Raw genomic sequence first — 144179 nt, 5'->3', positions numbered from 1 at the left:
CTCCCTTATCCTCTAGTCACTTTGGTCAAAGCTGTGCCATCGAGCCTGTCACATAGCGCTCAGATATCAGTGGGCCTCACACAATCCAAAAGTGTCCAGTGTCCAAAAGTGTGTGCAGAGATTCAAAATCTCCCTTATCCTCTAGTCACTTTGGTCACAGCTGTGCCATTGAGCCTGTCACATAGCGCTCAGATATCAGTGGGCCTCACACAATCCAAAAGTGTCCAGTGTCCAAAAGTGTGTGCAGAGATTCAAAATCTCCATTATCCTCTAGTCACTTTGGTCACAGCAGCTGTGCCATCGAGCCTGTCACATAGCGCTCAGATATTCATTGGGCCTCACACAATCCAAAAGTGTCCAGTGTCCAAAAGTGTGTGCAGAGATTCAAAATCTCCCTTATCCTCTAGTCACTTTGGTCACAGCTGTGCCATCGAGCCTGTCACATAGCGCTCAGATATTCATTGGGCCTCACACAATCCAAAAGTGTCCAGTGTCTAAAAGTGTGTGCAGAGATTCAAAATCTCCCTTATCCTCTAGTCACTTTGGTCACAGCTGTGCCATCGAGCCTGTGACATAGCGCTCAGATATCAGTGGGCCTCACACAATCCAAAAGTGTCCAGTGTCCAAAAGTGTGTGCAGAGATTCAAAATCTCCCTTATCCTCTAGTCACTTTGGTCACAGCTGTGCCATCGAGCCTGTCACATAGCGCTCAGATATCAGTGGGCCTCACACAATCCAAAAGTGTCCAGTGTCCAAAAGTGTGTGCAGAGATTCAAAATCTCCCTTATCCTCAAGTCACTTTGGTCACAGCTGTGCCATCGAGCCTGTGACATAGCGCTCAGATATCAGTGGGCCTCACACAATCCAAAAGTGTCCAGTGTCCAAAAGTGTGTGCAGAGATTCAAAATCTCCCTTATCCTCTAGTCACTTTGGTCACAGCTGTGCCATCGAGCCTGTCACATAGCGCTCAGATATCAGTGGGCCTCACACAATCCAAAAGTGTCCAGTGTCCAAAAGTGTGTGCAGAGATTCAAAATCTCCATTATCCTCTAGTCACTTTGGTCACATCAGCTGTGCCATCGAGCCTGTCACATAGCGCTCAGATATTCATTGGGCCTCACACAATCCAAAAGTGTCCAGTGTCCAAAAGTGTGTGCAGAGATTCAAAATCTCCCTTATCCTCTAGTCACTTTGGTCACAGCTGTGCCATCGAGCCTGTCACATAGCGCTCAGATATCAGTGGGCCTCACACAATCCAAAAGTGTCCAGTGTCCAAAAGTGTGTGCAGAGATTCAAAATCTCCCTTATCCTCTAGTCACTTTGGTCACAGCTGTGCCATCGAGCCTGTGACATAGCGCTCAGATATCAGTGGGCCTCACACAATCCAAAAGTGTCCAGTGTCCAAAAGTGTGTGCAGAGATTCAAAATCTCCCTTATCCTCTAGTCACTTTGGTCACAGCTGTGCCATCGAGCCTGTCACATAGCGCTCAGATATTCATTGGGCCTCACACAATCCAAAAGTGTCCAGTGTCCAAAAGTGTGTGCAGAGATTCAAAATCTCCCTTATCCTCTAGTCACTTTGGTCACAGCTGTGCCATCGAGCCTGTCACATAGCGCTCAGATATTCATTGGGCCTCACACAATCCAAAAGTGTCCAGTGTCCAAAAGTGTGTGCAGAGATTCAAAATCTCCCTTATCCTCTAGTCACTTTGGTCACAGCTGTGACATCGAGCCTGTCACATACCGCTCAGATATCAGTGGGCCTCACACAATCCAAAAGTGTCCAGTGTCCAAAAGTGTGTGCAGAGATTCAAAATCTCCCTTATCCTCTAGTCACTTTGGTCACAGCTGTGCCATCGAGCCTGTCACATAGCGCTCAGATATTCATTGGGCCTCACACAATCCAAAAGTGTCCAGTGTCCAAAAGTGTGTGCAGAGATTCAAAATCTCCCTTATCCTCTAGTCACTTTGGTCACAGCTGTGCCATCGAGCCTGTCACATAGCGCTCAGATATTCATTGGGCCTCACACAATCCAAAAGTGTCCAGTGTCTAAAAGTGTGTGCAGAGATTCAAAATCTCCCTTATCCTCTAGTCACTTTGGTCACAGCTGTGCCATCGAGCCTGTCACATAGCGCTCAGATATCAGTGGGCCTCACACAATCCAAAAGTGTCCAGTGTCCAAAAGTGTGTGCAGAGATTCAAAATCTCCCTTATCCTCTAGTCACTTTGGTCACAGCTGTGCCATCGAGCCTGTCACATAGCGCTCAGATATTCATTGGGCCTCACACAATCCAAAAGTGTCCAGTGTCCAAAAGTGTGTGCAGAGATTCAAAATCTCCCTTATCCTCTAGTCACTTTGGTCACAGCTGTGCCATCGAGCCTGTGACATAGCGCTCAGATATCAGTGGGCCTCACACAATCCAAAAGTGTCCAGTGTCCAAAAGTGTGTGCAGAGATTCAAAATCTCCCTTATCCTCTAGTCACTTTGGTCACAGCTGTGCCATCGAGCCTGTCACATAGCGCTCAGATATCAGTGGGCCTCACACAATCCAAAAGTGTCCAGTGTCCAAAAGTGTGTGCAGAGATTCAAAATCTCCCTTATCCTCTAGTCACTTTGGTCACAGCTGTGCCATCGAGCCTGTCACATAGCGCTCAGATATTCAGTGGGCCTCACACAATCCAAAAGTGTCCAGTGTCCAAAAGTGTGTGCAGAGATTCAAAATCTCCCTTATCCTCTAGTCACTTTGGTCACAGCTGTGCCATCGAGCCTGTCACATAGCGCTCAGATATTCATTGGGCCTCACACAATCCAAAAGTGTCCAGTGTCTAAAAGTGTGTGCAGAGATTCAAAATCTCCCTTATCCTCTAGTCACTTTGGTCACAGCTGTGCCATCGAGCCTGTGACATAGCGCTCAGATATCAGTGGGCCTCACACAATCCAAAAGTGTCCAGTGTCCAAAAGTGTGTGCAGAGATTCAAAATCTCCCTTATCCTCTAGTCACTTTGGTCACAGCTGTGCCATCGAGCCTGTCACATAGCGCTCAGATATTCATTGGGCCTCACACAATCCAAAAGTGTCCAGTGTCCAAAAGTGTGTGCAGAGATTCAAAATCTCCCTTATCCTCTAGTCACTTTGGTCACAGCTGTGCCATCGAGCCTGTGACATAGCGCTCAGATATCAGTGGGCCTCACACAATCCAAAAGTGTCCAGTGTCCAAAAGTGTGTGCAGAGATTCAAAATCTCCCTTATCCTCTAGTCACTTTGGTCACAGCTGTGCCATCGAGCCTGTCACATAGCGCTCAGATATTCATTGGGCCTCACACAATCCAAAAGTGTCCAGTGTCCAAAAGTGTGTGCAGAGATTCAAAATCTCCCTTATCCTCTAGTCACTTTGGTCACAGCTGTGCCATCGAGCCTGTCACATAGCGCTCAGATATTCATTGGGCCTCACACAATCCAAAAGTGTCCAGTCTCTAAAAGTGTGTGCAGAGATTCAAAATCTCCCTTATCCTCTAGTCACTTTGGTCACAGCTGTGCCATCGAGCCTGTCACATAGCGCTCAGATATCAGTGGGCCTCACACAATCCAAAAGTGTCCAGTGTCCAAAAGTGTGTGCAGAGATTCAAAATCTCCCTTATCCTCTAGTCACTTTGGTCACAGCTGTGCCATCGAGCCTGTCACATAGCGCTCAGATATCAGTGGGCCTCACACAATCCAAAAGTGTCCAGTGTCCAAAAGTGTGTGCAGAGATTCAAAATCTCCCTTATCCTCTAGTCACTTTGGTCACAGCTGTGCCATCGAGCCTGTGACATAGCGCTCAGATATCAGTGGGCCTCACACAATCCAAAAGTGTCCAGTGTCCAAAAGTGTGTGCAGATATTCAAAATCTCCCTTATCCTCTAGTCACTTTGGTCACAGCTGTGCCATCGAGCCTGTCACATAGCGCTCAGATATCAATGGGCCTCACACAATCCAAAAGTGTCCAGTGTCCAAAAGTGTGTGCAGAGATTCAAAATCTCCCTTATCCTCTAGTCACTTTGGTCACAGCTGTGCCATCGAGCCTGTCACATAGCGCTCAGATATTCAGTGGGCCTCACACAATCCAAAAGTGTCCAGTGTCCAAAAGTGTGTGCAGAGATTCAAAATCTCCCTTATCCTCTAGTCACTTTGGTCACAGCTGTGCCATCGAGCCTGTCACATAGCGCTCAGATATTCATTGGGCCTCACACAATCCAAAAGTGTCCAGTGTCTAAAAGTGTGTGCAGAGATTCAAAATCTCCCTTCTCCTCTAGTCACTTTGGTCACAGCTGTGCCATCGAGCCTGTGACATAGCGCTCAGATATCAGTGGGCCTCACACAATCCAAAAGTGTCCAGTGTCCAAAAGTGTGTGCAGAGATTCAAAATCTCCCTTATCCTCTAGTCACTTGGGTCACAGCTGTGCCATCGAGCCTGTCACATAGCGCTCAGATATTCATTGGGCCTCACACAATCCAAAAGTGTCCAGTGTCCAAAAGTGTGTGCAGAGATTCAAAATCTCCCTTATCCTCTAGTCACTTTGGTCACAGCTGTGCCATCGAGCCTGTGACATAGCGCTCAGATATCAGTGGGCCTCACACAATCCAAAAGTGTCCAGTGTCCAAAAGTGTGTGCAGAGATTCAAAATCTCCCTTATCCTCTAGTCACTTTGGTCACAGCTGTGCCATCGAGCCTGTCACATAGCGCTCAGATATCAGTGGGCCTCACACAATCCAAAAGTGTCCAGTGTCCAAAAGTGTGTGCAGAGATTCAAAATCTCCCTTATCCTCTAGTCACTTTGGTCACAGCTGTGCCATCGAGCCTGTCACATAGCGCTCAGATATCAGTGGGCCTCACACAATCCAAAAGTGTCCAGTGTCCAAAAGTGTGTGCAGAGATTCAAAATCTCCATTATCCTCTAGTCACTTTGGTCACAGCAGCTGTGCCATCGAGCCTGTCACATAGCGCTCAGATATTCATTGGGCCTCACACAATCCAAAAGTGTCCAGTGTCCAAAAGTGTGTGCAGAGATTCAAAATCTCCCTTATCCTCTAGTCACTTTGGTCACAGCTGTGCCATCGAGCCTGTGACATAGCGCTCAGATATCAGTGGGCCTCACACAATCCAAAAGTGTCCAGTGTCCAAAAGTGTGTGCAGAGATTCAAAATCTCCCTTATCCTCTAGTCACTTTGGTCAAAGCTGTGCCATCGAGCCTGTCACATAGCGCTCAGATATCAGTGGGCCTCACACAATCCAAAAGTGTCCAGTGTCCAAAAGTGTGTGCAGAGATTCAAAATCTCCCTTATCCTCTAGTCACTTTGGTCACAGCTGTGCCATCGAGCCTGTCACATAGCGCTCAGATATCAGTGGGCCTCACACAATCCAAAAGTGTCCAGTGTCCAAAAGTGTGTGCAGAGATTCAAAATCTCCATTATCCTCTAGTCACTTTGGTCACATCAGCTGTGCCATCGAGCCTGTCACATAGCGCTCAGATATTCATTGGGCCTCACACAATCCAAAAGTGTCCAGTGTCCAAAAGTGTGTGCAGAGATTCAAAATCTCCCTTATCCTCTAGTCACTTTGGTCACAGCTGTGCCATCGAGCCTGTCACATAGCGCTCAGATATCAGTGGGCCTCACACAATCCAAAAGTGTCCAGTGTCCAAAAGTGTGTGCAGAGATTCAAAATCTCCCTTATCCTCTAGTCACTTTGGTCACAGCTGTGCCATCGAGCCTGTCACATAGCGCTCAGATATCAGTGGGCCTCACACAATCCAAAAGTGTCCAGTGTCCACAAGTGTCTGCAGAAATTCAAAATCTCCCCTGTCCTATAGACACCTTGTACCTTGTTTTACATTACTATATAGTTTGTTGGATTTTGTCTACATTTCTACCAAAAATGAGGAAGGCTGGTGGAAGAGGCCGTGGAATTGGGCGGGGGTTGGCAGCTGGTAATGATGGTGTTGGTGGTGGATCTGATGGTAGTGGCAAGAGCAAAATAGGACCGAATGCAGGAGGTGTTGAGCCTGCGTCATCGTCTGGCTACATAAGGCCTCGAACGCTTAGTTTTCTAGGAGTTGGCAAACCGCTTTTAAAGCCAGAGCATCAGGAAAAAGTTTTGTCTTACATTGCTGACTCAGCCTCCAGCTCTATCGCCTCTTCTTCAGTTGTAAAAAGTAAAAGCACTAAGTCATGATTGGAGGCTCATGTTCATGAACCACACCTTTCCTTGTGTCCTTCACCCCAACCAAGATTGAAGGATGACGCAGGCCATACTACTGATTACTCCATGGAGCTGTTTTCACATACCATGCCTGGATTATCAAGTGAAATGGTGAATTACCCAGGCCAAGATGAATCTGACATGGAGTGCACTGATGCACAGCCACTGATGGATGATTCTGCTGGTACATTCACTCAGAGCACTACATTGTCCTCGCAGTGTACAGAGCCAGATTCTGACCCTGATGAGACTCAGGTGCCAATTCCCGCACACTATACCACCATACATGGTGACACAGAGGAAGGTGCACATGACATAGAAGAGGAGGTGATGGATGACCCAGTTGTTGACCCAGATTGGCATCCATTGGGGGAAGAGGGTGCTGCTTCCAATAGCTCAGATGAGGAGCATCCACAGCAGACATCGACATCGCAACAGCTGTTATCTGACAGGCCCGGAGCACTCCAAAGACAGGTTCCAAACATCAAAAGAGTTGCTGGACAGCTTGTCCAGAGGGTCAAAAGATCACAGCGTGCTAGGCCGCAAAATGTCTGCCAAAGTAGGAAGAGTGCAGTGTGGCACTTTTTTGAACAAAATCCTCATGATCAGGCCAAGGTTATCTGTAAGAAGTGCGCAAAGACCTTTAGCCGAGGGAAAAATCTGAAAAATTTGAATACCAGTTGCATGCTTAGACATTTAACCAGCATGCACTTGCAAGCGTGGACACAACACCAAACCTCAAGTGCCACATGTGCAACTGATCACACCGAAGGTAGTCAGCAACGCTACATTGTTTCCCCCACTGTAAGCCCACCGGTTAGCACAGCAGCAAATGTTGAGGTGTCGTTGCAAGGCCACAGCAGTCAGGGAATCCCACTGTTATATCAACGAAAGACTGATTCTAGGCCATCAGAAAGAACACCAACTCCATCACCATCATCAACCCTCTCTCAGTCTGCCCTGTCCACCGCCACTTCCACCATATGCAGCTCTCAAGTCCAGCTCACCCTCCCAGACACTATGAGTAGGTCAAGAAAGTACTCAGTCTCTCATCCACGTACACTGGGTTTGAACGCCCACATTGCCAAACTAATGTCGTTTGAGATGATGCCCTTTCGGTTGGTGGAAAGCACAGCTTTCCGCGAACTCATGGCTTATGCAGTACCACGCTATGACCTACCCAGTCGCCACCTTCTTCTCTCGCAAAGCCATCCCAGCCCTCCACTATCATGTGAAAGACCGCATTGTCCATGCACTCAAGCAGTCAGTGAGCGGAAAGGTGCACCTCACAACTGATGCATGGTCCAGTCGGCGTGTCCATCACTGCGCACTGGGTTAATGTGGTGGATGCAGGGTCCACAGGGGACAGCGGTGGTGGGGCAGTGCTGCCTAGCCCACGGTATAGGAAACAGTTGGCTGTAGGCGTTCGACCCTCCTCCTCTTCCTCCAGAAGCGAAAGCTCGTCCACAGAGCGCAGTCGTACGAGCACTCCATCTGCAGCTGCCACTGTTGCACACGATGTGTCCCCCTATCGAGCAGCTAGTGGAAAGCGTCAGCAGGCTGTGTTGCAGATGATGTGTTTGGGCAACAGACACACCGCCGAGGTGCTGTCCGAGTACTTGAAGCGACAAACTGAGTCATGGCTGGGCAGTGTACATCTTGAGGCAGGCAAGGTAGTTAGTGATAACGGCCATAATTTTGTGGCAGCCATAGCCCTTTCAAAACTCAGCCACATACCTTGCTTGGCTCACACCTTGAACCTGGTGGTGCAGTGCTTCCTCAAAAATTATCCGGAGTTAACAGCCCTGCTCCAGAAGGTGCGAAGACTGTGCGCGCACATCCGCCGGTCGCCTGTACACTCCGTTCGTATGCAGAAGCTGCAGCGATTGCTCCACCTTCCCAACCACCGCCTCATTATCGACATTGCAACAAGGTGGAACTCCACCCTGCACATGGTGCAGCGGCTGTGCGAGCAGAGGCAGGCCATAATGCATTTGTGGGAGGATACACGGCCAGGCACTTTGAGAGCAGACATGGAGTTGACAGGTGTGCAGTGGTCGAAGCTGAAAGACCTCTGTAAAGTCCTTCAGTGTTTTGAGGAATGCACACGGCTGGTAAGCGCAGACGACGCCATCCTAAGCATGAGCATCCCACTTATGCGTCTGCTCATGCAAACTTTGACGCACCTTAAGGAGCAGGCGTCTGCAGCCAATGTTGATGAGGAGGAAGAGGAGGAGGGAATCCTTGATGACATTCAGCCATTGTCTGCTCAGGGACCTCTCCTGGACGAGGTGGAGGAAGAAGAGGAGGAGGAGGATGATGATGGGGATGATTACTTAGGGGAGGAGGATGCATCTCGTGGGGCAAGTGAAAATGTTGGCGTGGCAAGGTCTGGTACAGGGTTTGTGCGTGACTGGAGGGATGTGGATTTGCCAGAAAGTGCTCCTCCACCCAGCACTCGCAGTGCATCATTGACACCGGGAACATTGGCCCACATGTCAGATTATGCCTTGCAGATCCTAAAAAGGGACCCCCGCATTGCCAAAATGATGAACGATGACGACTACTGGTTGGCCAGCATCCTGGATCCACGCTATAAAGGCAAATTACAAAACATCATGCCACAGGAGAACCTTGACCTAATATTGGCTAATAAACAAGCAACTCTGGTAAATCGGTTGCTTGAGGCATTCCCAGCACACAGCAGCGGTGATGGTTCTCACACGAGCCGTACGGGCCGGGGGCAGCTTGACAGAGGTGTTCGTGGTGCACACAGCAGAAGTGGCGTTGGAGACAGGGGTTTCATGACAATGTTGTGGACTGATTTTTCAAATACCGCTCACACAACTGGTAATACTGCATCGATGGAAAGTGACAGGAGACAGCAGTTGTCAACTATGGTTACAAACTACTTTTCCTCCCATATCGATGTTCTCCCACACAGGTCATTCCCCTTTGACTATTGGGCCGCTAAACTGGACACCTGGCCTGAATTGGCCCAATATGCCTTACAGGAGCTCGCTTGCCCAGCTGCAAGTGTGCTATCGGAAAGAGTCTTCAGTGCAGCTGGATCAATCCTGACAGAAAAAAGGACCCGTCTGTCAACCCAAAATGTGGATGATCTAACCTTCATTAAAATGAACCATGCATGGGTTTCCAAGGATTTTGTCCCACCTTCCCCTGATGACACATAGGGTGACAGAAAAATGGCTTGCTTTGGTCCACCTCTTCCTGGGACTTCACCTATTTCCTCTTTTGCATCAGCTGAATGTCCAACATCAACATATGCCACTTTCTAAAACTCCCTAACTGTGCTGCCTCCCCCCCATGGCCGGGGTCACCACCTAGCGCACGACACCGTGCGAGTGCCGTTGCCCTGGACAGGTGGGTAGGCCGACTCTTGGGCGCGGGCACTGGCACAGGGTCCCTCATAGTGCAATCAAGTGTCTCTGACGGTGGTGGTGCACACCCGCCGTCAGACACACCGCTGTACTATGAGGGGCCCAGTGCCAGTACCGACGCCCATGAGTGGGCCCCCCTTGCTTGGGCAGGGCCCCAGCATTTGCAATCTTTACCTCTCCCTGTTCCTCCGCTGTGTAATCTGGGCCGTCAAATCCATACTGTGCCTGACACCGTCTGAGCCTGCCTCCTGATGTATAGACATATATTTTGAATGTGTACGCTATCCATACATGTTATCCGGGGAAACGGTACCCTTTCTAACCTTTGTGCAATCACGTGCAATCCATACTGGGCCTAACACCGTCTGAGCCTGCCTCCTGATGTATAGACATATATTTTGAATGTGTACGCTATCCATACATGTTATCCGGGGAAACGGTACCCTTTCTAACCTTTGTGCAATCACGTGCAATCCATACTGGGCCTAACACCGTCTGAGCCTGCCTCCTGATGTATAGACATATATTTTGAATGTGTACGCTATCCATACATGTTATCCGGGGAAACGGTACCCTTTCTAACCTTTGTGCAATCACGTACAATCCATACTGGGCCTAACACCGTCTGAGCCTGCCTCCTGATGTATAGACATATATTTTGAATGTGTACGCTATCCATACATGTTATCCGGGGAAACGGTACCCTTTCTAACCTTTGTGCAATCACGTGCAATCCATACTGGGCCTAACACCGTCTGAGCCTGCCTCCTGAGACATATATTTTGAATGTGTACGCTATCCATACATGTTATCCGGGGAAACGGTACCCTTTCTAACCTTTGTGCAATCACGTGCAATCCATACTGGGCCTAACACCGTCTGAGCCTGCCTCCTGATGTATAGACATATATTTTGAATGTGTACGCTATCCATACATGTTATCCGGGGAAACGGTACCCTTTCTAACCTTTGTGCAATCACGTGCAATCCATACTGGGCCTAACACCGTCTGAGCCTGCCTCCTGATGTATAGACATATATTTTGAATGTGTACGCTATCCATACATGTTATCCGGGGAAACGGTACCCTTTCTAACCTTTGTGCAATCACGTGCAATCCATACTGGGCCTAACACCGTCTGAGCTTGCCTCCTGATGTATAGACATATATTTTGAATGTGTACGCTATCCATACATGTTATCCGGGGAAACGGTACCCTTTCTAAACTTTGTGCAATCACGTGCAATCCATACTGTGCCTAACACCGTCTGAGCCTGCCTCCTGATGTATAGACATATATTTTGAATGTGTACGCTATCCATACATGTTATCCGGGGAAACGGTACCCTTTCTAACCTTTGTGCAATCACGTGCAATCCATACTGGGCCTAACATCGTCTGAGCCTGCCTCCTGATGTATAGACATATATTTTGAATGTGTACGCTATCCATACATGTTATCCGGGGAAACGGTACCCTTTCTAACCTTTGTGCAATCACGTGCAATCCATACTGGGCCTAACACCGTCTGAGCCTGCCTCCTGATGTATAGACATATATTTTGAATGTGTACGCTATCCATACATGTTATCCGGGGAAACGGTACCCTTTCTAACCTTTGTGCAATCACGTGCAATCCATACTGGGCCTAACACCGTCTGAGCCTGCCTCCTGATGTATAGACATATATTTTGAATGTGTACGCTATCCATACATGTTATCCGGGGAAACGGTACCCTTTCTAACCTTTGTGCAATCACGTGCAATCCATACTGGGCCTAACACCGTCTGAGCCTGCCTCCTGAGACATATATTTTGAATGTGTACGCTATCCATACATGTTATCCGGGGAAACGGTACCCTTTCTAACCTTTGTGCAATCACGTGCAATCCATACTGGGCCTAACACCGTCTGAGCCTGCCTCCTGAGACATATATTTTGAATGTGTACGCTATCCATACATGTTATCCGGGGAAACTGTACCCTTCCTAACCTTGGTGCAATCACGTGCAATCCATACTGGGCCTAACACCGTCTGAGCCTGCCTCCTGATGTATAGACATGTATTTTGAATGTGTACGCTATCCATACATGTTATCTGGGGATACGGTACCCTTTCTCACCTTTGTGCAATCACGTGTAATCCATACTGGGCGTGAGAACGGCTGGCGAGCTGTTAAGCAAGCTACAGCACCTGTGGTTTGCACACGTAAGTTTTTCATTTTTTCAGGAATGACTGTTAGGCCTAATTCCGGAACTGCGGTTGACCTGCACTTACTGGGAAATCATTGTTCGCGGGTAATAATTGTAATCAGTGATCCCCATCACTAACGTTGTTCAGCGGGTTATCTGCACCTGTAAGCGACAAACGCTGGCCTTTTCAGTGTAGCGCACATGCAGCCACGGACATGTAAGGGCATGACACACCAGTTATTGGCCAATCTCATGTGCCAGAGCCTCACGTGTCCCTCTAGTAAGCCGGACTCGGACCGCGGGGCATGACGGAGTCTCGTTCGTTAACGGAATTAAGCTTGCAATGTGTGCATCTGTTCTGTAGCTGGCATGGTTGAGGTTTCCCAGGTGGAGTCGAATTTAACCATAGGCTCCACTCCTGGTGGTGCCCTTCTGGACATTCCTTTAAGGTTCAGCTTTGCAACCATACTGCCCATGTAAAACAAACACTTTGCCTTCATGAACGCTGTTTGGAGGGTCATGACTCGTGGGAATAACGCCGCCCAATCAGTTAACCTGCTAGAGAGATCCTTCGTTGCTCCCAAGCATGACATCACACTCCCTAGGAAGAAGGTAATGCCACTGTGGCGACCGTACTCCTGGGGGCGACACAAGTGCACTGATGCCCAGCCACTGCTCAATGAATCTGCTGGTACATTGACCCAGACCACTACATTCCCCTCGCACGGTACACGACCTGAATCTGACCCTGATGAAACTCAGGTTACCCTTCCTATATACAGTTCCATCTTATACGGTGACAAAGAGGAAGCTGCAGATGAAAGTGCAGGTTCGGCCCGCCCACCATCAGACACACCACCGTACTATCAGGGGCCCTGTACCAGAGCCGTCGCCAACGAGTGGGCCCCCCTGCTTGCCCAGGATCACAGCACTTGCAAAGTTGAAATACTGTGCAGTGAGATGGAAGATGGGGACGACGAGGAGTCCAGACAAGTACAGGGATTCCCTAGCGAGGAGACTTATTTGATTGTTTTCAATGTTGGGACAGCAATTTTTGGGGAGCACTATACTCTGGAGAATGATAGATGGGGCCCACCATACACTGGAACATTCCAAAGGTGGACATCAGACACTGGAGCAGCATTTACAGGGCCCATTATACACTAGAGCATTAGAAATGGGGCCCATTATGTTTGGAGCATTATTTGGGCCCATAAGACAGTGGAGCTTCATCCATGGGGACCAACATATACTGTAGCATTATGTGGAGCTCATCATATACTGTTTCAAACATTATATGGGACCAATGATTCTGTATGGAGAAATAGATGGGCCTCGTCATGAGATGTAAAAAGTGAGGTATTTTTCATTGTACTATACCGCTATTTCTCTGCCGTATCGGAGCATAATGAGTTGTGGTATGTGTTAAAGGGGCGCTCTTTCGCCCAGGGCACATGAAAACCTGCAGCCAGCCCTCCCCCCCACAACTTTAGCCAAATAACCCCCATTTTTCAGTGCGTAACTTGTATTATGAAGTTAATTAAGGTTGACAAGCTTAAGTAAGAAGAATTGATGCTTTTGGCATTCAAATGGGCACTGTAGGTGTGTTTCCTGTCCTCCTCTCACTGCCGACTTTTATTCCCCATTGACTTACATTGGGTTTCGTGTTTCGGGACGACCCCGACTTTTCCCTATAATCGGACGAACTTGCTCGACCCGACTTTTGGAAAAGTCGGGTTTCACGAAACGAAACGCGACCCTTAAAATCCAAAAGTCGCTCAACTCTACTAATTAGTTTAGTGAGTAAACATAGCCAATTTGTTTATTAGAGGAAATTCCAGTTGCGTAAAAAGTAGGATTTGTTTGTTGATGCTTTTGCTACTGATTGTACTTTCTAAAAGGAAAAGACACATATTCTAGTTATTCCACTTTTGTAGCTCTGTTCCTGACATGCATCTAGTGAGAGTAATTTTTCATGTCTTACTCAGAACAGATAAATCAAGTTTTGTTGGAACTGTATGATCTAGATATGCCAATTCTTTGACAATTCTGATCTCATAAAACATTCACATACAAAATTAATCATAATAGAACTTGTTTTATGTAACAAAAAAAGAGAAGAATAAGGACAGGTATGAATATTTACGACCTTGTATATTCTGCTATGTGTAACATTGGCATGTTCATTAATTATGTAGACAGTATAAACAATACCTGTAATTTCAGGTAACTTTTCTGAATAAACTTCTGGGTATTATATAACTTTAATTCTTCATATTTTATGTGTTACCTTCTTCAGGGTTGATCAGAGGACAACCTTCAAATGTAGAGTTGGAAGACGAAGAGGCAGAAGCAAGGACACACTCAGATCTTCCTGCAGTTCTCATTGGCCCCATGCCTGGAAAAGACATCTGCGAAGTTCTGATAGGAAGCAGGAATAATAAAGCCAGCAGATGCAGAGCACAGTTTCTGTTAAGGTTGTTGAGGCGTAATTTTGAAGCAGTTATGAAACCAAGATGATCCTCACTGAGCGATCTAGTCGGATGACCAATCAAGACCGGAGCATATAGCCATAGCCACGTAGGTCCCAAAAGTACCTGTGCATCAGAAAGTGGTAGCACTAAATAAGAAATGTCCTCAACATGTAGTGCACCAATCTAAAGAGTTACTTTCAGTGTCTGGAATTCAATATGACCACCTGGAATGGTTGATCCATTTACTGAGGTTAGCTTCAAGGGTATCTGCAAAGAAATTAAAGGAATTTTCAGCCTTTGAGCCAGAGATAAGTCCATAAAATTCTCTGTTGCTCCGGAATCAATAAGTGCTTGTCCTATTAACACTGAGGAACTGTATGAAATGAACATAGGCAAGTGTAATTTATCTGGAGTGGAAAAAAAAGAGTTAATTCTAGGGCGATACCCCCATCCTTGTCTGGGGGTCTGAAGTTTTCCCTGTTTGCTCTTTGGTTTGGTACAATTTTTTTTGTCTGTTCAAACCAATCTCCATGGGTTCCAGTTGATCCTTTTTGGGAGGTGAGTTTAAAGATGCTCCGGGATATGAAACACAGTAGTTGTGCATTTTGTCATTAGACCATTATTTAAAATGCAAGCCCAAAAATCAAGTCACCGAGGATGGTAGGCAACTCTCTACCCTCGAGTTAATCTTTTATCAGACTGGATAAGCTGGCATAGAAGACAGCCACAAGAGCATCATTGTTTCAAGTCATCTCAGCAGACAGGGTACAGAACTGGATGGTATAATGTCCCACTGAGTTAGTCCCTTGTCTTAGCTGCATTATGAAATCAGTGGTAGAATGGATAAGACCCGCTTTGCCAAATGCTTTACAGAAGACAGACAGGAAAGATTGTAGGGAATGTATCATAGTCATTCAGCTCCCATAATTCCACAGCCCACACAAAAGTGTCTCCAGACAGGAAAGAAAAAATGAGGCCACTTTTGACTGGTCCGAAAAAATGGCTGGGGGCAGAAATCAAAATTTACAGTGCACAAGTGTACAACGCCCGGCAGGCCTAGATGTCTTAAAACAGGCAGGAGTGGGCAAATGTGGAAAGGTTTCCCAAGTAGAATGTCCCATGTAATAATTAGGCTTTAGCAGCTGTTGAGAATACAGAGGTGAAACTGTAGGTTTCCAAGACAGTGAGTCCACAACGGCTTAAAGATCCTTCACATGTTGGACAAGATCCCATTGCAAAAAAAGCCAGTTGCTTTACCAGTTCAGGCAGATTGTCCTTATCCCACAGCAACGGTGCTGTGACTGCTGCACCTTTGGCACGGTCTTTGGATCCTGTAAGGCTCACCTGGTGAGGTGGGTCCTCTAAGCTTCAGGTCTGGATGAATACACTGGCTCCAGGCATTGATGCAGCAAGTAGAAAGTCACGTGGACAGTGAGGACTTGGCACACTCAGGAATTTCAGGAGAAGCAGAACTGATGAATTGGAATCCAGGCAGGATGGAAACATGTAAAGCACAGTATGCACAGAAGGTGGATCACACCTGGCATAGAGTTATAGTGATTTCATCCCAAGACATAGGTATGTGTGTAAATTGGCCTTAAATAGGTCAAGGGAGATGATCTCTTTAATCCACATAGGGGCAACTTGTTAAACATGATGTGGAGCACAACTAAGTGCAGAGGACTAAGGGGAAGGAAGCACAGCCCAGGATAACATTATTGCTTCAAACCAGTGACCAACAAAGCTATGCAAACTACATTTAATCACACATGATTTTTCAGCATCTTCCTCTGCTGTCAGCTAGTGCTATGGTTTTTGATGCAGGTTTTCTTAGGCTAAGTTAAAAGTGCATCTAATAAGAAGGAGAAGTATTATCATCATGGTGAGATTCTTTCAAGTTACCCTGTTCAGAGTAAAAATGAACTAAATCAGTTATCAAAACAAAAGGGTCAATTTCCACTTTAGACATTTATGATATATTTACAGGATATGACAAACACATGATAGGTACAAACCCTTACCTCTCAGGATAACTGGGATCCATTGCCCTTTTGTTAAGCAAATCTACTATGCCACCTTCTCCTTAAATGCAAATGAACATCAAAGGGCATCTGTCACCTATTTTTAGCCCTATGAGCTGCTGCCATTCTGTAATGCTGTAGATAAGCCCCGCTGAAACCTGAAAGATAAGAAAAACAAGTTACATTATACTTACAGGGGGACGGGGTCGGATGTGGTGGGTGTCACGGTCCGGTCCGGCGCCTCCCATCTTCATACAATGATGCCCCCCTTCTTACTTCTGCCGCGACTCCGGCGCAGGCACACTGCTCTGCCCTGTTGAGACCTCTTTGACCTTTCCTGGCGCCTACACACTGCAGTACTTTACTCTGCCCTCAACAGAGCAGATAAAGTACGCCTGCACAGGAGCCTAGGCAGAAGGAAGAAGAAGGCCACCATCGCTAGAAGATGGGAGGCGCCGGACCGGACCGTGACACCCACCACACCTGACCCTGCCCCCTGATAAGTATAATCTAACTTGTTTTTCTTATCTTTCAGGTTTCATCGGGGGCTTATCTACAGCATTACAGAATGCTGTAGATAGACCCCCAATGACGATGGCAGCAGCTCATAGGGCTAAAAATTAGGTGACAGATTGCCTTTAAACAGCCTTTGCTCTTTGAATAAGAGCTCACTTAGATATCAGCCATTTTTCTCGTAAGCAAATACCAGTTTGAGTTTCATCAGTGTCTTTGATCATATTTTTATCTGAGTTTTGCCAGAGTGACAGTTTTTACCATGAAAGTTTCATCAGTTTTTCTTATATGAAAACAAACTGAAACTGATACAGATTTCTCCAGCTTCTCCTATGAATCAATCCATGAAAAATCAATAGCACGCAAATGACATCCAAGTGCTGTCTGATTATTTCAGTGACCTATAGACTTGTTTTGGCAAGATTGATCTGAGGCTCGGCTAAGAATTGGAGAGGTCTCTGTGATTTTATGAGGATCAAGCATTAAAGGGAAATTCTTTGGCTTACTCTCTAAAATGTTACAATAGACATTCGTTTGGTACAACTCTGTTGCCGGGTGTCCAGAGACCAGGGGCTCCTTCCCTGTCACCCACGTTCCCAGGATTACTTCTGATGGTGGAGACAATTAGGCCACATACCTTGCTTTAGCTCCTGAATCCACCCTCAGTCTGTACCCCACCCCCACCCAGGAAAGAGGGAAGTAGTAGTATACTGTAATATACCAACCAGACTAACAAGGTAATACAAATAGAGATAAGGGAAAATACCACTGATACAAATATACTCACCAAAACAACAGAGGTAAACTCCAGGGAGTGGATGATGGAGTAAAACCAAAGTAGAAGAATGAAGGGAGTTAGTGCACAACCAAAACCTAGCAATCGTTTCAGATAAATACACCAAAGCACCTTCTCAAAACAACAGCAGCATGCCACCATCTCCTAATCATGCAGCATGAAGCTAGCTTTGGCAATGAGTGCTTGCCAGGGCCCAGAATATATAGGAGAGGTGAGTGGTCAATAGCGAACTGCTGAGAGCCTTAATGCAGGAAAGCTTCTAAGAGCTCTCAACTGAGCAAATTAACTCTTGCACTGCTAAACGAAATCTGCATATTTTAATATGAAGGTAAAGTGCTTCTAATCAGTGCACGTCTAGGAAAAATAAGATTCTGCGATCTTCTGACTCCTCTCTGTCATGGTAAACCCATGAAACAGTGTGTCCTAATTAACACATAAAAAGAAAACAAAATAATCAGTTTAATTGAAGTGTTGTATTTTCTTTTTTCCTCAAACAATCTTTATTGCTTTAAAAATGATTTCAGCGTCCAATCCATATGCTTTCTTCTAACAACATGAAATAACTGTTTTCTATTGTGTCATACATTCATCTGTTTTGGGAATTCCTCTTTTTATCTCTGCAGGGAACAGCTAGCATAATTAGCATATAAATAAGCTGGATAAGTCTGTGGTACTTTTAAAGCTTTAAATGTATTCCCTCTGGGAAAAGAATGATGCAGAAAATAATTTACCCTGCCACTAATATTACTTACTTTGTGTTTCAATTATCCTCCTAGGATCATTATATTCTGTTAATTTATCTAACTTAAAGGAACACAGATGTTTAATAAATCCATTACTTTCACGCTTCTTTATAAATTGTCTAAGCCATTTACTAATCAATCAATGAATATATGTTACTATTCACTTGGTTGTTTTATGTCTCTCAAAGGCTATCAGCTCAAAAAGGCTACTTCAGCACCAAGCTAGCCTCTCTAGGAAGATCTCAGAGCAACTATTGTCTTCACTCTTTAACGCATATAGGGATCTGAACTTATTATGGGACCACCTGGGTTGCAACAATAGAATAGTTGCTGGCCAGAGGTGCTAGACTGTGGCATGGATTATCAAAGTTATGTCAGTATTAGGAATAATAAAACCACAGATAGAGTTAGTAGATGAAATCATAGTCAAGGAAAGAGTTGACATCAGGATAAAAGCAGCAGGAGAAGCACCAGTGATATTGAAGAAAATCAAGCAATAACTGGCAACTCTTAGCAGTATGCAGGGAGTGTAAGTAGGATGTGTCACTGTCCCATTGGTCACAGACGTGACTTGCTTACTTTTACTGAGCTGCTAAACAGCCCACACGTCCATCGTGCCTGACTAGGTGGCACCACAGATCACAGCGTCATTAATTTTTAGAACAGAGCCTGTACAACCTTGCAATATTGGCATGATATCTACTCCATCACCAGTGCTACCCACAGAGTCACCATGGCATACCTGATGACATTGGCCGACATAGTTAGAGCTGGTCTGCATAGGGATGTAAAAGTACACCCACCTGTAAGAGGGGGATCCAGACATTTTAGTCAGGCTTAGCAGGAAAACAGATACATTTTCTGGTCAAATTGTTGACATTGATGTTAATATCCAGATCCCAGGAGCTCTCCACTAGTCCAAAACCACTCCAGTGAACCAAATACTTCAGTGAAGGGTCTCTGACAGAGTAAATTGGTGATCTATTTTGAGCACATTAAGTATCCTAGAAAAAAGTTTCAGATGTGAAGCTACATGGTTAATGACCTCAATTATTTCATATGAACCAATTTATTCAGACCATTTCTTGGCAAAAGGCAACAATGGTTTTAGCGGTCAACCATAAATTGTTCCCAACTCCAAAGCTTTGCCCATTGTTAAATTTTTTATAAGTAGATGAGTAGAGAGGAGAAAATTTGTGGCATTTAAGTGCACTTGAATTTTACAGAAAGTCACATTTGCCATCCTAGAACCAGTCCTAGTTGCATCTTCTTGTCATCACAAGAATTGAAAATCAAAAACGGTTCTGCGCATGCTCATTTAAGGTCACAATGTCACACTGTGCATCATGAGTTTATATGAGCATGCCCAGAACCTTCCTGAGCCTCATTACAGCTGGAAGTCAAGGCCTAGAGTGCAGATGCCTTATCATTGTCACGAGCACCGAAATCTAAGCTATAACAAGGTGAGGAGTGGAATGGTCAAAAAAGTGAGGTAAGGTGAGTATAAGTATTGCTTATTTTTACCTATTAAGTTTATTATATTTAGAGATTGCAGAGATAATAACCAGGGAATTTCAAAGTACTCTGTACGTTCAACAAATTCTCCCCTCAGATTATTGGGTCTCCAGAGTGTCCACCTCTCTCTCAAAAAAAAAAGAACAGAACATCCAAGATTACAGCAAAAATTTTGATGGATACTTGATATCTATTATTAATAGAATTCAACACTTAAAGAGATCAGGCTTTTTTTTTGGAAAGGCGGCTAAAATGTTTTCCTTGAACAGATTAAGAAAACATGTATAACCACATGTATAAATATAAGAACAAGTGTTAAAGCGAACTTATCAGGTTAGGCCGATAGGAGTTACTGCCACCGTCTTTCAGGGCTTATCTACAGCATTCTACAGCCATGAAGCAAGCAGGAGGGTGGCATCGCAAGAAAATGGGAGGCGCCAGACAAGGACCTGTGACACCCATTGGACCGGACCGCCCCTCTTGCAGATCAGATCGGGGGCTTATCTACATGATTATAGAATGCTGTAGATAAGCCCTGAAAGGCAGTGACCATAACTCCTATTGGCAATACCTGGTGATAGGTTCCCTTTAAATAGAATAAAGGAAGGGGACACACAAGAACAGGAAAGAAACAGTGGGTAAACCTGGATACACAAGTAATAATTTAAGAAATAAGCTGTTTCCAAAATAAATTTATAGCAAAGAAACATCAGGAGTGAAATCATTAAAAGTACATATGCAAATAAGAAAAAGTAAAAAGTGAATGTGCAATCAGGTAGCTAAATAGTTACCTGAAGTAGTGGAGCAGTTTGCCAAAGAAGAATGGTCTAAAATTCCAGCAGAGCATTGTAAGAAACTCATTGATGGTTACTGGAAGCGGTTGGTCGCAGTTATTTTGGCTAAAGGTTGTGCAACCAAGTATTAGGCTGAGGGTGCCAATACTTTTGTCTGGCCCATTTTTGGAGTTTTGTATGAAATGATCAATGTTTTGCTTTTTGCTTCATTCTCTTTTGTGTTTTTTTCATTTAAGACAAATTAAATGAAGATAATAATACCAAAGAATTTGTGTTTGCAATCATTTTCAGGAAGAAACTGAGTATTATCTGACAGAATTGCAGGGGTGTCAATACTTTTGGCCACAACTGTACACACACACCACATGGCCGGATAAGGTATTAAACTGATAAAATTACATTTCCTGTGGAATGTTTTTTTCACCATTGAAAGCAATGCAAACGTTCAAAAAAGCCGCAAAAACACTTCATGTGAACTTAACTCAAAGTGCGGACGAGCATTTTTTTCTCTTATTTATTTTGCCTTACAGTATAAACAATTCATTTTCGTGGAAAGAATGTTTCTTAACATTTTTTCCAGTGAAATCAATTTTAACTGTGGTTTTGAATGTTTTATTGTCAGTCTGTATAAGTGGCGTAATACTCTGACAACATTGTTCCCTGGAGAAACCTAGGATCCAGCGATGCTTCCAGGAGTCTTCCCTATGCTGTTTCCCTGCCATTTTAAAGCTGTCTACTAGTGATGAGCAAGCATATTCAGTAATGCTCAGTAATCGCCCGAGCATCGCTGTACTCGCCGAACATTTCCGGGATTGCTCGGTGGGAGTTCAAGTCCCCACAATGTATCTTTGGCGCTCTTTAGAGAACCAATCCACATGCAGGGATTGTCTGCCACGCACTGTAATGCCGCAGCCATCTTGGTTGTGGCATTACAGTGATTAGCTGGCCGCACAGCGTCATCAGATCTATATCAGACTTGGCGCCGCCCTGCTTGTCCCAGTCAGCTCCGGACTTAGGCAGTGTAGGGAGACTTGCTGCAGAGATAGTGACAGAATTGGTGGTGTAAAAGTTAGTGTTGGTATACCATTATTGAATAAACAAATTCAGCTAAACCAACAGTCCTTCTAAGGAATAATTACGGGGCATATAGATAATGGTGCTAGGTAGGCAGGCAGTAAATGTGGCTATATATATATATATATATCAGTGCAAGGCATACAGGCAGTGAATGTGGCATACTCCATTGCATACAGCAGGAGGGTCCATTCCATTACTGTCTGCTGCTGCTTATTACAGATATTTACCATATATACATAGCCCCAGGTATCAGTGGCCAGGAATAATTTTTTTGCATCTTAATCCTGATTATTTTATTCAAAAGCAATCCAGAAAAAATGTTTTTTTCTCCATTTGCTTGTTGGCACTGCAGAATACAGCCAGATCCTTTCCATAGTACAGCATGAAAATCCAAACAGGGGTTTGGCTGTAACAGAGATCACATCTGTGTGCCAGAAAATTCAGCCATTTTTGTGGTACTGTAAAATTTATTTTGAGTGTCTTCTACAATTTCTTGACACCATTTTGCTGCCAAAAAAATATTTAGCTGCCAAAAAAAATTTAGCTACACGACAGATATTTTCCATGGGGTTTTGTCCGCCACAAGGATCGCATGTCATTGCTGTCAGAATTGTGCCATTTGAGACCTCCATAGAATTGTTTTTGTTGTGTCTTAGCCTACTTATTGACACAATTTTACTGGCCAAAAAAATAAAAATATGTGGTGCCCCTGAGGCTCAGTCGCCACAGAGGTACTGCACCTCCTTCTGAGGTGTGGTGCCCCACCATCCAGGTAAGTTGGAGGCTCCTGACCACGCTCCAACACTCGCACCCCACACAACAGAGTAGTTCAGCAAAGCTACATTGTGGCTCCCTGCTTGGAGTGTAGCAGAGCACCTTTTGTGGCTCCCTGCTTGGAACACGAAAGCAGTTCCAGTCCAGAAACCCCAGGAGGGAACAACAACCATTAGTAAATCTTGTTACCCAGGAGGGTTTATTTGCACAGTTGTACTTTGTTTTCTATTTTGTTTTAGTTTCGTTTTTTTCCAGTGCTGCCCTGTTTTGTTGGCAGCCCTTATACTTGAACTATGGAGATCATGAATGCTGAATGGTCGAGAACTGCCATTGTAAATAGTTTGCACCTTTTTAGGTGCCCTCTCTTGGTTTTACATAGACACTTTGCGAAGATAAGGTCTACCTCATCTGGAGTATGACTCCAATCAAAGGACACTGCAAGAGATCCCAGCTGGGAGCGGTGTCCAGCGTTTACAAGAATTGTTGAAAGTTTTAATGTGAAGTATTTGATAATGATGTGTCTTATGAGAGTATTGGTAACTAGCAAATGGCTTTTATATAGAATTAGGAATGTTTTGATAGAGAGATGAGAGATTTGAATAAAGGATTGAAAAATATAGGTGATGAACCACGCACCACGGTTGTCACTCAGAGTTAAAAGAAAGTAGAAAATGAGCACTAAAGATGGAAAGAAATGTGCTGATGAAGGATACTGAAGTGATAGTAACAGAAAATAGCACTTTGAATTATGTATTGTATTGAGAATTGCATTTTTGACTTAAGATTTTAGATAGTTAATTAAGAATTGTTTGCAACGCTCAAGAATGAGTGCCTCCCACATTGGGAAGTTTAGTATAAGAAATGTTTATTCAGCATTACAAAAATGTGTATGTTCCTGTGTTGTCAACTTTGCTTGTCTTGCAGCCCGCGGACATCCTGTGCTTAACGGGGGGTATGTGGTGCCCCTGAAGCTCAGTCGCCACAGAGGTACTGCACCTCCTCCTGAGGTGTGGTGCCCCACCATCCAGGTAAGTTGGAGGCTCCTGACCACACTCCAGCACTCGCACTCCACACAACAGTGTAGTTCAGCAAAGCCACATTGCGGCTCCCTGCTTGGAGTGTAGCAGAGCACCTTTGGTGGCTCCCTGCTTGGAACACGAAACGTGCTGGGAGGCGGGTGGAGTTGAGAATACATAAAAGAGCGGGGAGGTTTAGAATTACTGGTCAGTCTGAGGGAGGAAGTCACTCAGAGAGGAGGGAGGAAAGGAGATCCCTGGAAGAGGGATGGAGGAAAGAGTGCTGCAGCTGCCTCAGTGATCTGAGCCAGCTGGCACGAGAAAGGAAAGAAGGAGAAAGACATTGAACTGAAGCCTGAGCTTCCATAGGAAAGAAAGACAAGTACGGAACGTAGGAGTAGAAGGGAACACAGAGGATGTGGGTTAGAAGAAGAACCCTGCCTAGAAGTTCTAAGCGCAAGGCCGGGGCCCTGTCCCCGAGGTTGTATGGACACTAATGGTTCTGCAGCAGACATCGGTGGAGTGAGTGGGCTGTAAATGTACTACTCCCATCTAAGACTTGGGGGCACAACAGCAACTTGGATAGTGAGCCAGGACTCAGGAGTAAGGAGTCCCTGAAGCAGGCTACAGCTGTCTGCCGTACAAGTAGAGTTCTTGGGAACATCTGTCAGGAGGCACTCCAGTGTAACTCAGTACTGGGAGTACTTTACACTTACAGGCACTATAGAGGAGACGTTCAGAAAGGCACATGTTGGCGGAGTGCTGGAAGGGAGCATTCCATCTTGCCTGGAGGTTGACTGAGTCCCTGACCCAGAGGACACAGCACGGAGGCAGGCACCTGTGTGTACTACAGACTGTGAGTAAAGCTTTGGAACTACAAGCCCTGGTGTCCTCCATTCATTCTTGCGCCAACGCACCCGGCACCGCTACATCTGGGTACCGGCTTCTACACCGCTTGTGCCTCTCCTCTAATTCCACATCTACATGGGGCTACAGCTTCACCTGTGGGGAGCTTCACCATCTTGGCTGCAACACACCACCAGCCCCAGAGGATCTGCAAGCAGAGTCGGCTTAACACCTCACTTGCCGAACACCACAGGAGGTGTCACAAACTATTCATCTAACTACATTCCACCACCATTCAAACTCCCCCTATTAATTGGGCGCCCAGGGCCACGGACCAGGTCACCGCTGCTGTGACACATCCTGCCGACACTGGCCCGGTACCGAGTACCCCACGGCCCTGGGAGGGCAACCCAAATACAGGCCACATATTTTACAGTGTGGTATCTCCATCACACGCCTCATCTATCTGTGGGCTAAAAAATGTGCCATTTCAGGCCTACATTTAACTGTTTTTGCTGTGTGTTACCCTATTTATTGACACTATTTAACTGTAAAAAAATAAAAATACAGGCTATATATTTCACAGTGTGGTATTTCCGTCACATGCCTACATTGAACTGTTTTTGTTGTGTGCTACTCTAGTTCTTGACACTGTTTTGCTGTAAAAAATAAAAATACATGCAACATATTTTACAGTGTGGCATCTCCGTCACACACCTCATTTATCTGTGGGCTATAAATTGTGGCATTTCAGGCCTCCATTCAACTGTTTTTGGTGTGTGCTACTCTAGTTCTTGACACTGTTTTGCTGTAAAAAATAAAAATACATGCAACATATTTTACAGTGTGGTATCTCCGTCACACACCTCATTTATCTGAAAACCAGAAACGGGGGCACCACAGTAAATTTGAAAAATAGAAAAAACACGACACTCAGTGTGGAGAGAGGTGCACAAGTCGGGTATCCAGCCAACTAACAATGTAGTACAAAAACTTGGCACTCAAAAGAAAAATTGATTTGACAGTTCCTTTATTGTAAAAGGCATCCAGTTAAATATACTTCTTTTACTTCTTTAAACGTTTTCGGTCATACAATTGACCTTCATCAGAAACAGAATTTTTTCACAGTTGGTTTTAACTGAGAGGAACTGTAATGGAAAATTCCATATATTATTATTAAAGAACCGCTGTCATAAGTAGGCACTATTCAGTACTGAGTATATTCATTAATAATGTAGAGAAACAGACGTCTGGGAAGCAGCAGCTACTGAGGATGAAAGGACACCATTCATGTAGGAAATCACCAGCACTGAGCGTCTCTCATACCAGCAGCACATGCGTCCAGCCACAGACCAAGTGCTATCCCTCTGCACCCTCAGTGCTTCTCCTGAACAGCGCGTTCACTCTCCCTGTGACACACTTGCCTCCCTGGGCAGGACAGACCATTTGGAAAATCACAGCACCCAGTTGTGGACATTCATGCCTGTCACAAACAATACAGGATAGTTTCCTGAATATATTACAGTACAAACTTCTGGACACCCACACCAATTATTGGATCTACCGGTCCCTGTATAACCCAAGGTGTCAAACCCATGGGTCTGGTGATTTCCTACATGAATGGTGTCCTTTCATCCTCAGTAACTGCTGCTTCCCAGAAGGCTGAATAGAACACCCATCCTAGGGTTGATCAATTACTATGACCTTGTTTTTGAACTGATATGCATGTTATCTAAAGGTATTTTTTCATTGTCAACTGTCATTTGGTATGCTGTCTATATGTTCATTGGGCTGCTATTTCTACAAATCTTTTTGGAGTGGTACCATAGGTTGCAGGTTTTATCATGAGCCTATGGTTGTTTAGCTATGTCACATGGGTGACTTTTTAATGTTTTTAAATGTTTGTGTTGGTTTATTCATGTTCAATAAAATAATTTGCTTCCTAATGCTGATTCCTGGCTGTGGTGATCCCCTTTTTATGGCCTATCCTTTTTCTTTCTGTGTTTGTCACACCTCATTTATCTGTGGGCTAAAAATTGTGGCATTTCAGGCATTCATTGAACTGTTTTTGCTGTGTGCTACCCTTGTTAGTGACACTATTATACTGTAAAAAATAAAAATACAGGCCACATATTTTACAGTGTGGTATCTCCGTCACACGCCTCCTCTATCTGTGGGGTTAAAATTGTGCCATTTCAGGTCTACATTGAACTGTTTTTGCTGTGTGCAACCCTCATTAGTGACACCATTTTGCTGAAAAAAAAAATAAAGATACAGGCCACATATTTTACAGTGTGGTATCTCCGTTACGTGCCTCAGCTATCTGAGGGCTAAAAATTGTGGCATTTCAGGTCTCCATTCAACTGTTTTTGCTGTGTGTTGCCCTAATTCTTGACACTATTTTCCTGTAAAAAAATAAAAATACAGGCTCCATATTTTACAGTTTGGTATCTCCGTCACACCCTTCATCTACGTATGTCGCTACCTTTTTGACATTGGTTTAAAAATTTACTTTTAGTTGATATATATGATTTGCTACATTCAGTATGTATCTTTTCTTATATAGGCCCAGGTAGATGATCACATAGGAGCACGCTGGGCTGCTTGCAAAGTTTAGCGGACTAGAGTGAACTTAGCAGAGCCCATACCCTTGACAGATGTGTAACATACACCTGTCCTATTGTTTCATATGTGCTGTATATAGATCAGGCCCTGTGTCTCCTATGGGCTGTACATACACTACTTCCTATCACATAGGAGACACTGGTGTACATATTTCAAAGAATACACAGGCTGATGCATTCATTAAATAGGAGACCGCTTCCATAATCATCAGAACGTGAGCACAGAGCTCTATCCCTGCCCACAAAGAATGTCAGTGCCAGCATAAGGACATACAGTTGTGGCCAAAAGTATTGACACCCCTGCAATTCTGTCAGATAATACTCAGTTTCTTCCTGAAAATAATTGCAAACACAAATTCTTTGTTATTATTATCTTCATTTAATTTGTCTTAAATGAAAAAAACACAAAAAGAATTGTCCTAAAGCCAAATTGGATATAATTCCACACCAAACATAAAAAAGAGGGTGGACAAAAGTATTGGCACAGTTCGAAAAATCATGGGATGCTTCTCTAATTTGTGTAATTAACAGCACCTGTAACTTACCTGTGGCAACTAACAGGTGTTGGCAATAACTAAATCACACTTGCAGGCAGTTGACATGGATTAAAGTTGACTCAAACTCTGTCCTGTGTCCTTGTGTGTACCACATTGAGCATGGAGAAAAGAAAGAAGACCAAAGAACTGTCTGAGGACTTGAGAAACCAAATTGTGAGGAAGCATGAGCAATCTCAAGGCTACAAGTCCATCTCCAAAGACCTGAATGTTCCTGTGTCTACCGTGCACAGTGTCATCAAGAAGTCTAAAGCCCATGGCACTGTGGCTAACCTCCCTAGATGTGGACGGAAAAGAAAAATTGACAAGAGACTTCAACGCAAGATTGTGCGGATGTTGGATAAAGAACCTCGACTAACATCCAAACAAGTTCAAGCTGCCCTGCAGTCCGAGGGTACAACAGTGTCAACCCATACTATCCGTTGGTGTCTGAATGAAAAGGGACTGTATGGTAGGAGACCCAGGAAGACCCCACTTCTTACCCCGAGACATAAAAAAACCAGGCTGGAGTTTGCCAAAACTTACCTGAAAAAGCCTAAAACGTTTTGGAAGAATGTTCTCTGGTCAGATGAGACAAAAGTAGAGCTTTTTGGGCAAAGGCATCAACATAGAGTTTACAGGAGAAAAAAAGAGTCATTCAAAGAAAAAAACACAGTCCCTACAGTCAAACATGGCGGAGGTTCCCTGATGTTTTGGGGTTGCTTTGCTGCCTCTGGCACTGGACTGTTTGACCGTGTGCATGGCATTATGAAGTCTGAAGACTACCAACAAATTTTGCAGCATAATGTAGGGCCCAGTGTGAGAAAGCTGGGTCTCCCTCATAGGTCATGGGTCTTCCAGCAGGACAATGACCCAAAACACACTTCAAAAAGCACTAGAAAATGGTTTGAGAGAAAGCACTGGAGACTTCTAAGGTGGCCAGCAATGAGTCCAGACCTGAATCCCATAGAACACCTGTGGAGAGATCTAAAAATGGCAATTTGGAGAAGGCACCCTTCAAATATCAGGGACCTGGAGCAGTTTGCCAAAGAAGAATGGTCTAAAATTCCAGCAGAGCATTGTAAGAAACTCATTGATGGTTACCGGAAGCAGTTGGTCGCAGTTATTTTGGCTAAAGGTTGCGCAACCAAGTATTAGGCTGAGGGTGCCAATACTTTTGTCTGGCCCATTTTTTGAGTTTTGTGTGAAATCATCAATGTTTTGCTTTTTGCTTCATTCTCCTTTGTGTTTTTTTATGTAAGACAAATTAAATGAAGATAATAATACCAAAGAATTTGTGTTTGCAATCATTTTCAGGAAGAAACTGAGTATTATCTGACAGAATTGCAGGGGTGTCAATACTTTTGGCCACAACTGTAATTATTTGTTGCATGAACTGCAACAAACACTGAGTGCACACACTCATGGTTCAGGAAGGCGAAACGGGGTCAGCACCCCAATTAGTGCAGTCCCTGGGAATCTGCTGCGTATAGTAATAACATGATGTACAAAGCATGATCAATTTCTACTTTCATTATAAGTTATAAAAATTAACGTAAGGACTTTATAATATAAGGATACTGTGATGCCTGATGATAGAGTTACATACTTTCATTAGAGTAGCACGGGAGGTCTCAATAACACTCCCCCTTAATGAAAATTTTTAGTTTAAATTAAGGGGTCATTCCATCATGTTTAGATAAGTTGAAAATGATCAAAGTTGTGAGATACTTACCATTGCTAATTTTTCTGCTGCCTTATAATTGCTAGTTCTTCTTGTTTGGGCTCTTTTCAAAATATTTGGGAGACATTAGCTAAGTGGGGCCAACAATTATGACATTTCATTAATAGTAATAGTATATAATAAAGTGGCATTGATTTGGCACAATCGCATGATTTCTAACTTAGTAGATACAAATTCTTAAATGAATTTCCAATGAAACTTCTTTCATTCAGGACATTTTCACAGTGCAAGGTCATTATCCAAACAAATGGTTTGATGCCATGAATAAAATCATGGCTATTACCATGTTAGCTTACTTATTTTTGGAAATCCCTAATGGACTTTTCTGTATCTTGAATGAATGGTGAATGACTTTGTCTTATGTAAATCAAGAGAAAGTGATCAGTAAACCCTGCACATAGCTGCCATAGATATTATCAGATACGTTTACAAACCAAGCCTTCTAAAATCAGGCAGCAACACTTAAAGCAAACGGTGAAAACAGAGAATATTTCAGAAACTGTCTATGTGGCACCCCAAGGAGTATGGTCGCCACAGTGGCATTGCCTTCCTCCAGGGAGGGTGATGTCAGGCTTGGAGGCAATCAAGGGTCTCTCTAACAGTTAACCATGTCATGCAACACAGTTCCCACTTCAGGCCAGCAGAAGGAGCTCTGAACCAGAATTGGGGGGAGGAGTGCTCTCTGAGGGCCAAGAAGGGAATTGAGGAGTTAGTGTGAGGAGGGCAACGAGCGTAGATGTGTGGAGAGAAGCTGGAGATTGAGCTGAGGATAGACAGCTCCCTCCCAGTGAAAGCGCATGATCTGGAGCCTGGTCTCCACGGTTGTATGGATACTGAAGGTCCTGCAACAGAAACCAGAGGAATAGGTAGCTGTAAATGCTCTAGTCCCACCTAAGACTCGGAGGCACAACAGCGATGGGTGAGCAAAGAGAGATAGAGGGCTACAGCTGTCTGCCATACGAGGTAGTTCTAAGAGACGATAAGAAGGAGGAACTTCAGTGTAACACAGTACTGGATGTACCTCGAGCCAGCGCTAGGAAGGAGACTACACAACCCATCTGATTGAGAGATTCCTAAGTTGCTTCCAGGCTAGCCTGCTCCTATGCCGTCTGTAACCAGGACCCTGGACTGCGTTTGCCAAGTAAAGGTGAAGAAACTGCACCCTGTCGTGTCCTTGCCTCCTTCCTGTAACATCCTCAGCACTGCTACATCTCTGTGCCAAACACTGCACCCTCTTCCTAAACCTTCCGCTACACTGCCCTGAGACCAACAGCCCTACCTGTGGAGGGCTACAATATCATTGCTGCACTACATCATCTGTCCCAGAGGATCCGTCTGCAGCGTCGGCTTAACACCTCCCTTGCCGAACACCACAGGTGGCGTCACGAATCACTTATAAACTTTATTCCCAACTCAACCCCTTTTTCATGGGCGCCCAGGGCCACAGACCAGGTCAACGCTGCTGTGACCATCCCCTCTGAGAGACTGGCCTGGTACCGAGTACCCCACAGCCCTGGGAGGGTGACCCGTCTATATATCACAAACTCTGTTTCTCGCCTTGTATTTAGTTTTGGAAATGTAATTATTTTTTTTTCTGTCCAGCAAAATGCTTTAATTGGTTTGAAGGAAATGTCAATGTCAAGTCTAGTCCCTATGTAATGGAATCCCAGTGCGCTCACTTGTTTGTCTCTCTGGCATGAATCTGTCGTGCTCAAACACCTGAAAATAGAAACAAGTTTAAATGTCACATATTTTCTGTGCATAATGAAGAGTACTGACATTGGTAAAGATACTTAATACAGTGTTAAAGAAAAACTTTTTTTTAAGAAAGGTGACATGTCAGATACATAAACGTGAAAGCAAACTCCCAGAGTTACATCCAAGAAGCAGATCACTTGGTATTGGCAGTTCTATTTACACCAGGTGTGTCTTATGAAGGTTACCTAGATTTCATAAAACTTTGGATACTTTTATAGAAGAAAATAACATAAATGTTTACGGAAATGTGTAAAGTTCTTTTTGAACGTTTAGTACATGGGGTTAATTACTGGGATCAGGAGGATAGGATGAGCTCTTTTGGAGTGGACTGGATCATGCATTGTGGTCCTGAATGTGCCTCTTCCCTTTGCCCTTTTCCCATCTCACTGTTGAACTTGATGGACATTTGTTGTTGTTTTTTGTACATAAAAAAGATGTTGTCCACTGCCCTAAGTCAGTTACTGTTTTTTCCCAAAATTACATTAAGATAAGGCAACTAAACATTCCTATGTACATTTTCAGCCGAATTTCATGCTGTTTTATGCCTATCCTTTTCACTTCCTGTCCCTTGGCATCTGCTCTGCTTGACATCATAGAATAATAGAATCATAGAATGGTGGAGTTGGAAGGGACCTCAGGGATCATCTGGTCCAACCCCCTGCTCAAAGCAGGATTTGCTAAATCATCCCAGACCCAGACAGATGTCTGTCCAGCCTCTGTCTGAAGACTTCTACTGAAGGAGAACTCACCACTTCTCGTGGCAGCCTGTTCCACTCATTGATCACCCTAACTGTCAAAAAGTTTTTTCTAATATCTAATCTGTCTTCTCCCATTCAGTTTCATTCCATTGCTTCTAGTCTTTCCTTGTGCAAATGAGAATAAAGATGATCCTTCTACAATGTGACAACCCTTGAGATATTTGTAGACAGCTATTAAGTCTCCTCTCAGTCTTCTATTTTGCAAGATAAACATTCCCAAATCCTGTAACCGTTTCTCATAGGACATGGTTTGCAGACCAGTCACCAGTCTGGTCGCTCTTCTCTGAAATTGCTCTAATTTGTTGATGTCTTTCTTAAATTGTGGTGCCCAGAACTGGACACAGTATTCCATCACTTCCTCCTCAAATTCCTCTGCTCCTTTTTTAATACATTTCCCTTCATCCTTTGTGATCAACTGCAAGTGAAAAGTGTGCACACCCTCGGTAACTCCAACTAAACCCTCCGACTCCACCCCTAATATCACACACTGCCACAGCATAACGTCCTGTCTAGAACACTGATACAGGCAAGTTACTGATAAATGGGAATAGACATAAGACAAAGCACCAGAACACGATTCCTGGCAATAAATATTATCCCCTACTCTCCCTCACTAACTAATCATGTCCTTCTGCAATGGGGTCGATGGATGGACGGTTAGGGAGAGAGCTATAGGAATGTGTATACATAATAGAAAGAATACAGCAGGGTGTACACACAGCGCTCAGCATAAATGAGTACACCCCCTTTTAAAAAGTGAGATGTTTAGCAATATTCCGGCTGAACACTAGAACAATTTCTGATCTTTGGCAAGACCGAGTTTCATAGAACATTTTTTTAAACCATACATGAAAGCAATGTTATAATATAACTTTCATTACAAAATCTTCAATTTTACTCAAATTAGTAAATGCAAAAAATGAATACACCCCACATTAAAAACTACTGCAAAAACTATTTTGTATGACCGCTAAGATTTTTAAGGACTAAACCAGGTGTTCTAGGCATGGAATGAACAAGTTGTCAACATTTTCCAACATCTATCTTACATACTTTAAGATTGACCTCTTTTAGAGGATGGGTGGAGAATGATGCTCAACTTGGTTTTTCTGAATTCCCCATAGGTGTTTCATTTGTTCAGATTAAGAGACATAATTAGTCAATGAATCACTGTTCTTCAGAAATGCAACAGTGACCTTAGATATGTGTTTTGGATCATTGGCATGTTGGAAAAGTGCACATCTACCAAGGGCACGGAAGGAAGACTACTCCTGTAACATCCTGTTTGAGACTCTTCTCAAATGAAATGTCACAGCAACTGCAGTAAAAAAAACAAAACATTTGAGTATTAGCTAGATAGTGTGACGTAGCGATCACTGGCGGGTTTGGGGTGCACTCACTTGGCAGCAATATAACATGCAGGAGGACTGTATTTTCTTAAAAGTTCACCTGGTTTTATTGCTCCATAACCCCTGCAGCACAAACACAAAGTAAAAAAGCCTTTAGATCTGGCAAAACAAAATAACAATGTCCATAAACAGGGCTTAGCTCCGTCAGACCTGTGGTCACACAGGTCTGGTTATTTGTCCAGGATTCAGGCTAGGTCTGGAGCCAAACACATACAGTTCCCCAGGCTCAGGGTTACCTGCTTATGTGGTCCGCAGTTTTCCCAGCCTGGCTTCATATACGTAGGTCATGTCAGGCCAGACCCTCAGTGCCTCCTGGACTAAACAGGCGCACTCGACTGCTTCAGTCATACACACGGGTCTCCACAGTCCCTCACTGACCCCGGTCATTAACACTCTTGGTTGTCAGACGGTCCACTCCGGAGGTATCTCACATGCCACTCTATAGTGTCCAGCCTGGACACAGGGAAATCTGTCCACCCTGACAGACTCCCACACACTCACTGCCATGTGCTAAACACACCTCCATTACATAGCTTGTAACCACACCCACAGGTGAGATAAGGATCACATGGGCTGGTCACATAATCCTGACCTCACTGCAGGTCCTCAAACACCTGCAGGTCCTGAAGTAAAACAGGGATACAGTGAGCACTCTCACCCAGAGGTGAGGTAATATGGGTAGCCAGATCCTCACATCTCTCATAGCTACCCGCAACATGGACCCAGGTGCACTAAGCTACATATTAGTGCTCATGTGCACTAAAGACAAAATACTCCAGGTTGCATCGCTGGGATGTTCTCTACGAGTCATAGAAAACATCCCAGGCTTACAGCGCAAAAGACCTCCTCCTTTGCGCCTCATACCGGCTATTCACCACAATGCTGGTCACTGTCTCATAATAGGAAAAGTGCATGGCATTGTATAATAAAGCTAATGACATAACTGATAATCGCTTAGGGGAGTGGAGGTGAACCTATGGCACGCTTGCCAGAGGGGGCATGGAGAGCCTTCCCGGAGGGCATGCGCGCCATCTCTTCAGGACTAGTGCTGCCAGCACTCTTCTCAGTCCCCTCGCCAACTCCATCATCACTAGCACTGTGATCACTCTTCTCTGCATGCGCACTATCCCATCAGGTCACAGGAGAAAGGAGCCAGCTGCTGCGGCTAAAGCCTGTGCCTGCTGCTAAAGAGAAATGAATATTCACTGCCCTGCTAATGAATATTTATTTCTCTTATAGTGGTACATTTACAGCCACAGCTGCCAGCTTCCAGCAGCTGCTAGGCTTTCATGGATGCCCACTCATTAAGGTATTGAATAGTCACCTCTCCACTCCCATTGGTGTGGAGAGAGGTGAATATTCATTACCTTAATGATAAGGGACACATGATCACTTAACCGCAGATGCTTCTGAAACAGGAACAAGATTCTGTGAGGGTGCACAGGGAAGGTAAGTAGGATTTTTTTATCACTTTTCTCATGGGGGCCATACATACAAGGATAGGGATGAGGAGTCATGCATACCAGGAAAGGGAGGAGGAGCCATGCAAACAAGGATGAGGATAAGGATCCATGCATACAATGATGGGGATAAGGAGCCATGTATAACAGAATGGGGAAAAGGAGCCATGCATACAATGATAGGGATAAGGAGCCATGCAGACGTGGATAGGTATGAGGAGCTATGCATACACGGATGGGGATAAAGAGCCATGCATACAAGGATGGAGATAAGAAGCCATGCATACAAGGAAGGGGATAAGGAGCCATGCATACAAGGATGGGGATAAGGAGCCATGCATACAAGAATAGGGATGAGGAGCAATGCAGACAAGGATTGGGATTAGGAGCCATACAGACAAGGATTGGGATTAGGAGCCATGCATACTAGGATGGGGATAAGGAGCCATGTATATGAGGATGGGGATAAGGAGCCATGCATACAAAAATAAGGATGAGGAGCCATGCAGACAAGGATGGGGATGAGGAGCCATGCAGACAAGGATGGGGATGAGGAGCCATGCATACAAGGATGGGGATGAGGAGCCATGCAGACAAGGATGGGGATGAGGAGACATGCAGACAAGGATGGGGATGAGGAGCCATGCATACAAGGATGGGGATGAGGAGCCATGCAGACAAGGATAGGGAAGAGGAGCCATGCAGACAAGGATTGGGATTAGGAGCTATGCATAAAAGGATAGGGATCAGGAGCCATGCAGACAAGGATGGGGATAAAGAGCCATGTATTAGGGGACAATGCATACCCGGCTTATAATCGAGTCAATACATTTTCTCAGTTTTTCATGGAAAAATTAGGTGCCTCAGCTTATAATCGGGTTGCCTTATACATGAGTATATACAATATTTTTTTTATGTGAGGCCATTATACAGTACAGAGCACTATGTTGGCACATTATACAGTATGAAACACTATGTGGGGCCATTATGCAGTATGGAGCATCATGTGGGGCCATTATACAGTATGAATCATCACATGGGGCCATTGTACAGTATGGAACATCATGTGGCACCATTATACAGTATGGAGCCATTATACAGTATAGAGCATCGTGTGAGACCATTATACAGTATGGAGCATTGTGAGGCTATTATACAGTATGGAGAGCTGTGTGGGGCCATTATACAGTATGGAGCATTGTGAGGCTATTATACAGTATGGAGAGCTGTGTGGGGCATTATACAGTATGGAGCACTATGTGAAGCCATTATACAATATAGAGCACTATGTGGGGCCATTTTATAGTATGGAGCATCGTGTCTGGCCATTATACTGCATGGAGCACTATGTGGGGCCCATTATACTTTACGCAGGACTATGTGGGAGTCATTACACTGTATGGAGGACTTTGTGGAGCTATTATACTTTATGGAGATCTATGTGGAGCCATTGTACTGTGTGGAGGACTTTATGTGCCTATTATACTGTATGGAGAGCTGTGTGGGGATTATACAGTAGTTGGAGAATCATACGAGTCATACTGTGATAGGGTCACCATTCTTTGTTGGGGGAACTGAGGGAGGAGGTACAGTAGGGTCATCATACTGTGCATGTGGAGGAGTTCACTGTGGGGGTATCATACTGTGTTTGGGAGCACTTTTGTTTTCATCATACTTTAATATCTGTTTTTTTCAAGGTTTTTTTTTATCCTTTGTTACTACATATTTAAACTAAGCCATTGGGCCATCTGGTTTTTACTGCTGTTGCATAACATATTATATTATTCCACTGTAATTCCAAAAGTTAATCGTTTTATTTGATAAAAAAGTCTAAAACTGAAGTTTTTCCTTAAGAAATATCAAGGTTGGCCTGCAACTTTCTGCAAGCTTTTAACTTTGTCCCTCTGTGTATTTGAGTTTGATATCCTTGCCTTAAAGGGTTTGTTCTCATCATGATAAAGGATTACAATTGAAAAGAGGTTGTAAAAACAAACAACTTTGTAATTTCACTTTTGATTAAAAATCCTCTCCATTCTCAAGAACAGACCTTCACTACAATTGGTGGCTAGTAACTTAGGCTTGGAGTGCAGCGCTTACAAGCTCTTTGATATTGACTCTATAGCGCGCTAATGTACGAGTTGTCTTTCTAATCTAAAACCTCAGTATTCAGGGCACTTTGTGAAAAATAAGTAGGTTTTGGATTGCAGTTTGAGCACTCAGTCTCTAAAAGGTTCGCCATCACTGGTTAGGGTGTGAAGATGTATATTTAGAAAGGAAATTTTAAATACTGGACTATCTATTTAAGTAAAAGTTATTTTTTAGTCTCTTTCCCTGTTATGAAAATTTTTAAAACTCCCAAAAAAACCTGATTAAGAGCAGTGCTAATGTTGCTGATATTCTTGTCTCTTGCAAAAACTCTTCTAATTACCCCTTGCTCACCATCCCCATGTCATCCCCCTTGTCAGATTACATTTTTGTATATATTTTTTCAGAATTTTTCTTTTCTTTTCACTCTTTGCAGTTAGGGTTAGGGATAAACCTGCAAAACAACTGTTTTATTAGCATTACCAAGTTTTATAATCAGCAAATATGTTTTAGGGACATGCCTCTCTCTGTGAGTAATTATTCCTGAAAGGATTTTCTTGTTTGGTAGTTCAACATATCTGTTAAGCGATGAAAAGGTCTTGGAACTTCAACAATTTTACCCTAAAGACTAAATAGTGCACCATCTATTATTATAGGCACAGCATTGTGCCAGTACTTACATTAGTGTGATATCGGATGTATTTCTGAACACTGAAAAACCAGTGCAATGCAATTTGACGGCTGTTCCTCAGAATGTACAAAACAATTCATGAAAATGATGTTGAAAAAAATGAAAATTGTAAATTTTTAAACCTGTGTTGCACCAACTGCATAAAAATTAGTGGTATCAAACTACTCACTACCTCCCTAGTTAAATATATTAGAGGGTATAATTTACAAAAAAGACATTTGTGGGGGAGTTCTGTTGCTGTTGAACCACACAGGCTCTGCAAATATGACAATTTATTCCAAATAGAGCCAAATTTGTGGGATAGCGCCATGCTCATAAGAAAGTGGGTAACAAACTGTGCAGTCCAATTGTGATGTTGCCTCTTCCAAAAGGGAAATATTTGGTGCAAGGAGAATGTAGGGACAGGCAGACAATCCCTGGTATTTTGTATTAAGGTGGGTGTGATGGTGATGTCAGGAAAAGGGGAATATAATTGATTATCGTCAGTATATAGATCAGTGTTTCCAAAACCCAAAGCCCCCCAACAGATCATGTTTTCAGGTATTTATTTGCATTGCACAGGTGAGAGAACCTGCAGCAATGTCTGATGCCTTAATAATTCCATCATTTGTACTAAGGAAATCCTGAAAACATGATGTGTGGGGGACCGTGAGATCTGGAGTTTGGGAAACACGGATATACTGTAGATGGTACTGTAAACTAAATCTGCTGAGGTTTCTCCAATAGTGGCAGTGTAAAGAGTAAGGCTGAGTTCACATGTGGCGTTTTTTTCGCGTTTCCCCGGCGGTTTTAACTGCGCGATTTTGCCACGAAAACGCAAAAAATAAGCATCTCATGCATTCCTATGGGATTCCGCATTGCTGTGCTAATGCTGCGGTTTTTACCGCGGCGGAATCACTTGGCGGTAAAAAACGCAGCATGCTCATTAATTTTGCGGAATCGCGGCGATCCCGCACCCATAGGAATGCATTGTTCTGCTTACTTTCCGCATGTGGCTGTGCACACCATGCGAAAAGTAAGCAGAACAATTGCGGATGGGACCCATGGTCCGGAGGAGAGGAGACTCTCCTCCGGGCTTTGGGTACCATATCCTTGTAAAAAATAGAATTTGAAATAAAAAATATTGTTATTCTCACCTTCCGACGTCCCGCACAGCCTTCCCGCCTCTCTCCACGCTCTCGCTCCCAGTAAGCCTTTGCGAAAATGCCCGTGATGACGTCCGTTCTCGCGGGATCGCGAAGTCATGCGGTCATTCGCGCGACGTCATTGCGAAATATCGCGAGACGGCGCAATCCCGCAAGAACGTACATCATCGTGGGCATTTTCGCAAAGGATTACTGGGAACGGCAGCGTGGAGAGAGGCGGGAAGGCTGCGCGGGACGTCGGAAGGTAAGAATGTCACCATTTTTTATTTTTTTATTATTTTTTTACATTTTATCTTTTACTACTGAGGCTGCATACAGTCATGGCCAAAAGTATTGACACCCCTGCAATTCTGTCAGATAATACTCAGTTTCTTCCTGAAAATGATTGCAAACACAAATTCTTTGGTATTATTATCTTCATTTAATTTGTCTTAAATGAAAAAACACAAAAGAGAATGAAGCAAAAAGCAAAACATTGATCATTTCACACAAAACTCCAAAAATGGGCCGGACAAAAGTATTGGCACCCTCAGCCTAATACTTGGTTGCACAACCTTTAGCCAAAATAACTGCGACCAACTGCTTCCGGTAACCATCAATGAGTTTCTTACAATGCTCTGCTGGAATTTTAGACCATTCTTCTTTGGCAAACTACTCCAGGTCCCTGATATTTGAAGGGTGCCTTCTCCAAACTGCCATTTTTAGATCTCTCCACAGGTGTTCTATGGGATTCAGGTCTGGACTCATTGCTGGCCACCTTAGAAGTCTCCAGTGCTTTCTCTCAAACCATTTTCTAGTGCTTTTTGAAGTGTGTTTTGGGTTATTGTCCTGCTGGAAGACCCATGACCTCTGAGGTAGACCCAGCTTTCTCACACTGGGCCCTATATTATGCTGCAAAATTTGTTGGTAGTCTTCTGACTTCATAATGCCAAGCACACGGTCAAGCAGTCCAGTGCCAGAGGCAGCAAAGCAACCCCAATACATCAGGGAACCTCCGCCATGTTTGACTGTAGGGACCGTGTACTTTTCTTTGAATGCCTCTTTTTTCTCCTGTAAACTCTATGTTGATGCTTTTGCCCTAAAAGCTCTACTTTTGTCTCATCTGACCAGAGAACATTCTTCCAAAATGTTTTAGGCTTTTCAGGTAAGTTTTGGCAAACTCCAGCCTGGCTTTTTTATGTCTCGGGGTAAGAAGTGGAGTCTTCCTGGGTCTCCTACCATACAGTCCCTTTTCATTCAGATGCCGACGGATAGTACGGGTTGACACTGTTGTACCCTCGGACTGCAGGGCAACTTGAACTTGTTTGGATGTTAGTGGAGGTTCTTTATCCAACATCCGCACAATCTTGCATTGAAATCTCTTGTCAATTTTTCTTTTCCGGCCACATCTAGAGAGGTTAGCCACAGTGCCATGGGCTTTAAACTTCTTGATGACACTGTGCACGGTAGACACAGGAACATTCAGGTCTTTGGAGATGGACTTGTAGCCTTGATATTGCTCATGCTTCCTCACAATTTGGTTTCTCAAGTCCTCAGACAGTTCTTTGGTCTTCTTTCTTTTCTCCATGCTCAATGTGGTACACACAAGGACACAGGACAGAGGTTGAGTCAACTTTAATCCATGTCAACGGGCTGCAAGTGTGATTTAGTTATTGCCAACACCTGTTAGGTGCCACAGGTAAGTTACAGGTTCTGTTAATTACACAAATTAGAGAAGCATCACATGATTTTTCGAACAGTGCCAATACTTTTGTCCACCCTCTTTGTTATGTTTGGTGTGGAATTATATCCAATTTGGCTTTAGGACAATTCTTTTTGTGTTTTTTCATTTAAGACAAATTAAATGAAGATAATAATACCAAAGAATTTGTGTTTGCAATCATTTTCAGGAAGAAACTGAGTATTATCTGACAGAATTGCAGGGGTGTCAATACTTTTGGCCATGACTGTAGGCAGCCTCAGTAGTAAAAATTTGGTCACACTTGTCAAACACTATGTTTGACAAGTGTGACCAACCTGTCAATCAGTTCTCCAAGCGATGCTACAGATCGCTTGGAAAACGCTAGCATTTTGCAAGCTAATTACGCTTACAAAATGCTAGTTTTTCTGCGGGAATATCGCGGGAATTTAAAATGCGATTTTCCCGTGGAATGGAATTCCAGAACTCTCGCGGTAATTTCCGCGAGAGTTCCGCTACGTGTGAACTTAGCCTAACCCCAACAGTAAGGAGAGAAGAAAGAAAGAAGAGCCGGCAAGTGATACAGTGAAGAAGTGGTTTGAGTGGTAGGAGGAGAAACAGGAGAGTAGTTTCTTTTGAGGCCGAGAGAGCTGAGGATAATGAGGAGGTGCTGATGATTCACAGTGTCAAATGCAACAGAGAGATTCAGGCCAAAGCAGTTAGGAGTGACAATTACATTTAGCTGTTAGTAGATATTTAGGGATTATAATAAGGGCAATTTCAATAGAGTGCAAAGAACAGAAGCTAGATTGAAAAGGGTCAAGGAGAGCATTATCTGAAAGATAACAGAACAGAAGACAGTGGATGAAGAGTTCTACAAGCTTAGAGATGAAGGGAGATTAGAGATCGGTCTGCAGTAATCAGCACTGTTATGGTCGAGGGTTGTTTTTTAGTAAAGGGGTTATAAAGATGTGTTTAAATGAGGAGATAATAATTCTGGAAGAGAAAGTTTAAATATTTTAGCTAGGTGGGCAGTGACAGCTGGGAACAGGGAGCAAAGGAGATGTGAGGTAATAGGGTCATTAGCAGCTAGTAATAGGTGGTAGGGCAAGAAGAAATGCATTGAAGAGCTCTATAACTTCTTTTTCTGTGACTAGTTTAAAGGTAGAAAGTAAACTTGAGATGTGGGAGGGAAGGAGATCTAAACTGTGAAGGTATTGTGTGAAAATGTCCTATGGATATCATTGACTTTTTTCTTGGAAGTAAGAAGCCAGATTGTCAGCAATGAGGTTGGTGAGGGAAGCTTGTACTTCAAGGTTAAGGAGGAAGTGGAAGATTTCAAACACTCATTTTGGATTTTCTGATAGTGATGTGATGAGGGTGGTACAGTAGCCTTGTTTGGCAAGATGGAGAACAGAGCTATAAGCTTTGAGGATGAGCTTATAGTCGATAAAGTCTTCTGCTGAGTTATTTTCTCCACTGACGCTTGGCACACCTTGAGCACTGCTGGACAAACAAGGTGGTGTGTTTACACTGTGTGCCAAGATTGCTTTCTTGGGTTGCAATGTCTGTAGTAAAGGCTGCTTCATCCAGGGACCTTTCCAATATCTTATTATAATGTGACAATGCTAATGAGGCATGAGAGGGAGGAGATCGGAGTTAAAGATGACTGTAGGTGACTAAAGATGACTGTAGATGACTAAAGATGACGGTAAAAGATGTTTGTTAAAGATGACTGCAGATTGTTCATAAGTTGATGGGTGTTGATGGCACATAGATTTCTGTATGTGTGGTAAGTAGGGATGTCCTGAGTAGGATGACAATTCTTGACAGAGAAAGAAAGAAGTTTGTGGTCAGAGAGTGGGAGTGGGGAGTTAGTAAAGTCATGAGAGCAGCAGTCTCTGTGACATCTGACTGCTGGATCAAAGTTTGGAATGGAATTGGAAAGGAAGAAGTTTTGGATGGGGAGTTTGTTAAACTCAGACTGTGTGTTCCAGAGGGTGCAATTAAAAGAGACAGGAGAAGGCATGCAATGCATTTTTATGATATTAGCAGGATTTCTATGTGCAGCGATAGATATTTTCTTTACAACTACAAGTAATATCAATACATCTCATGAGGTCATCTGCAAACATGAAAGGATGTTTCCTACTATTAGACAGATTAAATGTAAAAACAGGTTTACATATTGCAGGTGCTGTTAGGGTTCAGTTAGCCATAATATTACTTGTCAAGGGATAGAATCTGCTTAAAAGTAGTAATATGATCTGTCTAGTCCACTGGTTCTAAATCATAATAATATTGAGGAACTGTTATACATGTACTGTATATGTATGAAATGAAAACCATCATCACCATCTTGCCTACAGTACATTGCAGCTTTCTATTTGTGTATAGGAAACAGTGCCAAACTGAATATTTGTCCCGTGAGCAGAAAAACCAAGGTTCGTCTCTGGCTTCACAGAATTATAATACAGCTAAAGGCATATTGAAAGGCTAGAATTTCATTTATTTCAACATTAATTTGGTTTGGAGCTATAAGTCATGCAGGAAGGGCTTTCCATTATTTTTGCCACTTGAGATCTGCCCAAGATACAGTAACAAAAACTGGCAGATGAATTATGTTGCTCGAACTGCAGGCAGCGAGATTCAGAGATCTGCTCCATTATTTCTGTTATGTATCTGTCATACAGTATATAATACTGTGCAAAAGTTTTAAGTGTTAAAAATGCAGCAAAGTAAGAATACTTAAAAAAAGTGTTAAGAGTATATGTTTATCAATTAGCAAAATGCAACGTGAGTGAACAAAAGAGAAATCTAAATCAAATGAACACTGTATTTGATATGATTACCATTTGCCATTAAAACAGCATTAAAGCATCAATTCTTCCATGTACATTTGCACACAGCTTTGAAGGAACTCGACAGGGAGATAGGTCCAAACGCCTTGGAAAACTCATCACAAAACTTCTGTGGACGTAGACTTGCAAAATCCTTCTGTCCACCTGAAATCCCAGACAGACTCAATGATTAGGCCTTCTGTGGAGGTCACATTTTCACTTCCAGTAATCCAGTAGTCCTTAATTACATTGGCTATATGATTAAGGTCTTTGACACCATTAATCTTGATTAAGCTTCCAAAGCCATTTGCTAAAATAAAGGCACAAACATTCAAGGAACTTCTACCATGCTTAACTGTTGACTGCAGACACTCATTATTGTACAACTTGCTGGCCTTCAGTGAACAAACCAGCTTCTGTTACATTGAAATATTTCAAATTTGTACTCATCAGTCTAAAGCACTTGCTGCATTCTTTCTGCACCTGCTTTTGTGTATAGTTGTAATATTTCTATACAAGCCAGACTTCTCTGAACAGCAGAGTGGTGTAGCTGGGACCCACTGGCTGCTACCAGCCCTGATTAAATGCCACTGCTGAATATCTTCCGATTTTGAAGGAAGCAGGCATAATTTGTCTTTTATTAGCTGCACAATATTTCCACTGCATCTACAGTCAAAAACGCTGCCCTTTTCTTGGTTTCCTCATTGCAAAGAAATACAGGCAGATTTTTATTCATCAAAAAGCACCTGATAGACTCCAAATTTATTCTTCATTATGACAGCAATGCCAAGCAAAGGCATTTAGCCAATGTCATTAAGAACTATCATCAGCATAAAGAAGAACAAGGAGTCCTGAAGAATTTGCGTTAGCCTACAGCCAAGAAAACTGCCAAAATGTATCATGCGAGTTCCAAGTCAGTTAGAAGAATACAAAATGAAATCTGACCATTTATCCAGAAAACAAGAGGTGGATGTTCAAACAAAATATTGAAGTTAACAAGTCATCTCATCACTAGGTGTTAGGCATCAGGTTCCTGCCGCTGCAGAGGAGGAATCTCGAGCCGTGCCTTCTGCGATCTCCCATTCCTCTCCGGCCACAGAGGAGGTTGCTCAGCAGGGCCGTCGATCCCGATGCTATGCTCAGACTAGCATTGTAGGTTTGGTTGCTGCTGCCACCTATGGACCAGCTATAGCAATGCATGCTGGTGAGCAGCGAGCCACTCCAGGGACTAAGTCCTTCTTTAGGTCCACTGAGCATGCCCGAGAGACGATCTCTCATTGGAGATTGTCGGTCACATGCTCAAGTCCTGCTCCTGCTCTGATTGGACCATCAGGAATGTCTCGGAAGGTCATGGCTATAAAAGCCTCGCATGGCCACCCCACCATGCGCTATGATAGGGATTAATTCTCATTGTTATAGTGGTGTGTGTGATGATGGATGTATGAGACTGGTGAATGACTCATTATGACTCCCCTCCCATGGTTGTGTATGAGTTAGGGTCGCAGAGTTAGAGTCAGCACTCAGTACTGGTACTGCTTAGTGCCGCAGTGCAGTCAGCTCTCTCATCCTTTAGCGCTAGTGGGCGCCAGTCAGCACAGGCCTCACAGTACTGCATGTGTCGCAGCATCCGTCTGTACAGCGCCGTGCACAGATTGTGTGCTTTCCAGCACTAAGCTCAGGCTGGTTAGTGGCGATCACAAGTGCAGATGCAGTACATGCTCAGAGCAGTAGATTAATGCTTGCTGCACCATGTGATGGTTAACATGGCACAGCGTTCCAGGGGAACTTTCCCTGGCTCCACAGTAGCGGTTCCGGATGCTAGTGGGTCGTTAATGATTTATTCACACTGCGGGGCTGGGAATCTTGGGCATGCGCAGTAGTTATCTGCGGCTCTCATGCCCAAGATTCCCAGCCCCGCAGTGTGAATAAATCATAAGTGACTGCAGGGCAGGATCAGTGGCCATGCGATATGAAGGCCGGGATGTGATCTAAAAGCACGGGCAGCGCTGACTGTGCATGCCCAAGAAGATATAGTACAGCGCAGGCGCCGCATTTCAAAAGAAAACTGAGGAGGCGGCGCCAAATACTAAATCAGTGACGGATGCGAGGCGTCTTTCAGAGGGGGAAAGACCTGCCCCCCCTGTCAAATTTCAGGTATTTTTCAACAATTTTATTAACAATTATTTCGGCGGTGGAAGGGAAGCTGTTATGATGAGTCACCGAAGGAGGAAAAAACAAAATACCAGCAAAGTCCAGAAAAACCAGAGAGGTTGGCAGCTATCGGATTGCAGACCCCTGGACCTATCCACAACAACTAGCAGTAGCTGTGGGGGGTTCCTACGGTGCCCTAGACCCCTCGATCACAGCCGGAGAACTACATAGCCTAAAGACAGAAAGGGGAAAAACTAAACTGCCCCAGAGCAGACCCCAAAGCAATAGGCAGCCCCCAACAAATAATGACGGTGAAGCAAGATGAAAACACTAACACAGATAGAAAGATAGGTTGAGCAAATGATGGGGCCCAAGCTAACTACATAGGACAGGATAGGAAAGCTGCTGTCTGGCATCCGCAAAAACCCTATCAAAATGAGCCAACCGACTGATAGGAAAAACAGGCCCTGAAGTCGCTAGGCTTCAAAAGACTATATCAGCACTCAGGTATATTCTGAAGACAGAGCAAAAGATCAACAGATCAGAGACAAAAATGGAATTCAGCTCACCCCCGGCCGGGGATGGCAGAACTCCCAAAAAACAAGGCAAAACAAAAACAAAACTGAAGAGTACAAAGCAGAGCAGAAAAACTTAGCTTTGAGATGCAGGAATCAGACTGGTCTCCAAGAATCCAGCAGGAAAATCACCAGCCAGGAAGAAGGGCGTCGGCAGCCTTATATCCAGTCCTCAATTCCAGCCACCCAGTCATCATCTAGCTGCCTAGGTGTTTGGTAATCAGCCTCACTACCTTCCTTCACCAGAGGAGGGAGTTCATCAGACCTCAATGGTGAAGGGAAAAATGAACTCACAACAGTACCTCCCCCTTGAGGAGGGGTCACCGAACCCTCATCCATGCCACCAGGGCGATCCGGGTGAGCCCGATGAAAGGCACGCACCAATCTTTCGGCATGAATATCAGAGGCAGAGACCCAGGAATTATCCTCCTGACCATAACCCTTCCACTTAACCAAATACTGGAGTCTCCGTCTAGCCAGACGGGAATCCAGTATCTTCTCTACCTCATATTCCATGTTACCTTCAACCAATATAGGGTCAGGAGGTGCCACCACAGGAACTACTGGTTCAACAAACCTCTTCAACAAGGACTTATGAAGGACTTATGTAAAAATATTGGAGAAAGAGAAACCAATCACAAACTAAAATGTTTCTATACTAATGCACAAAGCATGGGCAACAAAAAAGGAGAATTGGAACTACTAACACAGGAAAAGAAATATGATGTCATTGGAATCACTGAAACTTGGTGGGACAATACACATGATTGGAATACAAGACTAGAAGGATACAACTTATTTGCAAGAAACAGACTTGATAAACGAGGAGGAGGTGTCGCATTGTATGTTAGAAACTCATATATCTGCATAGAGATTGAAGCTTCAGAGACTGGGAGTTCTGTGGAAACTGGGTAAGAATACAAGGACAGAACAATGGAAAGGACACCATTGTAGGCATTTACTACAGGCCGCCTGTGCAAGCTGAAGATATGGATGAACTCTTTATGCATCAAATGGCCAAGTTCTCCAAAAAATATGACATAGTTGTCATGGGAGATTTCAACTATCCCGACATTTGTTGGGAATCTCTCTCAGGCAAAACTAACAGGTCAAGGAAATTCTTATCCTCTCTTGCTGACAACTTTATCTTCCAAAAGGTAAGGGAGAAAACAAGGGGAACTGCTACCTTGGATCTAATCCTTATAAACAGGGAGGAAATGGTTGAGGAGGTAAAAGTGGCTGGGACCCTAGGAGGTAGCGACCATGCTATTTTAGAATTTTGGATAACTAGAGGCGGAAGACCTGTGAAGACTCAGACGTCAAGGTTAGATTTCAAAAAGGCAGATTTTAAGGGATTCAGAAAGAGAATTGGAGGGATCCAATGGCTGGATATCCTTAAAGACAAAAATGTCCAGGAAGGATGAGAAATCTTGAAAAATGAAATTCTCAAAGCACAGTTGTTAACAATTCCGAAAAGAGGGAAGAATAGGAAGCATTTAAGGAAACCAGGATGGATGAACACAGAACTTAAGCACATGCTAAAAAGGAAGAAAAAAATGTTTATAAAATGGAAAGAAGGAGGCATATCTAAAGAAGAATATAATGATGTCTGCAGAACCTGCAGGGCACAAATCAGATTATCTAAAGCTGAAAATGAATTGAGGCTTGCAAGAGATGTCAAAAGCAATAATAAAGGATTTTGGGGATATGTCAAAAGTAAAAGAAAAGTCAAAGATGCTATAGGATTTTTACAGGATGAAAACGATGAAATGGTAAGACAGGATGTTGAGAAGGCTGAACTTTTAAATTCCTATTTTGCATCTGTTTTCTCTCAGAAAGGAAATGTAACATCAACTGTTATTCACTGTCCTATTAAGGGAATAGAAGAATCCAGGATATCTATAAACAGAAAGATAGTGAGGAAACACTTAGCTAACCTAAATGAATTCAAGTCTCCAGGTCCAGATGAATTACACCCCAGAGTACTGAAGGAGATAGCAGAAGAAATTTTTGAACCCCTCTCCATAATCTTTGAAAATTCTTGGAGAACAGGAGAAGTGCCAGAAGACTGGAGAAGAGCAAATGTTGTTCCTATCTTCAAAAAGGGGAAGAAGGTGGACCCAGGCAACTATAGGCCAGTGAGTCTGACTTCTATACCAGGAAAGATCTTTGAACAAATTATTAAACAACATGTATGTCAGTACCTGGATAAGAATGAAGTGATTAAACAGAGTCAGCATGGGTTTGTAACTAATAAGTCATGTCAGACTAACTTAATTTCCTTCTATGACGGTATCACTGATTGGGTGGATCAAGGAAATGCTGTAGATATAGTATATCTTGACTTCAGCAAAGCATTTGACAAAGTCTCTCATACAATCCTTATTGAAAAAATGACTAAGTATGGAATGGACAAGGCAACTGTTAGGTGGATTCATAACTGGCTTAGTGATCGGACCCAAAGAGTGGTCGTAAATGGCTGCACATCCAGTTGGAAGAATGTCTCAAGTGGGGTACCACAGTGCTCTGTCCTGGGCCCTGTATTGTTCAACATCTTTATCAACGATTTAGATGAAGGAATTGAGGGTAAACTGATTAAATTTGCTGATGACACAAAGCTAGGAGGGATAGCTAATACTAGAGAAGAGAGAGAGAGGATTCAAAAAGATTTAAATAAACTGGAGAAGTGGGCAGCAACTAACAGAATGGTTTTTAACAGGGAGAAATGCAAAGTACTACATCTGGGCAATAAAAATGAAAAAAGCATATATAGAATGGGAGGAATAGGGCTAAGTGACAGCACATGTGAAAAAGACTTGGGTATACTAATAGATCACAGACTGAATATGAGTCAACAGTGTGATGCAGCAGCAAAAAAGGCAAATGCAATTCTAGGATGTATTAACAGAAGCATACAGTCTAGATCACGTGAAGTCATTATTGCCCTCTACTCCTCTTTGGTCAGACCTCATCTGGAATACTGTGTCCAGTTTTGGGCACCACATTTTAAAAAAGACATCAACAAACTGGAGCAAGTTCAGAAAAGAGCGACCAGAATGGTGACCGGTCTGCAAACCCTATCTTATGAGGAAAGGTTGCAGGATTTGGGAATGTTTAGTTTGCAAAAGAGAAGACTGAGAGGAGACTTAATAGCTGTCTACAAATATCTAAAGGGCTGTCACATTGTAGAAGGATCAACTTTATTCTCATTTGCACAAGGAAAGACTAGAAGCAATGGGATGAAACTGAATGGGAGGAGACACAGATTAGATATTAGAAAAAACTTTTTGACAGTTAGAGTAATCAATGAGTGGAACAGGCTGCCACGAGAAGTGGTGATTTCTCCTTCAATGGAAGTCTTCAAACAGAGGCTGGACAGACATCTGACTGGGATGATTTAGCGAATCCTGCTTTCAGCAGGGGGTTGGACCAGATGGCCCAGGAGGTCCCTTCCAACTCTACGATTCTATGATTCTATGATTCTATGAATGAGCAAGATAGGCGGAAATTCCCCGCACTTCAGCAGCAAGCTGCTCCACACGATCAGACAATTGCTTCATCTCCATTGAGAGAAAAATTCCCCCTACTGCCTCAGAGATATAGAGGAAAAAATATGCACACAAAAAAAAAAAATTCTGATACTTTTTTTTTTTTCCCTTTTTTTTTTTTTTTTTTACAATTCTCTCCTGCTATTGAGTACCCTAGGATCTGCGGTATGGCTGGTGATTCTGTTATGATGAGTCACCGAAGGAGGAAAAAACAAAATACCAGCTAAGTCCAGAAAAAGCAGAGAGGTTGGCAGCTATCGGATTGCAGACCACTGGACCTATCCACAACAACTAGCAGTAGCCGTGGGGGGTTCCTACGGTGCCCTAGACCCCTCGATCACAGCCGGAGAACTACATAGCCTAAAGACAGAAAGGGGAAAAACTAAACTGCCCCAGAGCAGACCCCAAAGCAATAGGCAGCCCCCAACAAATAATGACGGTGAAGCAAGATGAAAACACTAACACAGATAGAAAGATAGGTTGAGCAAATGATGGGGCCCAAGCTAACTACATAGGACAGGATAGGAAAGTTGCTGTCTGCCATCCGCAAAAACCCTATCAAAATGAGCCAACCAACTGATAGGAAAAACAGGCAAAAAATCCCCGGCCGGGGAAGGCAGAACTCCCAAAAAACAAGGCAAAACAAAAACAAAACTGAAGAGTACAAAGCAGAGCAGAAAAACTTAGCTTTGAGATGCAGGAATCAGACTGGTTTCCAAGAATCCAGCAGGAAAATCACCAGCCAGGAAGAAGGGTGTCGGCAGCCTTATATCCAGCCCTCAATTCCAGCCACCCAGTCATCATCTAGCTGCCCAGGTGTTTGGTAATCAGCCTCACTAACTTCCTTCACCAGAGGAGGGAGTTCATCAGACCTCAATGGTGAAGGGAAAAATGAACTCACAACAGGAAGCTAAGTAACAGAGCCACCTTGACAGAATGCAGCATTAGTGCTGCACAAGGTGTCTCTTTTACTTAAAAATGCCTGGGGGGGTGACAGGTTCCCTTTAAAGGAGCTGTCAAGGAACATCACTGGAGGTCTGACATTCAGTGCATACACCAATCAATTGGATGCAAACATTAAACAGACCAGGACACTGCAGTCTTTCTTGATCCTCTGTTTGTTTTCTGTAGTGAGTGAACTCCACCAGATATTAAATTTGTCATGAGCTTACCGTGACAGAGAGGAGCTAGAAGACCGCTGCATCTGATTTCTCCTACTTCTGCATGGTTTAGAAGCACTTCATCTTCTTATTAATTGGTGTAAATTTATATTGGCAGTGCAGGGATTAATCTGCTGTTGAGAGCTCCTGGAGTGTTTAGGCTTTCAGCTGTGCACTGTTAGCCACTCCCATGTCCTATATAAACTAGGCTCTGGCGAGCACTTATTGTCAAAGCTAGGTTATGCTGCATGGCTGGAGGTTGTTGCTGGTTTATAGGAGAATGCAGTGGGTGGGTTTATCTGAGACTGTTGCTAGGTTTTGAGTGTGTTATATTTCCGTTTCTTCTCCTACTTTGGTTTAACCCCATCCTCCACTCTTGTGTGTTTTCTTCTGTTACATGTGATAATATATTTGTTTGTTTGGCATTTTTTGTTTTCAGTCAAGATGGGGTGCAGAGTGTACTTTAATATGAAAAAAATAAACTTTTTGAATTTACCAAATGGCTGCAATGAAACAAAGTAAAAAATTTAAAGGGGTCTGAATACTTTCTGCACCAATGTAGTCTAAACTCATTTTCACCTTTCTGACAGAGCCTCATTTTTAAAATTTAATATAGTAATAACTTTGGAGTGCATCTTTCAGTTCCAGTGATTCTGTTTTTTTGTGACACATTGTACTTTATATTAGGCTCATAAAATTTGCAGCTACTTCTGAAAATATTTCAAACATTTATTTTTTATGCCCAAGTAACAGATACTAATATCACACAAAATAATGAATGCATAATATTTCCCATTTTTTTTACTTTACACTATCATTTTAAACCCTTTTATTTGGTTAGGATTTGTGAAAAGGTTAGCAACTATTTTCATTTTTTCAACAAAATTTACAAAATATATCAACATTTTTTACAGACCTTGAAGTGATCTTCATGGTCCTATACATATTAATCCCTTTCCTACAATGGACATAATATTCCGTCCATGTGACCCTGGACCTAATTCCCATGGACGGAATATTACGTAAATAGAGATCAGTGGCACCCACGTGGTGAGCGCCGCTGATCGTGGCCGGGTGTCAGCTGATTATTATAGCTGACACCTGGCACAATGTGTCAGGGGCAGTCACAGACCACCCCGACACGTTAACCCCTTGCACACCGCGATCAAACACGATTGCGGTGTACCGGGGCTTAAAGGGAAGCATCGGCAGGGAGGGGGCTCCCTCCGTGCTTCCCTGAGCCCCCCACAGCAGCGCAATGTGCAGCGCTGCTGTGGGGGGCTCCATCCCTGCAGGTCCCCAGATCCAAGATGGTGACGGGGACCTTTGGGGCCTGCAGGGAGCTGGCTTCCTCATGCCTGCAAAGCACAGGCACGAGGAAGCCTTGTGCAGTGCCTGTGACAGATCGCTGATCTGTCACAGTGATCTGTGATGTGACAGATCAGCGATCTGTCACATGACAGTTATGTCCCCCCTGGGACAATGTAATAAAGTTAAAAAAAAAGTGTAAAAATAATTTTAAAAAAATCGCTAAATAAATAAAAAAAAAAAATATTCCCAAATAAATTCATTTTTTGGAAATAAAAAAAAACAAACAATTAAAGTACACATATTTGGTATTGCCGCGTCCGTAACGACCTGCCCTATAAAACTGTCCCATTAGTTAACCCCTTTAGTCAATCCCTTAAAAAATAAAAAACAAAGGAAAAAATAATGATTTATTATCATACCGTCGAACAAAAAGTGCAATAACACGCAATCAAAAAGACGCAAATAAATATCCATGATACCGCTGAAAACGTCATCTTGTCCCGCAAAAAACAAGCTACCATACAGCATCATCAGCAAAACAATAAAAAAGTTATAGCTCACAGAATAAAGCGAGGCAAACATAATTATTTTTTATATAAAATTGTTTTCATTGCATAAAAGTGCCAAAACATAAAAAAACCTAAATGAGGTATCGCTGTAACCATACTGACCCAAAGAATAAAAGTACTTTATCAATTTTACAGCAGGCGGAACAGTGTAAGCGCACCCCCCAAAAGAAATTCATGAAACGCTGTTTTTTGTTCATTCTGCATCCCAAAAATCGGATTAAAAAGCGATCAAAAAATGTCACGTGCCCGAAAATGATAACAATAAAAACGTCAACTCGTCCCGCAAAAAATAAGACCTCACATGACTCTGTGGGCCAAAATATGAAAAACTTATAGCTCTCAATATGTGGTGATGCAAAAACAATTTTTACAATAAAAAGCGTCTTTTAGCGTGTGACAGCAGCCAAACATAAAAACAACCATAAATAGTAAATCAAACCCCCAGTTATCACCCCCTTAGTTAGGGAAAAATAATAAAATTAAAAGAATATGTATTTATTTCCATTTTCCCATTAGGGTTAGGGTTAGGGCTAGGGTTAGGGCTAGGGTTGGGGCTAGGGTTAGGGCTAGGGTTAGGGCTAGGGTTAGGGCTAGGGTTAGGGCTGAGATTAGGGTTAGGGGTGTGTTGGGGTTAGGGTTGGAGTTATATTTGGGGGTTTCCACTGTTTGTGCACATCAGGTGCTCTCCAAATGCAACATGGCGTCTGATCTCAATTCCAGCCAATTCTGCGTTGAAAAGGTCAAATGGTGCTCCTTCCCTTCCAAGCTCTGCCATGCGCCCAAACAGTAGTTTTCCCCCACATATGGGGTATCAGCCTATTCAGGACAAATTGCAAAACAACTTTTGGGGTCCAATTTCTCCTGTTACCCTAAGGAAAATAAAAAATTGGGGGCAAAAATATCATTTTTGTGGAAAAAAATTATTTTTTTATTTTCACGCTCGGGCGTTATAAACTTCTGTGAAGCACTTGGGGGTTTAAAGTGCTCACCACACATCTACATAAGTTCCTTAGGGGGTCTAGTTTCCAAAATGTGGTCATTTGTTGGGAGTTTCCACTGTTTAGGTACATTAGGGGCTCTCCAAAGGCAACATGACACCCGCAGACCATTCCATCAAAGTCTGCATTCCAAAACATCACTACTTCCCTTCCGAGCCCCGACGTGTGCCCATACAGTAGTTTTCTCCCACATATGGGGTATCAGTGTGCTCAGGACAAATTGGACAACACCTTTTGGGGTCCAATTTCTCCTGTTACCCTTGGGAAAAAAAAAAATGGGTACTAAAAGATCATGTTTGTTGAAAAAATACTATTTTTTTATTTTCACACCCGGTCCTTATAAACTTCTGTGAAGCACTGGGGAGTACAAAGTGCTCACCAGTGTCACCACACATCTAGATAAGTTCCTTAGGGGGTCTAGTTTCCAAAATGGTGTCATTTGTGGGGGTTTTCACTGTTTTGGTACATCAGGGGCTTTCCAAACGCGACATGGTGTCCGATCTCAATTCCAGCCAAAAAGTCAAATGGCACTGCTTCCCTTCCGAGGTCTGCCATGCACCCAAATAGTGGTTTACCCCCACATGTGGTGTGTCAGCGTACTCAGGACAAATTGCACAATAACTTTTAGAGTCCTGTTACCCTTGGAAAAATAAGCATTAAGGGTGAAAAGATCATTTTTGTGGAAAAAATATGATTTTTTAATTGTACGGCTGTACGTTATAAACTTCTGTGAAGCCCTTGGGGGTTCAAAGTTCTCACCACACATCTAGATAAGTTCCTTGGGGGGTCTAGTTTCCAAAATGGTGTCATTTGTGGGGCGTTTCCACTGTTTTGGTACATCAGGGGTTTTCCAATCGCGACATGGTGTCCGATCTCAATTCCAGCCAAAAAAGTCAAATGGCGCTGCTTCCCTTCTGAGCTCTGCCATGTGCCCAAATAGTCGTTTACACCCACATATAGGGTATCAGCGTACTCAGGACAAATTGCACAATAACTTTTAGGGTCCTGTTACCCTTGGGAAAATAAAAATTGGGGGTGAAAAGATCATTTTGTGGAAAAAATATGATTTTTTAACTGTACCGCTGTACGTTATAAACTGCTGTGAAGCCCTTGTGTGTTCAAAGTTCTCACCACACATCTAGATAAGTTCCTTGGGGGGTCTAGTTTCTAAAATGGGGTCACTTGTGGGGGGTTTCCACTGTTTAGGTACATCACCAAAGGTGACATGGCATCCGATCTGAATTCCAGCCAATTTTGCACTGAAAAAGTCAAACGGCGCTCCTTCCATTCTGAGCTCTGCCATGCGCCGAAACAGTGGTTCCCCCCCACATATCAGGTAACAGCGTACTCAGGACAAACTGCACAATAACTTTTTCAGTCCAATTTCTCCTGTTACACTTGGTAAAATAAAAAAAATTGAACCTGAAGGATTGTTTTTGTGAAAAAAAGTTAAATGTTCATTTTTTTTTTAAATATTCAAAAAAATTCCTGTGATGCACCTGAAGGGTTAATAAACTTTTTGAATGTGGTTTTGATCACCTTAAGGGGTGCAGTTTTTAGAATGGTGTCACTTTTGGGTATTTTCTATCATATAGACCCCTCAAAGTGGCTTCAAATGTGATGTGGTCTGTAAAAATAAAATGGTGTTGCAAAAATGAGAAATCGCTGGTCAAATTTTAACCCTTATAACTTCCTAACAGAAAAAAATTTTGGTTCCAAAATTGTGCCGATATAAAGTAAACATGTGGTAAATTTTATTTATTAAGTTTTTTGTGTGCTGTATCTCTGTGATTTAAGGGCATAAAAATTCAAACTTGGAAAATTGTGAAATTTTAAAAATTTTAGGCAAATTTCCATTTTTTTCACAAATAAGCGCAAGTTATTTGAATGAAATTTTACCACTAACATGAAGTACAATATGTCACAAGAAAACAGTGTCAGAATCACCAGGATCCATGGAAGCGTTCCAGAGTTATTACCTCATAAATGGACATAGGTCAGAATTGTAAAAATTGGCCCGGGAGTTAACGTGCAAACCACCCTTGGTAGTGAAGGGGTTAAAAATATAGCAAACGTGATGACATTTTAAAAACAGCGCTACTCAAAATACTCAAAATTGCATTCAAGGAGTTTGATAACCCTTCAGGTACTTCAAAGTAAATAATCTAAAGTGGTAGGAAAAAAATTACAGTCTTTCAATTAAAATGCGGCTTTAGCCTCAAATTTTTCACTCTCACAACTTATAATGAGACAATACACCCAAAATGGGATAAGCAATTTCCACTGAATTCGCAAGTACCCCATATGTGATCAGAATCCATTGTTTGGGTACACAGCATGGCAAAGAAGTAAATGAGTGCTAAGTGACTTTTGGCGTCCAAGTTTGGCTGCAATTGATTCTGAATGCCAAGTCACATTTGCAGAGCCCCCAAGGTGCCAAAGTAGCAGAAATCCACCAAAAGGGATGTCATTTTGGAAACAGCCTTCTAGAAATTAATGATGCTAGCACCAATCAAAGCAATTACAGCAGGATGTCAGCTATGATATACAGCTGATACCCACTGATGATTTTATCGTCTCTGCTTGTAAGGCAAGGTTCACATTTCATTTTGTAGAATCCGTTTAACAGATCTGTTAAATGGATGTGCTAAAATGAGACAAATTTTGTCTAAATTTGCCCTTGCGTTAACGCATGTGACTGCGTTATGTCATTTTGATGTCCGTTCCTGAAACCTCTGTTTGTCTGCCTTCAGGCACTGTCAATAAAGTTGTTCATTATTTTTTTTTTGTCCTTTTGTCAGGATCGTGTGTGGGTGGACTCACATTCTCCATTTTGGAAGCATTGAGTGAACTTCTGCTGCAAGCAAGATGTTTGTATCTCAGCTTGTTAGATTTCACTTGATGCAGCTGCAACGTCGTCAGAGAAGGCATATTTCCCAAAGGAGATATTGGATTCATGAAGTTAATTTTTTCTGGAATACTTATGGTGCCTTTCACACCCTGTATGTTCAACTGCGGGATCATCCCTTTAAATTTCAGCGTTATCTTCGGATGTCCATGAAAACATTTCATATTCTGCTCTCGCATGTGAAGGATGAGGTACATAATCAACGCAGCACTTTCCGGGAAAGTTTTCTGCGGAAGGATGTTTAGTGGTGACCCTGAGGTAATTTTCCTTTTCTTTACATTGTGCCAGAGTCAAAGACGGGATATCATTGTGCATGTCTTGTTATTTAATACACGTAGCCCACTGTACTAGTCCTTTTTCAGTTGCCTTTCTGTTTCTTGTTCGACAAAATCTGTACCATATGTCTATACTTATATATATATATTTTTTTTCAATAGATACCTGGCTATGGGAGAAACTTTTGCATCACTGAACTTTCAATTTTGGTTGGGGAAATCGATCATTTGCCAACTAGTTCGGGAAAAGTGTGATGCCATTTGGAATAACTTGCAACCACTTGGGCTACCAAACCTGACAACAGAAATGTGTCTATCGATTTCCCAAAATTTTGAGGTTGTGGCTAATTTTCCCAATTGCATTGGTGCCGTGGACGGGAAGCACATTTGGGTTCAAAAACCAGTGCATAGTGGATCCCTATACTATAACTATAAAAAATACTTTTACATTGTGTTAATGACTATTGCGGATGCTAGATACCGGTTTATTGCAGTGGATATCAGTGCCCATGGACGGACGAATGATTCCAGAGTCTTCAAAGAGTTCAACATGGGGAAATGTTTGTACAGCAACCGCTTCAACATATCCTCAGCATGACCTCTTCCGGGCACGGAAGGCCCAAGTTTGCCCTATGTTTTAGTTGGAGATGGGGCATTCCAACTCGGAAGAAATCTCCTAAAGCCGTACTCAAGCCGCAGTCTAAACTGCACCAGACACATTTTCAATTATCACTTGATCCGGGCAAGGCGTTACGTGGAATGTACATTTGGTGTTTTGACCTCAAAATGGCAGATCTTACTAACTTGCATGCAACTACAACTTGAAAATTTGGACCGTGTAGTGAAGGCTTGCATCTGCCTGCACAATTTTGTGTCCAGACATGAACCCCTGCTGGTTGACCCCGATGACTGGGAGTCAACCTCATGAGCATTGATTCGACTACTGTTCATTCGCCAGTAGAGGTTATGCAGATTTGTGATCAATTTGCTAATTATTTTATCAATGAAGGTCTGGTTCCATGGCAAAACATCCATGTGTGATACTTTTAAAATTGTTATTTATTGGTATATGTGCAATGTGTATGGCTAGTAATTTTTTTTTTTTTGGTTCTTTAACCCCTTCCTGACATCCGACGTACTATCCCGTCCACGGTACCCGGGCCCGTATGACCGTGGACGGGATAGTACGTCTACCACGATCAGCGGCGCCCACGTGGTGAGCGCCGCTGATCGCGGCCGGGTGTCAGCTGATTATCACAGCTGACACCCGGCACAATGTGTGAGGGGCGGTCACGGACCGCCCCCGACACGTTAACCCCTTGCACACCGCGATCAAACATGATCGCGGTGTACCGGGAGTTAAAGGGAAGCATCGGCAGGGAGGGGGCTCCCTCCGTGCTTCCCTGAGCCCCCCACGGCAGCGCAATGTGCAGCGCTGCTGCGGGGGGCTCCTATCCTCCAGGCCCCCGAATCCAAGATGGCGACGGGGGCCTTCGGGGACCTGAGGAAGCTGGCTTCCTCAGTGCCTGCAAAGCGCAGGCATGAGGAAGCCTTCGGCACTGCCTGTGACAGATCGCTGATCTGTCACAGTGATCTGTGATGTGACAGATCAGCGATCTGTCACAGGACAGTGATGTCCCGCCTGGGACTATGTAATAAAGTAAAAAAAAAATTAAAAAAAAATGTAAAAGTAAATTTAAAAAAATCGCCAAATAAATTAGTAAAAAAAAAAAAAATATTCCCCAATAAATTCATTTTTTGAAAATAATAATAAAAAAAAAAATAAAAGTACACATATTAGGTATCGCCGCGTCCGTAACGACCTGCCCTATAAAACTGTCCCATTAGTTAACCCCTTTAGCGAACTCCTTAAAAAATAAAAATAAAAAACGAAGCAGAAAATAATGATTTATTATCATACCGCCAAACAAAAAGTGTAATAACGCGCGATCAAAAAGACGCATATAAATATCCATGGTACCGCTGAAAACGTCATCTTGTCCTGCAAAAAACGAGCTGCCACTCAGCATCATCAGCAAAAAAATAAAAAAGTTATAGCTCGCAGAATAAAGCGATGCAAAAATAATTATTTTTTATATAAAATAGTTTTCATTGCATAAAACCGACAAAACATAAAAAAAGACCTAAATGAGGTATCGCTGTAACCGTACTGACCCAAAGAATAAAACCGCTTTATCAATTTTACCGCACGCGGAACGGTGTAAACGCACCCCCCCAAAAGAAATTCATGAAACGCTGGTTTTTGTTCATTCTGCGTCCCAAAAATCGGAATAAAAAGCGATCAAAAAATGTCACGTGCCCGAAAATGGTACCGATAAAAACGTCAACTCGTCTCGCAAAAAATAAGACCTCACATGACTCGGTGGGTCAAAATACGGAAAAATTATAGCTCTCAATATGTGGTGATGCAAAAACTATTTTTACAATAAAAAGCGTCTTTTAGCGTGCGACAGCTGCCAAACATAAAAACCGCCACAAATAGTAAATCAAACCCCCCGTTATCACCCCCTTAGTTAGGGTAAAATAATAAAATAAAAAAAAAGTATTTATTTCCATTTTTCCATTAGGGCTAGGGTTAGGGCTAGGGTTAGGGCTAGGGTTAGGGCTAGGGTTAGGGCTAGGGTTAGGGTTAGGGTTAGGGCTAGGGTTAGGGCTTGGGTTAGGGCTAGGGTTAGGGCTGAGATTAGGGTTAGGGGTGTGTTGGGGTTGGGGTTGGAGTTAGAATTGGGGGTTTCCACTGTTTGGGCACATCAGGGGCTCTCCAAATGCAACATTGCGTCTGATCTCAATTTCAGCCAATTCTGAGTTGAAAAAGTCATATGGTGCTCCTTCCCTTCCAAGCTCTGCCATGCGCCCAAACAGTGTTTTACCCCCAACATGTAGGGTATCAGCCTACTCAGGACAAATTGCAAAACAATTTTTGGGGTCCAATTTCTCCTGTTACCCTTAGGAAAATAAAAATTTGGGGGCAAAAATATCATTTTTGTGGAAAAAAATGATTTTTTTATTTTCACGTCCGAGCGTTATAAACTTCTGTGAAGCACTTGGGGGTTCAAAGTGCTCACCACACATCTAGATAAGTTCCATGAGGGGGTCTAGTGTCCAAAATGGGGTCACTTGTGGGGAGTTTCAATAGTTTAGGTACATCAGGGGCTCTCCAAACGCACATGACACCTGCAGACCATTCCATCAAATTCTGCATTCCAAAACGTCACTGCTTCCCTTCCGAGCCCCGACATGTGTCCATACAGTAGTTTTCTCCCACATATGGGGTGTCAGCGTACTCAGGACAAATTGGACAACAACTTTTGGGGTCCAATTTCTCCTGTTACCCTTGGGAAAATGAAAAAATTGGGGACTAATTGATCATGTTTGTGGAAAAAATACGATTTTTTTATTTTCATGCCCAGGCATTATAAACTTCTGTGAAGCCCTTGGGGGTTCAAAGTGCTCACCACACATCTAGATAAGTTCCTTAGGGGTTCTCGTTTCCAAAATGGGGTCATTTGTGGGTGTTTCCACTGTTTAGGTACATTAGGGGCTCTCCAAAGGCAACATGACACCCGCAGACCATTCCATCAAAGTCTGCATTCCAAAACGTCACTACTTCCCTTCCGAGCCCTGACGTGTGTCCATACAGTAGTTTTCTCCCACATATGGGGTGTCAGCGTACTCATGACAAATTGGACAACAACTTTTGGGGTTCAATTTCTCCTGTTACCCTTGGGAAAATAAAAAAATGGTGACTAAAAGATCATGTTTGTGGAAAAAATACGAATTTTTTATTTTCACGCCCGGGCGTTATATACTTCTGTGAAGCACTGGGGGGTTCAAAGTGCTCACCACACATCTAGATAAATTCCTTGGGGGGTCTAGTTTACAAAATGGTGTCATTTGTGGGGGGTTTCCACTGTTTAGGTACATCAGGGGTTTTCCAATCGCGACATGGTGTCCGATCTCAATTCCAGCCAAAAACGTCAAATGGCGCTGCTTCCCTTCAGAGCTCTGCCATGCGCCCAAATAGTGGTTTACCCCCACATGTGGGGTATCAGCATACTCAGGACAAATTGCACAATAACTTTTAGAGTCCTGTTACCCTTGGGAAAATAAAAATTGGGGTGAAAAGATCATTTTTGTGGAAAAAATATGATTTTTTAATTGTACCGCTGTACGTTATAAACTTCTGTAAAGCCCTTGTGGGTTCAAAGTTCTCACCACATATCTAGATAAGTTCCTTGGGGGGTCTAGTTTCCAAAATGGGGTCACTTGTAGGGGGTTTCCACTGTTTAGGTACATCAGGGACTCTCCAAACGTGACATGGCGTCCGATCTGAATTCCAGCCAATTTTGCATTGAAAAAGTCAAACGGCGCTCCTTCCATTCTGAGCTCTACCATGCGCCGAAACAGTCGTTCCCCCCCACAAATCAGGTATCAGCGTACTCAGGACAAATTGCACAATAACTTTTGCAGTCCAATTTCACCTGTTACCCTTGGTAAAATAAAAAAAATTGAACCTGAAATATTTTTTTTGTGAAAAAAAGTTAGATGTTCATTTCTTTTTAAATATTCAAAAAAATTCCTGTGACGCACCTAATGGGTTAATAAACTTCTTGAATGTGGTTTTGAGCACCTTAAGGAGTTCAGTTTTTAGAATGGTGTCACTTTTGGGTATTTTCTATCATATAGACCCCTCAAAGTGGCTTCAAATGTGATGTGGTCCTAAAAATAAAATGGTGTTGTAAAAATGAGAAATCGCTGGTCAACTTTTAACCCTTATAACTTCCTAACAAAAAAAAATTTTGGTTCCAAAATTGTGCTGATGTAAAGTAAACATGTGGGAAATGTTACTTATCAAGTTTTTTGTGTGCCGTATCTCTGTGATTTAAGGGCATAAAAATTCAAAGTTGGAAAATTGCGAAATTTTCAAAATTTTTGCCAAATTTCCATTTTTTTCACAAATAAACGCAAGTTATTTGAATGAAATTTTACCACTAACATGAAGTACAATATGTCACGAGAAAACAAAGTCAGAATCACCGGGATCCATGGAAGCGTTCCAGAGTTATGAACTCATAAAGGTACAGTGGTCAGAATTGTAAAAATTGGCCCGGTCATGAACGTGCAAACCACCCTTGGGGGTGAAGGGGTTAATTTGTGATACTATATGAAATTTTTAAAATTTAGTATATTTTTATACTTATTAAATTTTTAATAATAAAACAATTTTTATACTTATTACTTTTTAATAATAAAACAGTTAAAGTTTTAGTAATAAAACAGTTTACTAAAAATTCTGGAAAACAATGGTCTTCAACTCAGAATGTTGGTAGACATTTTAAACATATGCGATCCCAGAGGGATGTACAAAAATATTCAAATTTAACTTATTTAAATTTACAGAAAACTTGTCAAGGCTATATAGCCGAACTATGCAATTTTTTTGCAGATTACAGACTGTGGTATTGCACGGGCGTATTGTCGGCCCAACTGTACGCTGGACTGCTACATTGCCTGTGCATTTCCATACCAGGTTCGCCCTGGCCTCTGAATTGTTTTGGTGCTTGGTATGATGGCATGTCCATGGTGCAATGTCCTGCACTTGTTTTAGTTCTAGAGGAAGTGGGTTCCTGAGGGCCCAAAAATTCATCGAAAAGATCATGAAATCTTTGCCTAAACAGTAAATTTCTGTGCGGCAGTATCTTTTGAGCTACAGGGACATACGATAAAAACAGGAGCTTCCACTCATTGGCTGCATACACTGATTCTCGCGATTGCAAGTCCTTAATTTCCCACATTATCTCTCTGTGTTCGCTGCGACAATGATCTTCTAACCGTTTGAATCCAGTGACAATTATGGCATCGACTTCATCTTTGGCAGATGACTGCTTACATCTGCGCTGTGCTTGCAAATGGGCACTGACAACAGGAGCCACAGTACTACTGTCCATTGATTGTGTCTCGCTCAGGACAGACACATCTTCAGTGCCCGTCTGTTGGCATGTTATCTGTTGAGATGGCGCCGATGCCTCTGCCTCTTGACGCGCAGCTGTACTGCAGATCGTTCTACCAAAATAAAATAAAATATAGATTTTCAGAAACACTTGTTGCTCTCACACATTTTACCAACACAAGTAAAAACGTTATGTTTACTTACGATCGCTGGGACGTTTTCTGTAGAAACATTAATTGCTCTTAATGAACTGAACATACAGGGTGACTCATTTGCCTGAAGATCCCCTGGGGGGTGTTTTGGCTGTTTCGGTAGTCCCGGACAAATCAATCTCTAATGGATCTCCACCGGGTATGGACTGCATCAGCTACAATAAAAAATACAAAACCACCAAAAATGTATTTCTCTTTACCTTTTTACTGAACATTGTAACAATTTAAGTTGACCGTTAATTACCAATTTTTTTTGAGAGGAAGCAGACTTCGTCAGATACCGAGGGTCCAACTCGCAAGTTATCTTCTCCCACAACCTCCAGTTTTTAGTAAGATAATTGTGTGAACTGTCACTTTGATCCCATATGGACGGATTCACTTCCACCAATGTTATCAGTGTCTCATTTTCGATGTTCAATGGTTCTTCATCAACCTCAATGTGCCTTTTATTATGGCTGCTTGGACTATGTGAACACAAAGATTTTGATCAAAATTTTTAAGTGGATTTTTTCAGAATACGTTTATCACCCCCCCACACAACAATATTTTTGTTAGGCGTTGAGTTTCCCCCACTACACTGGGGGAATCTCAAGCCATGGCCTCTGTGGTCTCCCATTCTATTGTGGCCACAGAGGTTCCTGCTCAGCAGAGACGTTGGTCCCAGCATCTTGCCCAGGATAATGCTAGGCATCTGGTTGCTCCTCCAGGCTCAGCTCTAGCACCATGCATGAGTCAGCAACGAGCAGATGCTCCTGGGACTAAGTCCTGCTTTCCTCCATCTGAGCATGCCCGTGAGACGACCGCTCATTGGTGCTCAGAGGTCTCATGCTCAGGTCCTCAAGCAGCTTGGATTGGTCCATCAGGAAGGTCCCGGAAGGCGCGCCTATAAAAGGATCACACGGCCGTGTGCTAGTATAGACTGCATTATCAGACTATGTGGAGTGAGTGTTGTATGCACGTATGTATGTCTCAGGCGAATGAGTCATTATGAAACCCCTACTCTTGGTACACATGTGTTGTGTAGCCTAGCCTGTTAAGCGCACAGGCTGAGGTGCAGGTAGGAGACAGAGTCGGAGACTGGCATCAGCGCCAACTGGTGACTTTGTCTGTATGCCACAGTGCTTGTGCTCGGCACTCCACAGAAGCCAGCGTTTATTAGAGGCATCCGCAGGTGCGATGCCGCACGCTTAGTAGGTCTAGAGGGACTCTGAGCCCATGTCCTTGCGGCTGAGTTCTGTGACCGCTTACTGAGCGCTCCCTTTGCTGAGCTCTGTGAGCTTAAACAGGATCCGGTATTTATATTCTGCTGTAGTGCGGCGGTTTGAGGTAACAGAGTTCGCCCTGTACATACCGGGTGATGTTAACCCGCGTGTGTTCTTCCTTTATACCGCCATATAGCGTCTGCCATTACCGGGCAGCAGTTTATCATCTCTGCACAGTGGACCCCAGGCTGCGAACGCACATTATTACCATCTTTTTATTATTTGGTGCGTTCCGCCAGCCGTAACATTATACTGGCGCCAGGGTCTGGCTAGCAATCGGTACTCGGACACGTCCGCTCTTTGCCAGTCCTTACATTGGCTGCCCATTCATTATAGGATTCAATTCAAAGTACTTGTTCTCACCCACAAAGCTCTCCACAGTACAGCACCCCCCCTACATCTCCTCCCTCATTTCTGTCTATTGGCCTAACCGACCGCTGCACTCTGCAAACGACTTTCGACTAACCTCTGCACTAATCCATACCTCCCACTCCCGAATCCAAGACTTCTCCCACGCTGCGCCAATCCTCTGGAATGCTTTGCCCAAGAAATTAGGACTATCCACAATTTGCATAGTTTCAGGCGCTCCCTCAAAACACATTTGTTCAGAGCAGCCTATCACGTTTACTAATCACAGTCATTCTATGTGTAAGTGTGCATGTGTAGCCCATTCACTATCTCCATCCATCCCTCACTCCCTCAAGATGGCTGGACCATCATTGTAAATACACAACTGTACTATGTATCTCCCCCACCTCATTGTAGATTGTAAGCTCTCACGAGCAGGGTCATCTTATTTTGCTTGTATTGTTAACGTTGCTACTTATGACTTATGCTTGAAACTGTTAAACTGTAAAGTGCTGCGGAATATGTTGGTGCTATATAAATAAAGATTATTATTATTATTAGTAATGGCAGATGAACAGCAGCTGCAGCGGTACATCCAGCACCTGGAGGGCAGATTGGCGGCTCTTGAGCGCACAACCTCAGCCGTGAATGTTACCGCAGTAGCTGTTCAGGCTGCTTGCATAGATGCTGCTACTTTGTCCACTGCCACCCCTGTTCCGACCTTGTCCCGGCTCCCGCTGCTAGATAAATTTTCTGGTGATAGCAAATCTTGTAGGGGGTTTGTGAGCCAGTGTACTATACACCTTGAGCTCCTGGCTGCACCTTTCCACTCAGAGCGGGCCGAGGTGGGGTTTATAATATTCCTCCTGTCGGAGAGGGCGTTGGAGTGGGCCACGCCACTGTTGGAGCGCGATGATCATGTGGTGCAGAGTGCTCCACAGTTCCTGAGCACTCTGAAACAGGTCTTTTTGTTTTCCAATAATTTTTATTAAGGTATTTCAAATTTAACAAACATAGGAAAAAAGGGTATGGGAAATGGGATACAGAAGGAAAGGGAAGGGAAAAGAAAATACAATAGGAAACTCAATGAGTGATCATTTATAGCCATTACTCCATAAGCATCTTAAAGCTAAAAGCTAAGAATATAACTAAAACTTAACATCTGAAGTCTAAAATCTAAAATAAACAGAAGAAAAGAAAAATAAGATCCTATCTGGATTCATCAGTGACAACAAAACTAGTTTTTTGTAAGAAAAGTTTTATTCCATACTTCCCACTTTTTATTTTATTTGTCCAAGAAGTTATTATGTAGAGCAAAGCGTCTTTCTAATGCGCTATGTATCAGAAGATTGTGAAAAATATCTTCGAATTTTGGTATATCGTTTTTTTTCCAGTGTGCTGCTATTGAGTTTTTAACTACTAGTAAAATATGTACTATCATTAATGTATCTGAAAAGTCTAAATTTTCTAGATCTAATAAAAGAAGAGCCATACTAGGGGAAATAACCAATTTCCTTCCCAAAAAGGTGTTTATATGAACAGATACTTCCTTCCATAGACTCTTAACATTAGGGCATTCCCAAAATATGTGATATATGTTTCCCACCATTCCACACTCTCTCCAACATAAGTTGGAGTTACCTGGATTTATAAAATTCAGCCTCGAAGGGGTAAAATACCATCTCACAAACATTTTGTAGTAAGACTCTTGTAGTGTCATTGAGATTGTTGCTATGTAAGAAAACTTCAAGGCATCTTGCCATTGTTCCAGTGTGGGTGTAATGTTTAATTCTGACTCCCATCGTTTCATATATGCGCTCTTTAGTATAAACGTGTCTATATTGAAAATGTTATATATGTTCTTTAAGCTCCAAACGTTCTTTTTCTCTATGTTTCCAAAGTATAAAGATATAATGTCCAAATTTAGTGGCTTAATTTGGGAGAATTTTTTAATGTAGCTTTTTAGAATGGTGAAAAAGAGAAATTCTGAGGAGGGAAGATTACATTTTGTTTTAATCTCACTAAAGGAAAGGAAGGTACCATTGTATATATCTCCTATTTTTTTAATATTACATGTAGTCCAAATTTCTGGAATAGTACACTTGTAAAAGATACAGTAGATATTAAGTTTAGTGGAAAATTACACATTTGTCTCACTTTTTCCAATTTCTCCCTGGTCTAATAAAATTTTTCCAAGCCAAGAGTATGGCTTGGAATATGGGATGAGAAGGCAAACTTGGTCGGGAACCCAATACATTAGCAAAGAAAATATTGTGGAATATGTCATTATTACTTTGACTTTCTTCCAAGGCGATCCACGCATGTGTTGTATTACGACTAAACCAATAAACGCTAGCTTTAATCAGTAAGGCTTGGTAATAAGCTGTTACATTCGGTAGCCCCTGACCTCCATTTTTTTTACTTTTATAAAGGATGTTTGACGCAATTCTTGATTTTTTGCCATCCCAAACAAAGGAGTTTATTAATTTTTGAATTTTTGACAATTGCGCTGAAGGAATGTATACTGGAAGGATCCTAAACAAATACAATATCTTAGGTAAAACAAATGACTTGACAGCCAATATTTTCCCGAACAAGGATAAACCAATACGTTTAAAATTTACAAAATCTGTGGTGACATTGTGAATTAAGTTGTTAAGATTAATTGAGATAGTTGAATGTAATTTGTTTGTCAGCTTCATCCCCAAATATCCAACTTCCTCCTCCTTGCATGAAAATTTTGAGAGAGTTCCTAAACGTTCCACTTCTTGAGGATTTAAGTTAAAGGGTAAAATCTTTGATTTTGAATGATTTATTTTAAAATAAGATAAATTTGAGAATAGCTTTAAATCTGATGACAATGCTGTGATAGAAATCTCTGGGTTTAAGAGTGTCAGCACTATATCGTCCGCAAACAGACTGATTTTAAATGTGCGTTGAGGAGTTTCAAGGCCAAAGATGTTAGGATTAGATCTGATTTTTTCTGCCAGGGGTTCTATTGCCAAAACAAATAAAAGTGGAGAAAGGGGACACCCCTGCCTTGTACCATTTGAAATAGGAAATGACTTTGATAAATGATTATTCGTGTATACTTTTGCACAAGGCTCTGAATACAAGGCCATAACTGAAGAAATGAAGTGATCATTAAATCCAAATTTCAATAATGCTTTCTTTAGATACGCCCAATCTAGCCTATCAAAGGCTTTTTCAGCGTCTAGCGTAACTAGAACTGAATGATCTGTAGAAAATTTAGTAGCGGTAATTATATTCATGTTCCTTCTAGTCCCGTCAGCAGCTTGACGACCTTCTACAAAGCCAATTTGATCGTCTTTTATTAAAAAAGGTAGAACCTTTTTAAGACTTTCAGCCCATATTTTTGAGTACAGCTTTGCATCCCCATTAATGAGTGAAATTGGTCTGTAGCTCTGAACCTTGTCAGGGTCTCCCTTCTCCTTAGGTATCATAACAATCGTAGCGTCTAACATTTCCTTTGGAAAGGAGCCCTGACAGGTAGCCAAGTTAAATATGTTTTCCAGATAAGGAGCTAGGATAGTTTGAAAGGTCTTATAACATTCATTGGTAATCCCGTCAGGCCCCGGTGATTTCTGGGCTTTAAGTTTATTAATCGTATCAAATATTTCTTCTGTTGATATGGGTCTGTTTATATGTTCCAACTCTAAAGGATCAATTCGGGGAAGATCTAATTTGTCTAAGAATGTATCTATCAATTTAACATCTGGTTGTGCTGTTTCAGCGTCCGATGCTAAATTGTATAAGCCTTGAAAAAACTCTGCAAAGGCGTTTGCAATATCCCGAGGATGAGTCTTAACATTTCCGTTGTTGTCTTTGATTTTAGCTATTCTCTTATTAATTCTCTCTTGTTTGAATCTTTTCATCATATATGCAGTTGGTTTGTTAATAGATGAGTAAAATTTAAATTTTGAATTTTTGATAACTGCATCATAATCCGAAATGATTGCAGTTCTTAATTCCTGCCTTAATTTCAGTATTTCCGAGTGAACACTCGAGGATGGAACCGGCAAACTGTTTTGAAACTCTTCTTTCTGTTTTATCTGAGACTGTAAATTTGTGATAGTCTGTCTTTTTATCCTTTTTGATTTGGACGAAAGTTGAATCAAATGGCCTCTCAGGACCGCCTTGTGAGCATTCCAAAGAACGAACGGATTTATATGACCAACGTCATTTTCTTTAAAATAGTTAGAGATTGTATTTGAAATTATTTCCTTATATTCGGAATTTTTAAATAAAGTGGAGTTAGCTTTCCAGAGAAACATGTTTTCTGAATAGAATCCCAATTCAAACTCCGCCAGCACAGGGACATGATCTGATATAGATTTGCCCAAAATACTAATTTTTTGGAATTTAGAAATAGCAAAAACATCTGTCAATATTAGGTCTATTCTCGATGATGTTTTGTGCGTGTCCGAATAGTGCGTGTATTCACACGAAGAAGTATTCAGACAGCGATAAATGTCAAAGAGTTCATTAGAAATTAACCATTTACTAAGAGAAGGTGCTTTATGGCGTACTGGTGATGAAGAATCCATTGTACTATCAGGGACTATATTAAAGTCTCCTGCGAACATAAGCATCCCTTTCTTAACTTTATTGATCTTATCCATTAATCTATTTAGATATGAAATGGTCTTTTTATTTGGAGCGTATACATTAATTATTGTGCAAAGTTTATGATTGAGTTGACATATGAGGATATGATATCTCCCTTGTGGATCTGTGATTTCTTCTATTAATTCAAATGGAATATTATTTTTTATAAGTGTAATGACCCCGGCCTTCTTTTTCCCTTTCAGGGATTGAAACATATGTGAAAATTTCTTATTTTGAAAGAACGGATGATTTTCCCTAGTAAACTTGACTTCTTGTAGACATACAATGTCCGCTTTGCTATATTCTATCTCCCTCCAAAGTGTATGCCTTTTATAAGGGATATTTAGGCCTCTAACGTTGAAAGACAAAATTTTAAGCTTCATGTTTATGTCGCTGTGAAATAAAGTAGGAAATGGAACAAATCCAAATAAGACTCCTAACTACAGCACTGTAAATACCAAGTGATAGAAATAAGACTTCAGTAAGTCTGTGTAACAAACAACAAAAAAAAACAAAGAGAGAAACAAAAGAAAAATAAAAATCAAAAAGTAAACTCGAATGAGTTCCCCTGGAGGAATCCAACCTAGAAGGATTCTCACCTAGTTTGGGGTTATATGAAAAAAAAAGTGGTTTAACTCCTACCCTTACACCTAATATTTCTATTAATACTTCTAATTTTTAAGCATTATAAACATTCCAAATAATGAAAGTGAAACCCGGTACTTCTTGACAATAAGTTCAGCCAATGTCATCCTGGAATGATTGGACGAAAAGCATTGCTTCTTCTGGTGTAAAAAAAGGGATTGTCTTCCCCCTATATCACACCAAAAGTTTAGCAGGATAACCCCATCTATATGAAATGCCAAGATCTTTTATTTTTGTATTTACTTCTCTAAAAGATTTTCTGAACTCCATGGTTGCCTTGGAGAAATCTCCAAAAACTCTTATGTTGGTATAAGGATCTGGAAAGTTTCCCTTGTCTCTGATATAGTGTAAAATTTTTTCCTTTGTTTCAAAATAATGCATATGGAGGATAGTATCCCTCGGCTTATCGACAGACAAGCCTCTAGGATGCGGAATACGGTGGATTCTGTCAATCCTGAATTCAAAATCTGGAAGATCAGGTAGAGCCTTTTTAAATATAGTTTTCGTGTAGTTGGAAAGCTCATCTTGTGAGATATTTTCAGGGATACCTCTTATTTTAAGATTATTCCTCCTACTCCTATACTCCACATCCATCAATTTAGTTTTCAATGTCTGTATTTCCATCCATTTGCAATTCAGAATTCTGTTTAAGCAAAGTATCCGTTTTATTTTCAACAACTAAGATCCTGTTTTCATTCTGTTCTATTCTCTTAGTGATTTTGTCACTTACTTCATCCATTTTCTTATTCTGAGCTTCAAATCCCAAAGCCATAGAGTCACTAAGCATTTTACAAAATCTAGCCATAGAGCCTTCTGTCACTACCTTTTCAGAGGCTAAAAGTATATCTAGATCAGTGGGAGCTAGCCCTTGTTTTAAAGGTTGAGGAGATGAAGGTTGATCTTTTTTAGTTCGTTGTCTAGTTGGACTACCGTCAGGTGAAGAGTATTCTGAGTTGTTTCCAGATTCGGCTGGTGTTGAACTTTCAAGTTCTTTTCTTTTTGTGGATTTGGAAGTATCCATTGCGTCAGAGTTAACCTCTTTAATTGTGGGCACCTGAATAGGATGATTAGGCTCTAGTCCTTTACCTTCTATATCCTTTTTTGGTGGTTTACTCTGAGCTGTTGTAGGTACCTGACTAGCCTGTGGATCCCTTTTTAATGGAGACCTTGATTTCATAGGACTTAATATGTTGGGGGAGTCTTCCCTGGGTTTATTATAAGACCTATGTGGAGGTTGCTTTCCTTTTTGATTTCTGTTTGAAGAGGTCATCTTATGAATTAAGACAGTTTAATATACAGAATATTAATTCCTGATTATTTGTAATTGAATAATCACCTTAATAGTATCTATGAATCAGATAGTTAGAATCCTGAATTCACTCAAGGGTCTACCCAAATTGGCAACAGGGATTATTATCCTATTAAATTAGTTAGGAGTTAGAGATATCACAAAAACAAACTCTATAACCTCAAAAAGGCCTAAGTTAGAATAATACCTGACTTATGTATCGTTGCTAGTGTTGAGCATTCCGATACCGCAAGTATCGGGTATCGGCCGATACTTGCTGTATCGGAATTCCGATACCGACTTCCGATATTTTTTCAATATCGGAAGTCGGCATCGGAATCGGAAGTTCAAAGTTGATTGACAGCCGAAATGACGTCATCATGATGCACGGTGTGTGCGCATCATGATGCGCCGTCATTTCGGGCCTTCCGGGGGTCTCTGCCGGCCTGCCGGGGGGCTGTGTGGACTGCCCGGGGTCTGTACCGGCCTGCCAGGGGGCTGTGCCGGCCTGCGGGTGGTCTGTGCACCCTGTGGGGGTCTGTACCGGCCTGCCGGGGGGCTGTGCCGGCCTGCCGGTGGTCTGTGCACCCTGTGGGGGTCTGTACCGGCCTGCCGGGGGGCTGTGCCGGCCTGCCGGGGGGCTGTGCTGATGTCCGGGGGTCTGTGCAAGCATCGTCCGATGGGACTATAAGTCCCATCAGGCGATGCCTGCTACCATGACAGTGATTGACACATTAGCCAATGATGGGACAGTAGTAGTCCCATCATCCGGCTAATGTGTTGTTAAAAAAAAAAAAAAAAATACTACATACATACTACATACATACTACATGCATGCTACATACATACTACATGCTACATACATACTACATATATACTACATGCATGCTACATACATACTACATGCTACATACATACCACATATATACTACATACATACTACATGCATGCTACATACATACTGCATGCTACATACATACTACATACATACTACATACATACCACATACATACTACATACATACTACATACATACCACATATATACTACATACATACTACATGCATGCTACATACATACTACATACATACTACATACATACTACATGCATGCTACATACATAACACATATATACTACATGCATGCTACATACATACTACATGCTACATACATACTACATATATACTACATACATACTACATACATACTATATGCATGCTACATACATACTACATGCTACATACATACTACATATATACTACATGCATGCTACATACATACTACATGCTACATACATACTACATATATACTACATACATACTACATACATACTACATGCATGCTACATACATACTACATGCTACATACATACTACATATATACTACATGCATGCTACATACATACTACATGCTACATACATACTACATATATACTACATACATACTACATACATACTACATGCATGCTACATACATACTACATGCTACATACATACTACATATATACTACATGCATGCTACATACATACTACATGCTACATACATACTACATATATACTACATACATACTACATACATACTACATACATACTGCATGCTACATACATACTAAATACATACTACATACATACTACATACATACCACATATATACTACATACATACTACATGCATGCTACATACATACCACATACATACTACATACATACTACATACATACTACATGCATGCTACATACATAACACATATACACTACATGCATGCTACATATATACTACATGCTACATACATACCACATACATACTACATACATACTACATACATACTACATGCATGCTACATACATACTACATGCTACATACATACTACATATATACTACATGCATGCTACATACATACTACATGCTACATACATACTACATACATACTACATACATACTACATGCATGCTACATACATACTACATGCTACATACATACCACATACATACTACATACATACTACATGCTACATGCTACATACATACTACATATATACTACATGCATGCTACATACATACTGCATGCTACATGCATGCTACATACATACTACATACATACTACATGCTACATACATACCACATATATACTACATACATACTACATACAATACATTCATACAATACATACATAGACATACAGTACATATAACATAGAGTAACATACTTACCAATACTTGTCACATTGTTCCCCGAAGCCATTGTCTTTTACGGAATAAATATTAACATAACAAACCACAAAAATACTCACCCACGATCCGAAGCAGTCCACGAGTGTGTCCCACGACGATCTTGGGTAGAGAACTGCAGCATCAGCTGATGCTGCCGTTCTCTACGGGCTGCAGGAATCCAATGACGGAAGGTAGGTATCCTTCCGCACTGTATTCCTCCGCCACTTAAAAAAAAAAAAGTCCCTAGTCTCACTTTATGCCATTGCTGCGTGGGAAATTCCCACACAGCAATGGCATAAAGTGAGACTAGGGACTTTTTTTTTTTTTAAGTGGCGGAGGAATACAGTGCGGAAGGATACCTACCTTCCGTCATTGGATTCCTGCAGCCCGTAGAGAACGGCAGCATCAGCTGATGCTGCAGTTCTCTACCCAAGATCGTCGTGGGACACACTCGTGGACTGCTTCGGATCGTGGGTGAGTATTTTTGTGGTTTGTTATGTTAATATTTATTCCGTAAAAGACAATGGCTTCGGGGAACAATGTGACAAGTATTGGTAAGTATGTTACTCTATGTTATATGTACTGTATGTCTATGTATGTATTGTATGAATGTATTGTATGTAGTATGTATGTAGTATATATGTGGTATGTATGTAGCATGTAGTATGTATGTAGTATGTATGTAGCATGCATGTAGCATGCAGTATGTATGTAGCATGCATGTAGTATATATGTAGTATGTATGTGGTATGTATGTAGCATGTAGTATGTATGTAGCATGCATGTAGTATATATGTAGTATGTATGTAGCATGTAGTATGTATGTAGCATGCATGTAGTATATATGTAGTATGTATGTAGCATGTAGTATGTATGTAGCATGCATGTAGTATGTATGTAGTATGTATGTAGTATGTATGTGGTATGTATGTAGCATGTAGTATGTATGTAGCATGCATGTAGTATATATGTGTTATGTATGTAGCATGTAGCATGCATGTAGCATGCATGTAGTATGTATGTAGTATGTATGTGGTATGTATGTAGCATGTAGCATGCATGTAGTATGTATGTAGTATATGTGGTATGTATGTAGCATGTAGTATGTATGTAGCATGCAGTATGTATGTAGCATGCATGTAGTATATATGTAGTATGTATGTAGCATATATGTAGTATGTATGTAGCATGTAGTATGTATGTAGCATGCAGTATGTGTGTAGCATGCATGTAGCATATATGTAGTATGTATGTAGCATATATGTAGTATGTATGTAGCATGTAGTATATATGTAGTATGCATGTTGCATGCATGTAGTATATATGTATGTATGTTGCATGTAGTATATATGTAGTATGCATGTTGCATGTAGTATATACAGTATGTAGTATGAATGTAGCATGTATGTAGTATGTAGTATGAATGTAGCATGTATGTAGTATGCATGTTGTATGTATGTAGCATGTATGTAGCATGTAATTTTTTTTTTTATTTTTTTTTTTACATTCAACACATTAGCCGGATGATGGGACTACTACTGTCCCATCATTGGCTAATGTGTCAATCACTGTCATGGTATCAGGCATCGCCCGATGGGACTTGTAGTCCCATCGGACGATGCCTGCACAGACCCCCGAAGCCTGCACAGACCACCGGCAGGCCGGCACAGCCCCCCGGCAGGCCGGCACAGCCCACCGGAGCCTGCACAGACCACCGGCAGGCCGGCACAGCCCCCCGGCAGGCCGGCACAGCCCACCGGAGCCTGCACAGACCACCGGCAGGCCGGCACAGCCCCCCCGGCAGGCCGGCACAGACCACCGGAGCCTGCACAGACCCCCTGGCAGGCCGGCACAGCCCCCCGAAAGGCCTGTACAGACCCCAGAGAGGCTGTACAAGGCAAAAACAGGGTTTTTCTTATTCCGATACCGGAAGTCCCATAGACTTGAATGGGACTTCAGGTATCGGAATCGGCGATACCGATACTTTTTTTTAAGATCGGCCGATCCATTCCGATCCGATACTTTGAAGTATCGGACGGTATCGCTCAACTCTAATCGTTGCCTATCAACAATAGTACTAAAGATTTCCTATAGATCTCTATATCCTATACCTTTCCTAAAAAGAGAAAAGAGAACAAAAGCCTATATATAGAGTTGTGTAGGATATACTGCTAATAAGCAGCTAAACCAAAGATTATTGTATATGATTTGAAATATTAGTTATGAGGATAGAAATAATATATAGTATATACAACCACAGTAATCAAGTAAGCATCTAACAATAGCATATAATATATATCTAATGTCGATTGGGTTATTAGAGCCTGGTGAATAATAGTAAAAATGTATATAATTTGTACTGCTATCCAGGTACCAAATTATAAGTAATAAAATATAAGTTATGTTCAGGAGCTCCGTAGCTTTAAATATCAAACAGCCGCAATCACCTAAAGCTCAGTTTCCACTCTCTATCCTCAGTAGCCTTAAGTATCAAACAGCCGCGATCATTTAAAGCTCAGCTTCCACTCTCTATCCTCAGTGGCTTTAAGTATCAAACAGCCGCGATCATCTAAAGCTCAGCTTCCATTCTCTATCCTCAGTGGCTTTAAGTATCAAACAGCCGCGATCATCTAAAGCTCAGCTTCCACTCTCTATCCTCAGTAGCCTTAAGTATTAAACAGCCGCGATCATTTAAAGCTCAGCTTCCACTCTCTATCCTCAGTAGCTTTAAGTATCAAACAGCAGCGATCATCTAAAGCTCAGCTTCCACTCTCTATCCTCAGTAGCCTTAAGTATTAAACAGCCGCGATCATTTAAAGCTCAGCTTCCACTCTCTATCCTCAGTGGCTTTAAGTATCAAACAGCCGCGATCATCTAAAGCTCAGCTTCCACTCTCTATCCTCAGTGGCTTTAAGTATCAAACAGCCGCGATCATCTAAAGCTCAGCTTCCACTCTCTATTCTCAGTGGCCTTAAGTATCGAACAGCCGCAATCTTTTAAAGCTCAGCTTCACTCTCTATCCACAGCAGTCTTAAGTATCAAACTGCCGCGATCATCTAAAGCTCAGCTTCCACTCTCTATTCTCAGTGGCCTTAAGTATCGAACAGCCGCGATCTTTTAAAGCTCAGCTTCACTCTCTATCCACAGCAGTCTTAAGTATCAAACAGCCGCTATCATTTAAAATTCAGCTTCCACTCTCTATCCTCAATGGCCTTAAATATCAAGCAGCCGCGATCGTTTAGAGCTCAGCTTCTACTCTCTATCCTCAGTGGTTTTAAGTATCAAACAGCCGCTATCGTTTAAAACTCAGCTTCCACTCTCTATCCTCATTGACTTTAGGTATCAAACAGCCGCGGATTTTTAAAGCTCAGCTTCAACTCTTTTTCCTCAATGGTTTTAAGTATCAGACAGCCGCGAACACTTAAAGCTCTATCAAACAGCCGTGATCATTTAAAGCCCAGCTTCCACTTAAGTATCAAACAGCCGTTTTCAGTAAAGCTCAGCCCCCACTCAGATATCAAACAGCCGCTTTCAGTAAAGCTCACCTTCCATTCAAGTATCAAACAGCCGCTTTCAGTAAAGCTCAGCTTCCACTCAAATATCAAACAGCCGTTTTCAGTAAAGATCAACTTCCACACTCTCCTGACCCACCAATATCTGCTTATCAGGGATTACAAAGTTCTCCTTGTATTCCAATATATCAGGACTCCGTCTTCTTCCTTAAAGTCTCCTTGGCGCCAAAGAAAGGGATTTCCCACGGATCAAGCCAGCAAGAAGAATGCAACACCACAGCGATCGCGGCAAATCTGGGAGTATGGCAGTCACTCAAATCCAGTGCCAGTACCCTCTCTTCTCCTCCCCAGGGGCCCACTCAAGAAAGGACTCGGAGATCCGGATCGGCAAGGGCTCACAACAAACCTTAGACCGCGTTGAATCTGCGCACCGGCAGCAGCTGTCAATCATCTGCCTGCTCCTGCTTCTCCTGCCCTGCCAAGGATTTTAGCCAATAACTCCTCCAATTTTCAGTAGATTTCTTCGTGCCCGGTCTTGATCTGCTCAGAATATCTCTCCGGATCCTACTAAGCAGGATCCCCCGGGATCATGTCCACCGGCGTGGTACAACACCCCAAAAATCGCGGCGGGTCTGTGGATGCCGCGGCTGCTAACGTCACACTCCAAGTCCTGCTCTTCTCCTTCCTTGGTCTTCCGTAGCCACCTCAGAGTCCAGGAATATTACCAAACACCGGCCGCTTGCACTTTTCAGCAGTATGCTTCTCTCCTGAAGCCCTTTTCCTTCTCCAACAGGCAGGCAACAGCGGGTAGTGTAGAACGCAGGCCTGAACAGGACCCACAGACAAGCGCCAGTCCTCCGGTCTCTGCACACAAACAGCCCGGTCACCTCCACTCCTCCTGATCACTGATACAACAGGATAGCTGTTCGGTAGATGTGAAACTCTTCCACCTCCTTTCTTCTGCAGGAGTCAGCTACAGGCCCCTCTCCTCTGCTCAGCACAGGAAAACAACACTGCTCCTCCTCAGTAGCTGTAGTTCTGTTATTTTTGGTCCAATCTTCACATTCTTGGTATCAAAATGCTCCAGGCGACTTCTAGACTCTTGTTGTGAGTATGAATTCTTGATTGGAGGATTCCTGTCGCTTCAAAGTCGCTTCATATAGGTAGTTGAGCAGGAGCCCTGAGCAGACACTTCCTCACACCATCACAGCTCAGGCCACGCCCCCGAAACAGGTCTTTTTGGGGCCTCGTGTCACCCATGATACGGTGCTCCAACTGCTGGCATCGACACAGGGTTCGTACATGGTCAGCCAGTTTGCTATCCACTTCTGGACTCTAGCTTCCGAGCTGGAGTGACCGGATAAAGTCTTAATTTCCGTGTTTTGGAGGGGGCTGGCTGACCATGTGAGGGACGCCCTGGCCACTAGGGAGATTCCCGTCACACAGGAGGAGCTAATAGCGGTGTCTACTCGCCTCGACCTTCGTTTTAAAGAGCGAAGGTTGGAGCGAGCCCAGTGTAGGCAGAGGTTTCGGTTGGCTCCCACCCTCGCCACACCTCTGGAATCTCCGGTCCAGATGTCCAAGTCACATGAGGTCATGGAGGTGTCTCGACCAGGATCTAAGTACCAGACCGCTTGTGCACGCTTAGTCTGTCGTGTCTGCCTGCAGTCAGGACATCTTGCCTCTAGATGTCCTCAGCGAGCAAGAGAACATCCGCGCTTAGTGACCTTAGGAGCGGGTTCACAAGACGCAGCAATGCCATCCTCTAAGCCTACCATTAAGCCTTTAAGGGGACAATCAGTATTGGTCCATCCACCCATGTGGCAGAGCTTTGCGTGGATTCCGGGGCGGAGGGAAATTTTATGTCTTCTCTTCTGCCTTCGCCCGACGACATGCAATTCCACTGGCGATGCTCACCAAGCCAGTGGCCATACGGGTGATAAATGGGTCGACACTACCCTCACAAATAACACATCAGACCATCTCATTTACTCTATCTATGTCTCCATCTCATCAGGAGATCATCTCCCTGCTAGTCATTCCCGAGGGAATTTATGAGGTTCTCTTAGGGATGCCGTGGCTACACTACCACTCCCCTCATATAGAGTGGTCATCAGGGAGAATTCTGGGATGGAGTAAGTCCTGTGAGGGTACATGTCACTCACCGGGAGTGCGTTCAGGTTGCTACTACAGAGGTAGTCGCAGATCTTTCTTCTCTCCCCAAACACTATTGGCCTTATGCGGACATGTTCTCCAAGAAGGCTGCGGAGACCCTTCCACCTCACCACCCCTATGATTGCCCTATTGACCTCTTGCCTCGTGCTGAGCCTCCCCGGGGTCGAGTTTATTCTCTCTCCCGGAGACGGAGGCAATGTCTCAATACTTCCAGGAGAATCTGGCAAGAGGATTCATTAGGAAGTCAGTGTCACCTGCAGGGGCGAGGTTCTTCTTCGTATAGAAGAACGGAGAGCTTCGTCCATGCATGGACTACAGGGGTCTTAGCGCCATCACCGTTAAGAACAAGTAGCCTCTGCCCCTGATATCGGAGTTTTTCGATAGGTTGCTGGGAGCGAGGGTTTTTACTAAGCTTGATCTGTGGGGGGTCTACAACCTGATTCGCATCCATGAGGGGGAGGAATGGAAGACTGCATTTAACACCAGGGATGGGCATTATGAATTTCTGGTGATGCCCTACGGGCTCTGTAATGCTCCTGCCGTCTTCCAAGACTTTGTGAACGACATCTTCCGGTATATGCTCACCACCTCGGTTGTAGTCAACCTGGATGATATCCTCATCTACTCTCCAGATATAGACTCCCACCGGAGAGATGTTTGCAAAGTCTTCGACCTCCTATGGGTAAACTCCATCTACACCAAGTTGGAGAATCCTTGCCTTTCCTGGGCTATATCATCTCTGCCCAGGGATTTACCATGGATCCTGCCAAGCTACAAGCAGTGATGGATTGGCAGGAGCCTCATTCCCTTAAAGCGGTGCAGTGTTTTATGGGATTTATCAACTACTACTGGCAATTCATTCCCCATTTCTCAACTTTGGTAGCTCCACTGGTTGCCCTCACCAAGAAGGGAGCTAATCCTAAATTGTGGTGGGAGGAGGTCTCCCAGGCATTCTTCTCTATCAAGTCCCCCTTCGCTAGCGCTCCCATTTTACATCGCCCCTATGTAGATAAACTATTTATTATGGAGGTGGATGCCTCGTCCGTCAGTGCTGGAGCAGTCCTCTTCCAAAAGGATGCTCAAAGTCAGAAGCATCTTTGCTTCTTCTTTTCTAAGATGTTCTCACTGGCAGAGAGGAACTATTCCATCAGGGACAGGGAGATGATAGCCATGAAGTTGGCCTTTTCAGAATGGAGACACCTCCTGGAGGGGGCTCGCTATTCCTTCCAAGTCTACACCGACCACAAAAATCTGGTATACCTACAAACTGCCCAGCAGTTAATTTCTCGCCAAGCCAGATGGTCCTTGTTCTTCTCCCGTTTCCACTTCACCCTCCACTTTCTTTCCGGGGAGAAGAACATTTATGCCGATGCTCTCTCCCACTCCATAGTGTCATCGGAGGAGGAGGAACCTCGGTTAATTGTCCCTTCAGAGAGCCTGAGAACTGTGGACCCGGTTTCGCTAGAGTCTGTGCCCCCAGGCAAGACTTTCGTTCCATCTAATCTGCGACCGGAGGTTCTCTCTTGGGCTCACTTTTCCAGGGTGGGTGGACATTTTGGGACCAAGAGGACATCTGAGCTCTTGGTGAGGACGTACTGGTGGCCGCATATGGCCCGTGACATCGTAGACTATATTCGGGCAAGTGTCTCCTGCGCCAAAAATTGGTCTCCTCAGCAACGGCCTGCTGGGTTACTTTACCCTCTGCCTGTGGCAGATAGGCCCTGGGAGATGGTCGGGATGGATTTTGTGGTGGGCTTACCCAAGTCTCATGGTTGCACCGTTATTTCGGTAGTATCCGACCATTTTTCCAAAATGGTACACTTGGTGCCTCTTCCGCGGGTGCCTTCTGCACGGGCCTTGGTGGGGTTGTTCATTAGGCATGTTTTCCGCTTACACGGCATGCCTGACATAATCGTCCAGGCAGGATGACTGGGCGTCCTTGCTACTGTGGGCAGAGTTTGCACTAAACAACGCCGTAACCGACTCCACTGGACAAACCCCATTCCTCTTCAACTACGGCCAGCATCCGTAGGTTCCTGTGCCAATGCCCATGTCTTCTACCGACTCAAGGGTGGCAGACTGGGCGGTGGAGGCACGTGACATTTGGGACCACAAACAGGATGCCATCCGGGCCTACAAGGAGAGAATGAGGGTTTCAGCTGATGCTCATCAGTGCCCAGCTCCGACCTTTGCTCCTGGCGACCAACTGTGGCTCTCTGCCCATAATATCAGGCTGCAGGTTGAGTCTACTAAGGTTGCACCTCGTTTTATAGGTCCCTTCAAGGTTCTGGAACAGGTTAACCCTGTGGTATACCGCCTGGCTCTTCTACCAAGCCTCGGTATCACCGACACCTTTCATGCATCCCTCCAAAGACCCGTTAACATGTCCTGGTTTTCTGAGTCATCTGCCGGGACATCGGGCTCGTCTACGGATGACTATGAGGTGAACGCGATTGTTGGGTACAAGGTAAAAAGTACTACCTGGTGGACTGGAAGGGTCATGGTCCAGAGGACAGGACCTAGAAGCCCGTTGAACTCATTCATGCTCCTCAGCTCATTGCGGCTTTTGAGCAAAGCGAGGCCAAAAGAGGGGGGGCTAGGAGGAGGGGTAGTATTAGGCATCAAGTTTCCCCCCCCCGCACAGGCGGAATCTCAAGCCATGGTCTCTGTGGTCTCCCTTTCTTCTGTGGCCGCAGAGGTCCCTGTTCAGCAGAGATGTCGGTCCCAGCATCTTGCCCAGGCCAATGCTAGGCTTCTAGTTGCTCCTCCAGGCTCAGCTATAGCACCATGCATGAGTCAGCGGCGAGCAGATGCTCCTGGGACTAAGTCCTGATTTTCTCCATCTGAGCATGCCTGTGAGATGACCGCTCGTTGGTGGTCAGAGGTCACATGCTCAGGTCCTCAAGCAGCTTGGATTGGGCCATCAGAATGGTCCCGGAAGGTGGGCCTATAAAAAGATCGCACGGCCGTGTGCTAGTATAGACTGCATTATCAGACTATGTGGAGTGAGTGTTCTATCCACGTATGTATATCTCACGTGAATGAGTCATTATGAAACCCCTACCCTTGGTACGCATGTGTTGTGTAGCCTAGCCTGTTAAGCGCCCAGGCTGAGATGCAGGTAGGAGACAGAGTCGGAGACTGGCATCAGTGCCAACTGGTGGCTTTGTCTGTACACCACGGTGCTCGTGCTTGGCACTCCACAGTAGCCATGGTCTATTAGAGGTGTCCGCAGATGCGACGCCACACGCTTAGTAGGTCTAGAGGGACTCTGACCCTGTGTCTTTGGGGCTGAGTTCTGTGACCGCTTACTGAGCGCTCCCTTTGCTGAGCTCTGTGAGCTTAAACAGGCTCCGGCATTTATGTTCTGCGGTAGTGCGGCTGTGTGAGGTAACAGAGTTCACCCTGTACACACCGGGTGATGTTAACCTGCGTGTGTTCTTGCTTTATACCGCCATATAGCGTCTGCCATTACCGGGCAGCAGTTTACCATCTCTGCACGGTGGACCCCGGTCTGCGAATGCACCTTATTACCATCTTTTTAATATTTGGTGCGTTCTGCCAGTCCTAACAATTTTTCTGCCCCCTTTTAAGCTATTTGTCAATTTTTAAGACTTTGTGCTTTTTAAAAATTATATTGTAATGTTATTCTTTTATAGTTATATGTTTATTAGGGGTTGTCCACGTACTGTTTGCTTTGGTTAATGTTATTAAATGAAAGTAGTTGGTTTAAAAAAAGGGTTGTAAACGTTGTGGTGTTTCATGTGTTTTGTATGTTTTGCATCTATAAAGATTTGGTGAAACAAAATAAATACATTTTGGTTGGCTAAAAATGTTTACTTTGTGTGATAATTGCCACTTCAAGGTGAGGTGATGAAACACGGCAAGGTTGTTTTTTCTTCTTTTGAAATAACCTACAATTTAGAAAAAAAATGAGTTTTACGATTCATGTTGCCATTTATGTTTAGAACATATTTTCTGGCATTTACCTTTTTGGCTGCTTTAGGCTGGTTTCACATTAGCGCATATTACATGCAGCGCAAGGCACCGCTATGCCCCGCCCCCTGCCCTCTCCATGCCCGCCCCATCCGGTCATCACCTCCTACTATCGCACACGGCTGCATGCGATCTGCGCACCCTATCTTTAGCATAGGGTGCACAGACCATGCGCTGGCCATGCGCTAGTAGGATTTTGGCGTGCGCTGTGCACTTTTGAAGGTGCGCCAGTGTGCGCCAAACGCGCCATGTTGCATTTTGGCGCGCTTGGCGCACATTCAAAAGTGCGCACGCCAAAATCCTACTAGCGCACGGCCAGCGCACGGTCTGCGCACCCTATGCTAAAGATAGGGTGCGCAGATCGCATGCAGCCGTGTGCTATAGTAGGAGGTGATGACCGGATGGGGCAGACAGGGAGCAGGCAGGGGGCGGAGCATAGCAGCGCCTTGTGCTGCATGTAAAATGCGCTAATGTGAAACCAGCCTTAGACTGTTTTTTTGGGGGGTTGGCTGCTTTGTTTCGGATTTGAAGATTCCTAATATTTGCAAGAAAAACATTATTACACATGATTCCCCTCAATACACTAGAGTGTAACACAACATTTTTTATGGTTTTTTATAATGACAAGACTTTACCGATTCCGATGAGAAGACTGCAGACACGCTGCTGCGGCTTGATCCCTCACTATCGGTCATCTGTGTACATATAAAACCATAAATTTAGTACAAATACATCGGACGGCCACTACACACTCAAAGGATGTATATATACATATATAAATTGTACTTACATTGCCTCAGGTTGCTCACACTTGTAGACCCACTGTGTAGCTGGTGATTCCAGAGTTTGTCTGCAGACTATATGCTCCGAAATGGCTGAAATCATATTTCCTGTCACATGACCACATAGAAAACCCTCATTAACTCAATCCAACGCATGGTTTCATTTGGACATTTTGCTTGATTTGCATCTGGCTGCGTTTGCAATAGACTTCATTGTCAGAAATAACGCTTCCGTTACCCGTGCGTTCACTGTACCGGACCCGAAAACGCTGCAGGCTGCGTTGGAAGGTGCATCACAAAAAAATGGAATGTTGCAAACGCATGTCAAATTGACATGCGTTTGCAACATTCCATTTTTTTGTGATGCACCTTCCAACGCAGCCTGCAGCGTTTTCGGGTCCGATGCGTTACGCTAATGAAATTCTATGGGTGCATTACAATGTCCGTTACATTGCGTTTTGACTATTTAAAAACATGTCTGTTAGATGGACTGCCCTGGTGCAATGTGAACCCAGCCTAAGGTGGTAAAATCATCTTGCCGTACTTGTATAACGGAAGTCGGGAAGGGGTTTATATTTTATTGCATACTCAGTATGAAAGCAGAATATGGTCAAATTTTGTACCATGTGTAATCTGGAGTATTTGCATGCCTCTTTAGGAACCTGATGTTAGAAAGTGGAAAACTAAAGCTCATTGCATGGTCTTTTTTTCATGAATGCGCACACTACCTAGCAGCGTGTCACAACAAAGGTGTAAAAATTTCACTAAATAATATACCATTTTCAAGTATTTTTAACATCTTGTTTAACTTATATTTAGAAACCACAGAGACATTTTAAGAGCAAAGAGGATTGGATAACCTTTAAAACCCATTGTATGACAGCAGAATGATCAATTTGTGCATAATTCTATCTAGAAAAAATAGCTATACTTGTGTATATGCATCAGTAGATAATTGTATTTTCAAGCACATATACAGTAGCACATTTTAACAGCAGCTGTTACAATTTATCGCCTTGTTGCTCTTTTTAAAGCCTATTCACATGCAAATGTGAAAATGATATATCAAAAATAATTGCGGCCACATAGTTATGAAAATGAAAGAATATGAATAAATAAAAATTGCTTACTTATGCTCCCCTTTGTTCTGTATGCGATGCCGAGTTGTTCTATAATTCACTGTTATAATTTGCTGGAAAATTAAAGTAATAAACTCTACTTTGTTGTTAGTCTGTATACTGGCTATGATTGTCACAGGGGGTGGTTGTAAACTTGGTGGAAAAAAGTATTGTCAAAACCAAATGCAGACAACATAAATGCTATTTACTAAAACCTATTATCAAAGCAGTATTTTTAGACAGAGAATTGCATTTAAAAATTCACCCCATGTGATGGAAACTACAGTTCATGTCAATGCACTTTAGTCTCACCAGTGACTGTAATTCCCATTTGATAAACCTTCCCGACTTTAAAAATATTATTCCGATAATATATCAATCACAGAGCTTCTTCCCAAAAATAATATTTGGTGAAATAAACTGGGTCATAACTGCCTACTTTTAACAACAGGTAGAGATGCTTTTATTGTAGCATGAAAAAAGTAATTGCGCCCAATCTGAAGCCCCTATGTGTTGTCATTCACAATTCCTGCTTCACTACCAGAGTAAGATGCTTCTAAAAATGCCCCCACTCAGACACAGTTTGATAGCCCCACAGCGAATCACTCCACTCACAATTTCACTTTACAGCCTCCCACACATACATCATGATGACTCTATAATGCCTGCAGCATTACATAAATATAACACCTCCACAGTGCTACACAACAATATAATACCCTCACAGTATGATGTCCCTTTGGTGCCTCCACCGTAAAATTCCAGCTACACACAGTATCATGGCCTCTATACAGCATGATGTCTTGTCAGTATCATGTTCCCCACTCAGTATAATGTCAGCACATATGCCTCAAAATATAATGGCCACACAATATAATGCTCCCATAGCCCCTACTCAATATGATGGTGTGGCGACTCTGAGGGTCTGGTTGCCACAGGGGTACTGCACCTCATCCAGAGGTGTGGTATCTCACTCTCAGGTAAGGAGGGAGCACTACCCTGGACTCTAAAACTCACACCCAAAACACATCAGTTCAGTCCGGGCATCAGTGTGTACCCCTGGGGAGGATGGCTTCATCCCAGGCTGGCTAGGAAAGGGTGTTGGGGAATGAGTGGGAAAGGTGGGAAAAGGGGAGGAGCTTAGAAGGTGAGAGTTAGCAGTGACAGTTAGTGGGAGGAGTTAGTGCTGAGGTAAGAAGATTGTTCTGGAAAGAGTCAGTCAGTCAGAGGGGAGTGAGAGAAGGAGTGAGGGATGCCAGACTCTGAGGAGAATTATAGAGAACGTGTGGAGACGGAGAAGGAGAACGGAGCACAGTAGGAACAGCTAGAGAGAATTGTGAGGGAAGCCTGAAGGAAGATCCTTGGAGGACAGAAGGGGTCCTTGGGGCACGGGAAGTGTGGAAGCCACCCATGGGGCCCATGTTGTGAGCTCATTTTCGGGTTTGCCTCTGGCTTCTGGTGAGGGTTATGGAGCTGGCTGTGCTGACAGAGGAGTAGTGAGTTCTCTATCTGGACTCCCTCTGGTGGTGAAGGGAGGTAATGAAGCTGATCTAAATGGCAGAGACCGGCCACCTGAGGAAGAGGACCGCGATTGGACATCAGGAGTTTCTGATTGGATTTAAGGCAGCCAACTCCCTAGTTTCTTGCTGTTGATTTTCCTGACTGTGGCTCCTGGTTTCCAATTTGGTTCCTGCCTTCCTAAAGCTAAGTTTTCTCTGCCAATGTTCATATGAGTTTTTGTCTGGTTTACTTTGTTTTTGTGTTCAGCCAGCCCTGGCTGGGACTGGGCAGAATCCCCATTTTAAGTTGATCTCTTTTGCTCTGTCTTCAGAATATACCTGAGTGCTGATATAGTGATTTGAAGTCTAGCGACTTCAGGGCCTTTTTCTATCAGACGTGTTGGACATTCTTTTTGGCAGGGTTTTTGCGTGATTGCAGACAGCAGCTTTTCTTTCCTGTCCTTTCTAGTTAGCGAGGGCCCCATCGTTTGCTCAGCCTATCTTTCTACCTGTGTCTGTGTTTTCATCTTGTTTCACCGACAATACATGTTGGGGGCTGTCTATTGCTTTGGGGGTCTGCTCTGGGGCAGTTTAGATTTTCCCTTTCTTTCTTTAGGCTTTAGTTCTCCGGCCGTGATGAGGCATCTAGGACCACCGTAGGCATGCTCCACGGCTACTGCTAGTTGTTGTGGATAGGATTAGGGGTCTGCAATCCGCTAGTTACCAACCTCTCCGGTTTTCTGGGCTTAGCTTGCTTTTTGTATTTTCCTCCTCGGTGACTCATTCATAACAGGCCCATAAACAGAAGTGGAGGGACCAGGTCGCAGTGGGAGAACCTGCCTCTAAGACTAGTGGAGGACTACAAGACTCATCTAGCAAGCCAGAGACTGAAGTAACTATCTACCTCAGCCGCAACCACATCCATTCACCAGAAAGGCAGCCATATAGGAGCAAGGAGACTCAGAGAACGTCGCCCGACAAGGTTCGTGGCTGCTGGCATGGGGACACTGTTTGTGAAGGTGCTGGGCAGAAGAAGTTGAAACCAGTACAGTGAGACGGCCAGGAGAGAAATACATAGAAGGGAATCCTGGAAAGGTGTATCCCAATCTACCTTGGAGTTTGCTGGACCGCTCACCTGGAGGACAAGGCACTAAGCAGGCACCTGCACACAAGAGAACTGTGAGTAAAATATTGGAAACTGCACCCTGCTGTGTCATCTGTGTCATTCGCGTCTCACCTGCCCTGCACCGTAACAGCCATCATCTTTACTTAATACATCCTAACTGCCCTGGGACACAGCTCCACCCATGGAGAGCTTAACCATCTTTGATGCCCTAACACCATCCCAGAGGATCTGCATTGCAGCGTCGACTACCCTTGCCGAATACCACGGATGGCATCACAACTAAATTCCCTACAAACTACCCCATCATCATCATCTTTTATTAATTTTACTGGATGCCCTGGGCCACGGATTGGGTCACTGCTGCCGTGACATCCTCTTTAAGAACCGTCCGGCCCTGTACCGAGTAACCTAAGGCCCCGTGGGGTGCTCCAACGGCACCACTCAATATGATGGCCCCCACAGCCCACTCTCCACTAAGTTGGATAGCCCCATAGTTTCCAGGTCTCATAGCTCACTTATCTTCATCACTTAGTATGATATCCAGTCAAACCCCTACTTAGTATGATAGTCTCACAGCATTGGCCCTCTACATCCATTCACTTGTTACGATGTTGCTCACAGCCGACCCCCACTTTGTATGATTACCTATCTGCAGCCCACCTCCCACTCAGTATGGAATCACAGTTTCAAAAAACTAAATCAATAAGAGACTAATCCAATTGAGCTCACAGTTATCTCTTAAATTCGTATAAAAACACCAATTTTTATTAACCAAAATAACACAAAACAAAAATAAACAATTACTATCAAAAACTTATCATACCTCAAAAGTGATGAGAACACCAGCGGAGATTGTCACCCTATGACCTGCACAGTGGCGCCCCCGCTCCACGATGGCTCTCCCTACTCACCCTATAGGGCCCTATAGTGGCAGGGGGTGTAGTAGAGATGATTAGGTAGGTGAGAAAGAGGAAGAATGCCTACAATGTAATCTTTTTGGCTTGATAGAAGGAAACTTTACATGTCATACTTCTATATGGCTGGTGGTTCTTCTTAATAAGCAGATATAGCTAATAGTTCTTGATAGGCTAACTAGTCTATAGTGCTCTAGTCAAGGTGTTTGTACTAGTACCTTGCAACTAGTCTATAATAGTCTAATCTAGGTCTTTGTACTAATGCCTCTCAAATATAAAACAGAAGCCCACTGGGACCACACAATCGGGGACACTAAGCCAATATAGAGAGATTTGCATAAGAAAAAATAGCCAAGAGGTCCACTTTATGACCAAATATGTTCCAATTCATTTGGCTTCTATAGACAAGCTAAGGAGCTTAGGAACAGGTTCCTTGACAGGGGATACCCTGAGAATGTTCTCCAAAATGCATTTAAGGAGGCAGAGATGAGTGCAAGAAGTAGCCTCTTACGCCCTAAGGAGAAAAAGATGGATAAATATGTACGCATTATTGCCAATTATGACAGCTGCTTGTGGGAGGTTTGCAATATCATCAATAAATATTGGGGTATTCTAAAAGCCAACAGTGAGATATGTGATCTTCTACCGGATGCAACAGCTATTACCTATAGGAGAGGGAGATCTATTGGGGATCAGTTTGTATATTCCACCACCTAAAAAAGGGTACCTGGCTGGACAAAAGAGCTGTTGGAACTTTCAAATATGGGGGTTGCTCTTTCTTTAAATTTATTGAAGTCGGAAAAGATTTTTCCAGTGTCTCGACTGGAAGACAATATCAGAACAGGCATTTTGCCAATTGTAAGTCACGTGGAGTGATCTATCTCTTCAAATGCTCCTGCCCACTAAATTATGTGGGAAAAGCAAAAAGAGAGCTGACGAGACATATTGGTGATCACTTGGGTGACATACAACATGCCAGGGATACTCCAATCTCTAGGCATGTCCGAGATGTGCACCAAGGTGATATTAACTCTTTCTCATTTTGTGTGATTGAGGTTATCTCACTATTGGTGCGTTGTGGCGATTGGAACAAAAAAATCCTGCAAAAGGAATTAAGATGGATATATAGGTTGGATGCAGTGTCCCCAAAGGGTCTAAACGAACAAATGCAGTTTGGTTGCTTTCTATGAATGACCCTTTTATAAAGCTGCTACAATAGCCTCTTTTTTGTATATGTATCTAAAAATCTTTAAATGAGTATTGGTATATAATTATCTACATGGAATATATTTTTGGTCATCTTTATATTTTGATGAATACCTGTTGACAAGAGGTTAATTGCTATTATACCCGTTACTATAAGCACAATCTATTATGTGCACTGGTAAAATGTCGCCACTGAATCATAAACTAAATTAGGCCGGTGTTATCCTTTAAGAGGATGAGTATTATAATAATCGGGAATATAAGTGTAATAATGCCATGCCAGAGTGATCGTGACTATAAGCGCATTATATTTTACCTACTATCAAAACATCACCCATTATATGTGCCTTTATGACAGAAAGGTGTTGGCATGTTGTCAATTTGGGTGTGCATATTATTATCGGACTATAGATTATCCTTCTGAATATTGTGGATGCATTATTGTGATGGATGTGCGCATACGATTTCCGGACATGCGCAGACAGTGGTATTTTAAGCGCAATGTATCATGTTCAATGGTAAAACATCGCCATTGAATCATAAAGTATACTGGGCCGGTGTTACCCTTTAAGAGGATGGGTGCCATAATAATTGGGAATATAAGAGCAAAAACGCCAGACTATAAGTGCAATATATTATCCCCACTGCTAAAACACCACCCATTATATGTGCCTGTATGATAGAAAGATGTTGGCATGTTGTCGATTTGAGCTTGCACATTGCATATTGAATATTGCGGACGCATTGTTGTGATGGGTGCGCGCGTACGATTCTCAAGCATGTGCAGACAGCGCTTGTGGCACTGAGGGCATTGTGATTGATCTGGACATGCGCAGTGTTGCTAGCACTGGAAGATATGCACTACCCGATGTTTAAAACCGGAAGTTCTCGGCAGTTTGAATGCAGAGCCGATGTGCATGCCGGTTTAATTGTACAGCGTCATGAGAGGTATGTTGCATCATGTATTCCGGGTGGCAACCGGAAACCGAAAGCCCTCAGTAGCTGGAACGCAGAGCTGACACGCATGTCGTGCCAACTGTACAACGCTGTGGGAGGCATGATTACTCACTATGGGCTCTGATAGAAACCGGAAGCTAATCGAGTGTGCAGCTGTGACACGTACGCTGCATCAGCTGTCTAAGTCCCCGGCATCTATAAATGGCGGACACTTGGTCACTGACTTCAAGCATCATACCAGAGGAGGGGATTGACCCTAATCATTCAGCATTATTCATGTTATCCCATGTGCATCTTAGACAATGATAAGCTAAGTTCTGCTTGGTGTTATCTTACTCCTGATGAATTTCGGAAGAGGGGAAACGCGTCGAGTTGATATGTGGCCTAGGAGTTTTTGTATGGCCAAGAGTTATATCTGCTTTAATTGTGGCTTTATTTGTTTGCCACTGCCCCCTGTTCTGGGCACTCACCTCGTGCCTCGCACGCGGTCCTTAGGCAGCAGCCGGTTTCCTCTGTGTCTCATGCAGCTGCTCAGCATTCAGGTCTCTCTCCTACCCCCACCTACTGGCGTCCTGTCGGCAGATCTGCAACTAGAGCTATTAGGGCATGCCTGCGTGCTCTCCTGCCTTCTTAAAGGGACAGCATGCAATTTTCAAAATGGGCAATTAACCAATGGCAGCCAACTGGCTGCTATTTCTGGCCTCTCCTCCCCGCTGGGACAGCTGCCATGTGTCCGGGGTCTAACTGGAGGTAGCACCTGTGTCCTCCGGGTATTCCATTCTGGTCCTGTCTGAGGGGCTTTACTATGGGTACCCGGGATTCACTAGTCACTCCCCCTTCGGAGGCCCCTGGACCATGGTCCCGAGGTTTCAAAATAAAAAACGAATGTGAGCTTCACCATCTCTGCCTCCGCTTCCATTTGTTACAGATTGCTCCGGCCATGGAATCTGCTGGTCCCCAGAGGCCGCCGACTATGGAACTGTGCCAAGAGGTGACCCACTTAAGAGCATCAGGACAAGATCACGACTTATCTACGCAATCTGTCCACCCGCATGGATTCTCTGCTGAACCTGGCTGCTCATGATTCATCTATCAGCACCCAGGTACCTGCTGTCACGGCAAGCAAGGGTCCTCGCCTGGCGGCTCCTATCTGCTTCCAAGGTGATCCCACTCAGTGTTGGGGTTTTCTCAATCAGTGTACCCTACACTTCGAAATCTTGGGGCATATGTTTGCTTCTGACGGTGCCAAAGTGGGCTTCATTATGTCACATCTAGCAGGAGAGGCTCTCGCCTGGCTAAACCCGTTATGGGAGAGAGGAGACCCGCTGGTTAATGATCTTCAATCTTTTCTAGAGACTTTTCGCATGACCTTCGATGAACCTGGCCGGGCCACGTCTACCACTTCTGCCCTGCTTCGCTTACGCCAAGGAACCCTCTCGGTGGCTCAGTATGCTGTTCAGTTCCGCACCCTCTCATCTGAGTTATCCTGCAACAATGAGGTCTTGCTGGCTACCTTCTGAGAGGGCCTATCTGGAAAAATTAAGGATGAGCTGGTGGGATAGGACAGGCCTAGCATCTTGGATGACCTGATTTCCTTGGCAACCCGGATTGACCTGTGTTTTCAGGAGCGTTCCATGGAGATCAAGCGAGACAAGAGGTCCTACCACCTGGACTCTAGTTCTTCAAAGATGGCTACCTCATCTTCTTCTCCCGAAGCTATGGAGGTAGATCGAGTAAGTCTGGCCAGCCGCCGCCAGGAGGCGCGTCGCAAAGGCTGTCTATATTGTGTTAGTTCCAAACATCTGATCCGCTCCTGTCCAAAGAAGTCAGGAAACTCCTGTGTCTAGGCTTGGTAGGAGAGGCCACCCTAGGTAAAGAATATTCCTCTCCATCATTGCAGATCTTGGTCTCCGTGACCTACGGAGCAATAAAATTTTATTTAGCCGCCGGGAGTTTTATCCAGCAGATGCTTGTGGATCGTTACCACTTACCAGTTCAGGCTCTTCCAAATCCATTGCTGACTGAACCCGTCCAGTTCCAGACAGAGCCAGTGGAACTCCGGCATAGGTCCTGACCTATGACCTTTCAGAATGCATAGGTCTTATGCATTCTGAAAGAATCCATTTTTATGTGTATCCTGGCTTGTCTCACCCCTTGCTTTTAGGTTTGCCTTGGTTCCAGAAACACGAACCAGTCCTTAATTGGAGAACAGGCAAAATTCTGCATTGAGGAGATTCCTGCTCGGGCCGTTGCTTAACCCGGATTGTACCAGTTTCACCCCGGGTCCAACCTGCTACCCTGCCTGGATTACCATCCGCTTACTGGTCCTTCTTGGATGTCTTCGGGAAAAAGGTGGCTGAAAAACTTCCTCCCCACAGGTCGTACGACTGTCCAATAGACCTTCTTCCTGGAACATGTCCTCCCCGTGGGAGAGTTTACCCTCTTTCCCAGGCAGAGACTCAGGCTATGTCAGACTACATCCAGGAGAATTTGGCCAGAGGGTTTATCTGAAAATCATCATCACCGGCAGGAGCAGGACGGATCCTTGCGGCCCTGTATCGACTACCTGTATTGATAAATGTCTGATATTTTAAATGATTTAGTCAATAAAGAATTGATTTTAATTTTTTTCACATTGGTTGTTGTGGTTTATGGTTACTCTGTTTTCTTCTTTTTTCATACATTCTTGTGAGTACTCCACTTTTATTACTAGTCCGTGTTATTGGTGGGGGAACTACTATTATGTTCCTGGCCGTTTATATTAACTATGATTGTTTTGAATTTTGTTCTATTAATCCAGGAGAATTTGGCCAGAGGGTTTATCTGAAAATCATCATCACCGGCAGGAGCAGGACAGATCCTTGCGGCCCTGGATCGACTACCGGGGACTGAACCAGATCACGGTAAAAAACAGTTATCCTTTGCCTCTAATTTCAGAACTGTTTGACCGTCTCTGAGGGGCCAAAATCTTCACCAAGATGGATCTCAGAGGTGCCTACAACTTGCCTACAACTTGATCCAAATCAGGGATGGAGACGAATGGAAAACAGCCTTCAACACCCGTGATGGTCACAACAAGTACCTGGTAATGCCGTTTGGTCTAAGCAATGCACCTGCTGTTTTCCAAGAGTTCGTCAATGACATTTTCAGGGATCTGCTTTACACCTGTGTTGTTGTCTGTCTGGACAACATTCTGATTTTTTCCACTGACTTGGTCACGCACCGGAGGCAAGTACTCCTAGTCTTAAGGGCCTGTCACACTAAGTGATATCGCTAGCAATATCGCTATAACTTGTGACGTTATAGCGATATTGCTAGCGATATCGCTGTGTGTGATACTTACCTACGACCGGCTCCCCCGCTGGTTATCGCTGATCGCGCGAGAATGTCCTGGACCGTTTCTCGTCATCAGCTTCCTGCGGCGCTTCCTGTGGAGAGACGAGCGACGAGCATGGAGCCGGGCGGGAGGACATCAGGATCGCCTAGTGTGACAGGTAAGTAGTGACCCCTGCGATGTCGCTGGTGAGATCTGCCTGTGTGGCAGCTCACTAGCGACCACTTAGCGATGCACCAGCGATCCTGACCGCGTCATATCGCTGGTCGGGATCGCTGGTGCATCGCTAAGTGTGACAGTACCTTTACAGAGGCTCAGGGAGAACAGACTGTATGCAAAGTTTGAACAGTGCCTCTTTGAACAATCCTCTTTGCCTTTCCTCGGTTACATTGTTTCCTCCACAGGATTGAAAATGGATCCAGAGAAGTTATCGGCTTTCCGCAAGTGGCCTCGTCCATCTGGGCTGAAGGCCATAGAGCGATTTCTGAGCTTCGCCAACTACTAAAGACAGTTCATTCCTAACTTCTCCACCCGAGTGGCGCCCATGTCAGCTCTGACCCGGAAAGGTACAAATCCCAAGGATTGGCCTCCTGATGCTGAGGAGGCTTTGGTTTCTCTCAAAAAGGCCTTTGCTGTCACACCTGTTCTTCAGTGTCCTAACTCCAGTGAACAATTTTTTCTTTAGGTTGATGCTTTCCATAAGTGCGGGAGCGGTACTTACCCAGAAATCGTCCACCGGGCGAATGAACTCCTGTGATTTTTCTTCTAAGGTTTTTTCTTCCGCAGAGAGGAATTATTCCACTGGAGATCGGGAATTGTTGGCTATCAAATTGGCTCTGCAGGAGTGGAGGCATCTTCTAGAAGGAGCTCTTCATCAGGTAGTAATATACACCGATCACAAAAACCTTGCTTACCTCCAAACTACGCAAAGGCTGAATCCTTGTCAAGCTCGCTGGGATTTGTTTTTTGTTCGCTTTAATTTTGTTCTTCATTTTCGCCCAGCTGACAAAAATATCAAAGCAGACACTGTAGGGCCAAGGAAAACCAGAAGTGAACCCGCAGGACCGCGACAACGAACCTCCTCGGGGCGAGCTGGCCAAGTGGACCACCCCCTATACAGGGAGCGTCTGGGGCAAGCCTCGGGGAGACTATCGCCGCGGAAGCTGATACCCGGGGACAACAGCAGGAGGAAAACCAGAGGTGACCACAAGGGTTGCGGAAAGACCAGCAGGGGAGGGTTTGTAGACAGGAACGGATTAGGCTGACGAAGGTAGATACTGCAGGAGAGGACTTGAGGCCGGGGACAGGCGAGGCAGGCACTAGGAGAGAACACAGGGAGAGATTACAAGCAGACACAGGGACACAGAGCGCAGGACAGAGTGCTAGGCTGGGAAAGCGCAGGGACGCGTGGACCTGAATCAGCAGTGCTAGACACAATTGATAGTCAGGCACTGGGCAGGAGGCGAGGCTACCTTATATAGGACTGCAGGCAGTGCTTCCGGGTCAGGGTTGGCCAGGAGGTGAAGCAGCAGCAGCAACAGGGGAGATGAGTGGCAGGATCACTGGCGTGCAGTGCACAGGCGCACCCGACGGGCATGGAAGGCCGGCTGCAGCGGCGGCAGAGGAGCAGGACGGCGCATGCGCACCTCGGGAGCGCGCCGGGTGAGGTGAGCGCGCCGGTGCTCGGGAGGAGGGGCAGAGGACGCAGCTGCCGCGACAGAAGCAGCGGGGCGCGTGGCAGCGGGTGGCGTGACAGACACACTTTCCAGAGCCTTTCTACCTCCTGATCAAGAAGAAGAGCGCAGCACATCATTGAACCTTCAAGGTTTGTCGCTGTTGCTTCTGCTGATCTTCCCCGACTTCCCCCTGGGAAAACGTTCGTGTCTGTTTCTGAATGTACTCGTGTCCTTTGGTGGGGTCACTCCTCCAAGTTGGCTGGTCACGCCAGTCAGAGAAAGACTCTGCAACTCATCACCCAGTACTACTGGTGGCCTGCTTTGGCTAAGGACATCCAGGAGTACGTCACAGCCTGTCCTTCCTGTGCCTGTAACAAGACGGCCAAACACCTACCTGCAGGTAGGCTCCAGCCTCTTCCAATTCCGTCCGCTCCCTGGCAACACATCACGATGGACTTCATCACAGATCTTCTGATCTCATCTGGCTGTTCTGTAGTGTGGGTAGTGGTGGACCTCTTCTCTAAAATGGCTCTCTTCATTCCGCTACCCTGTCTTCCAACTGCTCCTGAGTTGGCGAATCTGTTCATCCAGCACATCTTCCGTCTCCATGGTTTCCCTCTCCACATCGTGTCCGACAGAGGAGTCCAGTTCACCTCAAGATTCTGGAGAGCAGTTTGTAAACTGGTAAGAATTGAACTGGATTTTTCCTCAGCATACCATCCCCAGTCCAATGGACAAGTGGAGAGGACAAATCAAATCCTGGCTGGATTCCACCGTCACTTTATCAATGTGCATCATGATGACTGGGTAGACTTACTGTCCTGGGCCGAATTTTCCAGTGAATCTTCGGGAAAGTCTCCCTTTCAGATTGTTGTTGGACTGCAACCTGGAATACCTCTTCCCATTTCCGGATCATCTGGCTGATACTTTCTCCGAGGATTTTTCTAAGGTTTGGAGGGACACCAAAACTGCTCTGGAGAAAGCCTCCCAGCGTATGAAAAGGCATGCGGACAAGAGACATTTAGATGCGCCTCTCTTTCGCCCCGGAGACAAGGTATGGCTCTCTTCAAAGTATATTCTTTTAAAGATGCCATCCTACAAATTTGGTCCCCGGTTCATCGGACCATTTGAGGCCTTGAGACAAATCAATCCAGTCTCTTACAAGCTGAAGTTGCCTAATTCCCTACATGTGCCTAACTCCTTTCATGTTTCTCTCCTCAAACCAGTAGTTTTGAGCCCCTTCTTTAAGGATCCGGGTACCACTCCTGACCCTGTCTCGAAGGATGATGTTTTTGAGGTAAAACATATCCTGGCTGTGAAGAAAGCAAGGGGTAAGACCTACTACCTGGTGGACTAGAAGGGTTTTGGTCCTGAGGAGAGATCTTGGGAGCCTAGAGAGAACATCCAGGCTCCTCTTCTCCTTAAAAGATTCTACGCAGGCTTGAAGGAGAGGGGGTGTAAAGAGGGGGATACTGTTACACCCAGTCCCTGTCCTGGCAAGGCCAGGTCTGCCACTGTTACACCCGGTCCCCGTCCTGGCGCTGCGTCCAGGTTTGACCCTGCCCCCCGTTCTGGGCACTCGTGCCTGGCTTGCTGTCCTTAGGCAGCAGCCGGTTTCCTCTCTGTCTCATGCAGCTGCTCAGCATTCAGGTCTCTCTCCTTCCCCCACCTCCTGGCTTCCTGTCAGCAGATCTGCAACTAGAGTTATTAGGGCATGCCCACGTGCTTTCCTGCCTTCTTAAAGGGACAGCGTGCATTTTTCAAAATGGGCAATTAACCAATGGCTGCCTACTGGCTGCTATTTCTGGCCTCTCCTCCATAGGGAGAGCACCGGAGCAACAAGTATCAATCATTGCTACATCCGGCTCGCTTATAACCTGTCTGTGCTGCGTTGGCAGTCTCTGTGCATTCTCTAATGCTATCTGTCTCCACAGAATATCAGTATCCTGATTATCCTGGTTATATCTGCAACCAATCTGGGCGAAAGCCATCCCATTCTGCCAACAGCCATCCGAGTCCAAGGACTGTGTCAAGGTCTATGGAACCAGCTACTTACCAACTACCTGGATCCAGGACCCATCTCACTACAGACTCTGTTGTCACCTCTGTTATCCCTACTGGTCCCACTGGGACAGCTGTCATGTGTCCGGGGTCTAACTGGAGGTAGCACCTGTGTCCTCCGGGTATTCCATTCTGGTCCTGTCTGAGGGCTTTACTGCGGGTACCCGGGATTCACTATTCACGCCCCCTTCAGAGGCCCCCGGACCGTGGTCCTGAGGTTCCACTTTAAAAATAAAAAGCGAATGTGAGCTTCACCATCTCTGCCTCCGCTTCCATTTGTTACAACTATAGACTAGTTAGCCTATCAAGAAGAAGATCTACAGTATTAGCTATATCGGATTATTAAGAAGAACCACCAGCCAAATAGAAGTATTACATGTAAAGTTTCCTTCTATCAAGCCAAGATGATTACATTGTAGGCATTCTTCCTCTTTCTCACCTACCTATTCATCTCTACTACACCCCCTGCCACTATAGGGCCCTATAGGGTGAGCAGGGAGAGCCATCGTGGAGTGGGGGCACCACTGCGCAGGTCATAGGGTGCCAACCTCCGCTGGTAGGTAGGGATAAACAGGCCAGAATAGGGAGAGGCACCTCCCTATGGTGTTTTCATCACTTTTGAGGTATCATGCGTTTTTGGTAGTAATTGTTTATTTTTGTTTTGTGTTATTTTACTTAATAAAGATTGGTGTTTTTATACGAATTTAAGAGAGAACTGTGAGCTCTCCCACTCAGTATGATAATCTCCATAATCTCCCATTCAGTATGGTGGCTCCACATCCCCTCACTAATTATGATGGCTCTACAATCCCTGACCCAACAGTATAAATTTTGTATGTGTACATTATCAGTCAAAAGTTATACACGCCTGTTCGTGCAATGGTTTTACTTGTTCATACTGGAATGTGCATATTGTGGACTCAGACTGAAGGCAGCTAAATTATGAAGGGAAACAAGGTGGAAACAAAGAGTAAAGAAACGTGTGGAAGTCAGAATACAGTATGTGTTAAACATGAGATACCTCAAAATACCCCTCGTTTTGGCAATCTCTCCAGCAGCCTCTTCAGGTACTCACCTGGAGCAAACAGGTATGCCTTATCACAAATTTATTTGTGGAACCACCTGCCTTAAGAAAGTGTTTGTGACCATCATGTGAGTTTTGCAGATACAATGTTAGTATACGGTTCCACACACTGCTGAGCACTATTTCTCAACATTTTTAAGTTAGGAAACTTCAAAGAACCACTCAGCTAGTTCACTCACTCCAGAAAATTGGTGGAACCTTGAAGGTGTTTTCAAGTGCAGTCATGAAAACCATCAATTGCTATGATGAAACTAGTTCTCATGAGCACTGCCACAAGGAAGGAAAACAAATAGCTCAAGTTTTGAACACTTCACAGTGAACTATTCAATCCAGGGCCAGGGCAAGGGACATGCCTAGGGCTCTACCTCTTGCCTCCCCGAGGGCTGGTCCACTGTGGTGAATGCCTGAGTCTGCCCAGCCCCAGATATTTAACACAGTGATGGCCATGGTGTGGGCATACAGGGGAGCAGTATTAGTCACTGATACCTCTCACCCCTCTTTGTCCTGCCCCCAAGCAGTTGCTCCATCCCCACACCCGATTGTATTCACGTCTGTCAGACAGGAATACAATTGAAGTGAGCGTTGCCTGGGACATGAGCAGAGTAGCTGCAAAGGGAACTCTAGCAGAACACAGACCACTTCCATCCTATGCCCTTTTGGAGATGGCACATGCAGGGGACATGAGATGGCACGATACAGTGACATCATTGCGCCATCTAGGGTCCCCTGCTACACTTCATAGAAGAGTTGCTGGGGTTAGTGCTGGATGGGGAGCCAGGATGAGGTGAGTATAAGCTTTTTTTTAATTCTCTTCTAAGGGCAGCTGTGGTGCTGTAGATAAGCCCCTGATGGCGGAGGCTGCATCTCATAGGGGAAAAATGAGGTGACAGATTCCATTTAAGATAAACTAACAGGTCTGTAAGAGACAGAATTCTTGTTGGTTGGTAGGTGATAAAATACATATTTAATAAAATAAGATGCAATTTAATTCTGTTAAAATCATACAATATTATTTTCTGTTTTTTATTTTTATTTTTAGATTCTGTCTCTCGCAGTTTAAGTGTACCCACGATAAAAATTGCAGACCTCTTCATTCTTTGTCGGTGTGAAAACTTGCAAAATTGGCAGTGTATCAAGTATTTATTCTCTCCACTGTACATACCAGCATGGGAACATAAATAACATGATGGGGGCTTTTTATATCAGGATGGGGGACATATACAGTCATGGCCTAAAGTGTTAGTACCCTTGAAATTATTCCAGAAAATGAGGTATTTCTCACAGAAAATTATTGCAGTTACATATGTTTTGTTATACACGTGTTTATTTTCTTTGTGTATATTGAAACAACACAAAAAAAACAGAGAAAAAAAAGGCAGATTGGACATAATTTCTTACAAAACCTCAAAAATGGGATGGACAAAATTGTTGGCTTCCTCAATTTAATATTTTTTGCACACACTTTGGATTAAATACCTGCAATCAATTTCTTCCGATAACCATCAACAAGCTTATACACACCTCTGAACTGGAATTTTTGACCACTTTTATTTTGAAAACTGCTCCAGGTCTCTCATATTTGAATGGTGCCTTCTCTCAAAAGCAATTTTAAGATCTCTCTACAAGTGTTCAATGACATTTAGATTCAGACTCATTGCTGGCCAGAACTCTCCAGCGCTTTGTTTCCATCCATTTATGGATGCTTTTTGACGTACAGTATGTTTGGGATCATTGTCTTGCTGGAAAACCTTATACCTAGGACGCAAAATCATCTTTTTGACACTGGGTGTTACATTACAATCTAAAATCCTTTGGTAATCTTCAGATATCATGTTTCTTTGCAAACAGTTAAGGCACCCAGTAGCAGAGCCAGCAAACCAACTCCAAAAAATCTTTGAACCTTCACTGTATTTGATTGTAGGTACTGTATTCTTTTATTTTGTGGGCCTCATTCCATTTTCAGTAAACAGTAGAATGATGTGCTTTACGAAATATTTTTGTCTCATCTGTTCACAAGATGCTTTCCCAGGAGGATTTTGGCTTACTCACATACATTTTAGCAAACTGCAGTCTAGCCTTTTTATATCTTTGTCAGCAGTAAGGTCCTCCTGAGTCTCCTGCCATAGCATTTAATTTCATTGAAATGTTGATGGTTAGTTCGTGCTGATGTAAGGGTCAGTCAGGACCAGAGTTGTGGCCGAGGACTCCGGGGCAACAGTTTCCTGGCCTCCCCTCACATAGACATGACCACTTTCTGTCAGGATACCTGCAGCTCCATTCTTCTCAGGGCTTTCTGTAATGTGCTGCATGTTCTCCTCAGACAATGTGGAACAAACAGAGTCACAGTCCCGTTCAACTTTAACAATAGCAGCTTTACTCATTTTTGTACACAGCACATCCATTTTCTTTACAGCAGTTACCTCAGATTCCACAGTGCACAATTCTGTCCCTTTACCTATGCTCTCACTGTCTTCCTTCAGCATATCTCTGGGACGTCCCATCCCGTTCAGCATCACAGCATCCTCTCTGTCCAGCTTCACCATTTTTGGGAGTTACCCTGTCTGTTTCACCCCAGACAAAAAGGGGTCTGCCCACATAGCAAGCTGCCTCAGAATGAGCGATCTATGCTGCCGCGCCGCTACCAAATGTTTTCACTACCATCTGTAGTGTAATCATCTGCACTGCTATGTTCTGCGCGGCTGTGAACTGTGCGGCTGTGATCTGTGCTGCTGTGTTTTGACGGCTGGGCCCATGTCTTTAACATTACAGAGCTGACTGCCCTGTCAGGGTGCTCCCTCCCAACTAATTCAAATCTCAGCTGTTCCTCAGCTTAATGGCAATTAGCTCCTCCTACTTTAACTATTTACAGGCTGAGTATGCGCTCCACCCCCATCTAGTGGCCTAACTGGGGTACTAGGCTTTCCCTACAACTATAACAGTAGTTATGCATAGCATTAACATAAATATACATTACACTTTTATCCCTTAAAGTAATACACAGAATACTGTAGCAGTACCCCACACATACTGGTAATATACATGAACGTGCTGCAGTACCAGTAAAATGCAAGAAAGAGATAAAAGATAGACCAATAACATTTTCCATTCCCTTACATTCTCCATCCCTTTAACAATAGTCATCCCTGACCATTCCATACCCACTTTATTCTTTACAGTCAATACTCCACACAGGGAGGCATTTTAAAAATAATTCTACTTAGCTCAACATGAGCAATGTTCTTATTAAACTCTTACAATTTTGTTATCAGAGGTGCCTGGCTCACAGTCCTCCAGGTCACCTACAGTCCAATAAAACAATCCATGGTAAGGAAAGTCTCTTTCCACACCAACGTTCATTGAACTACGGTCCCGTCTGTCCACAGGATGTAAACATATATACAAAAGTGTTCCATGTATAAGGTCCACAGTATTTGGGGTTGGGCTCCCCCTTCCTTTGAGGGTGGCATTACCCTTTGTGTCATGTCCGCTGCCTGTCCTGAAAACACTGTTGTGCAGCGACATGTAGTCTGGACTACAGTCCTAGGGCATGGTTCTGCTCTCCAGCAGAAAGGACGCAACAAGCGCAACAAAAAAAAACAAAAAAGCATCAACATTATCTTGAGGCCGTCCGGCAATACAGCACCCGGCTATGGGGTGCATTGGGGCTTCTCCACCCATAGGGACGCGGAACAGTCCCTATTTCAGTTGTTGCAATGAGCACATTAATGAGGATGTGGAAAAGTCTCATTCAGAAGTAGCAATTGATCGGAACTTGTCCCGTGCCTGTTCATTATGTCTTGGGCGCCGGGCCCGGTTCAACGACTCTGCAGCCACAGATGTCGTAGTTTGCGCGGAGAATCCAGATGTAGGGCTTGGCTGGGCAGTATCCTGGGCAATATGATCCTGCTGAGTTCGCTCCAGGTCCGCATACAGCTCCAAGTCCTCCTCATTTTGCAGTTTGACGGCCACAGCATAGTAGCCGCAAGGGCCATCTTCCAAGGTAAGGGGCCGAACATCAGTTTCTGCAACTGAAGCCCGTGGCAGTGACCATTCATCCAAGGTCAAGGGCTGGGGTGCACTCACCGCTCTGGTCATATTAGCTGCACCTGACCAATTTCTGGGTTAGGTCAACTCCATCCACTGCACCCATTTTACAGCATCCGAAAGTGGAGGGCGTGGTCCTCTTTCCTTTAGCCACACCCGCCATGGGCAGGTCGGTGACGTCTGGTAGGCAGACTTTCATGCTTTTTCTAGGACACGTCCACGAAGGGCGGAGTCATAGTTCTCATTTTCTCTCATGACACCACTCACCGCCATCGTTGTCACTGAGGCGTTTTAAGTCTCTCATAAAGGTTTAGGCATATCCAATAAAGTGGTCACTTTCTGAATTTCAGTCTCTACTCTCTTTGCGGCATCACCCCATGACAGTATGGCAATCCACATCAAATCCTCCAGAGTTTACATAGCATCTGAGGCACTTGTCACTTCTCTCACATCTCCAGTCTCATCTTTTCCTGTCACATCAGTTTCATCTTTTCTTGTCACATCAGTGTCATCTTTTCCTGTCACATCGACTTCATATTCTACAGCACTCCCAAACTGCACGACTTCGGCATCCTGCCAACTATGCCAAGTGTAAGGGTCGCTCAGGACCGTAGTCATGGCCGAGGACTCCGGGGATACGGTGTCCTGGACTCCCCTCACATAGATATGACAGCTTTCTGTCAATATATCTGCAGCTCCACTCTTCTCAGGGCTTTCTGTAATGCACTGCATGTTCTCCTCAGACGATATGGAACAAGCAGAGTCACAGTCATGTTCAACTTTAACAATAACAGCTTTGCTCATTTTTGTACACAGCACATCCATTTTCTTTACAGCAGTTACCTCAGCTTCCACAGTGCACAATTCTGTCACTTTCCCTATGCTCTCACTGGTCTTCCTTCAGCATATCTCCGGGACGTCCCATTCCATTCAACATCACAGCATCCTCTCTGTCCAGCATCTGCCCACGCAGCAAGCTTCCTCATAATGAGCGATCTATGCTGCCGTACCACTGCCAACTGTCCGACTACCATCTGTAGTGTAGTCATCTGCACTGCTATGTTCTGCGCTGTTGTGAACTGTGCGGCCGTGATCTACGCTACTATGTTCTAATTCGAATCTCAGCTGTTCCTCAGCCTAATCGGCCGTTAGCTCCTCCAAGTTTAACTATTTACAGGCTGAGTATGGGCTCCACCCCCATCTAGTGGCCTAACTGGGGTTCTACGCTTTCCCTACAATTATAACAGCAGTTATACATAGCATTAGCATAAATATACATTACACTTTTATCCCTTAAGGTAATACACAGAATAGTGGAGCAGTACCTATGTGACACACATAATGGTAATACACATGAACGTGTAGCAGTACCAGTAAAATACGAGAAATAGATTAAAAAAAGACCAATAACATTTTCCATTCCCTTACACTGACACTGATGCACCCCGAGTCTGCAGGTCAGCTTGAATTACTTTGAAACTAGACTGGAGCTGCTTATCCACTATCCAGAATATCCTACGTTGTAACCTTTCATCAATTTTACTCTGCCATCTATGTCCATGGAGATTAGCTAAAGTGCTATGGGTTATAAACTTCTTGATTATGTGGTAACAGGGGTGGGTCCATATGATTGGAGGAAGGCTCACGTGGTACCCATTTTTAAGAACGGTAAGAAGGTGGATCCAGGCAACTGCCATCCAGGAACTCTGACATCAGTCGTATGCAAAATTGTTGAGGGCATTATAAGTGATTGTTAAGGATTCCGAATATTTGTCAAGACTTTTCTAATCCCACAAATCCCTGATATCACAAGCCGTGAAGGTCACGAGTACCACCCGCTGTAATCTTTTGGAGCGAACAGCTCTTTGCTGCCTCCTATCATCCAGACAATTTCATGATTGGCCAATGATCAATGGAGAAAGCTGCAACCTGCTTGAACCACTAGGCCAGCTATCGGAAAATTAACGCTGAGCATACGCCAAATACACTTCCAGATTCCAAAACACATGGAATATGTGTACACACCCCCGTATAGTCATAGCCAACTCTCAGATAACCCCAGATTATTCGCCACCACCACTAATCTGTTTCGGTCGATTAGACATCGTACGGTTGCTTATGGTTTTGAGGCATAGTTTACAGAACAGAAGGGACAGAACTGTTAAATTTTATACTTACTGGTAATCCAAAACGAGGCAATGTTTGTGAAAAATTTGCAAAAGATTTTACAAGGGGGACAAAACAATACAGCATAAGCAGATACATAAAATAAAAGGGATTAACAGGAGAACAGCATAGATTCATGAAGAATAAGTCGCATCTAGAGATGGGCGGACACCTGGATGTTAGGGTCCGTCGGGTTTGGCTGAACAGTTACAAAAAGTTTGGGTTTGTGTACCAGAAAAAGTACCTGGACCTGAAGCAAAACCCAGACCCCATTCACTTCAATAGGGGGCGCAAACATACAGTGTTTCCCACACTGTCATGTGCATGGTAGCGCTGCAAACACCGCTTCTGGTCGGCAGTGAAATCATCCCGCTGGTCAGAGAGCCGCCGATCCCACACTGTCAAAAGACAGCATGAGCGCTCACCTGTGATCAGAGGTATAAAGTTTATCTCTGATCACTGGTGTCAGTGAATGGGACTAATGCTCCCATCATCCAACACCTGCTGCCACTAATAACAGCAAGAGCAGGAGCGGCTGATAAGTGTATTCATTAGCCAGCTCTTGCGCTGAAAATTTATATACATAAAAACAAGTGTATATGTGTATGTATGTGTGTATCAAGCAATGCCCACTCCACATAGCCACGCCCGTTCAGCATAGCCACACCCACTGCATAGATCCGTCCTGTCTGGTTAATCCCGCCCCTTTGTTGTGATGCTACAGCAGAATGTTAGCTTATAGCTCCACCCTCTCATTTAGCCCCTCCCCTTTATTGTGATGTCACAATGTTAGCTTATAAAATGCCACGTCATGTTACTTCCAAATCATTCTTGCGTGTCCCACATACACTAATATCACCACACGCAAAGAGGAAACCTGTATTACGCTTCAATGAGCAAGACTTACAGAAGGAAGAAAAGAAGGCAAGACTTACATAAATGAGTACAGAAATGGACCTCATAGGCCCACCCACTCCGCATAGCCACACTCACTCCACACACAAAGCCCCATATAAGCACTGGACTATGAGATGGAGGATATGTCTGATGGGTATATGGGCACGGGACTATTGGATGGAGGATGTGTGATGGGTATATGGGCACGGGTGTCACGCTTACCGCCGGCTCCACGCTCGCCGCTCCCGCCGCGTCCTCGGCTCCTGCTGCCGCCTCTCCCCGCGCTGGGTGCGCCCGCCGCCTCCGGCGTGCTCCCGTGGCGGGCGCGCGCTCACCTGCACGCCTGTCCTCCACCCCGCGCTCTGTCCCGGCATTCGGCCCGGGGCGCATGCGCACCCTGCGCTCCAGGTCCCACTACAGGCCTAGCCAGGCCTTCTCCCCGCCCTCCTGACCCTGCTGACCTGACCCGGAAACTCCTGCCTCTATAAGAGGCAGCCTCTTCCTCCAGCTCACCGCCTGATCGTCACTTCCTCTCTCTGTGACTCTGGCTCCAGCCTGCCTGCCTTTTTCCCCGCTGCTCTTACCCTTACCTCGTCCTCCCTGTCTAACTGTTCCTTGTGTTCCTCCCAGTGCCCGCCATCTCGTCTCCGTGTTCAGCCTGTGCCCTGCGTCTGACCCGTGTCTTGCCGTTCCAGCCTTGCCTGCCTGTATCCTTCAGCCTCCGTTCCTGGCCTCCAGTCCTGCCGGTTCCAGTCCAGCTCATCCTTCCGCCTGCCCGCTGCACCCTCTACTGTGCACCTCCGTCCTCGGGTACCAGCTGCCGTGGTTAGTTTCCCCTGGGCCTGTCCCAAACGCTCCCTGTATAGGGGGTGGTCCACCTGGTCCGCTCGCCCAGGGGAGGTTCGCTTGCCGCGGTCCAGTGGGTTCACCTTTGGGAATCCTTACAGAACGATCAGGCCATGGACCCCGCTGGTACTTCTACCCCGACCCAAAAGGAACTTCTGTTCCTGCGGGAAAATCAAGCGAGGATCATGTCGTTCCTCAAATCCATGGAGTCTCGTCTCTCGTCACTACAGGCCTCGGATCCAGGGAGTACCACCCAGATCGCCGGCCTCCAACAGGAGCTAGCCCAGCAGCGCGACACTCAGGCTCATATCCTGAACTACATGGCCTCGGTGGACAACCGCCTGCTGGCCCTCCAGACCGCGGCCGCAGCCCCGGCACAGCCTGCGGTTCCGCTCCCCTCCCCCCGGCTGGCTAAACCCCCGCGTTATAGTGGCGACCCCAAGATGTGTAGAGGGTTTTTAAATCAATGCCAGTTACATTTTGAGTTGCTGCCACATCAGTACCCCACTGACCGTGCCAAGGTGGCCTTCATTGTGTCCCACTTAGAAGGAGAGGCTCTAGCGTGGGTTAACCCCCTCTGGGAGAAAGACGATCCCGTGGTCACTCAACTCTCCTTTTTTCTAGACACCTTTCGTAAGGTGTTTGATGAACCCGGTCGCCTTGCCTCCGCTACCGAGGCACTATTCAATCTGCATCAGGGCACGCTTTCAGTAGGTCAGTACGCCATTCGGTTTCGCACCCTGTCCTCAGAGTTGGGTTGGAACAATGAGGCCTTGGTGGGAGCCTTTTGGCGGGGCCTTTCGGGGCGGATCAAGGACGAGCTGGCGGGGCGGGATACCCCCACCTCCTTGGAGGATTTAATCTCTTTGGCCACCCGCATCGACCTCCGCTTTCAAGAACGTTCCCGAGAGCTCGCTAGGGACAGGAGACCTCTCCGCGCTCCTCCGGCCGCTCGGAGTCCACCTCGAGCCCGCTCGACTCCAGCCTCCACGCTCCCGCTACCGGAACCCATGCAAGTGGATCGCCTCAAACCGGTGGAGGAGCGTCGGAGAGAGAGGGTCGAACAGGGGCTCTGTTTCTACTGTGGGAGTGCGTCCCACTTTCTTCGTGCCTGCCCCACTCGTCCGGGAAACGCCTCCGCCTAGGACAGGTAAGAGAGGTCTTCCTAGGTAATTTTGACTCCTCTCTACCCTTGACCCTATCTGTCCTTTTGCACCTGGATTCTAAACGTTTTTCTGAATGGGCCTATATAGATTCTGGGGCGGCCGGTAACTTCATCCAACTTGAGGCGGTTAGGAGACTTGGAATTCCTGTCAGATCCCTGGAGACCCCTCGGCAGATTGCTTCGGTCGACGGTCAACCCCTGCGGGAGTCCGTTACTCAGGTTACCGAAGAGGTGGAGCTTCAGGTCGGAGCCTTACACCGGGAGAAGATAGTATTCTATGTGCTACCTTCTTTGTCCCATGCCATCCTTCTGGGACTTCCCTGGCTAAGGACCCACGAGCCTATCCTGGATTGGCGCTCTGGTGACGTTCTGCGATGGGGTCGACTTTGTCAAGATAAGTGCTTACTCCCTGTACAGCCGCCGAAATTTCCACGTCCTATGTCGATGTCTACCGAATTACCCTCCGCCTACTGGGCCTTTTTGGATGTCTTCGACAAGAAGGAAGCAGAGGTCCTGCCTCCGCATCGTCCATATGACTGCCCCATCGATCTGCTCCCCGGTTCTACGCCGCCTCGTGGTCGCATCTACCCGCTGTCTCCCTCCGAGACCCAGGCCATGTCCGAATACGTTCAGGAAAACTTGGCCAAAGGCTTTATTCGTAAGTCTTCCTCTCCTGCAGGCGCTGGGTTCTTTTTTGTCAAGAAGAAGGATGGGTCCCTGCGTCCCTGTATTGATTATAGAGGGCTCAACGTTATCACCATCAAGAATAAATATCCTCTGCCCCTCATCCCGGAGTTATTTGACCGTCTAAGGGGTGCACGGATCTTCACTAAATTGGATCTTCGAGGGGCCTACAATCTGGTCTGGATCCGCTCCGGTGACGAATGGAAGACCGCCTTCAACACTCGTGACGGCCATTATGAATACCTCGTCATGCCCTTCGGCCTATGCAATGCCCCCGCAGTGTTCCAAGAATTTGTCAATGATATTTTCCGAGATCTTCTTTACTCCTGCGTGGTGGTTTACTTGGACGACATTCTGGTGTTTTCTCCTGATTTGTCCACACATCGAAAAGACGTGCGTCAAGTTTTACTTCGGTTGAGAACACATCGTCTCTACGCCAAGCTGGAAAAATGCGCCTTCGAACAGTCGTCTCTGCCGTTCTTGGGTTATATCATTTCCGATTCTGGCTTGTGCATGGATCCGGGAAAAGTGTCTGCGGTACTCAACTGGCCGCGTCCTCAGGGAATTAAGGCTATCCAACGGTTCCTGGGTTTCGCCAACTATTACCGGCAGTTTATTCCGCACTTTTCCTCTCTGACTGCTCCCATCTCTGCTCTGATCCGAAAGGGAGCCGATCCTCACCACTGGCCTCCTGAGGCCGAGAACGCCTTCCGAACCTTGAGGCAAGCCTTTGCCACAGCCCCGGTGCTACATCGTCCAGAGGCGAACAAACCATTCACCCTAGAGGTAGACGCTTCTGCCACCGGAGCCGGTGCGGTTCTCTCCCAGAGATCTCCTTCCGGTCGCTTGGTGTCCTGCGGCTTCTTCTCCAAGACTTTCTCCCCTGCGGAGAGAAACTATACCATCGGGGACAGAGAGCTGCTTGCCATTAAGTTAGCCTTGGAAGAGTGGCGGCATCTTCTGGAAGGAGCGGTACACCCACTCCACATCTTCACCGACCACAAGAATCTAGCCTACATTCAATCAGCACAAAGGCTTAATCCCCGACAGGCCCGATGGTCATTATTCTTTAACCGGTTCGACTTTGAGCTCCATTTCCGTCCGGGTGAAAAGAATCTCAAAGCGGATGCCCTGTCTCGATCCTTTCTGGTCACCGACAACGAGGAGGAGCTTTCACACATTGTGGAGCCAAGCAAGCTCATCGTAGTCGCGCCTGTTAACCTGACTTCCGTGCCCCCCGGCAAGACTTTTGTCCAAGATGATGACAGGAGGCGAGTTCTACATTGGGGTCATGCTACCAAGTTAGCGGGTCATGCCGGCCTCAAGAAGACATTCTCCCTCATCTCTCGTTTTTATTGGTGGCCTTCTTTGTCTCAAGATGTCCGAAGTTTCATCCTCTCCTGCCCATCGTGTGCCAAGAACAAGGTCCCACGTCAGCCACCCTCCGGTTTTCTGCATCCACTTCCGGTTCCCTCGGCTCCGTGGCAGCATATCGCGATGGATTTTATTACGGATCTACCGCGTTCCTCAGGTCACACGGTCATTCTGGTGGTCGTGGACCGCTTCTCCAAGATGGCCCACTTCATCCCTCTGCCCGGTCTTCCTTCCGCTCCTGACCTGGCGAGAATTTTTATATCTCATGTCTTCCGGATTCATGGCTTCCCCAAGCACATTGTCTCGGACAGAGGGGTTCAGTTTACCTCGCGTTTCTGGAGGGCTCTATGTAAGCTGATGGAGGTAACATTGGACTTTTCCTCCGCTTATCACCCTCAGTCCAACGGTCAAGCGGAACGCACGAACCAGATCCTCGTAGCATACCTCCGACATTTTTCCAACGGCCATCAAGACAATTGGTCCAACTTGCTTCCTTGGGCCGAATTCGCTTTCAACAACCATACCAGCGAATCCTCCGCCAAGTCGCCTTTCTTTACGGTCTACGGTCAACATCCTGGTATACCTCTGCCGGTACTCCCGACCTCGGGTGTGCCGGCGGCCGATCTTCTGACCAAGGAGTTCTCCAGGGTCTGGCAGGAGACCAAAACCGCACTTAAGCGAGCACCAGACGGGTTCAAGAAGCACGCCGATAAGAAACGCCTAGATTCTCCGCTGTACCACCCTGGGGATAAAGTTTGGCTATCCTCAAAATTTGTTCGTCTCAAAATTCCCTCCTACAAACTGGGTCCCCGCTACATCGGTCCCTTTGAGGTTCTAGCCCGTATCAATGACGTTGCCTACAAGCTAAAACTCCCCGCTTCACTTCGGATTCCTAATTCGTTTCACGTTTCCCTCTTAAAACCGGTCATACTCAACCAGTTTCATGCTTCTACTGGCAGCGCTCCCGCACCCGTTTCCGCACAGGATGTCTTTGAGGTTAAGGAAATTCTTGCTATGAAACGATCTAGAGGTAAAACTTTCTTTTTAATTGACTGGAAAGGTTTTGGCCCTGAGGAGAGATCCTGGGAACCCCGGGAGAACATTCAAGCTCCCCAGATTTTAGCTAAGTTTCTTTCCGGCCGTGGGAAGAGGGGGCGTAAAAGGGGGGGTACTGTCACGCTTACCGCCGGCTCCACGCTCGCCGCTCCCGCCGCGTCCTCGGCTCCTGCTGCTGCCTCTCCCCGCGCTGGGTGCGCCCGCCGCCTCCGGCGTGCTCCCGTGGCGGGCGCGCGCTCACCTGCACGCCTGTCCTCCACCCCGCGCTCTGTCCCGGCATTCGGCCCGGGGCGCATGCGCACCCTGCGCTCCAGGTCCCACTACAGGCCTAGCCAGGCCTTCTCCCCGCCCTCCTGACCCTGCTGACCTGACCCGGAAACTCCTGCCTCTATAAGAGGCAGCCTCTTCCTCCAGCTCACCGCCTGATCGTCACTTCCTCTCTCTGTGACTCTGGCTCCAGCCTGCCTGCCTTTTTCCCCGCTGCTCTTACCCTTACCTCGTCCTCCCTGTCTAACTGTTCCTTGTGTTCCTCCCAGTGCCCGCCATCTCGTCTCCGTGTTCAGCCTGTGCCCTGCGTCTGACCCGTGTCTTGCCGTTCCAGCCTTGCCTGCCTGTATCCTTCAGCCTCCGTTCCTGGCCTCCAGTCCTGCCGGTTCCAGTCCAGCTCATCCTTCCGCCTGCCCGCTGCACCCTCTACTGTGCACCTCCGTCCTCGGGTACCAGCTGCCGTGGTGAGTAGTTTCCCCTGGGCCTGTCCCAAACGCTCCCTGTATAGGGGGTGGTCCACCTGGTCCGCTCGCCCAGGGGAGGTTCGCTTGCCGCGGTCCAGTGGGTTCACCCTTGGGAATCCTTACAACGGGACTCTGGGATGGAGCATAAGTATGATGAGAATATGGCATGGGACTATGGGATGGAGGCTATGTATGATGAGTATATGGGCACTGGACTATGGGATGGAGGATATGTATGATGGGTATATATGGGCACGGAACTATGGGATGGAGGATGTTTGATGGGTATATGGGCACAGGACTATGGGATGGAGGATGTGTGATGGGTATATGGGCACTGGACTATGGGATGGAGGATATGTATGATGGATATATGGGCAGGGGACTATGGGATGGAGGATGTGTGATGGGTATATGGGCACTGGACTATGGGATGGAGGATATGTATGATGGGTATAAGGGCACAGGACTATGGGATGGAGGATGTGTGATGGGTATATGGGCACTGGACTATGGGATGGAGGATATGTATGATGGGTATATGTGACGACTCCTGGAGTGGACCATCTGGGTCGTGGCACCAACATACCTAGGGTGAGCTGACCTAGTGAGGACCACCCCCTATACAGGGAGTGTCAGGGGCAAGCCCAAGGGGGTAAGGTACCAGTACCATGACTGCTGGAATCAGGTGTCTGGCTCTCAGGAGACATGAGTGAGTGTGTCTAGCAAGGTGCAACAGGGAATGTGCAGAGTGCAAGAGTGTGCAAAGCATGGACACAGGGACACGAAGGGTATAGGACAGTACAGGGCAAGTGTACGAAAGTACGGAGGGTTCAGGACAATACAGGGCATGTACACGGGATTGCGCTGGATACTAGATAGTACAAGGCGAGTACACGGGAGCACGTATGGCGTGCACTGACAAGCACGCCCAGGTGCGGGCCAAGCAGGATGTGTGCAAGGGGGCATGTCAGAGCAAGAGGTTAAACAGATTGTGCACTAGGAAGCATGCCTGAGAACAAGGTAAGGCAGAAGGTGTGCTAAGAAGCACGACAGGACACAAGGCAGGAGCTGAGCGTGTGCTAAGGAGCACGACAGAGCACAGAGCATAGGCAGAGCATATGCTATGGAGCACGACAGAACACAGAGCAGAGCGTGTGCTGGTAAGCATGGTGGAGCACAGAGCAAAAGCAGAGAATGTGCTATGGAGCATGTCAGAACACAGAGCAGAGCGCATGCTGGGAAGCATGGCAGAGCACTGAGCAAAAGCAGAGTGTGTGCTATAGAGCACGACAGAATACAAGGCAAGGGACCCAAATACAGAGAGCGGCCGAGCAGGGACCAAGCAGGCCTAGCACGGAAGCACAACAATAATCAGGCACCTCCCATAGGAAGAGGTAGCCTGATATAGGGCAAGAGAACAGGGACATCCGGGTCAGGTCCTACAGGACCATAGAGATGGCATGGCTGCAGTCAGAGCAGGAAAGAGCGTGCTTGCACACTAGCAACGTTGTGCAGCCATGGGACTAAGTGTGAGAGGTGCGTGTGTGCGCACGATGGAACCCCCAGAGTGGCAGTGGCACTGGAAGTGGTGACGATGGGCGTGGGGTCCTGACCCCAGGTGAGCACGGCGTGACAGTATATGGGCACGGGACTATGGGATAGAGAATATGTATGATGGGTATATGGGCACTGGACTATGGGATGGAGGATAACCATAATTTGCTAAAACTAACCACAGTTAGTTACTATGTCCGGCAATGCCAGGCTCTTCAGCTAGTAAATAATAACAAGAAAAAACAGTGTGGGTTACCCTATATATTTGATAACCAGTCAAGCAAAACTCACAGCTTGGGGATGCAACCCTCATCTGTCAGCTTCAACAAGGCTGGTTATGAAGAAAGGAAGGGCCCCCACGCTGTTTTTATAATTATTTAAATAAATAATTAAAAAAAAACATTTTTGACAACCAGCCTTGCTAATACAGACAGCTGGAGGCTGGTATTCTTAGGCTGTTAAGGGGCCATGGATATTGTCTCCCTCAGCCTAAAAATAGCAGACCGCAGCTACACAGAAAAGGCACATCAATTAGATGGGCCAATTCTGGTGCTTTGCCCAGCTCTTCCCACTTGCCATGTAGCTGTGGCAAGTTGGGTTAATGTTTGTGGGGTTGATTTCACCTTTGTATTATCAGGTGACATCAAGCCCATGGCTTAGGCTGGTTTCACACTTGCGTTTTTTTTCGCGGTATTTTAGCGCTAAATGGCGCATGCGTTTTTTTTTCCTATACTTTGCATGGGATGCGCTTATGTGCGCATACACATGCGTTTGTACGCGTTTTTCCACGCATGCGTTTTTTTGTGGTATGCGCTCGGGCGCACAAAATGCAACCTGTTGCATTTTTTGGTGCGTCCGACTTGCCTCAAAAAAATGCATGCGCGCGCAATGCGTTTTTTTACAGCAAGACACCCATTATAGTCTATGGGTGCGCATAGGCATGCTTATGTATGCGTTTTTTTGCACATGCATTTTTTTTGTTAACCATGGAATTTAGGGGTTTGGGTTAGAGTTAGGGTTAGTTAAGGGGGTTTAGGGTTAGGGTCAGGGTCAGGGTTAGGTTTAGGGTCAGGGTTAGGGTTAGTTAGGGTTTAGGGTTTGGGTTAGGGTTAAGTATGGTTTGGTTAAGGGTTAGGGTCAGGGTTAGGGTTAGGTTTAGGGTCAGGGTTAGGGTCAGGGTTAGGGTTAGTTAGGGTTTAGGGTTTGGGTTAGGGTTAAGTATGGTTTGGTTAAGGGTTAGGGTCAGGGTTAGGGTTACTGTTAGGGTTAGGGTCAGGGTTAGGGTCAGGGTTAGGGTTAGTTAGGGTTTAGGGTTTGGGTCAGGGTTAGTTAGGGTTTAGGGTTTGGGTTAGGGTTAAGTATGGTTTGGTTAAGGGTTAGGGTTAGGGTCAGGGTTAGGGTTAGGTTTAGGGTCAGGGTTAGGGTTAGGTTTAGGGTTAGGGTTAGTTAGGGTTTAGGGTTTGGGTTAGGGTTAAGTATGGTTTGGTTAAGGGTTAGGGTTAGGGTCAGGGTTAGGGTTAGGGTCAGGGTTAGGGTTAGTAAAGTCATGGTTTGGGTTAGTGTGAGGGGCCACCTAATGTTTGGAAAAAACGCAAACGCGGTAAAAACGCACTAAAAACGCATACAAACGCATAATAACGCTGCGTTTTTTTCATGCATGCTCATAAAAATGCTTGAAAAAAACGCAGCAGTTGTATGCTTTTGTATGCGTTTTTTCAATGCGTTTTTTTTGCGGGAAAAACGCGCTGCAAAAAAAAGCAAGTGTGAAACCAGCCTTAGTAAAGAGAGGCATCTATGAAACACCTATCCATTACTAATTCTATAGTTATATGGTAAATAAAGACACAGCAAGAATAAAGTCCTTTGTTAGAAATAAAACAAAGCACTCTTTTACTTTTTAATTTAAAAATAACAAACACAGTTATACTCACCTAACACCTAATTCCACTGAAGCCCTTGATCTCCTGTAATAAATCAAAAGTAAAAAAACAACAATATCCCTCACCTCTCCATCGTTCTGTCCCACGCTGTAATCCATGTCTGTGGGAGAAATAGTTTTCAACCTGGACGGTGCCAATATGCCACTGTCCAGGCTGAGAACCACTGGTGACTGAACTGCTGCGAGAGCAGACTCACTGACCGGCAGTGATGTCATCGAGGATACCTCCAGTCACTGAGGCTGCTTTCCCTGCCATGAGAAAAACTGTCATCTTGGCTCCATCCAAGTTGAAAACTGTTTTTCCCACAGGCATGGATTATGGCATGGGACAGAACGACAGAGAGGTGAGGGACATTGTTGTTTTTTTACTTTTGGTTTATTACAGGAGCTAGAGTGTCTTTATTTATTATTTATTTATCAAGTGTTTTGCAGTTAGACAATGCAGTTGGACAGGGCAGGAGACAGGTAAGGTGCATAAGTTTTTCATGCACGCATGCTTCTTGGTCAGTCGTACTACATTTGCATTGATCATATCAACCTGCTGCTTTTTGTCTTCACCTCTGCTTTCTAACAACTCGCCTGCCCTTTTACACATTCTGTGCACTCTCTGCATATCCACCCCTCCCTTTTCCCCTCTCCCATGTATAACTCTGAGGCTCTATTGACATTTCTTACCCACACCAAACCATCCAAAACCACCATGCAGCACTCAAAACGTTCATACAAATCATCCCACCACCTGCTTTTTCTGTTTTTTCTCCTTTTAATAGTTGCAGGTGACATCTCCCCCAACCCTGGGCCTCCCTCCACCAGCATACGTTACTCTCCTCCATCTGCATATAGAAACCCTGCTAATCTTATTAACATTCAGTGCATGCCTTCTCCTCTCACTTTCCAATGTGCTCTCTGGAATGCACGGTCTGTGTGTAACAAACTGACTTACATTCACGATCTTTTTCTCTCTAATTCCCTTAACCTTCTGGCTATTACAGAAACCTGGATCCAGCATTCAGACACCACCGCTGCTGCCGCTCTCTCGTTTGGTGGGCTAAAATTTTCACATACCCCCAGACCTGAGAACAGACAGGGTGGAGGTGTTGGTTTGTTCCTTTCATCACAATGTGCTTTCCAGGTCATCCCCCCGGTTCCCTCACTTACATTTCCTTCCTTTGAAGTCCACGCCGTCAGACTCTTTAAGCCCTTCTCCTTACGAGTGGCGGTCGTTTATCGCCCTCCAGGCTCCTCCCGCCAGTTTCTAGACCACTTCACCACCTGGCTTACTCACTTTCTATCCTGTGACATCCCCACCCTCATCATGGGAGACTTTAACATCCCCATCAATGATCCGCTCTCCCAGTCTGCCTCTCATCTTCTTTCTCTAACTTCTTCATTCGGCCTCTCACAGTTTACTAATTCTCCTACACATGAGGACGGGAATACTCTGGACCTGGTTTTCTCCCGTCCCGGCTCGCTGCACGACTTTACTAATTCACCCCTCCCGCTCTCGGACCACAACCTTCTTTCCTTCTCTGTCAAGAATTGTCTCCTCACCCGGAACACCCCCACTTACCACACTTATCGGAATACACGTACCATTAATACCCAACAGCTTAGGGACAATCTCCACACATCTTTAGCCCCCATCTCCACCCTCTCCTGTCCAGACATAGCATTGTCACACTTCAATAATACACTGAAGAATGCCCTAGATGAAGCAGCACCTTCTATACGCAGAAAGACCCGACACAGACAACGGCAGCCCTGGCACACAACGCAAACACGCTTTCTTCAGCAATGCTCGAGGTGTGCAGAGCGGCAGTGGAGAAAATCTCTCTTAGCAGAAGACTTCATCCACTATAAGTTCATGCTCAAAACCTATAACTCTGCCCTTCATCTGGCCAAACAATCCTACTTCACCACCCTCATCACCTCACTATCCAACAACCAAAGACGACTTTTTGAAACCTTAAACTCCCTCCTGAAACCTAAAGTACAGGCCCCCATCACCAACCTCAGCGGTGAGGATCTGGCCACTTATTTCCTAGAAAAAATCAACCACATCCATCAGGATATCTCAGCCCTATCTCCTCAGTGCCTGGATCCCCTTCCCTGCCGCACCTCAAGCTCACTAGACATCTTTGAGCCTGTTTCAGAAGAAGAAGTTTCCAAGCTCCTCGCTTCTGCTCGGCCTACAACCTGCAACAGTGACCCTATTCCTTCACAGCTCCTGCAGTCTCTCTCACCAGTGGTCACCACTCACCTGACTAAAATATTTAACCTCTCTCTTTCTTCAGGTATATTTCCCTCCTCATTTAAACATGCCATCATAACCCCTTTACTTAAAAAGCCATCCCTGGACCAGAACTGCACTGCTAACTACAGACCTGTCTCTAACCTTCCCTTCATCTCTAAACTCCTGGAACGCCTGGTCCACTCCCGTCTAATCCGCTATCTCTCGGATAACTCTCTTCTCGACCCCTTACAATCTGGTTTCCGCTCTTTACACTCTACTGAAACTGCCCTCACTAAAGTCTCTAATGATTTAATAACAGCTAAATCGAAAGGTCATTGCTCCCTGCTGATTCTCCTGGATCTCTCTGCTGCATTTGACACTGTGGATCACCAGCTCCTCCTCACTATGCTCCGCTCTATAGACCTCAAGGACACGGCCCTCTCCTGGTTCTCCTCCTACCTCTCTGACCGCTCCTTCACTGTATCTTTTTCCGGCTCCTCTTCCTCTTCTCGTCCCCTTACTATCGGGGTCCCGCAGGGCTCAGTCCTAGGCCCCCTCCTCTTCTCTTTATACACTGCCCCTATTGGACAAACAATCAGCAGATTTGGGTTCCAGTATCATCTCTATGCTGATGACACCCAATTATACACTTCTTCCCCTGACATCACCCCTACCCTAATTCAAAATACCAAGGATTGTCTGTCTGCTGTCTCTAGCATCATGTCCTCCCTCTATCTGAAACTAAATCTCTCTAAAACTGAACTTCTTGTGTTTCTCCCCTCTACTAACCTCACTCTACCTAACATCGAAATAACCCTGGAGGGTTCAACCATAACTCCCAAGCAGCATGCCCGCTGTCTTGGGGTCATATTCGACACTGAACTTTCCTTTACTCCGTACATCCGATCACTCAGTCGCTCTTGTCACCTGCATCTTAAAAACATCTCCAGAATCCGACCTTTTCTCACCTTTGAAACTGCTAAGACTCTTACTGTCGCTCTTATTCATTCTCGCCTGGACTACTGCAACTCTCTTCTGATCGGTCTCCCTCTTACCAAACTTTCTCCTCTCCAATCCATCTTGAATGCGGCAGCCAGGGTCATATTTCTGTCCAGCCGCTTCACCGATGCCTCCATCTTGTGCCAGTCATTACACTGGCTACCTATTCGCTACAGGGTCCAGTATAAACTCATCTCTCTCACCCACAAAGCTCTCCACTGTTCTGCACCGCCTTATATCTCCTCTCTCATCTCTGTCTATCGCCCTACACGTGCCCTCCGTTCTACAAATGACCTAAGACTAACATCCCCCGTAATCCGAACCTCGCACCTCCGCCTCCAAGACTTCTCTCGTGCTGCTCCAGCTCTCTGGAATGCACTTCCCCAGGCGATCAGACTGATGCCTAGCCCTGACCTATTCAAGCGCGCTTTGAAAACCCATCTCTTCAAACAAGCCTACCACATCAACTACCCAGCAAGCTAACTTTGCCCTGTTCCCTCCTTCCAAATATTATTCTGAATCTGCACCCTACTATTCATCTGTCTCCACACCCTTCATGCACATGATAACTGCACTTGATACTTGTCTATTGCACTTAAACACACGGGCTGATGACCGGATCATGCAGCTTTATATGAAAATCCCTATTATAATTGCCAGACCTGAATTAACAAGCATTTTTCACCTACTGTGTCCCCCCATTTCCTTGTAGATTGTAAGCTTGCGAGCAGGGACCTCACTCCTAATGTCACTGTTTGAATTGTCTTAACTTGTATTGAATTTATTGTCTGTACATGTCCCCGCTTAATTGTAAAGTGCTGCGGAATATGTTGGCGCTATATAAATAAAAATTATTATTATTATTATTATTTACCATATAACTATAGGATTAGTAATGGATAAGTGTCTCATAGATGCCTTTCCATTGCTAAGTCGTAGGCTTGATGTAACCTGACAATATAAAGGTGACATCAACCCCACAAATATGAACCCCACTTGCTACCGATACAGAGCAAGTGGGAAGATCCGGGCAAAGCGCCAGCATTGGCCCATCTAATAGATATGCTTTTTTTTCAGCTGCAGGCTGCTATTTTTAAGCTGGGGGGCCAATATCCATGGCCCCTTAGCAGCCTGAGAATACCAGCCCCCATCTGTCTGCTTTAGCAAGGATGATTGTCAAAAATAGGGGGCACCACACATGTGCTCACCACACATCTATATAAGTACCTCGGGGGGGTCTAGTTTCCAAAATGGTGTCATTTATGGGGGGTTTCCACTGTTTAGACACATCAGGGGCTCTCCAAACACTAGATGGTGTCGTATCTCAATTCTAGCCAATTTTGCATTGAAAAAGTCAAACGACGTTCCTTCCCTTCTGAGCTTTGCCATGCGCCCAAACAGTGGTTTACCCCCACGTACGGGGTATCAGCACACTCATGCCAAAATGCACAACAACTTTTGGTTTCAAATTTTTCCTGTTACCCTAGGGAAAATAAAAAATTGGGGGCAAAAAATCATTTTTGTGGAAAAAATATGATTTTTTTATTTTCACGTTATTAACTTCTGTGAAGCATTTGGGGGTCCAAAGCGCTCATCACACATTTAGATAAGTTCTTTTGGGGTCTAGTTTCCAAAATTGGATCACTTATGGGGATTTTCACTGTTTAGTTACATCAGGGGCTCTCCAATCGCGACATGGTGTCCGCTCTCGATTCCATTAAATTTTACGTTCAAAACCTCAAATGGTGCTCCTTACCTTCCGAGCCCTGCCTTGTGCCTAAAGAGTGTTCCTCTACACATGGAGTGTCGGTGTAGTCAGGAGAAATTGCACCTCAAATATTGTGGTTCTTTTCTCCTGATATCCTTGACTAAATAAATAAAATTGTGTTCGAAGTAAAATTTTTGTGAAAAAAAAGTTAATTTTTTCCTTCCAAATTGCTTCAATTCTTGTGTAGCACCTGAAGGGTTAACAAACTTTTTGAATGCTGTTTTGAGCACCTTGAGAGGTGCAGTTTTTAGGATGGTGTCACTGTTGGCCATTTTCTGTCATATTGAATCGTCAAAGTGACTTCAAATGTGATGTGGTCCTTAAAAATAATGGTTTTGTAAATTTTGTTGAAAAAATGAGAAATCGCTGGTCAAATTTTAACCCTTAAAACTTCCTAACAAGAAAAAAAAAATTATGTTTCCAAAATTGTGCTGTAGTAAAGTAGACATGTGGGAAATGTTATTTATTTAAGTATTTTGTGTGACATAGCGCTCTGATTTAGGGGCATAAAAACTAAAAGTTTAAAAATTGTGAAATTTTCTAAATTTTTGCCAAATTTACATTTTTTTCATGAATAAACAAAAGAAATTTTGAAGAAATTTTACTACTATCATAAATTACAATATGTAATGAAAAAACACTCTCAGAATAAGTAGGATACGTTGAAGAGTTCCAGAATTATAACCTACAAAGTGGCTTGGTCCTTAAAATCTTTTGAGAGGTGAGAGGGTAGGAGAAGTTAGGAGCATAGTGAATAAACAGGCAGATCATGCTGAAGTTGGGGAATTATTTAAATTACCATATATACTCGAGTATAAGCCGACCCGAGTATAAGCCGACCCCCTAATTTTGCCACAAAAAACTGGGCAAACTTATTGACTCGAGTATAAGCCTAGGGTGGGAAATGCTCCATAGATTGTTCCCCCATATGCTGACCCCAGAAGAAGCTCCATAGATTGTTCCCCCATATGCTGCCCCCATTAGAAGCTCCATATTGTTCCCCCATTAGAAGCTCCACATTGTTCCCCCATATGCTGCCCCCATTAGAAGCTCCATATTGTTCCCCCATAAGAAGCTCCACATTGTTCCCCCATATGCTGCCCCCATTAGAAGCTCCATATTGTTCCCCCATATTGTTCCCCCATATACCGCCCCCATAAGAAGCTCCATATTGTTCCCCCATATGCTGCCCCCATTAGAAGCTCCATATTGTTCCCCCATATACTGCCCCCATTAGAAGCTCCATATTGTTCCCCCATATACTGCCCCCATTAGAAGCTCCATATTGTTCCCCCATATACTGCCCCCATAAGAAGCTCCATATTGTTCCCCCATATACTGCCCCCATTAGAAGCTCCATATTGTTCCCCCATATACTGCCCTCATTAGAAGCTCCATAGATTATTCCCCCATGTGCTGCCCCCATTAGAAGCTCCTTAAGATTATTTCCCCATGTGCTGCCACTGCTGCAGCATGTAAAAATAAAAAAAATGACATACTCACCTCTCCGTCGCTGGGTGTCAGATACTCACCTGTCCTGCGTCCATGGCTGCTCACCGCTATCTGCCACGTCATCAGTCAGTGACGTTCAGACTGCAGGGGGTGGGGAGCGGCGCGCACTAACACGTCACAGCGCCCTCTGCTGTCTGAAGTCACTGACCGATGACAGACAGCAGCAAGCAGCCATGGACGCAGGACAGGTGAGTATCGCTATACTTACCCGTCCTGACGCTGTCGCTTGAGCCCCAAGCTTCTCTGCGCTCTCTTCCTGCCTTCAGCGGTCATGTGATACCGCTCATTAAAACTCATGAATATGCGCATATTCATGAGTTTTAATGAGCGGTACCACGTGACCGCTGAAGGCAGGAACAGAGAGCGCGGAGAAGCTGGGGGCTCAAGAGACAGCGTCAGGACAGGTAAGTATGACCTTACACCCCCGCCCCCTCTCCTCCTCCGACCCCCCGGTGTATATGACTCGAATATAAGCCGAGAGGGGGACTTTCAGCCCAAAAAAACGGGCTGAAAATCTCGGCTTATATTCGAGTATATATGGTAGTCCACAGATGGATTAACAACTACCATGCTTAGTACTGTTGTATAATGTCTGAAAATGAAAAAATAACAGGAATCTGTTGGTTTCTCTGTGCTATGTATATGAGACAACATTGCAACTACTCTTCCCCCACTGATTCAGATAAAACTCAAAAATAGCAATAGAGCCTGCAGATGGGAAAACTGGTGAAAAATGCAGTGTACAAGTCACATAATGGCATGAAATTGTGTTATTCCTCATGTACGTACACCTGACAGCTTATATTAAAAATCATTTGAAGTGACAAAAACATATGCAATTACTGAAGCATCTGTAAATTCCCCTCTACAGGCACACTGATTATATAGCGTGTCATTATTAATTAATTTCCCTATTGTATGCGCACATACTCAAAATGTCTTTAGTACACTGATCAGACTGGTAAACATGTGCAATATATCCAAAGGCAGTACAAAATAATTTTGCGAGCAGCTGGTCTGTGTTTATTACATGTTCTCTGATCCATTATAATGAGGCTGATTAATACTCAGCACAGCAAGATCATTAATCTTCTTCTAGTACTTTAGGGAGAAAGCAGTTTTCATTTGCTTTCAGTACAAATAAAGCATTCTATGAGCAATAACAAGTCATTAATAAATGTCAATAATAATGCAAGAATTGTGTAAAAAAAATGTAAATATGAAGTCTTGAGCTAAGATATGCTGCTCATATTGGTCTGTCATTATGTGCTGCGCTCTTCAGAAATCCTCTGTCTCTGCCCCTTATTTCCTATCTAAATGCAGATGGATACTGGGGCCAATTTCAAATGATGAGAAAGAACAATCAAGCCAAGACAGATCTATGCATTCAATACTGCTCGTATCCACTGACCCACTAGTCTCCCAGTAATTCTCAATTGATTGGCCATTAATCTTGTTCTTACAGTAATGTCTACTGAAACATAATTTTTTTTTTTTATATTTTTATTTATATTTATTGAAAGGTGAAATTTCAAGCTTCTGGTTCCTTTTCCAAAATACGTTACAGGGCCACAATAAACCAAGCGTCAAACCTCATGTTTTACATTGGCCCAAGCATCAATACCCAGTAGAGATTAATACCTCTGCACCTTTAAAAAATGTCAGTGTTTGATTTATAATTCTTGACTAGGAAAGTGGTAGCACACTCTATTTGTTGTGAATGGATTCCTTGACCCATGCAGAATAAGTGTAAGAAAAACTCAGCTGTGTTTTCCTCACAGTGATGATTTCTAATTAGTGTAATATGATTAGTACAAATGTATTAAATGGATTATCCAGGGGCTATCCATTTTCTTAACAGCAAGGAATATTATGAGACAAAGCATAATACTCAACTGTTAAATTTGCTGACATTCAAGTACAGCAACTCTGGCAATTCCCATGGCTACAATGGTTCTCAGCAGTCTCAAGTGCTCTACATCCATTTGATTGCTGCAGTCAATCATTATCCACAATTGTCTTTAGCTGTACATACAGTATAGGCATCACCACTAGAGCAAGGGTTTGCCTGTACTGGTCACATGCAAGGCCGAGACAAGGGGTAGGCAGAATTGGCACCTATAGAAAAAAATGGGCTAAAAAAGCCCTAGCCAGCTCACCAACCACAGCCACAGCACGGAACCTTGTCTGGACCCAACGATAGTTGATAGTAGACAAAAACATAAGGGGCGTTCCAGCTGATAAAATTTCTTGCTTTATTGAAAAAATTAAAATAGTACAGCAGCTTACTCCTCAGGAGCAGATGGATGTGCTATGAGGCACTCAGATACCACCTACGCGTTTCGACCCTACATGGGTCTTTATCACAGCAGAATGGGCAGCTGCCTAGGGCGCTACCTCCTGCCTTTCCAATGGGGCTACCTTGAAAAAAAATTACTAAATGTCTGCGGTCGCTCGTCATCTTCCTGCGGCCACAGGCATTCAGCATCGTCTAGGAGGTGTGCAGAGACCAGCTGTGGATGTGAAAAGTCAACATAGTATTTAGACAAGATGGAGATGTAAAGAAAGAGACGATGTAATCCATAAGGTACCTGGGTGTAAAAGTTTATTTGTGATACTGATTAATTTTCATGAGTACTGTGGATCTTGTATGGTCCACAGTCTGATGATGGCTGTTAATAACAACTCCCAGTATCTCCTTATCATTGTTAAGGGCATACTGGAAGTTGTAGGATTGTAGGTTCATGACATACAATTGTTTATGGGGCTGACTTGATATTACAATTGATTGTTGTACTTAGCTTGGTTCTTGTATTCAAGTACTCTTGGTTCTTGTCATAAATTCATGTATTTATGGTGGTTCTGGGGATGCATTCATGTACCAATGGTGGTTTTTGCGATGTACTAATTTACTGATGGTGGTCTGGTGATGTAGTCAAGTACTGAAGATGGGTCTGTTGATGTATTCCTGTACTGATGGTGATTCTTGTGACATATTCATGTGCTGATGGTGGTTCTCGTGACATTCATGTACTGAATGTGGTTCTGGTGATGTATATATTTACTGACAATGTTTCTGGTGCCATATCTATGTACTATTTATGGCTCTGGTGCTTTAATGATGTACTGATGATGATTTTGGCTTCATATTCATGTACTAATTTAATATATCACCAGACTCATCATCACTACATGAATTCAACACCAGAACAACCATCAGTACAAGATTATATCACCAGAGATGGAAAACATCACCAGAAACACCATCAGCTTTGTGCAAGCTGTATATGTCGCATAACAGATGCAAAAAACCATCAGACCAGTCATATCCCTTTATTTATAATGGGGGTCTGTTTATTTTCCATTATCGCATTTGCAAAATTCTAGACATCTTAATTGAAACCAAATGACCCAGATTATAATTACGTTTTATTAGTTTCCGTAACTATCCTTGGGTTCTACCTTTAAAATATTGAACGTCAGAGATGAATATTGCTATTTTTCTTTTGTATTGTGTAAATGTTTCTCAAAAAATGTTTAATTCTGTATGTAACTTTGAATTTGCATTCCCTGTTAAGACACATCCCTAAAGTATACAACTTTTATGTTTCACTGTTGATAACTTTTTTTGTGAAACGTTAACAATTCTAGTGGAAGTGTTCATCAGAGTTTTCTACCTAAACCATCAGTTGGGCAAAGGGGATGTGCATTAAGGATCCTGTTACTTTAGTCTCTGAGCCATTCCTTTGCTTTGGGGTGGGGGTGGCCATTTGCTTCATCTGCCTAGGGCACCAAAATAATTTGCTCTGGCCCTGAACACAAAGCTATATGGTTTGTTAGATCATGTTCCCACATAAAGAAATATAGCAGAAAAAAGGCAGCTGTAGTTATCAACACAGGTCAGAAAACTAATAAATAGTTACATGCCTAAGTATCGCTGTACTCGGCGAGAGGCGAGCATTTCTGGGATTATTCGGCGGGAGCTCGGGTCTCCACCCTGCAAGTTTGGCGCTCTTTAGAGCGCCAATCAACATGCATGGATTGTCTGCCATGCACTGTAATGCCGCAGCCGTTTTAGTTGTGGTATTACAGTGATTTGATGGGCTCACAGCATCATCAGGTCTATGAGACCTGCTGCAGCCCTGCTCGTCACAGTCATGTCTGGAATCAGATAGTGTAGGGAGAGCTGCTGCTGAGATAGGGTCAGATTTGGGGGTTCATATTTTAGTGTGGGTATACCATCATAGAATTAAAAAATTCAGCTAAACCAACAGTCCTCCTAAGGACAAATTACAGGGTATATAGATTGCAGTGCTAGGTAGGCAGGAGAGTGTATGTGACTATATACATATCAGTGCAAGGCATGCAGGCACTGTATGTAGGTATATAGATATCATTGCATACATCAAGAGGGTCCATTCCATTACTGTGTGCTGCTGCTGCCTATTACATATATTTATCATATATACCTATCCCCAGATATCAGTGAATAGGAATAATTTTTTTGGCATCTTAATCCTGATTATTTTATTTCAAAGCAATCCAGAACTCCTTTTTCTCTCCATTTGCTTGTTGACACTGCAAACTACAGCCAGATCCTTTTCATAGTAAAAGAAAATCCAGCATAGAAAATCCAGCACTTTTAAATGGGTTTCCACGTCCCAGGCATCACATCTGAATGCGCAGAAAAATCTGCCATTTTTTGTGGTAGTGTAGAATTGTTTTGGAGTGTATGAGAAACTGGGTCTGAGCAGAAAAAGTAAATTAATGTGCATGCAAATTGTAATTGCATATGAACACATGACCTTTACACAGAGAAAACCAAAAACAAAACACAAAACAAATATCCTGGAATAAAAAAGTAAAAAATATATTGCAAAAATTGCATGAAGGTAGTAATAATAGTAATAATAAGGGTATTTAGTTAACATAATTTTGATCAAAATAATGTAGAAGCCATCCCTCCACGTCAAGGCAACCCTTGTGGGACAATCCTAACTCTTGTATTTAAAACCTTTCCACTTGTCAAGTGACGTAAATGTGAACAAGGACAGAGGGACTGAACCACCAGTAATAGTATAGGCCAGACAGGATGGATTTTCCAACTCAGAAACAGGGCAGTCACACCCTTATAGGCACAGAATGCACAATGAAACAAATGAGAAACTGGGTCTGAGCAGAAAAAGTAAATTAATGGGCATGCAAATTGTAATTGCATATGAACACATGACCTTTACACAGAGAAAACCAAAAACAAAACACAAAACAAATACCCTGGAATAAAAAAGTAAAAAATATATTGCAAAAATTGCATGAAGGTAGTAATAATAGTAATAATAAGGGTATTTAGTTAACATAATTTTGATCAAAATATTGTAGACGCCATCCCGTCACGTCAAGGCAACCCTGCCTTTTTTTGTGGTACTATAGAATTGTTTTGGAGTGTAACATAGTAACATAGTTAGTAAGGCCAAAAAAAGACAATAGTCCATCCAGTTCAGCCTATAAAATTCTGTCAGAATAAATCCCCAGATCTATGTCTTTCTAAAGAACCTAACAATAACTGTAAGATACAATATTGTTACGCTCGAGGAAGACCTCCAGGCCTCTCTTGAACCCTTCGACTGAGTTCGCCATCACCACCTCCTCAGGCAGGGAATTCCATATTCTCACTGCCCTAACTGTAAAGAATCCTCTTCTATGTTGGTGGAAAAACCTTTTCTCCTCTAGACGCATAGAATGCCTCCTTGTGACCGTCACCTTCCTTGGTATAAACAGATCCTTAGAGACATATTTGCATTGTCCCCTTATATACTTATACATGGTTATTAGATCGCCCCTAAGTCATCTTTTTTCTAGACTAAATAATCTTAATTTTGCTAATCTCTCTGGGTATTGTAGTTCCCCCATCCCCTTTATTAATTTTGTTGCCCTCCTTTGTACTCGCTCTGATTTCATTATATCCTTCCTGAGCACCGGTGCCCCAAACTGTACACAGTACTCCATGTGTGGTCTGACTAGAGATTTGTACAGAGGCAGTATAATGCTCTCATCATGTGTATCCAGACCTCTTTTAATGCACCCCATTATCCTGTTTGCCTTGGCAGCCGCTGCCTGGCACTGGCTGCTCCAGGGAAGTTTATCATTAACTAGGATCCCCAAATCCTTCTCCATGTCAGATTTACCCAGTGGTTTACCGTTCAGTGTGTAATGGTGATATTGATTCCTTCTTCCCATGTGTATAACCTTACATTTATCATTGTTAAACTGCATCTGCCACCTTTGGGCCCAAGTTCCCAACTTATCCAGATCCATCTGTAGCAGAATACTATCTTCTCTTGTATTGACTGCTTTACATAGTTTTGTATCATCTGCAAATATCGATATTTTACTGTGCAAACCTTCTACCAGATCGTTAATAAATAGTGTTGAGCATTCCGATACCACAAGTATCGGGTATCGGCCGATATTAGCTGTATCGGAATTCCGATACTTAGTTCCGATACTTTTTTCATATCGAATACCGGAATCGGAAGTTCCCATAATGCTAGGAGCCCGCTCGATTTGATTCAGCCAATGGGGATCCTCAGAAGTGTGGGCACATCCTGTTAGGCATGTAGGCATGTTAACTACTGGCATGGCTGTGATTGGCTGCTGAAATGATGTCATGATGCACTATAAAAACCGCTGCAGCCGCCATTTCTGGTCACTCTGCTGTGAATTCAGTTAGGGACAGGCTGCTGTTGAAGACTGTGAGGGACAGTTAGAAATAGCGATCATCCAAAATATCTATTGCTCTACCCAGGCTACATAATCCACCACTGTAGCATTTTTGTAGCCCAGCAGCGCTGTTTTAATAGCTGTCTGCAAGGGCTGTGTGAGTGCAGACCCACGCTATGTAGTGTGTCCTGCAGGAACGTCTGCTTGTAGGCTGGCCAGCATGTGTCTCTGCCTCATACACATTTTTCTTTTATTGCTGCTTTTTTTTTCTCCTGTATAGTGTGCTTCCATACGTATCCATATACGTTGGTTGCAAACACTAAAGGAGTGGACAGCGGAGCCTTTCAGCAGCCTTTCAGTGCTATAGCCCATTTCTCTGCACTGTTTTTGGTTGTCTGATAGGTCTCTCTGTGAGTGAGTGCAGCTCACATTGCAGTGTGTTCTACAGCCACCGCTAGCTGTAGTCCGCTCAGCGTGCGTCACTGCCTCATACATAGTCCTTTTTTTGCAGCTAATTTAGCCAGATTTTTGCTCCTATATTAATGGGCTTCCAACCGCATCCATTGTCATTGGTTGGTTGCAAACACTATATAGGATTAGATAGAGGAGCCTTTTTGCTGGCTTGTGCCCTTCAGGGCCAGCCAGACTAGTATCACCCTATTTTTTGGAGCCTCATCAATTGCATTGTAGGTTAGCTTCCTGCATTGTAATCGCTCCAAAAAGTTTGCGATACTATAGCTTTCAAACTTTGGTCACATCCTTTCCCCCCCCCCCAAAAAAAAAGGAAATAAAGTTCACCAAACACTCCACTTTAAAGTTGTCTAGGCCACATTAGATCATATTAAAGTGTAGTACACACACTCTTAGCCAAATTAGTGTTTCTTATACTGGTTAGCAGGTGTTCAGGAATAAGAACACTAAGCCACCCCTTTTCTGCCTATCTATCAGTCTACCAAGATGAAGAAGGCAGGGAGTAAGGCACGTGGTCGTGGAGTTTCAGCAGGGAGAGGACGGGGGGATTCAGCAGGGAGAGGACGTGGGGATTCGGTGTCTGCTGCGGCCACCAGTGACCCGGCATCCCCCACTTTTACCAGGCAACAGTCCTTCATGGGCAGCTTTGTAGGACCTCGCCGTACCCCACTGCTGCGTGACGAACAAATTGAAGCCGTTGTCGGATGGATGGCAGCTAACGCATCCACTTCAATGACTTCCGCATCCTCCCAAGGCCAGAGCACTGAAGAGCAACCATCTGTCTCTTCACCACCTGCCAAATTGCCCAGGCAGTCTGAGAGCCCTGGACAGGAGCCATCTCAATCTTTACTTCTGTTCTCAGAATCTGTTGGCTTGGAAAGAGGTGGCCAGCCAAGCAGCATTCTAGAGCATGAAGAAGAGGGAGTATGCAGTGATGCGCAACTGCTTTGTCCCTCTGAATCTGAAGAGGCGGGTGGGCCAGTGCCTATTGTCAGCACACCTCAGTGCTCATCTGATGATGATGAGACTCAGTTGCCAATTTCTGGTGCGTACGGTGCTGGCGAGACAACCCAGGACCAGCCGGTGCTTGAAGAGGGGAGTGGAGATGATGAGGTCCTTGACCCATCATGGCGTCAGCCACAGGAAGGTGGTGGGATCAGCTCTGAGGAAGAGATTCCCCGAACGGCCAAAAGAGGAGGGAGAGGGCGGGGGCAGACTTGGTTGCCTGTAGCCTCCACTTTGGCACCCGTGAGGAGCAATCCTCTTCCAAAACACAAAACGGGCGCTCCCGGGACTTGCAGTGCGTGGTCTTTTTTTGACACAGTTGCAGATGACATTTGCTTTGTCAAATGCAAGCTGTGTCATCAGAAAGTGAAACGAGGGAAAAATGTGAGCAACCTCAATACCACAAATATGTGGAAACATGTGCGTACCAAGCACGAAGTGGAGTTACACAGACACACTGAAGATGTAGGTCAACCTTCAGCAGCACATACCACCTCTTCAGCTCGTGTTGGGGCCTCTTCCTCCAGCTCACACACAGCTGGTTCGGCTTCCTCACTGGAACGCCATGGAAGAACCACTGCCACTGTTGTCCAGAGACCCAGTGAAATTCCACCCACTGAACCACGTTCGCAGTCATCAGCACACTCCCAGGCCACTCACCAGCAATCGGTAGCACAGGCATGGGAGAAAAAGCGGCCATACTCGGCAAACCATCCCCGAGCACTGGCTCTGAATGCCGGCATTGCCAAACTACTGGCCCTTGAGATGCTGTCATTCAGGCTGGTGGAGACTGACACCTTCCAGAACTTTATGTCATTGGCAGTTCCACAATACAATGTGCCCAGCCGCTTTTATTTCAGCAGGCAAGCCGTCCCTGCCCTGCAAAAGCATGTGGAGGGAAAAATTAAAAATGCACTACTTAATGCCGTCAGTAGCAAGGTCCACCTGACCACCGATGCGTGGACCAGTAGCCATGGACAGGGACGATACCTTTCCCTCACTGCCCATTGGGTCAATGTTGTGGAGCCGGGTACAGATCTGGAGAGTGGCTCTGTACGTATTCTGCCAACTCCAAGGATTGCAGGAATGTAGTCTGTACATATTGAGTCCTCCTCCTACTCTAGTTCCTCGGAATCAGCACTGCGTGAGCCTGTTAGGCCAGATATGAGCACAGGTGTGGCCAAACGTCAACAGGCCGTCCTTAAATTAATTTCTTTGGGGAATCGGAGCCACACAGCACAGGAGCTCTGGAACGCCATCAAGCAGGAGAGTGATGTGTGGTTTGTGCCAGCGAATCTCCAGCCAGGTTTGGTAGTGAGTGACAATGGCCGAAATCTAGTGGCAGCTCTGGGCCTAGGCAACTTCACTCACATACCATGTCTGGCACACGTGCTCAATTTGGTCGTGCAGAGCTTTCTGAGGGACTATCCGGATCTTGATGCACTGCTGCACAAGGTTCGCCTAGAGTGTGCTCACTTGCGGCATTCCAGCATGGCAAGATCGCGCATTGCATCTCTGCAATGCCGATTCCACCTGCCAGAACATCGCATCATATGTGACCTCCCCACCAGGTGGAATTCAACGTTACATATGTTGGAGCGGTTGTGTGAGCAGCAGGCAGCAGTAATGGAGTACCAGCTGCATCAGGCGCAAACAAGTCGCACTGTGCGCTGGACACACTTCACCACCACTGAGTGGGCCACTATGAGGGACATCTGCCAAGTTTTGCGTGCCTTCGATGACTCCACGCGGATGGCCAGTGCAGATGATGCACTAATCAGCATGACTGTCCCCCTCATCTGTCTGCTTCAAAAAACCTTACAAGCACTAAGTGAGGAGGTTTTTGAAGAGGTCGAGGATGAGCAGTCAGAAATGCCATCTGCTTCTGGCAAGTCTGCGCAACGTGCTTCCACACAAAGGCCCAGGCAGGGGACACTTAGTGAGGAGGATGACGAGGAGTCAATGGAGGAAGAGGAACACACCTCTCCAGAGGAGGGAGGTACACAAGGCTCTAGTAGTCAGTGTGTACAGCGAGGGTGGGGTGATGCTGAGCAGGCAGAGATGCTGCCTCAAGCTGGGGACAGCGTTTCCGGTCCAGTTGGCAGTCTGCAGCACATGGTTGATTTCATGCTGCAGTGCTTGTTAAATGACCGCCGCATCGCCCACATTCTCCACATGGCTGATTATTGGGTGTACACCCTCCTAGATCCTCGCTACCGGGACAACTTACAAAGCCTCATACCACAGTTGAACCGGGAGCGAAAAATGCGGGAGTACCAAGAAACACTTGTGCAGGCCATCATGTTCTCCATTCCCCCTGCAAATGTTGCTGGTAGTGCTTTTCAAAGCAGCCATGTGGGTAGAGGCAGTGGAGGAAGCTCTGCGCAAAGAGGTAGCAGAGGCAGTGCCGCAGGACAAGGCAAGGCCAGTATGGCCCAAATGTGGAAAAGTTTTGTGGGACCGCCACAAACGGCTACACCATCTCAGACGGCTCCAGTGAGCAGGAGGCAACGTTTCCGTCAGATGGTGACAGACTACTTCTCTTGCCCTGTTAGTGTTCTCCCAGACGGCTCTTCCCCGTTCAAGTATTGGGTCTCTAAGCTGGATACATGGCCAGAGCTTAGCCAGTATGCATTGGAGGTGCTGGCTTGCCCTGCTGCCAGTGTATTATCGGAACGTGTCTTTAGTGCTGCAGGTGGTGTGGTAACAGACCGTCGCACGCGACTATCCGCCGATAATGTTGACCGGCTTACTTTTCTGAAAATGAACAAGGCCTGGATCTCACCTGAATTTGCCAGTCCTCTTCCAGAATAAATAATTGGCTGGCAACAGGATCCAGGTCTCCTGTTGTGTTCATGTTTCTATGACCTGAACTTTATTTCCTGGGCTACAGCAACGCCCATTGGTGCTCAGAAGTGCTGTCCACACAGACAAAACACTCGCTCATGTGTAAGTGGGGTTCAGTAACGTCAGTTGATCCCCTGCTGTGTGTACGGCAAACTCTCCTGCTGCCTACAACTTCTGACTACCTCTGATTTAATATGTTCTCTGATTTGCCCTCTGTCTCCACTCTGTTTTGAGTATTTCCTCCGGCCTACAACACCGCCTGTTTCTGCTCTCAAGTGCCGTCTGCACAATCCACACTTGTTCCTGTGTTACCTGGGTCCTGTAACATCTGCTCATCTCCAGAGGTGAGCACGGCAATGTCTCCTGCTTTATCTACATTCCCACTACTTGTAGTGGAAATGTGGACAGAGCAGGAGACATTGCCTGACTCACCTCTAGGGAGAAGCTGCTGTTACAGAACCCCAGTAACACAGGAACAAGTGTGGGTTGTGCAGACGGCATTTCAGAGCAGCAACTGGCGTGGTTGGAAGCCAGAGGAAATACTCGAAACAGAGTGAAGACAGAGGCCTAATTGGAGTACGTTGACAGTTAGTAGTAGTCTAGAAACAATCGCAAACTACCACCAAGTAGGCCTCGGCCTACTACCTTATTTTCCCTGGGCTCCGACACCGCCAGTTGGTGCTCAGAAGTGCTGTCCGCACAGACAAAACACTCGCTCATGTGTAAGTGGGGTTCGGTAACGTCAGCTGATCCCCTGCTGTGTGTATGGCAAAGTGTCCTGCTCCCTCCACAGTCAAACAACCTCAGATTTACACCTGGCTCCAAGTAGGCCTCAGCCTACTACCTGATTTTCCCTGGGCTCCGACACCGCCAGTTGGTGCTCAGAAGTGCTGTCCCCACAGACAAAACACTCGCTCATGTGTAAGTGGGGTTCGGTAACGTCAGCTGATCCCCTGCTGTGTGTATGGCAAAGTGTCCTGCTCCCTCCAAAGTCAAAATACCTCAGCTTTACACCTGGCTCCTAGTAGGCCTTGGCCTGCACCCTGATTGTCCCTGGCTTCCAACAACGCTAGTTGGTTCGCGGAAGCGCTGTCCACACAGAAAAACACACTTGTTCATGTGAAAGTGGGGGTCAGTAACGTCAGCTGATTCCCTGCTGTGTGGAGGGCAAAGTGTCCTGCTCCCTCCAAAGTCAAAATACCTCAGCTTTACACCTGGCTCCTAGTAGGCCTCGGCCTGCACCCTGATTGTCCCTGGCTTCCAACAACGCTAATTGGTGCTCAGAAGTGCTGTCCACACAGAAAAAAACACTCGTTCATGTGAAAGTGGGGGTCAGTAACATCAGCTGATCCCCTGCTGTGTGGAGGGCAAAGTGTCCTGCTCCCTCCAAAGTCAAAATACCTCCGACTTACACCTGGCTCCTAGTAGGCCTCGGCCTGCACCATGATTGTTCCTGGGCTCCAACAACGCCAGTTGGTGCTCGGAAGTGCTGTCCACACAGAAAAAAACACTCATTCATGTGAAAGTGGGGGTCAGTAACGTCAGCAGATCCCCTGCTGTGTGGAGGGCAAAGTGTCCTGCTCCCTCCAAAGTCAAAATACCTCCGATTTACACCTGGCTCCAAGTAGGCCTTGGCCTGCACCATGATTGTCCCTGGGCTCCAACAACACCAGTTGGTGCTCAGAAGTGCTGTCCACACAGAAAAAAACACTCGTTCATGTGAAAGTGGGGTTCGGTAACGTCAGCTGATCCCCTGCTGTGTGGAGGGCAAACTGCTGCTGCCTCCAAATTGTAACTACTTCAGATTTAAACATTCTCTGATTTGGCCTCTGTCTCCACTCTGTCTCTAGTATTTCCCCTGACCTCCAACACCGCCAGTTCCTGCTCACAGTTGCCGTCCATGCATTCCACACTTGTTCCTGTGTTCCTGGTGTTCTGTTACGTGAGCAGATCCCGCAATGTGTGTCCGGCACTGTCTCCTGCGCTGTCCACCTTCCCACTGCAAGCGATGGGAATGTGGACAGAGCAGGAGACAGTGGCAGACACACATCAGGGGATCTGCTGACATTTCAGAACCCCAGTAACACAGGAACACGTGTGGATTGGGCAGACTGCTACTGTACGCATAAGCTAGCGGTGTTGGTGGTCACGTGAAATCCTGGAAACAGAGTGGAGACAGATGCCTAATTGGAGCACGTTGACAGTCTGTTGTAGCCTACAAACAATCTAAAACTACCACCTAGTAGGCCTCGGCCTTCACCATGATTGTCCCTGGGTTCCAACAACGCCAGTTGGTGCTCGGCAGTGTCTTTGGCACGGGTACTCCCTGTTGCCCAGCCTGGTTCCAGCACGCCAGCTGTTTCCGGGTAGTGTCAAGGTCACTATGCCACCAATCCGTTGTCCTGTCGTCTTGCGGCCGGGTTAGCTGACTCCAGGGTGCCTGCAGTTTAGGTGACTCCTATGTGGGCTGTGGGAACTGGCACTGAAGGCTGGATCCGTAGTGCCAATGGGACATGGACCCCCTGTAGGACTGTGGGTTTCGGTAACTGCGTCCGGCTTGCGGCCTGGCTACTTTGCTTTGGATGGGTACCTTCTGCTACCCACCCGGATTCCAGCACTGTCAGCTGGTTCTCGCCAGAGCCTTTGGCCTAGGTGCCTCCATCTCGGTATCCGAAGGTCCAGCACCGTCAGCTGGTCCTTGGTAGTGCTTTCTAGCACAGGTACCTCCTGCCTAGTAACCGTGGTCCAGCACCGTCAGCTGTTCCTCGGTAGTGCCATTGGCTCTTGTAGCTTTTGCTACCCATCTGGGTTCCAGCACCGTCAGCTGGTTCTCGGCAGTGTCTTTGGCACGGGTACTCCCTGTTGCCCAGCCTGTTTTCAGCATGCCTGCTGTTTCCGGGTAGTGTCAAGGTCACTATGCCACCAATCTGTTGTCCTGTCGTCTTGCAGCCGGGTTAGCCGACTCTACGGTGCCTGCAGTTTAGGTGACTCCTATGTGGGCTGCGGGAACTGGCACTGAAGGCTGGATCCGTAGTGCCAATGGGACATGGACCCCCTGTAGGACTGTGGGTTTCGGTAACTGCTGCCGGCTTGCGGCCTGGCTACTTTGCTTTGAATGGGTACCTTCTGCTACCCACCCAGGTTCCAGCACTGTCTGCTGGTTCTCGCCACAACCTTTGGCCTAGGTGCCTCCATCTCGGTATCCGAGGTCCAGCACCGTCAGCTGGTCCTTGGTAGTGCTTTTTAGCACAGGTACCTTCTGCTTAGTAAACGTGGTCCAGCACCGTCAGTTGGTCCTCGGTAGTGCCATTGGCTCTTGTTCCTTCTGCTACCCATCCGGGTGCCAGCACTGTCTGCTGGTTCTCGCCACAGCCTTTGGCCTAGGTGCCTCCATCTCGGTATCCGAGGTCCAGCACCGTCAGCTGGTCCTTGGTAGTGCTTTTTAGCACAGGTACCTTCTGCTTAGTAAACGTGGTCCAGCACCGTCAGTTGGTCCTCGGTAGTGCCATTGGCTCTTGTTCCTTCTGCTACCCATCCTGGTGCCAGCACTGTCTGCTGGTTCTCGCCACAGCCTTTGGCCTAGGTGCCTCCATCTCGGTATCCGAGGTCCAGCACCGTCAGCTGGTCCTTGGTAGTGCTTTTTAGCACAGGTACCTTCTGCTTAGCAAACGTGGTCCAGCACCGTCAGTTGGTCCTCGGTAGTGCCATTGGCTCTTGTTCCTTCTGCTACCCATCCGGGTGCCAGCACTGTCTGCTGGTTCTCGCCACAGCCCTTGGCCTAGGTGCCTCCATCTCGGTATCCGAGGTCCAGCACCGTCTGCTGGTCCTTGGTAGTGCTTTTTAGCACAGGTACCTTCTGCTTAGTAACCGTGGTCCAGCACCGTCAGTTGGTCCTCGGTAGTGCCATTGGCTTTTGTTCCTTCTGCTACCCATCCGGGTGCCAGCACTGTCTGCTGGTTCTCGCCACAGCCTTTGGCCTAGGTGCCTCCATTTCGGTATCCGAGGTCCAGCACCGTCAGCTGGTCCTTGGTAGTGCTTTTTAGCACAGGTACCTTCTGCTTAGAAACTGTGGCCCAGCACCGTCAGTTGGTCCTCGGTAGTGCCATTGGCTTTTGTTCCTTCTGCTGCCACTACGGGTTCCAGTACTGTCAGCTGGTTTTCGCCAGTTTCTCAGCCTTCTTGTACCTTCTGCTACATTTCCAAGATCAAGCTTTTTGAAATTGTCTTTGGTAATCCTTATTGATCTCCATGACGACGACCCTGATGACGACGACCCTGAAGACCACACCAAAGAAGACCAGAAATATCACCCTAAATAATATGACCAAGAGGACAAAGAACATGAAGACAACCACCAAGGTACAGAACAAAAGACAGAAGAACAAGAAGCAGAAGAAGCAAAAGCAGAAGAACAGAAAGCAGAAGAACATTAAGCATAAGACTAAAAATCAGCATAGAAGATATCAAAATTATAAGCAGAAGAAGACTAAGCAGTAAATGGGGGTGAGTCCGCTCCTCCTCGTGGTGCCCCTGGAAAATGTCTGCTGCTGCAGGCCAAACTGAACGCGGACAAATCCTGTTGTAAATCTTTTGTGACAGGCAGAACGTAAGGTGTAATCTTATAACTAGAGTTGAGCGAAATGGGTCAAAAAAATTCAAAAGTCGCCGACTTTTGGCAAAGTCGGGTTTCATGAAATGAAACCCGACCCTAGGATGAGGTCGGCCACGAGGTCGGCGACTTACGTGCCAAAGTCGCGTTTCAAAAGTTTGTTTTGCGCTCTTTTTCAGCCAATCAGGATCCACGGACACTGTGGGCAACGTGATGACCTAGGCACGGGTCACCACCATCTTTCAGAAGGGCATGCAAGTGATTGGCTTGCTTTGGTGGGCGTCACAGGGGGTATAAAAGGGCGTGCACGCCGACCGCCATCTTACTTCTGCCGATCTTAGTATAGGGAGAGGTTGCTGCTGATTCTGTAGGGAGAGCGTTAGGCAGGGAAGAAGACAAAAAAACTGCTTCTGCTGCTAGCGATTTGGCCTGCACAACACACAAGTCACTGTGTGTGCAGTGCAAGGGGAGGCTATATAGTGGTGTATCAGTGGTGTTGGTTGTTGGGCTGCCTTTTAAGGCTTCCTGACACGCTGGCATTGCTGTTTACCCACTGCTCCGCAAACTGCTTTTTTAAAAGCAATCCAATCTCCCTTATCCTCTAGTCACTTTTGTCACAGCTGTGCCATCGAGCCTGTCACATAGCGCTCAGATATCAGTGGGCCTCACACAATCCACAAGTGTCCAGTGTCCAAAAGTGTGCGCAGAGATTCAAAATCTCCATTATCCTCTCGTCACTTTTGTCACAGGCAGCTGTGCCATCGAGCCTGTCACATAGCGCTCAGATATCAGTGGGCCTCACACAATCCACAAGTGTCCAGTGTCCAAAAGTGTGCGCAGAGATTCAAAATCTCCCTTATCCTCTCGTCACTTTGGTCACAGCTGTGCCATCGAGCGTGTCACATAGCGCTCAGATATCAGTGGGCCTCACACAATCCAAAAGTGTCCACTGTCCACAAGTGTGTGCAGAAATTCTAAATCTCCCCTGTCCTATAGACACCTTGTACCTTGTTTTACATTACTATATAGTTTGTTGGATTTTGTCTACATTTCTACCAAAAATGAGGAAGGCTGGTGGAAGAGGCCGTGGAATTGGGCGGGGGTTGGCAGCTTGTAATGATGGTGTTGGTGGTGGATCTGATGGTAGTGGCAAGAGCAAAATAGGACTGAATGCAGGAGGTGCTGACCCTGCGTCATCGTCTGGCTACATAAGGCCTCGAACGCTTAGTTTTCTAGGAGTTGGCAAAACGCTTTTAAAGCCAGAGCATCAGGAAAAAGTTTTGTCTTACATTGCTGACTCAGCCTTCAGCTCTATCGCCTCCTCTTCTTCAGTTGTAAAAAGTAAAAGCACTGAGTCGTCATTGGAGGCTCATGTTCATGAACCACACCTTTCCTTGTGTCCTTCACCCCAACCAAGAATGAAGGATGACGCAGGCCATACTACTGATTACTCCATGGAGCTGTTTTCACATACCATGCCTGGATTATCAAGTGAAATGGTGAATTACCCAGGCCAAGATGAATCTGACATGGAGTGCACTGATGCACAGCCGCTGATGGATAATTCTGCTGGTACATTCACTCAGAGCACTACATTGTCCTCGCAGTGTACAGAGCCAGATTCTGACCCTGATGAGACTCAGGTGCCCCTTCCCGCACACTATACCATCATACACGGTGACACAGAGGAAGGTGCACATGACATAGAAGAGGAGGTGATGGATGACCCAGTTGTTGACCCAGATTGGCATCCATTGGGGGAAGAGGGTGCTGCTTCCAATAGCTCAGATGAGGAGCATCCACAGCAGACATCGACATCGCAACAGCTGTTATCTGGCAGGCCCGGAGCACTCCAAAGACAGGTTCCAAACATCAAAAGAGTTGCTGGACAGCTTGTCCAGAGGGTCAAAAGATCACAGCGTGCTAGGCCGCAAAATGTCTGCCAAAGTAGGAAGAGTGCAGTGTGGCACTTTTTTGAACAAAATCCTCATGATCAGGCCAAGGTTATCTGTAAGAAGTGCGCAAAGACCTTTAGCCGAGGGAAAAATCTGAAAAATTTGAATACCAGTTGCATGCTTAGACATTTAACCAGCATGCACTTGCAAGCGTGGACACAACACCAAACCTCAAGTGCCACATGTGCAACTGATCACAACGAAGGTAGTCAGCAACGCTACATTGTTTCCCCCACTGTAAGCCCACCGGTTAGCACAGCAGCAAATGTTGAGGTGTCGTTGCAAGACCACAGCAGTCAGGGAATCCCACTGTTATATCAACGAAAGACTGATTCTAGGCCATCAGAAAGAACACCAACTCCATCACCATCATCAACCCTCTCTCAGTCCGCCCTGTCCACCGCTACTTCCACCATATGCAGCTCTCAAGTCCAGCTCACCCTCCCAGACACTATGAGTAGGTCAAGAAAGTACTCAGTCTCTCATCCGCGTACACTGGGTTTGAACGCCCACATTGCCAAACTAATCTCGTTTGAGATGATGCCCTTTCGGTTGGTGGAAAGCACAGCTTTCCGCGAACTCATGGCCTATGCAGTACCACGCTATGACCTACCCAGTCGCCACTTCTTCTCTCGCAAAGCCATCCCAGCCCTCCACCATCATGTGAAAGACCGCATTGTCCATGCACTCAAGCAGTCAGTGAGCGGAAAGGTGCACCTCACAACTGATGCATGGTCCAGTCGGCATGGCCAGGGCCGGTACGTGTCCATCACTGCGCACTGGGTTAATGTGGTGGATGCAGGGTCCACAGGGGACAGCGGTGGTGGAACATTGCTGCCTAGCCCACGGTATAGGAAACAGTTGGCTGTAGGCGTTCCACCCTCCTCCTCCTCCTCCTCCTCCAGAAGCGAAAGCTCGTCCACAGAGCGCAGTCGTACGAGCACTCCATCTGCAGCTGCCACTGTTGCACACGATGTGTCCCCCTATCGAGCAGCTAGTGGAAAGCGTCAGCAGGCTGTGCTGCAGATGATGTGTTTGGGCGACAGACACACCGCCGAGGTGCTGGCCGAGTACTTGAAGCGACAAACTGAGTCATGGCTGGGCAGTGTACATCTTGAGGCAGGCAAGGTAGTTAGTGATAACGGCCGTAATTTTGTGGCAGCCATAGCCCTTTCAAAACTCAGCCACATACCTTGCTTGGCTCACACCTTGAACCTGGTGGTGCAGTGCTTCCTCAAAAATTATCCGGAGTTAACAGCCCTGCTCCAGAAGGTGCGAAGACTGTGCGCGCACATCCGCCGGTCGCCTGTACACTCCGTTCGTATGCAGAAGCTGCAGCAATTGCTCCACCTTCCCAACCACCGCCTCATTATCGACATTGCAACAAGGTGGAACTCCACCCTGCACATGGTGGAGCGGCTGTGCGAGCAGAGGCAGGCCATAATGCATTTGTGGGAGGATACACGGCCAGGCACTTTGAGAGCAGACATGGAGTTGACAGGCGTGCAGTGGTCGAAGCTGAAAGACCTTTGTAAAGTCCTTCAGTGTTTTGAGGAATGCACATGGCTGGTAAGCGCAGACGACGCCATCCTAAGCATGAGCATCCCACTTATGCGTCTGCTCATGCAAACTTTGACGCACCTTAAGGAGCAGGCGTCTGCAGCCAATGTTGATGAGGAGGAAGAGGAGGAGGGAATCCTTGATGACATTCAGCCATTGTCTGCTCAGGGACCTCTCCTGGATGAGGTGGAGGAAGAAGAGGAGGAGGAGGATGATGGGGATGATTACTTAGGGGAGGAGGATGCATCTCGTGGGGCAAGTGAAAATGTTGGCGTGGCAAGGTCTGGTACAGGGTTTGTGCGTGACTGGAGGGATGTGGATTTGCCAGAAAGTGCTCCTCCACCCAGCACTCGCAGTGCATCATTGACACCGGGAACATTGGCCCACATGTCAGATTATGCCTTGCGGATCCTAAAAAGGGACCCCCGCATTGCCAAAATGATGAACGATGACGACTACTGGTTGGCCAGCATCCTGGATCCACGCTATAAAGGCAAATTACAAAACATCATGCCACAGGAGAACCTTGACCTAATATTGGCTAATAAACAAGCAACTCTGGTAAATCGGTTGCTTGAGGCATTCCCAGCACACAGAAGCGGTGATGGTTCTCACACGAGCCGTACGGGCCGGGGGCAGCTTGGCAGAGGTGTTCGTGGTGCACACAGCAGAAGTGGCGTTGGAGACAGGGGTTTCATGACAATGTTGTGGACTGATTTTTCAAATACCGCTCACACAACTGGTAATACTGCATCGATGGAAAGTGACAGGAGACAGCAGTTGTCAACTATGGTTACAAACTACTTTTCCTCCCATATCGATGTTCTCCCACACAGGTCATTCCTCTTTGACTATTGGGCCGCTAAACTGGACACCTGGCCTGAATTGGCCCAATATGCCTTACAGGAGCTCGCTTGCCCAGCTGCAAGTGTGCTATCGGAAAGAGTCTTCAGTGCAGCTGGATCAATCCTGACAGAAAAAAGGACCCGTCTGTCAACCCAAAATGTGGATGATCTAACCTTCATTAAAATGAACCACGCATGGGTTTCCAAGGATTTTGTCCCACCTTCCCCTGATGACACATAGGGTGACAGAAAAATGGCTTGCTTTGGTCCACCTCTTCCTGGTACTTCACTTATTTCGCCTTTTGCATCAGCTGAATGTCCAACATCAACATATGCCACTTTCTAAAACTCCCTAACTGTGCTGCCTCCCCCCCCATGGCCGGGGTCAACACCTAGCGCACGACACCGTGCGAGTGCCGTTGCCCTGGACAGGTGGGTAGGCCGACTCTTGGGCGCGGGCACTGGCACAGGGTCCCTCATAGTGCAATCAAGTGTCTCTGACGGTGGTGGTGCACACCCGCCGTCAGACACACCGCTGTACTATGAGGGGCCCAGTGCCAGTACCGACGCCCATGAGTGGGCCCCCCTTGCTTGGGCAGGGCCCCAGCATTTGCAATCTTTACCTCTCCCTGCTCCTCCGCTGTGTAATCTGGGCCGTCAAATCCATACTGGGCCTAACACCGTCTGAGCCTGCCTCCTGAGACATATATTTTGAATGTGTACGCTATCCATACATGTTATCCAGGGATACGGTACCCTTTCTAACCTTTGTGCAATCACGTGCAATCCATACTGGGCCTAACACCGTCTGAGCCTGCCTCATGCTGTATAGACATATGTTTTGAATGTGTACGCTATCCATACATGTTATCCAGGGATATGGTACCCTTTCTAACCTTTGTGCAATCACGTGCAATCCATACTGGGCCTAACACCGTCTGAGCCTGCCTCATGCTGTATAGACATATATTTTGAATGTGTACGCTATCCATACATGTTATCTGGGGATACGGTACCCTTTCTAACCTTTGTGCAATCACGTACAATCCATACTGGGCCTAACACCATCTGAGCCTGCCTCCTGAGACATATATTTTGAATGTGTACGCTATCCATACATGTTATCCAGGGATACGGTACCCTTTCTAACCTTTGTGCAATCACGTGCAATCCATACTGGGCCTAACACCGTCTGAGCCTGCCTCCTGAGACATATATTTTGAATGTGTATGCTATCCATACATGTTATCCAGGGATACGGTACCCTTTCTAACCTTTGTGCAATCACGTGCAATCCATACTGGGCCTAACACCGTCTGAGCCTGCCTCATGCTGTATAGACATATATTTTGAATGTGTACGCTATCCATACATGTTATCCAGGGATACGGTACCCTTTCTAACCTTTGTGCAATCACGTGCAATCCATACTGGGCCTAACACCGTCTGAGCCTGCCTCATGCTGTATAGACATATATTTTGAATGTGTACGCTATCCATACATGTTATCTGGGGATACGGTACCCTTTCTAACCTTTGTGCAATCACGTGCAATCCATACTGGGCCTAACACCGTCTGAGCCTGCCTCCTGAGACATATATTTTGAATGTGTACTCTATCCATACATGTTATCCAGGGATACGGTACCCTTTCTAACCTTTGTGCAATCACGTGCAATCCATACTGGGCCTAACACCGTCTGAGCCTGCCTCCTGAGACATATATTTTGAATGTGTACGCTATCCATACATGTTATCCAGGGATACGGTACCCTTTCTAACCTTTGTGCAATCACGTGCAATCCATACTGGGCCTAACACCGTCTGAGCCTGACTCATGCTGTATAGACATATATTTTGAATGTGTACGCTATCCATACATGTTATCCAGGGATACGGTACCCTTTCTAACCTTTGTGCAATCACGTGCAATCCATACTGGGCCTAACACCGTCTGAGCCTGCCTCATGCTGTATAGACATATATTTTGAATGTGTACGCTATTCATACATGTTATCCAGGGATACGGTACCCTTTCTAAACTTTGTGCAATCACGTGCAATCCATACTGGGCCTAACACCGTCTGAGCCTGCCTCCTGAGACATATATTTTGAATGTGTACGCTATCCATACATGTTATCCAGGGATACGGTACCCTTTCTAACCTTTGTGCAATCACGTGCAATCCATACTGGGCCTAACACCGTCTGAGCCTGCCTCCTGAGACATATATTTTGAATGTGTACTCTATCCATACATGTTATCCAGGGATACGGTACCCTTTCTAACCTTTGTGCAATCACGTGCAATCCATACTGGGCCTAACACCGTCTGAGCCTGCCTCCTGAGACATATATTTTGAATGTGTACGCTATCCATACATGTTATCCAGGGATACGGTACCCTTTCTAACCTTTGTGCAATCACGTGCAATCCATACTGGGCCTAACACCGTCTGAGCCTGCCTCATGCTGTATAGACATATATTTTGAATGTGTATTCTATCCATACATGTTATCCAGGGATACGCTACCCTTTCTAACCTTTGTGCAATCACGTGCAATCCATA

Source organism: Dendrobates tinctorius, unplaced genomic scaffold, assembly GCF_039654945.1.
Source record: "Dendrobates tinctorius isolate UK_male_01 unplaced genomic scaffold, ASM3965494v1 ptg000209l, whole genome shotgun sequence".
NCBI lineage: Eukaryota > Metazoa > Chordata > Amphibia > Anura > Dendrobatidae > Dendrobates > Dendrobates tinctorius.
Note: the sequence above shows the minus strand (reverse complement) of the source record.